At 53.3% G+C, this 139,137-nt stretch overlaps 3 protein-coding genes and 1 long non-coding RNA gene across 17 annotated transcripts; 1 reads left to right on the top strand and 3 right to left on the bottom strand.

The window, feature by feature from the left end:
- The first annotated feature begins 27,030 nt into the window (after positions 1-27,030).
- TLE6 (TLE family member 6, subcortical maternal complex member) lies at positions 27,031-45,589 on the top strand. 6 transcript variants are annotated; one of them, XM_007994741.3, is made up of 17 exons: positions 27,031-27,127; positions 27,703-27,788; positions 29,914-29,996; positions 31,625-31,670; positions 32,225-32,266; positions 37,314-37,376; positions 37,468-37,723; positions 37,837-37,859; positions 38,203-38,269; positions 38,378-38,454; positions 38,570-38,607; positions 39,542-39,794; positions 40,016-40,266; positions 42,170-42,311; positions 43,018-43,168; positions 43,524-43,600; positions 44,383-45,588. In XM_007994741.3, exons 2-17 carry the CDS (start codon positions 27,738-27,740, stop codon positions 44,485-44,487), a joined length of 1,725 nt encoding a protein of 574 aa, XP_007992932.1. In that variant the 5' UTR covers positions 27,031-27,127; positions 27,703-27,737; the 3' UTR covers positions 44,488-45,588. The 6 variants fall into 6 exon arrangements, with proteins under 6 accessions (XP_007992932.1, XP_072873236.1, XP_007992933.1 ...); XM_073017135.1 differs by having other exon boundaries at positions 27,070-27,127; positions 27,343-27,788; XM_007994742.3 differs by lacking the exon at positions 27,031-27,127 and adding an exon at positions 27,151-27,548.
- Positions 45,590-46,775: 1,186 nt separating this feature from the next.
- TLE2 (TLE family member 2, transcriptional corepressor) lies at positions 46,776-99,888 on the bottom strand. 8 transcript variants are annotated; one of them, XM_037994509.2, is made up of 22 exons: positions 99,807-99,888; positions 98,891-99,056; positions 92,499-92,575; positions 81,197-81,294; positions 80,820-80,883; positions 80,337-80,381; positions 77,426-77,488; positions 72,259-72,333; positions 71,842-72,025; positions 69,787-69,806; positions 67,588-67,695; positions 65,830-65,874; positions 64,622-64,771; positions 62,018-62,156; positions 60,559-60,719; positions 59,891-59,967; positions 56,850-57,099; positions 56,046-56,293; positions 55,764-55,911; positions 51,602-51,752; positions 49,570-49,646; positions 46,776-47,066 (listed from the first exon to the last, which is right to left on the bottom strand). In XM_037994509.2, exons 3-22 carry the CDS (start codon positions 92,517-92,519, stop codon positions 46,959-46,961), a joined length of 2,232 nt encoding a protein of 743 aa, XP_037850437.2. In that variant the 5' UTR covers positions 92,520-92,575; positions 98,891-99,056; positions 99,807-99,888; the 3' UTR covers positions 46,776-46,958. The 8 variants fall into 8 exon arrangements, with proteins under 8 accessions (XP_037850437.2, XP_037850434.2, XP_037850430.2 ...); XM_037994506.2 differs by lacking the exons at positions 92,499-92,575; positions 98,891-99,056; positions 99,807-99,888 and adding exons at positions 81,372-81,432; positions 82,031-82,160; XM_037994502.2 differs by lacking the exons at positions 92,499-92,575; positions 98,891-99,056; positions 99,807-99,888 and adding exons at positions 81,372-81,432; positions 82,031-82,156 and having other exon boundaries at positions 51,549-51,752.
- Positions 99,889-103,499: 3,611 nt separating this feature from the next.
- TLE5 (TLE family member 5, transcriptional modulator) lies at positions 103,500-113,447 on the bottom strand. 2 transcript variants are annotated; one of them, XM_007994750.3, is made up of 7 exons: positions 113,125-113,447; positions 112,128-112,225; positions 108,629-108,692; positions 107,265-107,309; positions 106,597-106,659; positions 104,729-104,803; positions 103,500-104,649 (listed from the first exon to the last, which is right to left on the bottom strand). In XM_007994750.3, the coding sequence occupies exons 1-7, from the start codon at positions 113,149-113,151 to the stop codon at positions 104,428-104,430; spliced, it is 594 nt and encodes a 197-aa protein (XP_007992941.1). In that variant the 5' UTR covers positions 113,152-113,447; the 3' UTR covers positions 103,500-104,427. The 2 variants fall into 2 exon arrangements, with proteins under 2 accessions (XP_007992941.1, XP_007992942.1); XM_007994751.3 differs by lacking the exon at positions 113,125-113,447 and adding an exon at positions 112,571-112,847.
- Positions 105,414-106,590, bottom strand: LOC140711930 (uncharacterized). Its single transcript, XR_012093269.1, has 2 exons — positions 106,158-106,590; positions 105,414-105,831 (listed from the first exon to the last, which is right to left on the bottom strand). It is a non-coding gene; the product is annotated as an uncharacterized lncRNA (long non-coding RNA).
- Positions 113,448-139,137: the final 25,690 nt, after the last annotated feature.

Below are 139,137 nucleotides of genomic sequence, written 5' to 3'. Positions count from 1 at the left end.
GACTGGGACCCCAGGACGAAGCCCAGCTGAGCAGAAAACCTCTAGGCACAGGATGAAACGATCAAGATAATAAAGAGCAACTCCGGCCGGGCGCGGTGGTCCACACCTGTAATCCCAGCACTTTAGGAGACCGAGGCGGGCGGATCACGAGGTCAGGAGATTGAGACCATCCTGGTTAACATGGTGAAACCCTGTCTCTACTAAAAAAATACTAAAAACTAGCCGGGCATGGGGGCGGGCGCCTGTAGTCCCAGCTACTCAGGAGGCTGAGGCAGAATGCCCTGAACCCGGGAGGCGGAGTTTGCAGTGAGCCGAGATGGCGTCACTGCACTCCAGCCTGGGCGACAGAGCGAGACTCCGCCTCAAAAAATAAATAAATAAATAAATAAATAAATAAAAATCAACTCCAACTGAGAAAGTATCTGCCTACACATTCATCTGGCTAGGAAGACAGACCCAGATAATATCAGCTGGAAAATTAACAGAAAACAATATTTCTGCCAAAGACACCTTTTTCTGAGCCATCAATGTCTTCTAGCTCGCTAAATACCATGCCCATTACAATCATACACAGTGATTGACATTTTATCAGTCAGAATGAACTTCCCTTCTCTGCCCGGAGGGTCTTGGACAGAGAATCCGTCTCCATTTCCAACCCAGGTGCAGGGCTCTGATAAGGGGTTTCCGGATATAACAATCTACAGCGGTCTTATCTTGTGGTTCCCAAGGAAACAGGACCCAGCTGCACTTCGCAGCCCAGACCCGAGAGTGACCCCTTTAAAGGCTTGCTCTGAGCCAAATGGAAACCACGCTGTATTTACATTTCACCTAAACCCCACTCTTCCCTCCAAATCTGATGGGTCCTCAGGTCTAGCGGGTCAAAACACCCCGCATCCCCAACCAAGACCCCCGAAGCCCAGCGGGGTTCCACTGGCCTCCGGAGCCTCCTCCCTGGGGCGCGGTGCCAGGAATTCGCCATTAAACGAGCCAGCCCCCTGCCCTTTGAACTCCGCTCCCATCCTTTGACCCAAAACCCCCACGCCCGTGCACCGGAGTCCCCTCGCTTGGCCTCTGCCACCAACAAGATACAGGGCCACGTCCATCAGTGAAAGGAGGAGACACCGCTCTCACGTCAGGTGCTGCCGCCAGTAAGGGAGACGGCAGCCCCGGAACCGGAAACTGAAGCATCCATCTGCGACCCGCGGCGGCCGGGAGCGGAAAGTGGGCTAGTAATGAGCTTGGGATTGGTGGAGCCTCAAAGGTGGGAGGGACGACCTGCGTCCTCCAATCGCTGAGCAGGAAAAGCTAGTTCCCGCCCTCTGGGTGGTGATTGGCCTTGTTGGCAGATCCGCCCCTCGAGGGAAAGTCTCGGGTCAGAATCGCGCTGTAGGCGCGGCTTGTACTGGATCCGCCCCGGGGCGTGGCTAAAACTAGACCGAGGTCCCAGGACGAGGCTGGGGGCGTGGTCTTTCGCGCAATCCTCCAACGTCCGATTACCCTGAATAATAAACGCTAAAATAAGTAATAAACTCTCATTTCCTCCAGTCAACACATTCCTCGTGCTAACATACTCCTGTACAAAGATATTCCCATTGTTGGGATTTTTCTTCCTTGAATGTCTCTTATTTCTTCCAGAAATAGGGTCATTTTTACGTATTTACATGTGGCTTTTCTTATTCATGAGTGTGTTGTGATGTTCCCTTCTGGCCACTAGATGGCCACGTAGCTCACATTTTCAAATTTGCGGATATTTTGTTGTGTTGCTTTGGACATAGGTGTCCAATCTTTTGGCTTTTTGGCCACATTGGAAGAATTATCTTGGGCCACACATAAAATACAGGAACACTAACGATAGCTGATGAGCTAAAACAAAAATCGCAAAATAATCTCATAATGCTTCTTTTTTTCTTTTTTTTTTTTTTTTGAGACCAAGTCTCACTCTGTCGTCCAGGCTGGAGTGCAGTGGCGCGATCTCGGCTCACTGCAAGCTCCGCCTCCCGGGTTCACGCCATTCTCCTGTCTCAGCCTCCCGAGTAGCTGGGACTACAGGCGCCCACCACCACACCCAGCCAATTTTTTTGTATTTTTAATACAGACGGTGTTTCACCATGTTAGCCAGGATGTTCTCGATCTCCTGACCTTGTGATCCGCCCCGCCTCAGCCTCCCAAAGTGCTGGGATTACAGGCTTGAGCCACCGCGGCCGGCCAATAATCTCATAATGTTTTAAGAAAATTTACGAATTTGTGTTGGGCTGCATTCAAAGCCATCCTGAGCTTCATCCCGCCTGTAGGCCCTGAGTTGGAGAAGCTGGCTTTAGAGTTTAGACCCAGGAAAAATGCAGGAGTCTTTACCTTCCATTGTGAGGCAGGATATGTAAGATTAGGAGGCCATACTGACTCGTCCCCTTGTGTGACATCCCTTGCATTCTCGTGTGTGAGCACCTATCTCTTTTGCAAGGTAAGCAGTCCTAAAGGATACCAGCAGACCGCCAGGTGGGTTACAAGTTCCTCTTACCCGGTACAGCCCGTGAAAGAGAACAAAAGTCCCTTATTCCTGCTGTAGCTTCCCCAATCTCCAGCCAATCAACATCAAAAAGCCCAAGAAGCTATTAGCTACAAATTCCTGCATTAAAAGGCACCAGGGAATTCTTCCAGGTCCCACATGTGCAGCTAGAGTCAAGGTTTAGCCAATAGTAACTTTTCCTCATTTTATTTTATTTTTTTGAGATGGAGTCTCACCCTGTTGCCCACACTGGAGTGAATAATCATGGCTCACTGCAGCCTCCACCTCCTGGGTCCAAGCGATTCTCCTGCCTCAAACTCCCAAGTAGCTGGGACTACCGGCGCCTGCCAACACACCTGGCTAATTTTTGTATTTTTAGTAGAGACGGGTTTCACCATGTTGGCCACGTTGGTCTTGAACACCTGACCTCAGGTGATCTGCCCGCCTCAGCCTCCCAAAGTGTCGGGATTACAGGCATGAGTCACCGCGCCCAGCCAACTTTTTCCTCATTTTAATAGTTAAAAAAAAAAAAAAAAACCCAAGACTGAGGCAGGAGAATTGCTTGAGCCCGGGAGGCGGAGGTTGCAGCGAGCCGAGATCGCGCCATCGCACTCCAGCCTGGGTGACAGAGCAAGACTCCGTCTCAAAAAAAACAAAAACAAAACCCACCCCTAGGTGGAGATTTTGTACACTATTGATACGTGCGATGTGTGTTAGAGCATGCAGATACTGAGTCCAACCACAGGTCCACCTTTGGACACCTGACCTCACCAGTATTTTCTATGTACGTACAGCCCCCAAAAAGCAATTTCTCTTAAGCCACTAGCTGCTGCCTCTCCCTGTGAACAGCCTGCCCTGCCTCTCAGAAAGTACTTTCTTTTTGCAATACATTTCTTTGCTTACTCACACTTTGGACTTGCTCTCAAATTATTTGTGCAGTGAAGCCAAGAACCTGCCCAGCCCACCAGCAACAGTTGTAACTGCCCGACAGGTTCTTCCTGCTCCCTGCACAAACAAAATTGATTTGCAAAGGCCATGGCATTGCAGTAAAGAGAGTTTAGTTGGCCTGAGGCTGGCTATGCCATGCAGGAAACAGAGTCATTCCTCAAACCAAGCTCCCCCAAGGCTCTGTCGCCCGGGTTAGAGTGCAGTGGTACAATCTCGGCTCATTGCAACCTCCGCCTCCCGAGTTCAAGCGATTCTCCTGCTTCAGCCTCCTGAGTAGCTAGTATTACAGGCGCCCACCACCACGTTCGGCTAATTTTGGTACTTTTAGTAGAGATAGGGTTTTGCCACGTTGGCCAGGCTGGTCTTGAACTCCTACTTCAAAGGGATCCACCAGCCTCAGCCTCTCAAACTGCTGGGATTACAGGTGTGAGCCACTGCACCCAGGCAGGGTTTTTCAAAGATAGTTTGGTGGCCAGGAGGCTAGGGTCTGGGTGCTGCTGGCTGGTTGGGGATACAATCATAGGGATATGGAACATGGACGGCCCTCATGCCCTGAGTCCACTTCTGGGTGGAGGCCACAGGATGGGCTGGGGGGATCCATCTGGTTGTCAGAAATGCAAAAGCCTGGCCGGGTGTGGTGACTGACGCCTGTAATCCCAGGACTTTGGGAGGCCGAGGCAGGTGGATCACTTGAGGCCAGGAGTTCAAGACCAGCCTGGCCAACATGGTGAAACCCCATCTCCACTAAAAATACAAAAAAAATTATCTGGGCATGGTGGTGCATGCCTGTAATTTCCAGCTACTCAGGAGGCTGAGGCAGGAAAATCGCTTGAACCCAGTGGGCAGAGGTTGCAGTGAGCTGAGATCACGCCACTGCACTCCAGCCTGGGTGACAGAGCGAGACTCCGGCTCAAAAAAAAAAAAAAAAGAAAACCCAGAGCGACTCCATCTTGAATAGGGGCTGGGTAAAAGGAGGCTGAGACCTGCTGGGCCACATTCCCAGGAGGTCAGGCATTCTTAGTCACAGGAGGAGACAGGAGGTTGGCAGGACGGTATCACAAGACACAGGTCAGGAAGACCCTGCTGTTAAAACAGGATGCGGTAAAGAAGCCACCAAATCTCACCAAAACCAAGATGGGGAAGAAAGTGACCTCTGGTTGTCCTCACTCCTCATTATATGCTAATTATAATGCATTAGCATGCTAAGAGACACTCCCACCAGTGCCATGACAGTTCACAAATGCCATGGCAATGTCCGGAAGTTACCTTATATGGTCTAAAAAGGGGAGGAGGCTGAGGCGGGCAGATCACATGAGGTTGGGAGTTCGAGACCAGCCTGAGCAGCATGGAGAAATCCCGTCTCTACTAAAAATACAAAATTACCCAGGTGTGGTGGCGTATGCCTGTAATCCAAGCTACTTGGGAAGCTGAGGCAGGAGAATCGCTTGAACCGGGGAGGCAGAGGTTGTGGTGAGCAGAGATCGTGCCATTGCATTCCAGCCTGGGCACCAAGAGTGAAACTCCGCCTCAAAATAAATAAATAAATAAATAAATAATAAAAAGGGGAGGAACTCTCGGCTCCGAGAATTGCTGACCCTTTTCCTGGAAAACTCATGAATAATCCACCCGTTGTTTAGCATACGATCTAAAATTAACCATAAAAATAGCCAGTCAGCAGTCCTGGAGGCTGTTCTGCCTATGGAGTAGCCATTCTTTTTTTTTTTTTTTTTTTTTGAGATGGAGGAGTCTCACTCTGTCGCCCAGGCTGGAGTGCAGTGGCACAATCTCAGCTCAGTGCAAGCTCTGCCTCCCGGGTTCACGCCATTCTCCTGCCTCAGCCTCCTAACTAGCTGGGACTACAGGTGCCCGCCACCACACCCAGCCAATTTTTGTATTTTTAGTAGAAACAGGGCTTCACCATGTTAGCCAGGATGGTCTCGATCTCCTGACCTCATGATCTGCCCACCACAGCCTCCCAAAGTGCTGGGATTACAAGCGTAAGCCACCGCGCCCGGCCGCCATTCTTTTATTCCTTTACTTTCTTAATAAACTTGCTTTCACTCTACGCTGTGGACGCACCCCAAATTCTTTCTTGTGTGAGATCCAAGAACCCTCTCTTGGGATCTGGATCGGGACCCCTTTCCAATAACAGTTTTACCACCTCTTTCGCCCCATCCCCAGAGACAAGCCCTGTCTGGTGATTACCTTGGATACCACCTTCCAAAGATGTTGTGTGTGGACAGGCGCAATGGCTCACGCCTGTAATCCCAGCACTTTGGGAGGCCGAGGTGGGCAGATCACTTGAGGTCAGGAGTTCGAGACCAGCCTGGCCAAAATGGTGAAACCCTGTCTCTACAAAAATATAAAGATTAGGCTGGGTGCAGTGGCTCACGCCTGTAATCCCAGCACTTTGGGAGGCCGAGGCGGGCGGATCACGAGGCCAGGAGATCGAGACCATCTTCGCTAACACAGTGAAACCCCGTCTCTACTAAAAAATACAAAAAACTAGCCGGGTGAAGTGGCGGGCGCCTGTAGTCCCAGCTACTCGTGAGGCTGAGCCAGGAGAATGGCATAAACTCAGGAGGCAGAGCTTGCAGTGAGCTGAGATCCGGTCACTGCACTCCAGCCTGGGCATCAGAGCGAGACTCCGTCTCAAAAAAAAAAAAAATACAATAAATTAGCCAGGCATGCTGGTGTGCACCTGTAATCCCAGCGACTTGGGAGGCTGAAGCAGAAGAATCGCTTGAACCCGGGAGGTAGAGGTTGCAGTGAGCCAAGATCGCACCACTGCACTCTAGCCCAGGAAATAGTGTGAGACTCCGTCTCAAAAAGAAAAAAAAAAGAAAATGCTGGACGTGGTGGCGCATGCTTGTAATCCCAGTTACTCGGGAGGCTGAAACTGGAGAATTGCTTGAACTCAGGAGGCAGAGGTTGCAGAGAGATCGCACCACTGAACTCTAGCCTGGGCGACAGAGCAGGACTCCATCCCCCAAAAATAAAAAAAGTAAAACAAACAAATAAATAAATTTATATATATATAATGTATATAACTTGCACATATTATATATTTATATATAATATATAAAATACATATTATATATTATATGTAAATTATATATATTATATATATTGATATATTTGTTGGGGTGTATATATATATATATATATACACACACACCAATGCAGTGGTGCATGCTAAAGGGACAGTAAGCAGGTAAAAGACAGAAGAGTGACTGTGAGCACGTGTGCCTCTCCCAGGCCAGCTGAGCACCTATAGAAGCTCAGGTGTGCGGTGGGGGGCAGCCCAGGAAGGGCTGGGACAGTGGCTGGAATTGCATTAAATTAGCAGGCTCCAGGCCAGGCGCGGTGGCTCACACCTGTAATCCCAGCACTTTGGGAGGCTGAGGCGGGCAGATCATGAGGTCAGGAGATCGAGACCATCCTGGCTAACACAGTGAAACCCCATCTCTACTAAAAATACAAAAAATTAGCCGGGCGTGGTGGTGAGGTTGGTTGGCTACTTGGGAGGCTGAGGCAGGAGAATGGCACTAACCCGGGAGGCAGAGCTTGCAGTGAGCCAAGATTCCAGCCTGGGTGACAGAGCTTGAACCTGGGAGGTGGAGGTTGCCATGAGCCGAGATTGCGCCACTGCACTCCAGCCTGGGAGACAGAGCAAGACTCTGTCTCTCAAAAAAAAAAAAAAGAAAAAAATTTGTGAAATGTATACATGCAGTTTTTCCTCAATATCTGCAGGAGATTGCAAGATCCCTGCAGATATCAAAGTCAGTGGATGCTCAAGTCCCTGATATAAAACGGTGCAGTAACCGGGCGCAGTGGCTCATGCCTGTAATCCCAGCACTTTGGGAGGCCGAGACGGGCGGATCACGAGGTCAGGAGATCGAGACCATTCTGGCTAATACAGTGAAACCCCATCTCTACTAAAAATACAAAAAATTAAGCCTGTAATCCCAGCACTTTGGGAGGCCGAGACAGGCGGATCACGAGGTCAGGAGTTCGAGACCATCCTGGCTAACACGGTGAAACCCCGTCTCTACTAAAAAATACAAAAAAACTAGCCGGGCGAGGTGGCGGGCGCCTGTAGTCCCGGCTACTCGGGAGGCTGAGGCAGGAGAATGGCGTAAAAACCCGGGAGGCGGAGCTTGCAGTGAGCTGAGATCCGGCCACTGCACTCCAGCCTGGGCGATACAGCGAGACTCTGTCTCAAAAAAAAAAAAAACAAAAAAAACAAAAAATTAGCCGGGCGTGGTAGCAGGCGCCTGTAGTCCCAGCTACTCAGGAGGCTGAGGCAGGAGAATGGCATAAACCCGGGAGGCAGAGCTTGCAGTGAGCTGAGATCCGACCACTGCACTCCAGCCTGGGTGACAGAGCAAGACTCCATCTCAAAAAAAAAAAACAAAAACGGTGCAGTAACTGGGCACAGTGGCTCACGCCTATATTCCCAGTTCTTTCAGAGGCCGAGGTGGGGGCATTGCTTGAGTTCAGGAGTTTGAGACCAGCTCGTCCAACAGAGTGACACCTCATCTCTACAAAAAACACAAATATTAACTGGGTGTGGTGGCTGGGGCCTGTGGTCCCAGCTACTCTGGATGCTAAGGTGAGAGGATCACTTAAGCCCAGGAGGCCGAGGCTGCAATGAGCTGAGATCACACCATTCCTTCCTACCCTGGGCAACAGAGTGAGATCTTGTCTCAAAAAAATAAAATAAAAAATGAAATAAAATGATGCAGCTGGGTGCGGTGGCTCACGTCTGTAATCCCAGCATTTTGGGAGGCTGAGGCGGGTGGATCACCTGAGGTCAGGAGTTCGAGACTAGCCTGGCCAACATGGTGAAACCCCATCTCTACTAAAAATACAAACATCAGCTGGGCGTGGTGGTGCGCACCTGTAATCCCAGCTACTTGGGAGGCTGAGGCAGGAGAATCACTTGAACTGAGGAGGCAGAGGTTGCAGTGAGCTGAAATCATGCCATTGCACTCCAGCCTGGGCGACAAGAGCAAGACACCGTCTTAAACAAAATTAATTAACTAAAATAAAATAAAATGGTGCAGTATTTGTATATAATCTTCACACACCCTGCCATATACTGTAGATCAGCTCTAAGTTGCTTATAATAACTAATGCAACATCAACGCTATGTAAACAGTTGTTATATTGTCTTTTAAATTTTGCATTATTTTTCTTGTTGTATTGTTATTTTCATTGCTTTTTTTCAAATGCTTTCTTCTTTGATTTCTCCCCTTCTTTCTTTTTTAATTTTTTATTTTGAGAGACGGTCTTGCCCTGTCACCCAGGCTGGAGTGCAGTGGTGGGATGGCGGTTCACTGCAGCCTCGAATTCCTGGGCTCAAGCAATCCTCCTGCCTCAGCCTCCCGAGGAGCTGGGACCACAGGTGCAGCCACCATGCCTGGCTTCAAATATTTTCTTTTTTTTTTTTTTTTTTTTTTGAGACGGAGTCTTGCTCTGTCGCCCAGGCTGGAGTGCAGTGGCCGGATCTCAGCTCACTGCAAGCTCCGCCTCCCGGGTTTACGCCATTCTCCTGCCTCAGCCTCCCGAGTAGCTGGGACTACAGGCGCCCGCCATCTCGCCCGGCTAGTTTTTTTGTATTTTTTTTTTTAGTAGAGACGGGGTTTCACCGTGTTAGCCAGGATGGTCTCGATCTCCTGACCTCGTGATCCGCCCGTCTCGGCCTCCCAAAGTGCCAAATATTTTCTATTCTGCTGAATCCACGGGTATGGAACCAGCAAATACAGAACCCCAGGACAAGGAACCCGCAGACACCGAGAATCAATCATAGTAATTGTATCCAGAATATATAATTACTTCAATGGAAAAATTGCATGACCACCAGGGGGCGCGCCCTTTACTCCCAAAACGTCCCATTGCTGTTTTTTTTTTGTTTTGGTTTGGTTTGGTGTGTGTGTGTGTGTGTGTGTGTTTTTGAGACGGAGTTTCACTCTTGTTGCCCAGGCTGGAGTGCAGTGGCGCTATCTCGGCTCACCGCAACTTCCGCCTCCCAGGTTCAAGGGATTCTCCTGCCTTAGCCTCCCGAGAAGCTGGGATTACAATCATGAACCATCACGCCCGGCTAATTTTGTTTTTTAGTAGAGATGGGGTTTCTCCATGTTGGTCAGGCTGGTCTCGAACTCCCAACCTCGGGTGATCCGCCCGCCTCGGCCTCCCAAAGTGCTGGGATTACAGGGGTGAGCCACCGTGCCCAGCCCACCACTTTACCGTTCTTTGGAAATGTTCACAGAAGGCAAAGAATGCTATTTGCTCGGAGTTAAGTGGGGGAAGATGCATATATTAAACACGCACGCCCATACACACACAGAGAAGGATAAAGCAACAGAGGGCACAACAATAGCATGGGGGAAGGACAGGGAAAGATGCATTCAGGAGTTCTTGGTACTATTCTTCCAACTTTTCTGTTTGAAGTTATATTAAAGTAAAAAGTTGGGCTGGATGCAGTGGGTCATACCTGTAATCCCAGTACTTTGGGAGGCTAAAGCGGGAGGATAGCTTGAGCCCAGAAGTTTGAGATCTGCCTGGGCAACATAGCCAGACCCCATCTCTAAAAAAAAAAAAAAAAAAAAAAAAAAAAAACGAAAATCAGCCAGTGTGGCAGCATGCACCTGCAGCCTCATAGCTCACTACAGCCTTGACCTCATGGGCTCAAGTGATCTTCCCACCTCAGCCTCCTGAGAAGCTGGGACTACAGGCACATGCCATCACGCCTGGCTAATTTTTCTTTTTTACTTTACCTTTTTTTTTTTTTTTTTTTTTTTTTTCAGATGGAGTCTCGCTCTGTTTGTTGCCCAGTCTGGAGTGCAGTGGCACAATCTTGGCTCACTGCAACCTCTGCCTCCCAGGTTCAAGCAAGTCTCTGTCTCAGCCTCCCGAGTAGCTGGGATTGCAGACGCCCGCCACCACGCCCAGCTAATTTTTGTATTTGTAGTAGAGATGGGGTTTCACCATCTTGGCCAGGCTGGTCTTGAACTCCTGCCCCGTGATCCACCTGCCTCGGCCTCCCAAAGTGCTGGGATTACAGGCGTGAGCCAGCGCACCCGGGCACACCCGGCTAATTTTTAATTTTTTTTTTTTTTCGAGATGGGGTCCCACTCTGTCACCCAGGCTGGAGTTAGAGTTCAGTGGTGCGATCTCCACTCACTGCAAGCTCCGCCTCCCGGGTTCACGCCATTTTCCTGCCTCAGCCTCCCAAGAAGCTGGGACTACAGACACCCGCCACCACGCCCAGCTAATTTTTTTGTATTTTTCGTAGAGACGGGGTTTCACCGTGTTAGCTGGGATGGCCTCAATCTCCTGACCTCGTGATCCACCCGCCTCGGCCTCCCAAAGTGCTGGGATTACAGGCGTGAGCCACCGCGCCTGGCCTGGTGATGGAAATTTTCTAAAATTGGATTGTGGTTATGGCTGTGCAATTGGACACATTTACTAAAAGTCATTGAACGATATGCTTTAAATGTATGACCTCATCTTATGTAAGTTACATCAATGAAGCGCTCATATAACGTTTGACCTGTAGAGGGTAGCAGAGACCATGAGTTCAACTCAGAACAGCCCCTCCCTTCCTTGGGGGGGTCTCAGTGGGATGAAGCCATCCCTTTCACTTAGGAGTTGTGATTGGAATGAAGAATTGGCCAGCTGGGAATTTCCCCTCAACAGTCTAAAATACCTTGTTTAACTAACTGTGGCCACACTTAGTTCTAAATTTATACCTATTGGCTGGGGGGTCGAGTCTCTTGACCACGGAACCAGGATAAGCCACATCGCTTCTCCAAGTCCGGAAGAGTTGGTTCTCTTCTTTTTTTTTTTTTTTTTGAGACAGAGTCTCAGTCCATCGCCCAGGCTGGTGTACAGTGGCGTGATCTCGGCTCACTGTAACCTCTGCCTCCTGGGTTCAAGCAATTCCCTGTCTCAGCCTCCCAAGTGGCTGGGACTACAGGTGCCTGCCACCACGCCTGGCTAATTTTTGTATTTTTAGTAGAGACAGGGTTTCAGCTTGTTGGTCAGGCTGGTCTTGAACTCCTGACCTCAAGTGATCCACCCACCTCAGCCTCCCACAGTGCTGGGATGACAGGCGTGAGCCACCGCGCCTGGCCACGTTCTTCTTTTTTTTTTTTGAGATGGAGTCTCACTCTGTCACCCACGCTGGAGTGTGGTGGTGCGATCTTGGCTCACTGCAACCTCCACTTTCCAAGTTCAATTGATTCTCCTGCCTCACCTTCCCAAGGAGCTTGGATTATAGACGTGCACCACCATGCCTGACTCACTTTTGTATTTTTAGTAGAGATGGGGTTTCGCCATGTTGCCCAGGCTGGTCTCGAACTTCCAACCTCAGGTAATGTGCACGCCTCAGCCTCCCAAAGTGCTGGGATTACAGGCATGAGCCACCGCACCCGTCCTCAGGGGATGGTTCTCACAGGGTAAAATGTAAACTAGGATCCACAGCTTGACCTTCAAAAGACACTAATCCTTTTCTTTTCTTTCTTTCTTTATTTTTTTTTTTGTAGAGCTAGGATCTTGTTATGTTGCCCAGGCTGGTCTCGAACTCCTAGGCTCAAGCAAGCCTCCTGCCACAATCTCCAGAGTAGCTGGGACTGAAGGTGTGAGCTACCATGCCTGGCCTTGATGGGAACCAGTGTCGAGAGGAAGTGCAGGGCCCCATCAGGCCCAGATATGCCATAAGGGCAAAGCTAGCATGGACCCTCCCAACTGAGACATCCAAGGAAAGCAGACACCAAAAACCATGCACATGGGTGGGTTAAAGTGCTCCCCACTCTGGCCAGGCACGCTGGTTCACTCCTATATACTCAGTACTTTGGGAGGCTGAGGCAGGCGGATCACTTGAGGTCAGGAGTTCAAGACCAGCCTGGCCAACATGGCAAAACCTCATCTCTACTGAAAAAAAAATAGGCCGGGCACAGTGGCTCATGCCTGTAATCCCAGCACTTTGGGAGACCGAGGCAGGCGGATCATGAGGTCAGGAGATTGAGACCATCCTGGCTAATACGATGAAACCCTGTCTCTACTAAAAATACAACAAAAAAATTAGCTGGTGTGGTGGCGGGTGTCTGTAGTCCCAGCTACTCAGGAGGCTGAGGCAGGAGAACGGTGTGAACCTGGGAGGCAGAGCTTGCAGTGAGCCAAGATCACACCACTGCACTCTAGCCCGGGTGGCAGAGCAAGACTCCATCTCAAAAAACATAAATAAATAAAACAAAATAACAAAACAAAAATTAGCTGGGCGTGGTGATGGGCCCCTGTAATCCCAGCTACTCAGGAGGCGGAGGCAGGAGAATTGCTTGAACCCGGGAAACAGAGGTTGCAGTGAGCCAAGATCATGCCACTGCACTGCAGCCTGGGCAACAGAGCAAGACCCTGGGTCTCAAAAAAACAGAAAAGAGAGAAAGAGAGAAAGAAAAGAAAGAGAAGAGAAGAGAAGAGAGAAAGAAAGAAAGAAAGAAAGGAAGGAAGGAAGGAAGGAAGGAAGGAAGGAAGGAAGGAAGGAAGGAAGGAAGGAAGGAAGGAAGGAAGGAAGGAAGGAAAGGAAAGGAAAGGAAAGGAAAGCACTGAGAACAGATTTGTTACTTGAATTCTGGATGACGGAGGGTGTTCGACTGAAGAGGGGATAAAGAAAGGCTCAAACACCCAGGAGTTCAAGACCAGCTTGTGCAATATAGGGAGATCCTGTCTCTACAAAAACAAACAAAAATTACCTGGGCGTGGTGGTAGGGGACTATACTTCCAGTTACTCAGGAGGCTGAGGCCAGAGGATCGCTTGGGCCTTGGAGTTTGGAGGCTGCAGTTAGCTGTGATCAACCCACGTCACTGAGCCTGTAAGTCTGAGACCCTGTCGCAAAAAAAAATAATAAAAATAGAGGCTGGAACATGAATAATTATTCATCAGTGACCCTATGTTGAACCAACAAAGCTGCCCCCTGATTCTGGACCATCAGAAACTGTGAGATAATAAATCTTCATTGTTTCCGCAATTCACAATGGCCCAGCAAGTTTAGGGGCAATTTGTTACACAGCAATAGCTAACTAGTATCTCTGGATTTCTTTTGAGGGGAAAGCCAGGTGCAAGAGATTCAAAACGCCACTTTTTTTTTTTTTTTTTTTTTTTTTGAGACGGAGTCTCACTCCGTCGCCCAGGCTGGAGTGCAGTGGCCGGATCTTAGCTCACTGCAAGCTCCGCCTCCCGGGTTTATGACCTTCTCCTGCCTCAGTCTCCCGAGTAGCTGGGACTACAGGCGCCCGCCACCTCGCCTGGCTAGTTTTTGTGTGTGTGTGTATTTTTTAGTAGAGACGGGGTTTCACCATGCTAGCCAAGATGGTCTCGATCTCCTGACCTTGTGATCCGGCCATCTCGGCCTCCCAAAGTGCTGGGATTACAGGCTTGAGCCACTGCGCCTGGCCAAAACCCCACTGTTTTGTTGTTGTTGTTTTGAGATGCAGTCTCACTCTATCACCCAGACTGGAGTGCGGTGGCAGGGGCTCAGCTCACTGCAAGCTCTGCCTCCTGGTTAAGTGATTCTCCTGCCTCAGCCTCCTGAGTAGCCGGGATTACAGGCATGCGCCACTACACCCAGCTAGTTTTTTCATTTTTAGTAGAGACGAGGTTTCATCCTGTTGACCAGGCTAATCTTGAAATCCTGACCTCAGGTGATCCGTGCAACTTGGCCTCCCAAAGTGCTGGGATCACAGGCATGAGCCACTGTGCCCAGTCCTCAAAACCCACTTTTGGAGTGGATGTGGATGCCCCTTTCTCCAAGCTCAGGTTCATGGGGAGGTCTAATCTAATGCCACTACCTGAGCAGATCCTAACTGGATTCTGTATGATGGTGTAAGGTTATGGGAATATCTCCTGGAGCGAGACTGCCTGGGATAAAATCCTAAGTTTACTCAGCAACTGTGGGGTCCTAAGTAGGTCACTTTACTTCTCTGGGACTCAATTTCCTCCTATGTAAAATGGGATTTAGCAGTTGATGAAAGCACTAAGTGAGTTGTTATAGTTACTCAAGTGAAACTTGTCAGAATCAGGCCGGGCGCGGTGGCTCACACCTGTCATCCCAGCACTTTGGGAGGCCGAGGCGGGCAGATCATGAGGTCAGGAGATCGAGACCATCCTAACACGGTGAAACCCCGTCTCTACTGAAAATCCAAAAAATTAGCCGGGTGTGGTGGCGGGCGCCCGTAGTCCCAGCTACTCGGGAGGCTGAGGCGGGAGAATGGGGTGAACCCGGGAGGCAGAGCTTGCAGTGAGCCGAGATCACGCCACTGCACTCCAGCCTGGGCGACAGAGCGAGACTCCGTCTCAAAACAACAACAAAACAAAAATTAGCCAGGTGTGGTGGCGTGCACCTCTAGTCCCAGCTACTTGGGAGGTTAAGGCAGGAGAATCGCTTGAACCCGGGAGGTGGAAGTTGCAGTGAGCTGCGATCGTGCCATTGCACTCCAGCCTGGGAGACAGACTGAGACTCCGTGTGAAAGAAAAAAAAAAAAAAACAGAAAGGAAGTTGTCAGATTCAGAATGGAGTGACTTATGTTTAAAAAAAAAAAAAAAGTGACACGAGGTGTGGTGACTCACACCTGTAATCCTAGCACTTTGGGAGGCCCAGATGGGCGGATTGCCTGAGCTCAGGAGTTCAAGACCAGCCCGGGCAACGTGGTGAAACCCCGTCTCTACTAGAATACAAAAAAAAATCAGCTGGGCGTGGTGGTGGGCGCCTGTAATCTCAGCTGTGCAGGAGACTGAGGGACAAGAATTGCTTGAACCCAGGAGGCAGAGGTTGCAGTGAGCTGAGACGGCACCACTGCACTCCAGCTTGGGCGACAAGGTGAAACTGTCTTTAAAAAAAAAAAAAAAGTGATAAATAGAGTTAGGGATAGCTTTGAAGAGTAGGTTCTCATGCATCAATGCCTGATAACAAAAAACAATCACAAAAGACTGCATGGCTGGACACGGGGCTCACACCTGTAATCCCAGCACTTTGGGAGGCCAAGACAGGAGGATCACTCTAACATAGGAGTGAGCAACATAGCCAGACACTGCCTCTACAAAAAAAAAAAAAAAAAAAAATAGCCAGGCGTGGTGGCACATACCTGTAGTTCCAGCTACTCAGGAGGCTAAGGTGGGAGGATGACTTAAGCCTCGTAGGTTGAGGCAACAGTGAGCCATGATTGTGCCACTGCACTCCAGCCTGAGCAACAGCATGAGACTTTGTGTCAAAAGAAAAAAAAGAAAAAAAAAAAAAAAAAGATTGCAAACCCCACAAATTTGCATCGAACTTTCCATCACAACCTTATTCTACAGGACATCTTTTCAGCAAGACCAGCTTTCTCCTTGTTTTTTTGTTTGTTTTTGTTTGTTTGAGACAGGATCTCACTCTGTCGTCCAGGCTGGAGTGCAGTGGGGTGATCTTGGCTCACTGCAACCTCTGCTTCCTGGGTTCAAGTAATTCTCCTGCCTCAGCCTCCCAAGTAGCTGGGATTACAGGCACACACCACCATGCCTGGTTAATTTTTGGATTTTTAGTAGAGATGGGGTTTCTCCATGTTGGCCAGGATGGTCTTGAACTCCTGACCTCAGGTGATCCACCCACCTCGACCTCCCAAAGTACTGGGATTACACGCATTGCCACCGTGCCTGGCCCACCCTTGTTATTGGTCCTTGCAGCCAAGGATAATTATCTCAAAATAGTTATGTCATTCTCCTCAATTCTCCTTTAAAAATTTTTATCTTCTATTAGCCTCCTCAATATGCACATAGCTAACTTACTGTAGCCTCTTTTTTCCACTGCAAAGCCCTATTTCCAAATCAATATCCTTTTGTTTTAGAGAGCTTCTCCTTGTTTGTTATTTAGGTTGACAGTTTCTTTTTTTTTTTTTTTGGAGACGGAGGCTCGCTCTGTCCCCCTGGGTGGAGTGCAGTGCCCAGATCTCAGCTCACTGCAAGCTCCGCCCCCCGGGTTCACGCCATTCTCCTGCCTCAGCCTCCTGAGTAGCTGGGACTACAGGCGCCCGCCACCACGCCCGGCTAATTTTTTGTATTTTTAGTAGAGACGGGGTTTCACTGTGTTAGCCAGGATGGTCTCTATCTCCTGACCTTGTGATCCGCCCGCCTTGGCCTCCCAAAGTGCTGGGATTACAGGCGTGAGCCACCGCGCCCGGCGACAGTTTCTTTTTTGAGCCTTGTAGTGGGTAGAACTTTGTCCCCCAAAAATATCTGTTGAAGTCTATAAGCCCCCTCCATCCCCCGTACCTGGGAAAGTGACCTTATTTGGAAATAGGGTCATTGCAGATATGATTAGTTACGGCCAAATGCAGTGGCTCACACCGGTACTCCTAGCACTTTAGGAGGCCAAGGTGGGTGGATTACGATTACGTGAGGCCAGGAGTTTGAGACCAGACTGGGCAACATGCCAAAACTCCCCTCTACAAAAAAATACAAAAATTAGCCAGGCATGGTGGCACACACCTGTAGTCCCAGCTACTTGTGAGGCTGAGGTAAGAGGATCACTTGAGCCTGGGAGGTAGATGTAGATGTTGCAGTCAGCCGAGATCGCGCCACTGTACTCCAACCTGGGTAACAGAGCTAGACCCTGTCTCAAAAAAAAAGAAAAAAAAAGGCCGGGCGCGGTGGCTCAAGCCTGTAATCCCAGCACTTTGGGAGGCCGAGACGGGCGGATCACGAGGTCAGGAGATCGAGACCATCCTGGCGAACACGGTGAAACCCCGTCTCTACTAAAAATACAAAAAACTAGCCGGGCGAGGTGGCGGGCGCCTGTAGTCCCAGCTACTCCGGAGGCTGAGGCAGGAGAATGGCGTAAACCCGGGAGGCGGAGCTTGCAGTGAGCTGAGATCCGGCCACTGCACTCCAGCCTGGGTGACAGAGCCAGACTCCGTCTCAAAAAAAAAAAAAAAAAAAAAAAAAAAAAAAAAATCTGGGCAAAAGTCTGGGAGTGGTGGCTTACACCTGTAATCCCAGCTCTTTAGGAGGCCAAGGCGGGCAGATCACGAGGGCAAGAGATTGAGACCATCCTGGCCAACATAGTGAAACCCCATCTCTACTAAAAATACAAAAATTAGCTGGGCGTGGTGGTGGCATGCCTGTAGTCCCAGCTACTTGGGAGGTTGAGGCAGGAGAATTGCTTGAACTTGGGAGGCGGAGGTTGTAGTGAGCAAAGATCACATGACTGCACTCCAGCCTGGTGACAGAGCAAGATTCCGAGTCAAAAAAAAAAAAAAAGATTAGTTAAGATGAGGTCACATTGGATTAAGGCAGCTCCTAAATCTTTTTTTTTTTTTTTTTTTTTTGAGACAGGGTCTCACTCCATCACCCAGGCTGGAGTGTAGTGACGCCATCTCGGCTCACTGCAACCTACGCCTCCCAGGTTCAAGCGATTCTCGAGGCAGCCCCTAAATCTAATGACTGGCGTTGTTATCAGGAGAGGGAAATGTGGACACAAACACAGAGACAAACAGGGAAGAATACCACGCAGGGATGGAAGCAGAAATTGGAGTAAAGCCAAGTCACACCAAAGCCTGCTGGTCACCACCAGAAGCTGGAAGAGGTAGGGAGGACCCTCCCTGGAGCCCTCAGAGGGAGCACACTGGCCCTGCCCACACCTCCATTCTGGCCTCCGTCATGGTGCGAAAATACATTTCTGTTTTCTGAAGCCACCTGGTTTGTAGTCATCTGTTATAGCAGTTACAGAAAACAAATATCAGCTTCTTTCTAGCACGTGGCAGGAGGCGAACCTCATCAATCCTAGCCACTTCCAGAAACGCAGTCTTCCTGCGCCAGGCGGCTGGTGTGGAGCCTGAGGGTGGGGGTGAAGCTGTCCTCACAGGGTTAACAAGAATTCTGGACAGACATACAGTTATAATTAAGCATTAGGCTGGGCGCGGTGGCTCACGCCTGTAATCTTACTACTTTAGGAGGCTGAGGAAGGTGGATCACCTGAGGTCAGGAGTTTGAGACCACCCTGGCCAACATGGTGAAACCCCGTCCTTACTGAAAATACAGAAAATTAGCGGCTGGGCACGGTGGCTCACGCCTGTAATCCCAGCACTTTGGGAGGCCGAGGCGGGCAGATCACGAGGTCAAGAGATCGAGACTATCCTGGCTAACACGGTGAAGACGGAGGTTGCAGTGAGCCGAGATGGCGTCACTACACTCCAGCCTGGGTGACAGAGTGAGACCCTGTCTCAACTAAAAATACAAAAAATTAGCCGGGCGGGGTGGCGGGCGCCTGCAGTCCCAGATACTCGGGAGGCTGAGGCAGGAGAATGGCGTGAACCTGGGAGGCAGAGCTTGCAGTGAGCTGAGATTGCGCCACTGCACTCCTGCCTGGGTGAGAGAGCGAGACTCCATCTCAATAAATAAATAAATAAATACATACATACATAAACAAACAAATAAATAAGCTGAGCATGGTGGTGAACGCCTACAGTCCTAGCTACCTAGCTACTCGGGAGGCTGAGGCAGTAGAATCACTTGAACCCAGGAGGTGGAAGTTGCAGTGGGTCAAGATTGCGCCACTGCACTCCACCCTGGGCAACAAGAGCAAAGCTCCATCTCAAAAAAATAAAAAATAATAAAATTGGCCAGGTGTGGTGGCTCACGCCTGTAATCCCAGCACTTTGGGATCCACCCGAGGCGGGTGGATCACGAGGTCAGGAGATCACGACCATCCTGGCTAACATGGTGAAACCCCATCTCTACTAAAAACACAAAAACTTAGCCAAGCATGGTGGTGGACGCCTGTAGTCCCAGCTACTCAGGAGGCTGAAGCAGGAGAATGGCGTGAACCCAGGAGATGGAGCTTGCAGTGAGCTGAAATTGCGCCACTGCACTCCAGCCTGGGCGACAAGAGTGAAACTCCATGTCAAAAAAATAAGAAAAATTTAAAATTAAAATGAAGCATGAATCTGGCTGCACTCTGACCTGCTACCTTGTAACAGAAAAGCACATTGCACTAGACACTGACCATTTGCACCACATAGATACAATCTCTGACGTTAGAAGCAAAAGACTTCTGTTTAAGAATTGCTTAAGCAGGCCAGGCTCATTCCTGTAATGCCAACATTTTGGGAGGCCCTGGCAGGAGGATTGCTTGAGCCCAGGTGTATGAGACCAGTTTCGGCAACATAGCCAGACCTCATCTCTACAAAAAATTTAAAAATTAGCCAGGCATGGCGGTGGACGCCTGTAGTCCCAGCTACTCCAGAGGCGGAGACAGCAGGATCGCTTGAACCGAGGAAGTCACGGCTGCAGTGAGCTATGATTGCGCCACTGCACTCCAGCCAGAGCAACAGAGCAAGACTCTGTCTCTAAAAAAACAGTAACAGGCCGGGCACGGTGGCCTACGGCTGTAATCCCAGCACTCTGGGAGGCCAAGGCAAGTGGATCACCTGAGGTCAGGAGTTCGAGACCAGCCTGGCCAACATGGGAAAACCCCGTCTCTACTAAAAATACAAAAATTAGCCGGATGTGGTGGCAGGCATCTGTAATCCCAGTTACTTGGGAGGCTGAAACAGGAGAATCACTTGAACCTGGGAGATGAAGGTTGCACTGAGCCGAGATCACGCCACTGCACTCCAGCCTAGGTGACAGAGGGAGACTCTGTCTCAAAAAAAAAAAAAGGCCAAGGACGGTGGCTCACGCCTACAATCTTAGCACTTTGGGAGGCTGAGGCAGGCAGATCACCTGAGGTCAGGAGTTCGAGACCAGCCTGGCCAACACGGTGAGACCCTCCTCCACCCCACCTACTAAAAACACAAAAATTAGTCGGGCATGGTGGCAGGTGCCTGTAATCCCAGCTACTCGGGAGGCTGAGGCAGGAGAATCGCTTGAACCCGGGAGGCGGAAGTTGCAGTGAACTGAGACTGTGCCGCTACACTCCAGCCTGGGCTACAGAATGAAACTCTGTCCCAAACAAACAAACAAACAAACAAAGTTTTGCAGTGTGGCGCCTGTTTATGGGTTGAAGAGTGCAGGGTGAAGTCCTGGGACGGGGGAGGGAGAAGCTATGTTCTCATGCTCATCCTGCTCCTCTGTGGGGGCCTTCAAACTAGCTGGTGTCAGCTGTTCTGCTGGAATTCAGGATCTACTCAAGCAATTCTCTCTTTTTATTTTCCTTCCCAGGCTGGAATGCAGTGACGCGATCTTGGCTCACTGCAACTCCGCCTCCTGGGTTCAAGAGATTCTCCGGCCTCAGCCTCCCAAGTAGTTGGCATTACAGGCATGCACCACCACGCCCGGCTAATCTTTGTGTTTTTAGTAGAGATGGGGTTTCGCCATGTTGGCGAGGCTGGTCTCGAACTCCTGACCTCAGGTGATCCACCCGCCTCGGCCTCCCAAAGTACTGGGATTACAGGTGTGAGCCATTGCCCCCGGCTGCAATTCTCTTTTTTTGACAACAGGGTCTTGCTCTGTTGCCCAGGCTGGAGTGCAGTGGTGCAGTCACGGCTCAGGTCATCCTCCCACCGCAGCCTCCCGAGCAACTGGATGACAGGTGTGTGCCACCGTGCCTGGCTAATTTATTATTATTCATAGAAATGGGGGTCTCATTTTCTTGCCCACGCTGGTCTTGAAGTCCCAGGCTCAAGCCTCAGCCTCCCAAAGTGCTGGCATTACAGACGTCAGCCACAGCACCCAGCAAGGTAGTTTGCTTGTGTAAAACAAAAAGTCCAAAGTATTTGGAATGCAAATGCCTTTTGTCTCAAACCTTCTAGACCTTGAGTTTCCAAGTCAACCAAACAACTCAAAAGCCAAGAACAAGGAGGAAATCTTGGCTTCCTCCCTTCCTGTCTGCTGTGTCATCTGTGTCCTCCCTGAGGGGTCAAGGGAAGTTGCTCCCTGCTGGCCAGGCTGGAGTGGCCAGGGCACAGCCATAGGGAAGAACCCAGGGTGACCGCACTCCAAGGAATTCCCTCCAACCCCACCCACGGGGGTTTTAAAACAGGGAGAAACGGGCCACGCCCAGTGGCTCACGCCTGTAATCCCAGCACTTTGGGAGGCTGAGGTGGGTGGATCACAAGGTCAGGAGTTCAAGACCAGCCTGGCCAAGATGGTGACACCCCATCTCTACTAAAAATACAAAAAAATTACCCAGGACTGGTGGCACGCACCTGTAATCCCAGTTATCTCAGGAGGCTGAGGCAGAATTGCTTGAACCTGGGAGGCGGAGGTTGCAGTGAGCTGAGATCACGCCACTGCACCCCAGCCTGGGCAATAGAGCAAAACTCCACCTCGGAAAAAAAAAAAAAACGGGGAAACAGAACGGACCAGTCTCTGTGACTCACCCCTGTAACCCCAGCACTTTAGGAGGCTGAGACGGGAGAACTGCTTGAGCCCAGGACTTCAAAACCAGCCTGGGCAATACAGCAAGACCCTGTCTCTACAAAATACAAAAATTAGCTGGGTATGGTGGGTGGCAAGCACCTGTGGTCCCAGCTATTTGGGAGGCTGAGATGAGAGGACTCCTTTAGCCCAGGAGGTTGAGACTGCAGGGAGCCAAGATTGTGCCACTGCACTCCAGCCTGAGCAAGAGTGAGATCCCGTCTCAAAAAAAAAAAAAAAAAGGCTGGGCACGGTAGCTCACGCCTGTAATCCCAACACTTTGGGAAAAAGAGGTGGGCAGATCACCTGAAGTCAGGAGTTCGAGACCAGCCTGGCCAACATGATGAAACCCCATCTCTACTAAAAATACGAAAATTAGCCAAGTGTGGTGGCAGGCGCCTGTAATACCAGCCACTCAGGAGGCTGAGGCAGGAGAATCGCTTGAACCCGGGAGGTGGAGGTTGCAATGAGCTGAGATTGTGCCATTGCACTCCAGCCTGGGCAACAGAGTGAGACTCCATCTCAAAAAAAAAAAAAAAAAAAAAGTAGAAATGGAGCGACTACTGAAAATGCTTCTGATTTCTACAGGGACCCTGGAGGAATTTCTCTTTCCTAGGAGCCTCCAATCGGTGCTGTCCACTGGGACTTCCCGTGATGACAGAATGTTCTAGATCTTCGCTGTCCAGTACGGTGACCCCCAGACGCCAGTGACGACTGAGCGCCTGACGTGCGGGCAGTGTGCCTGAGGAATGGAATTTTAAATTGTATTTCATTTTAATTAACTGTAACTTAAATAGCCACTGCTCATTGGATACCCTGTGAGACAACAGAGTCTCAGATAAACCAACGTGCCCAGCTGAAAGTCTATAATCAGAGGAAGGGGAAAAACCAAAGACCATATTAGGAGGCTGGACCATAAATAAAACACACTTTAATTATGGGGCTGGGCGCAGTGGCTCACACCTGTAATCCCAGCACTTCGGGAGGCCGAGGCGAGTGGATCACCTGAGGTCAGCAGTTCAAGATCAGCCTGGCCAGCGTGGAGAAACCCCGTCTCTACTAAAAATACAAAATTAGCTGGAGGTGGTGGTGGGTGCCTGTAATCCCAGTTACTCAGGAGGCTGAGGCAGAAGAATCACTTGAACCCAGGAGGTGGAGGTTGCAGTGAGCTGAGATCATGCCGTTGCACTCCAGCCTGGGCGACAGAGCAAGACTCTGTCACAAAAAAAAAAACAACAAATAGGCCAGGTATGGTGCCTCATGCCTGTAACCCCAGCCCTTTGTGAGGCCGAGGCGGGCAGATCACGAGGTCAGGAGATCAAGACCATCATGGCTAACATGGTGAAACTCTGTCTCTACTAAAAATACAAAAAATTAGCCAGGCGTGGTGGAGGGCTCCTGTAGTCCCAGCTACTCAGGAGGCTGAGGCAGGAGAATGGCATGAACCCAGGAGGCGGAGCTTGCAGTGAGCCTAGATCGCGCCACTGCACTCCAGGCTGGGCAACAGAGCAAGACTCTCTCTTAATAATAATAATAATAATAATAATAATAATAATAGCCAGGCACAGTGGCTCACACCTGTAATCCCAGAGCTTTGGGAGGCCAAGGCAGACAGATCACAAGATCAGGAGTTTGAGACCAACTTGGCCAATAAGGTGAAACTCCATCTCTATTAAAAATACAAAAACTAGGCCGGGCGCGGTCGCTTAAGCCTGTAATCCTAGCACTTTGGGAGGCCAAGACGGGTGGATCAAGAGGTCAGGAGATCGAGACCATCCGGGCTAACCCGATGAAACCCCGTCTCTACTAAAAAAAATACAAAAAACTAGCCAGGCGAGGTGGCGGGCGCCTGTAGTCCCAGCTACTTGGGAGGCTGAGGCAAGAGAATGGCATAAACCCAGGAGGCGGAGCTTGCAGTGAGCTGAGATCCAGCCACTGCACTCCAGCCTGGGCGACAGAGCAAGACTCCGTCTCAAAAAATAAATAAATAAAAATAAAAATAAAAATAAAAATACAAAAACTTAGCCAGGCATGGTGGTGGGCTCCTGTAATCCCAGCTACTCGGGAGGCTGAGGCAGGAGACTCGCTTGAACCCAGGAAGTGGAGGTTGCAGTGAACCGAGATCGCGCCACTGCACTCCAGCCTGGGCGACAAAGCAAGACTCTGTCTCAAAAAAAATAATAATAATAAACATTTAAAAATAATAATAATTATGGGACAGTGGAGGGTTCGCGGGTGGGAACCTTTCCTGCAGCTCTTTCATGTCAGCTCCTCCCTGTGTCCTCCATGGACCAGCTGCAAAACCCAAGTTATGTGTGCACATCACCTGACCTTTGGGGGCCACTTGTCTCAGCACTAAAACCCACAGTGAGAGACCACAGAACAGAAAACAGGGAAGTTTCTCTAGCTGGGTGTGGATCTGAAGTCAGCTGACCTATCGGGTGTTTGTGTCACATGGGGAGGTCAGAGGATGGGAGGCGTCTCTGTAGGAGAATCCTGACAGCATTCTCTGCATTTAGAACACCCAGGGTTTAGAGCTAACGTGGGAGGCTCCCGCCACAGGAGCCACTGAGATTATAAGATTAGCTGCAATCCAAACCACATTTGGAGAAAAACAAAATAAGAAAGGGAGATACAGGCCTGGTGGCGGCACAGTGGCTCATGCCTATAATCCCTAGTACTTTGGGAGGTGGAGGTGGGAGGATCACTTGGGGTCAGGAGTTCAAGACCAGCCAGGGCAACCTCCTGAGACTCCCCTCCCCCTCGCCCCATCTTTAAAAAAAAAAAAAGAAAGAAAGAAAGGGAGATATAGGAAAGGGAAGGGAGGGTTGGGTGGTCTCTTCAATGAGATGATTCCTTCTTTCCTTCTTTCCTTCCTCCCTTCCTCCCTTCCTTCCTTTTTTTTGAAACAGAGTTTTACTCTTGTCCCCCAGGCTGGAGTGCAATGGCACGATCCTGGCTCACTGTAACCTCTACCTCCCGGTTCAAGCGATTCTCCTGCATCAGCCTCCCAAGTAGCTGGGATTACGGGCGTCTGCCACCACACCCAGCTGAGTTTTGTATTTTTAATAGAGACAGGGTTTTGCCATGTTGGCCAGGTTAGTCACGAACTCTTTTTTTTCCTTTGGGGCAGAGTACTGTGTCGCCCAGGCTGGAGTGCAATGGCGCCATCTCGGCTGACTGCAACCTTCGCCTCCCAGGTTCAAGTAGCTGGGATTACAGGTGTGCGTCACCATGCCCAGCTCATTTTTGTATTTTTAGTAGAGATAGGGTTTCAGCATGTTGGCCAGGCTGGTCTGGAACTCCTGACCTCAAGTGATCCTCCCGCCTCGGTCTCTAAAAGTGCTGGGATTACAGGCGTGAGCCACCACGCCTGGCCTGATGTGATTTTTTTTTTTTTTTCTGAGATAGACTCTTGCTCTGTCACCCTGGCTGGAGTGCAGTGGCACGATCTCAACTCACTGCAACCTCTGCCTCCCAGTTTCAAGTGATTCTTCTGCCTCAGCCTCCTGAGTAGCTGGGACTACAGGTGCCTACCACCATACCCGGCTAATTTTTGTATTTTAGTAGAGCTAGGGTTTCACCATGTTGGCCAAGCTGGTCTCGAACTCCTGACCTCAGGCGATCCACCCACCTCTGCCTCCCAAAGTGATGGGATTACAGGCATGCACCACTGCGCCCGGCCCAATGTGGTGATTTCTAAGTAGGGATCTGAGGGAGTAAGGAGCCAGCCAGTGGCTGTCTGAGGGAGACTGTCCCTGGCAGAGCGAACCGCTAATGCCAGTACCAGGTCCTGGGCCAAACAGAAAGAATCTTGGGCTCTCACTACATATATATATTTTATATATAAAATATATATACTTTATATATATATTATATATACTTTATATATATTATATATACTTTGTTATATGTTTTATATAAGTATAACATATATACTTTATATATTATATATACTATATATAACATATACTTTATATATTATAGTTTATATATAATATATACTTTATATATTATATATACTTATACTTTATATATTATATATACTTTATATATAATACATACTTTATATATGTATTGTTTATGTAATATGTATGTTGGGTTTTTTTTTTGAGATGGGGTCTTGCTCTGTTGCTCAGACTGGAGTGTGGGTTTATGCAATCCTCCTGCCTCAGCCTCCCCAGTAGCTGAGACTACAGGTGCATGACCACCACACTTGGCTAATTTTAAAATTTTTTTGTAGAGACGAGGTGTCACTGTATTGCCCAGACTGGTCTCCAACTCCTGGCCTCAAGCAATCCTCCCACCTCAGCCTTCGAAAGTGCTGGGATCACAGGTGTGAGCCATGGTGCCTTGGCCTTCATATTTTGAATAGGCCAAAACAGAACTCCGGAATCCCCTTACCCCTATCCCCACCACCCCACATAGCAGGTTTCTCTCGCTCTGTAGCAACCCACTTACCTCTCTGAAATCATCCCAGGCCTGTTCGGAGTACATGCAGCCCCGTTAGCCTCCCTGTCTTCTCCTGTAACCAGCCCAGCTCTGCCTGAGAGCTTCCACTATTCCCAATGCATAGCCTGGGGCTAGGACCATCAAGGGAACCCAGTAAGTTGGCTCCCGAAAGAGTACTAGAAGCTTCGTTTGCATTGCACGTTATTTAATATTGAGGAAAATATAATTGGCCCGTATCTAAGAATTGGGGTGAGAGCGCTAAAGATTGACCCCACCCACCTCCCACTCCGCACCTCCAGCCGTAAGCCACTTCCGGACAAGGCTAAAAATGAGTAAAACAATGCAACTACTCGCCACCTATCCTTCCCCAAGTTCCACCCTCCGAGCCTCAAGCCCCACGCCCTCCTAAATATCCCCGCCCCCGCTGGGACCCCAAATTGCCTAGAGCTCTGCAATTCCGCCCTTCCTGGCAGCGGGACCGAAAGGGTTAGGCGGAGGCTCCTGGCTCGCTGAGTGACAGCTTGGCCGGCAGCCGGGGAGAGCCGACCAATCAGGGAGGGCGTACGCGACCCACGTGCGCAAACGGCCTCGCGATTGGCCAGTGCCGCCAGATGCCTGCCCACCCCGAGCCCGAACCCACGTGCAGCTACTGCGCCTTCATTGATCCGCTTCGCGGTCCAGGTGGCGGCTGGGTGGGGCCTGGGCGGGACGGGGCGGGGACAGGGCGGGACGAGGCGGGGCCCGATGGGTCAAATGGCCCCCGGTGGGGGAAGGAGGAGTTTCCTCTTGGCCTGAACTTGGCTGACCTCGGCAGCTTCCGCCCTGTGAGGGACGTGAGTTGCCAGGCGTTTTCCTGGGGGTTGGGGGGACTCCAAGATTCCCGGGCCGGGGACGGGGCTGCAGGGGCGTGGAAGGGCAGGACTGAGGCAAGGAAGGAGCTTGGTGCTGCAGCTGGGATGCAGGTGGAGGGAGGTCGTTTCTTCTGTCCGATGAATTCTGCCCAATGCACCTGGCTAACTCCTATTCATCCTTCAAAACCCCTTTCTAGTGATCTCCCTGCACTTTAGGAAATTGTCTCAAAACTAAGGTTGAGCTTTGGTGACCTTCCCTGGGCTCCCCCATCCCTGACTGGCGCCAGCAGGGAGTGTATGTGCACCATCCACCCCAACCTCCTAGGGTGAGGCCTGGGAGGCAGGGCTCAGTTCTTTCTGGGTTCCTGGCCCCATGAATCTGGGCAGCTGGAGGCATTGATAAGTGAGGACGGGACCTAGGGAACGCATGGGGGAACCGCAGGACTGGGGCCTTGGAGACTTACCAAACCGGGAGGTGCAGGTGGGGTAAGGGGTGGCTCCCTCCCTGACACTGCCTTATTTTCTGTCCTTCAAGACCTGCTGTCTCCTTGTTTTAGACTTTGGCTAAAGTCCTGGAGGCTACTACCTGAAGATGACCTCTAGGGACCAGCCTAGCCCCAAGGGCCCCCCGAAAGGCACTTCGGTGAGGAGGGCATAGGGTGGGATCAGCCCTCAAGGGAAACCCAGGTCAGCCCAATGAGGTTCTGCCCCTTTCTCATCCTGTATCCACCTGTGACCTGGGCTGGCCTCATCCAGGCCTCACAGCTGAAGACAATACCGGTCACTGCTACATTCAAGACAGGTGCCAAGGAGCCGTTTTTTTAAAAAAAATTAAGTGTAGGCTGGACACAGTGGCTCACAACTGTGATCTCAACATTTTGGGAGGCCGAGGCAGGAGGATCATTTGAGCCCAGGAGTTTGAGACCAGCCTGGACAACGTAATGAGACCCCGTCTCTACAAAAAAAATTAAAAGAATCAGCTGGGCCTAGTGACATGGGCCTGCCTGTAGTTGTAGCTACCCAGGAGGCTGAGACAGAGGCTTCACTTGAGCCCAAGGAGTTTGAGGCACTGCACTCCAGCCTTGGTGACAAAGTGAGATCCCATCTTTAAAAAAATGTAGCTTCTAATCACATACGTGATAAAAAACACAGGAACACAGCACGTATTTGGTTAATATTTTACAAGCAATCCCGGCTCCCTGTACTTTATGTCCTAGAGATGACCATTGGTAAATTTAGGCTCTCAGGGCTGAGCAAACTCTTTTTTTTGTAAAGGGGTCAGATGAGGGATATTTTGTTTTGAGACTTTATGACTTTATTATTTTTGAGATGGAGTCTCACTGTCACCTCGGCTGGAGTGCAATGGCGCAATCTCGGCTCACCGCAAATTCTGCCTCCCGGGTTCAAGTGATTCTCCTGCCTCACCTCCCGAGTAGCTGGGACTACAGGCACCTGCCACCATGACCACCAGTTTTTTTTTTTTGTATTTTTATTAGAGATGGGGTTTCACCATGTTGGCCAGGCTGGTCTCGAGCTCCTGACCTCGTGATCTGCCCGCCTCAGCCTCCCAAAGTGCTGGGATTACAGGTGTGAGCCACCGCACCTGGCCAAAAGACTTTATTTTATTGAGTCTTGCTCTTGTCGCCCAGGCTGGAGTGCAGTGGCACGATCTTGGCTCACTGCAACCTCCACCTCCCAGGTTCAAATGATTCTCCTGCCTCAACCTCCTGAGTAGCTGGTATTACAGGTTTGTGCCACCATGCCCGGCTAATTTTTGTATTTTTAGTAGAGACAGGGTTTTGCTGAGTTGCCTCAATTTGTCTCAAACTCCTGACCTCAGGTGATCTGCTCACCTCGGCCTCCCAAAGTGCTGGGATTACAGGCGTGAGCCACCTTGCCTGGCCTTTTATTTTTAAAAATATTTTGTGCTTCTATTTTCATCACAAAAATGTGGTGAATATTTTAGACTTTAGGCCAAAGTGCAAAATGGAAGGTGCTCTTTTAGGTACTGAAATAAGAGAGGCCAGGCGCAGTGGTTCATGCCTGTAATTCTAGCACTTTGGGAGGCCGAGGCGGGTGGATCACGAGGTCAGGAGTTTGAGATCAGCTTGGCCGAGATGGTGAAACCCCATCTCTACTAAAAATACAAAAATTAGCCAGGCATGGTGGGAGGCGTCTGTAATCCCAGCTACTCGGAAGGCTGAGGCAGGAGAATCACTTGAACCTGGGAGGCAGAGGTTGCAGTGAGCTGAAATTGTGCCCCTGCACTCTAGCCTGGGTGACAGAGCAAGACTTGGTTTCAAAAAAAAAAAAAAAAAAAAAACTGCAATTACTTTTGCACCAACCTAATACCTGTACTCTGGTTGAGATGGAGACCTGGGGTCTTGAGTGTTTGGGGCATTGTAAGTTTTTTTTTTAATTTTTTTGTTTTGAGATAGAGTCTTGCTCTGTCACCCAGGCTGGAATGCAGTGGCGCGATCTGGGCTCACTGCAAGCTCCACCTCCCGGTTTCACGCCATTCTGCTGCCTCAGCCTCTCCAGTAGCTGGGACTACAGGCGCCCGCCACCTCGCCCGGCTAGTTTTTTGTATTTTTTTTTTTCTTTTTAGTAGAGATGGGGTTTCACCATGTTAGCCAGGATGGTCTCGATCTTCTGACCTCGTGATCCGCCCGTCTCGGCCTCCCAAAGTGCTGGGATTACAGGCGTGAGCCACCCACGCCTGGCCAGGGCATTGTAAGTTTTATGTAACCTTGCTTTGACCTTTCCAGCCCCGTCCTGGGATCTCGAACTCTGAGAGCTCTCCACCACTGAATTATCAAGGCATTCTAAATCGGCTCAAGCAATTCCCCAGGTGAGAGCAATTCCAGGGGCTGGTGGTCCCACGCTGGGAAGGGGTCCCACCTGGCCTCTCTCCTTGGGGTCCTAGTGAGTGGTCTAGAAACTGCTGGCCCAAGAGACAGGCTCAAGAACAGGAAGTCATGCGGATACCCAGCATGGAGAGCCCAGCAATACCCATCCCAGCTTTTGTTTAATATGTTGATTTTCCTGTGCGACATGGATTTGTTGGCATTCAATTTTATTGTTGAAAAATACTGGAATAGCTGGGTGTGGTGGCTCGCACCTGCAATCCCAGTACTTTGGGAGGCAGAGGCGGGTGGATCACTTGAGGTCAGGAGCTCGAGATCAACCTGGCCAACATGGTGAAAGCCCTTCTCTACAAAAAATACAAAAATTAGCCAGGCGTGGTGGCGGGTGCCTGTAATCCCAGCTGAGGCAGGAGAATCTCTTGAACCCAGGAGGCGGAGGATTGCAGTGAGCCGGGTTCACACCGCTGCACTCCAGCCTAGGCTGCAGAGTGAGACTCCGTCTCAAAAAAAAAAAAAAAAAAAAAAAAAAAAAAAAAAAAAAAAAAATACTGCATGGGCTAGGTGCAGTGGTTTGTACCTGTAATCCCAGCACTTTGGGAGGCAGAGGCAGGAGGATCGCTTGAGCCCGGAGTTTAATACCAGCCTTGGCAACATAGTGAGGCACCATCTCTTAAAAAATAAAAATCTGAGTGTGGTGGTGCATACCTGTAGTCCCAGCTACTCAGGAGACTGAGGCAGGAGGATCATCTGAGCCCAGGAGTTGGAGGCTGCAGTGAGCCATGATTGTACCACTGCACCCTCGCCCGAGCAACAGGGTGAGATTCTGTTTCAAAAAAAGAAATTGAAGAAAGTGGCAGGGTGGGGCGCGGTGGCTCATGCCTGTAATCCCAGCACTTTGGGAGTCCAAGGTGGGCGATCACCTGGGGTCAGGAGTTTGAGACCAGCCTGGCCACCATGGTGAAACACTTTCACTATTAAAAATAAAAAATTAGCTGGGCGTGGTGGTGGGTGCCTGTAATCCCAGCTACTCGGGAGGCTGAGGTGGGAGAATCTCTTGAACCCGGGAGGCGGAAGTTGCAGTGAGCCGAGACCGTGCCACTACACTCTAGCCTGGGTGACAAGAGAGACTGTCTCAAAAAAAAAAAAGAAAAGATCACGCCTGTAATCCCAGCACTTTGGGAGGCCGAGGCGGGCGGATCACAAGGTCAGGAGATCGAGACCATGGTGAAACCTCGTCTCTTCTAAAAATAGAAAAAATTAGCCGGGCGCAGTGGCGGGCGCCTGTAGTCCCAGCTACTCGGGAGGCTGAGGCAGGAGAATGGCGTGAACCCGGGAGGCGGAGCTTGCAGTGAGCCGAGATTGCGCCACTGCACTCCAGCCTGGGCGACAGAGCGAGACTCCGTCTCAAAAAAAAAAAAAAAAGAAAAGAAAAGAAAAGAATATACTGCATTAAAATCTTTATTGAACTTCTTGACACTGCCTTAAATTTGGCTTTGGGAGCCAATGCCTTCCAGCTTTGTGGAGACCCTCCCTAGGGGTTGAGGGCGGGGCTCACTCTGGGGAAGGGGTCCTGAAGTCACAGGTCTTCCAGCCTCTCCTCCTTCCCCCTCAGGTTTTCTCCTCATTTTGCTGCGGAGTTGGAGAGCATTTACTATTCGGTGAGCCAGACCCAAGCAGCCCCGACCAAGGAGGGCCCCACTGGGACAAGCCAAGGCAGTGGTTTCACAGCCCTGCCTCCTGAGTGCCCTGGAGAGGCTCTTTTCAGTCAGGCACTGTGCCTCACGCCTCTAATCCCAGCACTTTGGGAGGCCAAGGCGTGTGGATCACCTGAGGTCAAGAGTTTGAGACCAGCCTGGCCAACATAGTAGAGACCCTGTCTGTACTAAAAATACAAAAATTAGCCGGGCATGGTGGTGGGTGCCTGTAATACCGGGTACTCAGGAAGATGAGGCAGGAGAATCGTTTGAGCTTGGGAGGCAGAGGTTGCAGTGAACTGAGATCACACTGTACTCCAGCCCAGGCGACAGAACAAGATTCCCTCTCAGAAAAAAAAGTAGGGACCATACATCAGCGTAGTATGAAAGTAAAAGAGAAAACAAGGTGAAAACAAGGGGGTGGAGTAGGGACCAGAGAGGTAGAGCAACTTGCCCAGGGTCACACAGCATTCACACCCAGACCACCTCCTGATGGGATCCCTGTTTTCCCTTTGTAGCTGCACAAGATCCAGCAGGATGTGGCAGAACATCACAAGCAGGTGGGTGACCAGGAGCTCGGGTGCGGCTGTCCCTCCGTGAAAGGCATGAGAAAGGACAGAGGTGGGGCTGGGCACAGTGGTTCACGCCTGTAATCCCAGCACTTTGGGAGGCTGAGGAGGGCAGATCACTTGAGGTCAGGAGTTCGAGACCAGCCTGGCCAACATGGTGAAACCCCATCTCTACTAAAAATACAAAAATTAGCCGGGTGTGGTGGCGGGCGCCTCTAGTCCCAGATACTTGGGAGGCTGAGGCAGGAGAATGGCTTGAACCCGGAAGGTGGTGATTGCAGTGAGGCGAGATTGTGGCGCTGCACTCCAGCCTGGGTGACCGAGCGAGACTCTGTCTCAGAAAAAAAAGGGGGGGGCGATGGTGAAGACAGGGAGGGGACAGGGGCAGGTCATGCAGAGCCTTGTGAGCCATGGGAAAGACTTGGCCTTTGACCCCAAGGGAGGTGGGAGCCCCAGAGGACTGCTGGCAGAGGAGGGACATACGCTGACTTGGAATCCCCCATGGTATTAGCGGAGGCCCCGTATCTTGGGGAGCACCTCCAGTCCTGTCTGAGCTGTTTCCAAGAGAGGGTCAGTCCTGCTCCTTCCGCTCCCTGGGCCCCTGCACGACCTCGATGCCGGTCAGTTGCTTTGGATAGAGAGAGCCTGTGGTGGGGCAGGCACCCGCTGTGTTCCTCTGCGTGTCTGAGTGTTAATGAGGGGCCATAGCACATGGGAGCGAGGGGAGCTCTGCATGGGGAGGGGAGGTGCCCAGGCTCCCACCTACCAACCCAGGGTGCCTGGCCCAAGCTGAAGTACGCCTTCCAGCCCTGCCCGTCCTCCCGCCACCTGGCCTTTTCTCCCAGGCACTGGCAGGATTTTCCGCCTGTGCCAGATGTAACTGGCAGGGGCCCAGGGCCGTGTCTGCAACTTAGCAGGGCCTGGGAGGAGGGGGGCAGCAGAGGGAACAGGGTGAGGGGGGCCAGGAAGCAACCAAAACATGGTTATTCATTCAACAGATATTTGTCACCTCCTTGCCAAATACTATTGTAGAAGCCAGGAAAATAGCAAAGAACAACGCAGAGCTTTCCACCCTTGGGGCGAGTGGAGCCTGGTAGATGGAGTGTTAGGGGGTGAGGACTGGGCAAGGTGGGGGGTGGAAGAGAGTAGCCCCCAGGGGACTGGGGAGGCCAGAGTGGGTGAGGGTTGCAATTCAGGGTGGTTGGGGAAGGCATGCGAGAAGGTGATATCTGAGCAGACGCTTAAAGGACATCAAAGAGGAAGTGGGGCTGTCTGGGATGGGAGGGATATCTCAGGCAGAGGGCACAGCCTGTGCGAAGGCCCTGAGGCAGGACGGTGTCTATCGTGTTGGTGCTGAAGGCACTGCGAGGGGACCCGAGTGGCTGGAGCAGAGTGAGAGAAGGAGGGGGGCAGGGTAGGCCACACGGTGCCCTGTGAGCTTCAGGGAGGACTTGGACTTGAACCCCAAGGGAGGGAGGTGGGAACCATGGAGGGCTGCAGACAGAGGACAGGCCCTGGCTACTGCGGAGAGGACAGAAGGAGAGGGATGGGACAGAAGCCCAGGAACCAGTTAGGACAGTCCAGGTGTGGAATGCTGGTTGCTTAGTGATGAGAAATAATTGAATAATTGCGGACGCATTTTGGGAGGAACCTGACCACAACTGCCGAGCGTCGGGATACGCAGTGGATGAGGGCCCCAAAGGAGCCACTTAGGGTGGAGCCAGACCCAGGAGGGTCCTTGCCTAGCCCCCACTGCAGGAGGCCCCAGGATCCCTGGCAGCCCAGTCTGGCCTGTGGTCCAGGGCAGCCCGCTTCCCCCACCACCTGCTTCCAGTTCCGGGCTTTCCCAGCCTCCTTGCTGCGCTTTTAAAATCCCCATCAGCGCACAGCCCCCTCCTCCGCCAGCTCGCCTGCCACTCTCCCCCGGGAGGACCAGCTAGCAGGCAGAAGGGAGCCACACTTTTCATGCTGAGCGCATTAAAGTGCCGGTAAATTGCGCATTAACGAGGCGGGGTGAATTGGAGAGGGCTCCCCTGGGCTTTGCTGCTGCTGGGCGGGCTCAGCTGGGAAATCCATCACTGGCTGCCCCAGCAGACAGCAGCCTGGAGCGCCCCGCAGGGCTCCGATGGAGGATCTCCCCTCCCCGCCCCTCCCTCCGCCTTCCTACTAAGGAAACAGACAGGTAGCCTGTTTGTAGAAAAAACTTACGGGATCACTCACCTTGCTTTCTTTTTTTGTTGTTTTGACGGATCATGCTCTGTCTCCCAGGCTGGAGTGCAGTGGCAGGGTCTCAGCTCACTGCAACCTCTGCCTCATTCTCCTGCCTCAGCCTCCCTAGTAGCTGGGATTACAGACATGTGCCACCACAGCTGGCTAACTTTTATATTTTTAGTAGAGACAGGGCTTTTCCATGTTGGCCAGGCTGGTCTCGAACTCCTGACCTCAGGTGATCCGCCCGCCTCAGTCTCTCAAAATGCTGGAATTACAGGTGTGAGCCATTGCACCTGCCCAGTTTCTTTATACTTTGAACATGGCTACTAGACATTTCATATGCATGACTGTGTTAATATATGATTCCAATTATACTTGCACTGGATGGTGTTGATCTAGATTTTATTGTTTACTGGGAAACTACATTTAAATTTGAGATTGACAGTGGTCAGATGACTTGATTATTGTTGTTTGTTCGTTTTAAATAAAAAACACCAGACTGGGTGCGGTGGCTCACACCTGTAATCCCAGCACTTTGGGAGGCTGAGGCGGGCGGATCACCTGAGGTCAGGAGTTCGAGACCAGCCTGGTCAACATGGAGAAACCTCGTCTCTACTAAAAATATAAAATTAGCTGGGCATGGTGGCGGGTGCCTGTTATCCCAGCTACTTGTGAGGCTGAGGCAGGAGAATTGCTTTAACCCAGGAGGCAGAGGTTACAGTGAGCAGAGATTGTGCCTCTGCACTCCAGCCTGGGTGACAGCAAGACTGTCTCAAAAGAGAAAAAAAAATTACTGACCTGTTTCTATCAATTCTCTCCAGCAAGTAACCCTCAGTTTCTTAGTATCTTTCCAAAGTTTAAGCAAATGCTGTTTTGCTGGTTGAAGCCGTTTTTTTTTTTTTTTTGTTTTTTTTTTTTTTGAGACAAAGTCTTGCTCTGTTGCCCAGGCTGGAGTGCAGTGGCACGATCTTGGCTCACTGCAAGCTCCACCTCCGGGGTACCTGCCATTCTCCTGCCTCAGCCTCCCAAGTAGCTGGGACTACAGGTGTCCACCACCAAGCCTGGCTAAATTTTTTTTTGCATGTTTTAGTAGAGACGGGGTTTCACCCACTGTGCCTGGCCTGCTTGAAGCTATTTTAAGCAAAGGGTGGTGGTGGGCAGGTTTTCTTTTTAAAACATCCCAAAAAAGGATTAGAGGTGTGGTGGCTCACACCTGTAATCCCAGCACTTTGGGAGACCAAGGCAGGAGAATCATCTGAGCTCAGGAGTTCAAGACCAGCCTAGCCAACATGGTGAAACCCTGGCTCTACTTAAAAATACAAAAATCAGCCAGGCACGGTGGCTCACACCTGTAAACCCAGCACTTTGGGAGGCCGAGGCGGGCAGATCATGAGGTCAGGAGATTGAGACCATCCTGGCTAACACGGTGAAACCCCGTCTCTACTGAAAATACAAAAAAAAAATTAGCCAGGCGTGGTAGCGGGCGCCTGTAGTCCAGCTACTCGGGAGGCTGAGGCAGGAGAATGGCGTGAACCTGGGAGGTGGAGCTTACAGTGAGCCGAGATCACACTGCTGCACTCCAGTCTGGGTGACAGAGCAAGACTCCATCTCAAAAAAAAAAAAAAAAAATCAGCTGGTGTGGTGGCACACACCTGTAATCCCAGCTACTTGGGAGTCTGAGGCAGGAGAATTGCTTGAACCTGGGAGACAGATTGCAGTGAGCCGAGATCACATCACTGTACTCCTGCCTGGGCAACAGAGTGAGACTCAGTCTAAAAAAAAAAAACAAAAAAAGGTCCGGGCATGGTGGCTCAAGCCTGTAACCCCAGCACTTAGCACTTTGGGAGGCCGAGATGGGCGGATCACGAGGTCAGGAGATCGAGACTATCCTGGCTAATATGGTGAAACCCCATCTACTAAAAAAACACAAAAAACTAGCCGGGCATGGTGGCAGGCGCCTGTAGTCCCAGCTACTTGGGAGGTTGAGGCAGGAGAATGGCGTGAACCTGGGAGGCGGAGCTTGCAGTGAGCTGAGATCTGGCCACTGCACTCCAGCCTGGGCGACAGAGTGAGACTCCGTCTCAAAAAAAAAAAAAAGATATATGCCAGTGCGGTAGGCCGGGTGCGGTGGCTTACACCTGTTATCCCAGCACTTTTGGGAGGCAGAGGTGGGAGGATCACTTGAGGCCAGGAATTCAAGACCAGCTTGGGCAATATAATGAGACCCCCATTTCTACAAGAACTGTATTTAAATTAGCTGAGCATGGTGGTGCACACCTGTAACCCCAGCTACTCAAGAGCTGAGTAGGAGGGATGGGAGGATCACTTGAGCCTGGGAGGTTGCGAGTACAGTGAGCTATCATTGCTGCACTGCACTCCAGCCTCGGTGTCAGAGTGAGATCTTAGCTCCAAAAAAAGTAGATGAAGGCCGGGGGTGGTGGTGGCTTACACCTGTAATCCCAGCACTTAGCGAGACTGAGGTGGGCAGATCACTTGAGGTCAGGAGTTCAAGACCAGGCTGGCCAACATGGTGAAGCCCATCTTTACTAAAAATACAAAAATGAGCTGGGCGTGGTGGCGGGCACCCATAATCCCAGCTACTCAGGAGGCTGAGGCAAGAAACTCACTCGAACCTGGGAGGCGGAGGTTGCAGTGAGCCAAGATGGTGCCACTGCATTCCCGCCTGGGCAACACAGACTCGGTCTCAAAAAAAAAGAAAAAAGTAGATGCTATAACCTCCTTTGACAGGTGGGGATAATCATGCTGTAGGGTTGCAAACCCTTAACTGCAACAATGTTTAACTGTTTTGCTGCCAACCTCCCTCTAGATAGGAAACTTCTTACAGATTGTGGAGAGCTGCAGCCAACTCCAGGGTGTCCAGTCTGAGCAGGTGGGTGTCTGGGTCTTCGAGGAGGGGAGGGGACAGGCTTGGGTGAAGGTACATCCTCAAAGCTGTCACCACCTCGTTCCTGCCGGGCCAGGTCTCCCCTGCTGAACCAGTCAGCCCTGGGACGCCCCGGCAGGCAGAGGACAAGACCCTGCAGGAGTCAAGCTTTGAGGACATCATGGCCACCAGGTCCTCCGACTGGCTCCGGCGGCCTCTGGAGGCGGACGATCAGCTGGAGACCCAGCCGTTCTGGGACAAGGAGCCTTGGTTTTGGCACGACACTCTGACAGAGCAACTTTGGCGGATTTTTGCCGGCGTCCGCGATGAGAAGGCAAAGCCCAGAGACAGACGTGAGTGTCCCCGAGGCTGAGAGGGAAGGGGCGGCCGCAGGCTGCATCCCAGGGGCTGTGCAGTGAACCCTGCTGTTCTCTCTCTGTCCCCCTCCTCCTCTCCGTTGTCATAGAGACAGAGCAGGCACCAGGCCTGGTGAGTAAACGACCTCGGCCCTACCCAGAGGGGTGCGCTTCCAGGCAGGCAGTTGGGCTCCCCCAGGTCAAGGCATCTGGGGTTCCTGTGCAATTTGCCTTCCTTCCGTCTTGCCCCTCGGGTCGCCCAGGGGGGCACTTGGGTGATCCAGCAGGCTATACTGGAGCAGCCTAGGACCCACAGCCCAGGGCTTCCAGGACCCTATACGCTGACACCTTCTCTGCAACTCTGCCTGGACCTGGAGATGGGACCCCAGGCAGTTGACAAGCCCTGTGCACGCTGCCCAGGAATCCCTGAGGGTTTCTGGTCCTAACAGGCCTAATGAGACTTTTCCATTTCCCAGGGACAGGAAAGCAAGACGCCGGGATCTTGTGACCCAGGAGCGGACCCATGTGCCGAAGATGCCTCCAGTAATCCCAGCGGGCGGGGGCCGACAAACTCCAGGCGGGATGGGGTCGGGGGCAGCCTGCGTTTAGGAGCCAATGCAAGTCGCTTAGTCCCTTTTGTCTCCCGACTAGCCCCCAGGCCACCTGAGACCTCCTCCAGCCCCGCTAATGGTTCCCAAGACAGGAACACAAGGTGTAGTGTGGTCCAGGTGAGACCCAGGCCCAAGCTGGTAGCCCAGCATGAAGGCGGCCCAGGTGGGGTAGAGGAGGTGGACACAGATGTGTGGGGAGCCTGGGGACAGCTGTGATCTCCCCCACCTACAGGAGCCTCCTGGAAGAGCCTCTCCGTTTCTACAGTCCATGTAAGTGTCTGCACTGTTCGCTTTTGGGTGGGGTGAGGGTCAGCGGGAATTCCTTCGTGTCTACACCTCTGTTCCCGGCACATAGAGGGGAACAGAGGTGTCATACTTTATTCCCCCTTTCCCATCACTACTGCCATCCTCTCCAACAGCAGCTGCAGAGGCTGGGTAGAAAACTGCAGTGTTAGGCCGGGCGTGGTGGCTCATGCCTGTAATCTCAGCACTTTGGGAGGCTAAGGCGGGCGGATCACAAGGTCAGGAGATCGAGACCATCCTGGCTAACACGGTGAAACCCCGTCTCTACTAAAAATCCAAAAAATTAGCCGGGTGTGGCGGCGGGCGCCTGTAGTCCCAGCTACTTGGGAGGCTGAGGCAGGAGACTGGTATGAACCTGGGAGGCGGAGCTTGCAGTGAGGTGAGATCGCCCCCACTGCACTCCAGCCTGGGTGACAGAGCGAGACTCCATCTCAAAAAAAAGTTCATTGTTAGGTTCACAGGATTGTCGCCCCAATACCGGGCTCAAGGCATTTGGGGAAGACATTTTCATGGAAGGGGGTGTGGGGTGTAGCTGTGTTAGAACTGGATGCAGATTGTTGCAACCTTGTGGAGTGACGCTGGGAGAACCCAGAAATGGGGCAAAGAAAGCTTCTGGGGAAGGGGCATAGTAGCTAGGACCCTAAAGGATGAATAGGAGTTCTCCCTCCTGGAGCAAAGCAGTCTGGGAAGAAAGCAGAAGTATATGGAGGGCTGTGGCAAAGGGACAGTACTTGAAGGAATGTGAGCAGGACATTTGGGGAGTCTGGGGGTAAAACAAGACCTTGAGAGGGGGATCAAAATCTGAAAAAGAATGAAGCCCCTCTAGGCCTTGATGTGTGGCTCCCACCGGGCAAAGGGGGCTCACAGGCAGGTCAGTTACCCCGAGGCCTCCCCTCCCAAGATCCTGGGACCCTGAGGACTTTGAAGATACATGGAAGAGGCCAGATGCCTTGCCCGGGCAGTCTAAGAGACTCGCCGTCCCGTGCAAACTGGAGAAGATGCGGATTTTGGTACATGGGGAGCTCGTGGTCGCCACAGCCATCAGCAGCTTCACGCGGCATGTGTTCACCTGTGGCAGAAGAGGCGTCAAGGTGTGGAGCCTGACTGGCCAGGTGGCTGAGGACAGGTTCCCAGAGAGCCACCTGCCTGTACAGGTGAGGGCGGCCTTGGTTTCCTGGGGTGCAGGGCTTCTGGGAACGGGGGGTTTGAGGTTTGAGTCTGGGAGAGCCCAGATGGTGGAGAGAGGGCTTCCAGGGAAAAGGGGCATAATAGCTAGGAACCTAAAGGATGAATAGGAGTTCGCTCTCATGAGGCAAAGCAGTCCAGGCAGAATGCCACAGGGGGCGACAGCTCACAGTGACTCTGTCCATCCCAGACCCCTGGGGCCTTCCTGCGTACCTGCCTGCTGTCCTCAAACAGCAGGAGCCTGCTCACCGGTGGTTACAACCTGGCCGGTGTGAGCGTGTGGGACCTGGCGGCGCCCTCCCTGCATGTGAAGGAGCAGTTACCCTGTGCAGGTCTCAACTGCCAGGCCCTAGACGCCAACCTGGATGCCAACCTGGCCTTTGCCAGCTTCACCAACGGTGTGGTCAGGATCTGGGACCTGCGGGATCACAGTGTGGTCAGGTGCGTTTGGGGGGTGGGCAGGGGTAGCATCCTGTTTCCAGCCTCCTGTGGCCACCTCCGCCCACCTTCCTGCCACCACCTCTGCCCGCCTTCCTGCTGCCACCTGAACCTGGGATATAGCACTCTCCCAGCCAAAGTCCCTTGCCCCCTTGAACTTACATTTGAGAAAGTTGGAGGTGCGGACTTGACTCTTGGCTGGACTGCATTCCTTGCAGCCCAGGGCATTTTACTTTTTGTCTGTCTCAGTTTTCCCACCTGGACACAGGATGTGACAGCCCCAAACTCAAAGGCTTGTCAGAAGGGCAAATTTGTTGTAAAAATATAAAACAGCAGGCTAGGCGTGGTGCCTGAAAAATGTAAACCCAGTACTTTGGGAGGTCAAGACGGGAGAAATGCTTAAGCCCAGGAGTTCGAGATTAACCTGGGTAACGTAATGAGACCCCATCTCTATTTAAAAATATGTATACATAAATTAGCCAGGCACAGTGGCTCACACCTGTACTCCCAGCACTTTGGGGCAGGCCAAGGTGGGCAGATCACGAGGTCAGGAGATCAAGACTATCCTAGCTAACACGGTGAAACCCTGTCTCTACTAAAAATACAAAAAAATTAGCCGGGTGTGGTGGCAGGCGCCTGTAGTCCCAGCTACTCGGGAGGCTGAGGCAGGAGAATCGCTTGAACCCGGGAGGCGGAGCTTGCAGTGAGCTGAGATCTGTGCCACTGCACTCCAGCCTGGGCGACAGAGCGAGACTCCGTCTCAAAAAAAAAAACAAAACAACATATATATAATATGTATATATTGTATATAACAGGCTGGGCACGGTGGCTCACGTCTGTAATCCCAGCACTTTGGGAGACTGAGGTGGGTGGATCACCTGAGGTCAGGAGTTCGAGACCAGCCTGACCAACATGGTGAAACCTCATCTCTACTAAAGATGCAAAAATTAGCCAGGTGTGGTGGCACACACCTGTAATCCCAGCCACTTAGGAGGCTGAGGCACTAAAATTGCTTGAATCCAGGAGGCAGAGGTTGCAGTTAGCTGAGATCATGCTGCTGTACTCCAACCTAGGCAACAAAATGAGACTCCATCTCAAAAAATATATATATACACACACACACACACACACACACACACATATATACACATACACACATACATATATATACACATGTATATGTGTGTGTATATGTATATATACACATGCATGCCAGGCACGGTGGCTCATGCCTGTAATCCCAGCACTTTGGGAGGCCGAGGCAGGCAGATCACCTGAGGTTGGGAATTTGAGACCAGCCTAACATGGAGAAAACTCATCTCTACTAAAAATACATAATTAGTCAGGCGTGGTGGTCCATTCCTGTAATCTCAGCTACTCGGGAGGCTGAGGTGCTAAAATCGCTTGAACCCGGGAGGCAGAGGTTGCAGTGAGCCGAGATCGTGCTGCTGCACTCCAGCCTGGGCAACAAAACGAGACTCCATCTAAAAAATACATGTAAAATATGTATATAGTATATAAAATATCTATCCGCATGTTTGCAGGAAGCGATGGCTGACGTAAAATACAGCACACCACCCGTCCACCACTATTCCCCTTCCCTGCTTGAAGGGATTCCTGTAGACCTGCCTCAGAGCTTGGGTGGACTCAGGGTAGAAGAGGCAAGGGGAGGCCTGGGTGAGACCAAGGGGAGGCCCAGGATGGAGAAGGGAGACTGAGGGCTGCCGACGGGCTGGCACTAGATCCTGTGTCCATTTTCTGCTAACTTTGATACACACTCCGTGAAGGCAGAGATTTGTGGGTGGTGGCACCGTCCTTTTCATGCCCAAATGTAGTGACTGGTGTTTCTGGGGGCCCAAACCTCAGCGTCTTGGTCTGATTGCCTCCCGATGTCCCTTCTGGCCAGGGACCTCACAGGTTACCCTGATGGAGTCAAGAGTATGGTGGTCAAGGGCTACAACATCTGGACGGGGGGGCTGGATGCCTGTCTGCGGTGCTGGGACCAGAGGACCATCATGAAGCCTCTGGAGTACCAATTCGAGTCTCAGGTGCGGAGGCTAGGATGGGGTCTGCTCGGCCAGGCATCATCTGGTCCTCACATTAAAAAATGAGGTTGAGGCTGGGCGCGGTGGCTCATGCCTGTAATCCTAGCACTTTGGGAGGCTGAGGCAGGTAGATCTCCTGAGGTCGGGAGTTTGAGACCAGCCTGGCCAACATAGTGAAACCCCATCTCTATTAAAAATACAAAAATGAGGGCTGGACGCGGAGGCTCACACCTGTAATCCCAGCCCTTTGGGAGGCTGAGGCGGGCGGATCATTTGAGGTCAGAAGTTCAAGACCAGCCTGACCAACATGGTGAAACCCTATCCCTACTGAAAAATACAGAATAATTAGCTGGGCATGGTGGCGGCGCCTGTAATCCCAGCTTCCTGGGAGGCTGATGCAGGAGAATCGCTTGAACCCCGGGAGGTGGAGGTTGCAGTGAGCCAAGATCATACCATTGTACTCCAGCCTGGCAACAGAGTGAGACTGCGTCTCAAACACTCATGCTATATTGGGTGCAAAGTAGGGAAGACTCTCCATTTTACAGACCGACAAACTGAGGCACAGATATGAAGTTGCTTGTCCCAGGGTTGCACAGCTATGAAGGGGTCAGTCACTCGGCCTCCAGGGTAGGTCCCCAGGCGCCTGCCTGCTTCCTGGGCCAGGCTGGGACCTAACCAGGTTCCTCCCTCCCCACTGCCCGTTACCCAGATAATGAGCCTGTCCCACAGCCCCCAGGAGGACTGGCTGCTGCTGGGCATGGCCAATGGCCAGCAGTGGCTGCAGAGCACCAGCGGGAGCCAGCGGCACATGGTGGGGCAGAAAGACGGCGTCATCCTGAGCACCAAGTTCTCCCCCTTTGGTAAGCGGCTGGCGGAAGGTGGGTGGACTCCCCTGCAGCCCCCAGCCTCCCACAAGACCCCACCCAACCTTCTAGGACACCTCAGAACCCATCTGTAGCACAAACAAGTTTTGGGGATGCTGTTGCCGGGGGATGACGGAGGGAAGGGGGTGGGTACTGTGCCCTCCCGACCCCATGGCCCTTCCCCCCCCATAGCCCTCCCCCCCATGGCCCCTCCCCCCCATGGCCCTTCCCCCCGACTCCCTGCCCCCAGGGTGGTCCTTCTCCCCCACCCCGCCCCCCTGCCCCCGGCGTGGTCCTCCTCCCACCTTCGGCTGCTGGTGTCCCCATGAGCCGACACCCTCATTTCTCCCAGGCCAGTGGTGGGCAAGCGTTGGGATGGACGACTTCCTTGGTGTCTACAGCATGCCAACAGGGACAAAGGTGTTCCAGGTACTGCGATGGACTGGGGGCAGGACTTGGGGGTGGCCCAAAAGGGACCATGTTTACAGCCTGGGCAACACAGCAAGACACTGTCTCTATAAAAAGTTGAAAAATTAGCCAGGTGTGGTGGCTCATGGCTTTAATCCCAGCATTTCGGGAGGCTGATGCGGGAAGATCCCTTAAGCTTAGGAGTTCGAGACCAGCCTGGCCAACATAGTGAGACCCCATCTCTATAAAAAATAATTAGCTGAGCCAGGCGTGGTGGCTCATGCCTGTAATCCCAGCACTTTGGGAGGCCGAGGCGGGTGGATCATGAGGTCAGGAGATCGAGACCATCCTGGCTAACACGGTGAATCCCCGTCTCTACTAAAAATACAAAAAATTAGCCGGGCATGGTGGTGAGCACCTGTAGTCCCAGCTACTTGGGAGGCTGAGGCAGGAGAATGGCTTGAGCCCAGGAGACAGAGCCTGCAATGAGCAGAGATTGTGCCACTGCACTCCAGCCTAGGCAACAGAGCAAGACTGCATCTCAAAAAATAAAATGATAATCAGCTGAGTGTGGTGGTGTGCACCTGTGGTCCCAGCTACTTGGGAGGCTGAGGCAGGAAGATTGCTTGAGTCCAGGAGGTCAAGGCTGCAGTGAGCTGAGATGGCACCACTGCACTCCCGCCTGGGCAACAGAGCAGGACCTTGTCTTTCTTCGAAGAGACGATGCTTCATGCTTGAGCTAACGGGTAGAGACCAGGGGTGTGTGAGCCCTACCCCAGTTCACTGCCCACTGCCCCCTCCAGGTGCCCGAGACGTCCCCAATCACGTGCTGTGACGTCTCTTCCAACAACCGCCTCATTGTCACAGGCTCCGGGGAGCATGCCTCCGTGTACCAGATCACCTACTGAGGGGCCTCGCTGCTGTCATCCAACTCCGGCTCCTCTTTGCATCCCCCTTTTTTTTTCCCCCAACCAGGGGGGGTCATGGTGGTGGGAAGTGGGAAGGATCTTCTATGGCATTGCACGATCCAGTCTGTGGTGTACCGACTGATCGCCGTCACGTGTAATAAAGCACCCGGGAAAGGCAGAGAGTGAACGTGTCTTGTCCTCTGAAGGGAAAGGGGCCTTCCCATCCCGTCCCTGCTCAACTTTTGGAAATCTGGAAGGACTTCGCCCAGCCTGGTGGCTCTAAGCCTTTTTGTTTGTTTGTTTGTTTGAGGTAGGGTCTCACTGTCATGCAGTCTGGAGTGTGGTGGTGCCATCATTACTCATTGCAGCCTCTCCAACTCCTGGGCTCAAGCCATCTCCCTGCCTTAGCCTCTTGAGTAGCTGAGACTACAGATGTGCATCACCACGCCCGGCTAATTTTTTTGTAGATGCCGGATGTGGTGGCTCACGCCTGTAATCTCAGCACTTTGGGAGGCCGAGGTGGGCAGATCATGAGGTCAAGAGATTGAGACCATCCTGGCCAACATGGTGAAACCCCGTCTCTACTACAAATACAAAAATTAGCTGGGCATGGTGGCGGGTGTCTGTAGTCCCAGCTACTTGGGAGGCTGAGGCAGGAGAATCACTCGAACCTGGGAGGCGGAGGTTGCAGTGAGCTGAGATCGCGCCACTGCACTCCAGCCTGGTGAAAGAGCAAGACTCTGTCTTAAAAAAAAGTTTCTAAGAGTCTCACAGGAAATTTGGCTACACTCTGAATAGCTATCTGCTCTGCCCTTTTTTCCCTACCCCTTGTACTTAGGCTGAATCTTGGGATAATTTTTGTCTTTGTTTTTCAGATAGGGTCTTGGGACTGGGTGCGGTCCCAAGGTGGACAGATCACCTGGGGTCAGGTGTTTGAGACCAGCCTGGCCAATATGGTAAAACCCCATCTCTACTAAAAATACAGAAATTAGCTGGGCATGGTGGTGTGTGCCTGTGATCCCAGCTATTCGGAAGGCTGAGACAGGAGAATCGTTTGAGCCCAGTAGGCAGAGGTTGCAGTGAACTGAGATCGCACTACTGCACTCCAGCCTGGGCGACAGCAAGACCCTGTCTCAAAAAAGATAATGTGTTGGCCAGGTAGAGTGGGTCATGCCTGTAAAACCAGTACTTTGGGAGGCCAACGTGGGCAGATTACTTGAGCCCAGGAGTTTGAGACCAGTCTGGGCAGCATAGTGAGAACCCATCTCTAAGTTAACCAGGCATGGCGGTGGTACATGACTATAGTCCCGGGTACTTGGGAGGCTGAGGCGGAAGGATTGCTTGAGCCCAGGAGGTCGAGGTGAGCTGTGATTGTACCATAGCACTCCAGGCTGGGCATCAGAGCAAGACCCTGCCTTAAAATTCCAGGCTGGGTGCAGTGGCTCCTGCCTGTAATCTAGGCACTTTGGGAGGTTGAGGTGGGTAGATCACCTGAGGTTAGGAGTTGGAGACCAGCCTGGCCAACGAGGTGAAACCCCGTCTCTACTAAAAATGCAAAAATTAGCTGCACGTGGTGGTATTTCTGTCATCCCGGCTACTTGGGAGGCTGAGGCAGGAGAATTGTTTGAGCCCAGGAGGCGGAGGTTGCAGTGAGCTGAGATGGTACCATTGTACTCCAGCCTGGGCGACACAGTGGGACTGTCTCAAAATTTCTACCTGGAGGCCTGAGGGACTGCCTGGAGTAGAGCCCTGTATACCGTGTGGGCATGAGCAAGAAACAAATGTGTTAACCCAGAGACTAGGGGGCTACTTGTTACACAGTAGCATCTAAACCATCCTCCTAACGCAACTCCTGTATCTCTGAGTGACTTTCACACACCAGGCAGACACCTCTGAATATCCGGCAGATTTTTTTTTTTTGATTCTCACTCTGTCGCCCAGGCTAGAGTGCAGTGGCGCGATCTCGGCTCACTGCAAGCTCCGCCTCCCGGGTTCACGTCAGTCTCCTGCCTCAGCCTCCCGAGTAGCTGGGACTACAGGCGCCCGCCACATTTTTTGTATTTTTAGTAGAGACGGGGTTTCACCGTGTTAGCCAGGATGATCTCGATCTCCTGACTTCATGATCCGCCCACCTCAGCCTCCCAAAGCGCTGGGATTACGTGAGCCACCACGCCCGCCCCAGAATGAATTCTCATTATGTGTGATTCCCAGGACACGGTCACCTCCCAGTAACCGTGCCCAAGAGAAGCAATGTTCACCAGTTCCCCAGCCCGAGAGAGAAATGCGGATGTGATAAATACATTTTATTTCTACCAAGGTCCTCTGCCCATCGGCCCCCACATGCAGCAGGGGAAGGTGTGAAGCTGTTGGCCAGAGAGCAGTGGGATGAACGGTTCCTAGGCAGGGCTGCGAGGCGGCTGCTGCTTCCCCTAGGAGTCCGGACTTCGGGTACAGGAAGTGGGGGTCATGTCTTAGTAGACCACCTCATACACGGTGGCCTTCTTGTCCCCCGAGCCTGTCACGATGTATTTGTTATTCCTGGAGATGTCACAACTCAGGACTGAGGATGACTCCTTGGACTGCCAAGGGAAGGGGGAGAGAACAGGGCACGGTGAGGCATGATCCCCACAGATGGGTGTGTGGGCAAGGCTGGGGCGGAGTCGGGAATAGGAGGCCAGGACTCGCCTACTGAGTGACGCATTTCCTTTTTTTTGAGATGGAGTTTTGCTCTTGTCGCCCCGGCTGAAGTAAAGTAGTGTGATCTCAACTCACTGCAACCTCCGCTTCCTGGGTTCAAGACATTCTCCTGCCTCAGCCTCCTGAGTAGCTGGGATTATAGGTGCCTGCCACCATGCCTGGCCAGTTTTTGTATTTTTACTAGAGACAGGGTTTCCCCATGTTGTCCAGGCTGGTCTCGAACTCCTGACCTCAGGTGATCCACTGCTTCTGCCTCCCGAAATGCTGGGATGACAGGTGTGAGCCCCTACGCCTGGCTGAGTGAAACTCCATTCCCTTAATACCAAGAGAGATGGAACTGAAGTGCTGCCCTTTCTGAAATGCTCAGAGTGGGTATGAACCAGGCATGGTGTCACACAGCACAGCAGAGGGCCACAGCGATGGCCTAGACCAGGGATCGGCAAACTTCACAAAGGGCCTGGTAAATATTTTAGGCTTTGCCTAAATATGTCACATAGTCTGGGATTTTTTCTTACAACCCTTTAAAAATATAAAAAACTGGGCCGGGCACAGTGGCTCACGCCCGTCATCTCAGCACGTCAGGAGTTCCAGACCAGCCTGGCCAACATGGGGAATCCCCGTCTCTGCTAAAAATACAAAACTTAGCCAGGCATGGGGGTAGGCACATGTAATGCCAGCTACTTGGGAAGCTGAGGGAGGAGAATTGCTTGAATCCAGGAGGTGGAGGCTGCAGTGAGCTGAGATCGTGCCACCGCACTCCAGGCTGGGCAACAGAGCAGGACTTCATGTCAAAAAACAATAAAAACGCCAGGCATGGTGGCTCATACCTGTAATCCCAGCACTTTGGGAGGCCGAGGTGGGCAGATCATGAGGTCAGGAGATCAAGACCATCCTGGCTAACACGGTGAAACCCTGTCTCTACTAAAAATACAAAAAATTAGCTGGACGTGGTGGCGGGCGCCTGTAGTCCCAGCTACTTGGGAGGCTGAGGCAGGAGAATCACTTGAACCCGGGAGGCGGAGATTGCAGTGAGCCGAAATCGCGCCACTGCACTCCAGCCTGGGCGACAGCGAGACTGTCTAAAAAAAAAAACTGGGCCGGGCACGGTGGCTCAAGCCTGTAATCCCAGCACTTTGGGAGGCCGAGATGGGCAGATCACGAGGTCAGGAGATCGAGACCATCCTGGCTAACACGGTGAAACCCCATCTCTACTAAAAAATACAATAAAAAAAAAACTAGCCAGATGAGGTGGCAGGCGCCTGTAGTCCCAGCTACTTGGGAGGCTGAGGCAGGAGAATGGCGTAAACCCGGGAGGTGGAGCTTGCAGTGAGCTGAGATCTGGCCACTGCACTCCAGCCTGGGCAGCAGAGCAAGACTCCGTCTCAAAAAAAAAAAAAAAAAAAAAAAACTTTACCAACCAGGATGGGCATCATTAAAAAGACAGCCAGTAACAAGTGTTGGTGAGGACGCAGAGAATTTTAAAACCTTCATCATTGCTGATGGGGATATAAAATTTGAAAAACAACTCAGCACAGTGGCTCACGCCTGTAATCCCAACACTTTGAGAGGCCAAGGCAGGCAGATCACCTGAGGTCAGAAGTTTGAGACCAGCCTAGACAACATGGTGAAACCTCATCTCTACTAAAAATACAAAAATTAGCCAGGCATGGCGGTGCATGTCCGTAATCCCAGCTATGCAGGAGGCTGAGACAGGAAAATGGCTTGAACCCAGGAGATGGAGGTTGCAGTGAGCCAAGATCGCCACTGCACTCCAGCCTGGGAGATAGAGCAAGACTCTGTCTCCAAAAAAAAAAAAGGCAAATTTTATTTTTATTTATGTGAGGCGGAGTCTCGCTCTATCGCCCAGGCTGGAGTGCAGTGGCACGATCTCGGCTCACTGCAAGCTGGGCCTTCCAGGTTCACACCATTCTCCTGCCTCAGCCTCCTGAGTAGCTGGGATTACGGGCGCCCGCCACCACACCTGGCTAATTATTTTGTTTTTAGTAGAGATGCGGTTTCACCGTGTTAGCCAGGATGGTCTCAATCTCCTGACCTTGTGATCCACCCACCTCAGCCTCCCAAAGTGCTGGGATTACAGGCGTGAGCCACTGTGCCCAGCCAGCAAATTTTAAATTTTGTTATGTGCATCTTACTGCAACTATATTTTAGAAAAACCAACAGGCTACAGGCAGATGAGGCGAGGCCCTCTAGCTGAAATTCCAACCTCAGCTTCAGCACCTGGGCGGTGGGGAGGCTTGCAGGACCCTGAGGAGGGGTTAGGGTGGCAGGGGGTGCTGGGGGGACGGGGACAGGGGCAATCTCTGTGACCCTGGCATACCCGGGCACATGGCCCTGCCAGGGTGGGGGCTCCAGACCACTGAGTACCTGGAAAATGCTGGCCCCGTACGGCGTCCTCCAGGCGTTGAGCAGATTGTCCTTCCCAGTGCTGACAAACCACCGTCCTTGGGGAAGGAGAGCAGTGGGGTTCAAGGCGGGGCACTGAAGAGAGGCCAGGGCTGCAGGGGGAGGTGGGGCAGGCTGGGTCTGGCCTCTCCCTTTTCCTTTTTTTTTTTTTTTTTTCCAGAAAGGGTCTTGCTCTGTCACCCAGGCTGGAGTGCAGTGGTACAATCATAGCTCATTGCAGCCTCAACTGCCTGGGCTCAAGCGTGCCTCCCACCCAGCCTCCCAAGCAGCTGGGACCACAGGTGTGCAACACCACGCCCAGCTAACATTTTTAGTTTTTGCCAGGCGCGCCGGCTCGCACCTATAATCCCAGCACTTTGGGAGGCCAAGGCAGCTGGGTCACTTGAGGTCAGGAGTTTGAGATCAGCCTGGCCAACGTGGTGAAACCACTTCTCTACTAAAAACACAAAAATCAGCTGGACGTGGTGGCAGGCATCTGTAACTCCAGCTACGTGGGAGGCTGAGAGTTGAGAAGTGCTTGAACCTGGGACATGGAGGTTGCAGTGAGCCAAGATCATGCCACTGCACGCCAGCCTGGGCAACGGAGACTCCATCTCAAAAAAAAAAAAATGGCCGGGCGCGGTGGCTCAAGCCTGTAATCCCAGCACTTTGGGAGGCCGAGACGGGTGGATCACGAGGTCAGGAGATCGAGACCATCCTGGCTAACACGGTGAAACCCCGTCTCTACTAAGAAATACAAAAAACTAGCCGGGCGAGGTGGCGGGCGCCTGTAGTCCCAGCTACTTGGGAGGCTGAGGCCGGAGAATGGCGTGATCCCAGGAGGCGGAGCTTGCAGTGAGCTGAGATCCGGCCACTGCACTCCAGCCTGGGCTACAGAGCAAGACTCCGTCTCAAAAAAAAAAAAAAAAAAAAAAAAAATTACTATTTGTAGAGTTGGGATCTGACTATGCTCCCCCAGGCTAGTCTCAAACTCCTGGCCTCAAGCGAACCTCCCACCTTGGTCTCCCAAAATGCTGGGATTACAGGTGTGAGCCACCGTGCCCAGTCCAAGTACTTTTTTTTTTTTTTTTTTTTTTTTTTGGTATAAGGTATCTCATGTACTATTTAGGATATACTTACACTAACAGATGATTTTTTTAAGAGAGGGTCTCACTGCATTGCACAGGCTAGAGGGCAGTGATGCAGTCATAGCTCCCTACAGCCTCAAAGTCCTAGGCTCAAGCAATCCTCCTGCCTCAGCCTCCCTAGTAGTTGGGACTACAGGTGCAAGCCACCATACCCGGCTGTTTATTTCTTTGTAGAGAAAGTCTTGCTATGTTGCCCAGGCTGGTCTTGAACTACTGGTCTTGGGCAATCCTTCTGCCTTAGTGTCCCAAGTAGCTGAAACTACATGCATCAGCTACTGTGTCTGGCTTAAATTTCTTTTTTTCTTTTTTTTTTCTTTTTGAGATAGAGTGTTGTTCATTCAGACTAGAGTGCAGTGGCATGATCTTGGCTTACTGCGACTTCCACCTCCCAGATTCAAGCGATTCTCCTGCCTCAACCTCCCAAGTAGCTGGGATTACAGGCACCCATCACCACACCTGGCTAATTTTTGCACTTTTAATAGAGTCAGGGTTTCACCATGTTGGCCAGGCTGGTCTCGAACTCCTGACCTCAGGTGATCTGCCTGCCTTGGCCTCCCAGAGTGTTGGGATGACAGGCGTGAGCTACTGCACCCAGCCTTAAATTTGAATCTCGGATAAGTCATCAGTAATTTTTAGGACAGGTATATCCCAAATATTTCATTATTTGGTTTTTAGTATAAGTATATCCCACACACCACTTGGGATATAGTTGTACTAACGATTTGCTTTTGAGTATATAAAACTTAGTATAGAAATAACAGTATATAAATAACATTATTTGTTATTTATCTAAGATTTGGATTGAATAGGCACCCTGGGTTTTGTTGTGGTTTTGGGGGTGTGCCCCCCCGCCCCAGAAGACACACCACAGGAGGCAAACTTCAGGGACAGCACGCAGCTCTCGTGGAGGTGCAGCTGGTATTTCTCCGGCTTGCGGACGTGCAGGATCTCCACATTGCTACTCTCCATTCCGACCGCCAGCCAGTCCTGGTTAGGGCAGTGACCCAGGGAGAAAATCTGGGGGTAAAGAGGGAAGAGAAGGGGTCACGAGCCCCCCTTTGTTTTGTGTCTCCTGGGTTCACTCCGTCACCCAGGCTGCAGTGCAGTGGTGCAATCATGGCTCACTGCAGCCTCGACCTCCAGGGTTCAAGTGATCCTCCTGCCTCAGTCTCCTGAGTAGCTGGGATTACAGGCATGCGCCATCACGCTGGATAAATTTTTTTTTTTTCAGACGGAGTCTCACTGTGTCATTCAGGCTGCAGTGCAATGTTACAATCTCAGCTCACTGCAGCTTCTGCCTCCCAAGTTCAAGGGATTCTCCTGCCTCAGCCTCCCAAGTAGCTGGGATTACAGGTGCCTGCTGGCATGCCCAGGTAATTTTTGTATTTTTAGTAAAGACGGAGTTTCACTTGTGTTGGCCAGGCTGGTCTCAAACTGCTAACCTCAAGTGATCTGCCCGTCTTGGCCTCCCAAAGTGCTGGGATTACAGGTGTGAGCCACTATGTCCAGCCTACAAGTCCCTTTGGATATTGGGGGGTGCCCAGCACCATCAGGGTTGGGGGGTGGAGTCCAACATTCTCCCTCTTCAGCCCTCCCAGAGAAAGGCAGCTGGCCCAGGACTGGGAACACAGCAGACAACTGCATGTCGAATCATTAATATTAATCAGAATTACACAGAATCCTGGGGCTGCACATCCATTATCTGCTCTGAGCGCACAACAGCACAGGGAGGAGGCAGAGAGGAGGGAGAAGAGACAGAGAAGGGAACAGCCAGGCAAGGACAATCACTCCCCTTAAGCAGATGGTGGAAGCTGAGGCAGTGTCCCCTCAAGGTCACACAGCAAGGCTATGAAAGACCGGGCCTTGGCCATGGCCAGGCTCTGTGGCTCATGCCAGTAATCCCAACGCTTTAGGAGGCCAAGGCAGGCGGATCATCTGAGGTCAGGAGTTCGTGACCAGCCTGGCCAACAGGGCAAAACCCCATCTCTACTAAAAATGCAAACATTAGCCAGGTGTGATGTTGGGCACCTGTAATCCCAGCTACTTGGGAGACTGAGGCAGGAGAATCGCTTGAACCTGGGAGGTGGAAGTTGCAGTGAGCTGAGATTGCACCACTGTACTCCAGCATGGGTGACAGAGCAAGACTCTGTCTCAAAACAAAACAAAACAAAACAAAACACCAAAAAAAACCCCAAAAACAAGATAGACAAGCCAGGCCTGGGAGACAGGACTTCTCACTCTTAGCTTGGAATGTTCCCTACTTTTTTTTTTTTTTTTTTTTTTTGAGACGGAGTCTGGCTCAGTCGCCCAGGCTGGAGTGCAGTGGCGCGATCTCGGCTCACTGCAAGCTCCGCCTCCCGGGTTCACGCCATTCTCCTGCCTCAGCCTCCCGGGTAGCCGGGACTACAGGCGCCCGCCACCTCGCCCGGCTAATTTTTTGCATTTTTAGTAGAGACGGGGTTTCACCGTGTTAGCCAGGATGGTCTCGATCTCCTGACCTCGTGATCCGCCCGCCTCGGCCTCCCAAAGTGCTGGGATTACAGGCGTGAGCCACCGCGCCCGGCTTTTTTTTTTTTTTTTTTTTTTTTTTTTTTTTTTTTAGACAGGGTCTCGTTCTGTGGCCCAGGCTGCAGTGCAGTGGTGCGATCATGACCCACAGCAGCCTCGACCTCCTCCCAGGCTCAAGTGATCCTCCCACCTCAGCCTCACAAGTAGCTGTGATCACAGATGTGTGCCATCATGCCTTATTTATTTATTTGTTTATTTTGAGACGGAGTCTCGCACTTTCACCCAGGCTGGAGTGCAGTGGTGCGATCTTGGCTCACTGCAAGCTCTGCCTCCTGGGTTCACGTCATTCTCCTGCCTGAGCCTTCTGAGTAGCTGGGACTACGGGTGTCTGCCCCCACACCCGGGTAGTTTTTTGTATTTTTAGTAGAGACAGGGTTTCACCGTGTTAGCCAGGATGGTCTTGATTCCCTGACCTCGTGATCCGCCCACCTCAGCCTCCCAAAGTGCTGGGATTACAGGCGTGAGCCACAGCGCCCGGCCCACCATGCCTTATTTTTAATTTTTTTGTAGGGACAAGGTCTTGCTATGTTGCCAAGGCCGATCTCAATCTCCTAGGCTCAAGCGATCCTCCTGCCTCAGCCTCCCGAACTGCTGGGATTACAGGCGTTGGCCACTGAGCCTGGCCTGGAATGTTCCCCATTTGCAATGCTGCTTTTCATTGTTTTTTATTATTATTATTATTATTATTATTAGAGTTTCGCTTTTCTTGCCCAGGCTGGAGTGCAATGGCACGATCTCGGCTCACCGCAAACTCTGCCTCCCAGGTTCAAGCAATTCTCCTGCCTCAGCCTCCCAAATAGCTGGGATTACAGGCATGCACCACCACACCCAGCTAATTTTGTATTTTTAGTAGAGACAGAGTTTCTCCATATTGGTCAGGCTGGTCTTGAACTCCCGACCTCAAGCAATCCACCCACCTCAGCCTCCCAAAGTGCTGCGATTACAGGCGTCAGTCACTGAGCCTGGCCTGGAATGTTCCCCATTTGCAATGGTGCTTTTTGGTTTGATTTTAAAAGGATTCAGGGTCCTCCTCCTCCTGTAGCCCACCCCATTTTAGGCACAAACAGGAATCAGGCTCTGTTCCACCCTAAACCGCTTGGAGTCTCACTAACAAGACGCCTGTGGAAATAACCACACATTTACAGAAGAGAAGACTGGAGGGCTTCAAATGTCGTTTCCTGGCCATACAGAAGCATTCCTGAGTAGAGACGCATTGAGGGGCACCCAGTGAACTAGGAGATATTCACCATGGCATCCCTAGAAATGTTCTTAGCTCAACTAAGCTTCGGGGATATGGGATGGAGAACTCTGTCCACCTGCACTCCTCATTTCCCTATCAAACAGTTCGTCAAATGAAAGAACAATGGGTTGGACATAATGAGCCTGGGAGGCAGGGCGCGGTGGCTCACACCTGTAATTCCCACACTGGGAAGCTAAGGCAGGTGGATCATTTGAAGCCAGGAGTCCAAGACTAGCCTGGACAACACAGTGAAACCCTGTCTCTACCAACAAATACAAAAATTAGGCAGGCATGGTGGTGCATGCCTGTAGTCCCAGCTACTCAGGTGACTGAGGCATGAGAATCATTTGAACCTGGGAGGCAGAGGTTGCAGTGAGCTGAGATCATGCCACTGCATCCCTATCTCAAAAAAAAAAAAAAAAAAAAAAGAGTTTGGGAGTTAGGAGTTAGCTCCTCTTAGGTTTCAAGGAGGGGCAAATGAGATGGGTCTTGAGGGATGAATAGGAGTTTGCTAATTACAGAAAGAAGAGAAAGGCATTTCAGCCACAGGGAACAAATGTGCAGAGGTCTCAGAGCTGTCCCAGAGTATGCTGTGCATGAGACCAGCCCATGGAAACCCTGAATGACAGAACAAGGAGCTCACAGCCTGCCCCCAAAGCAGGTGAGAGGCAGGATCTAGGGTCACAGTGCCTGAAGATTCGCTCTCTTTGCTCAGCCCTGAGGAGCCCCCAGTTCTGTCCAGCCCCTTCACCATGTCCTTCAGCTTAGGCTCCACCTCAGTGGGGATCTCTCCATGCCCAGCTCCTCCTCCATCAACCTCCACTCTGTCCTCCTGGCCAGTAGCTCCCCTTGGTGAGTCCTCGGTGGGGAAGTGTTTGTCCCATGCTCTGGGCGGGGTCCAGAGATTAAAGGCTGGGAGAACCCAGCTGCACGAGGAAAGACACATATAAGGGTATGGCTGGACACAAGCAGGTGGGGAAGATGATCTGGGGGTCTCAGTAGCCCCACAGCTTCATATGAATCATCAGCTCTTTTGTGTTCCCTTACGTCCTTAGAGAGTTAAAGGGGAAGCTTGTGGATGTGTCTGGAGGACAAGAAAGATGGGCACCATAGCAGATATGAGTCCTGTCCTGCTTGTAGAAGTGGGCACCTCACAAGGAAAGGAAGGGACGCTGGATTCCTAGAGCTTCCATCCCCCTCCCGCCAGAACCGAACAGCACCTGGGAGCTGAAGTCGTGCTGCTGCAGCTGGCGGCCCTCCCGCAGGTCCCAGCAGCGCACCGTGTTGTCCAGGCCCCCTGTCCAGAGCCGAGTGCCATAATCGGAAATATCAATGCAGCTGGCACCGTCCGTGTGGCCCTGGAACTGCCTAGAGGGAGAAGGGCCCAGGTGTCCATCTTGGAATTCGAGCTGCCCCAGGGTCCTTCCAGGTCACTCCTCCACCCTCCCTGCACCAAGAGGGGCCGGGGGCTTGCCCAAGGTCCTAGCGCACCTGCCACCCACCTGACCATAGTCTGGTTCTGCAGGTCCCAGACCACAATGTTGCCATCGCTGCAGCAGGAGAAGCAAACCTTGGCGTCGGGGCTGACGGCCAGGGCGTAGCAGGCCGGGGCCGAGGAGGTTAGCTCGGCCTTGATACGGGGCGTGGGTGCCGCCAGGTCCCAAATGGACAAGGTGCTGGCCTCACCGCCCACTATCAGACTCCGGCCATCCGGCAGCAACTTGCAGGAGCGAATGTAGTTGTCTCGGTTCTGGGGTCGGGGAGAGAAGCAGGGGCTGGGGGTTGGTCCCAGGTGAGGCCTCTAGGAGCCTAGCTCAATGTGGGGGTCTCTGGAGCCCAAGGTAGCCTCATCCTGATTATCCTGCAAGCCCTACCCTGACTGGCCAGCAAAACCCACCCCTTTAGCCCACAAACCCTGTTCCATTTGACAAGCTCCGCCCTTTACCTGTAAACCCCATCCATGGTTGGCCTGCAAGCCCTACCCTGATTGCTGGTGAGCCACGCCCCTTTGACTCGCAAATGCTGCCCCATCTGACTATAAGCTCCATCCTTTACCTATAAACCCCACCCATACTTGGCCTGCAAACCCTGATTGTCTTGCAAGCCTAATTCTGATTGGCCAATGAGCCCCACCCCTTTGGCTTGCAAGCCCTGCCCCAAGTGACTACAAGCTCCACCCTTCACCTATAAGCCCCGCCCTTCACATGTAGCCCCACCCACACCCAGCCTGCAAACACCGCCCCATTTGAACACAAGCTCCACCCCTCAGTTGTGAGTCCCGCCCACTGTCCCACCCCCGCCCTCACCAGGCAGTCGAGCTGGGCCACGGGCGTCTTGGCCCCAGGCTGGCCCACGTCCCACACCTTCACACAGCCCTTGCCGCCCGTGTACACGTGCTGCGTGGAGCCGCTGATGGTGACTGCGCAGACCACCTCGCCGTGTGCCAGCGTGTGCAGCTGCCGGGCGTGCCGCGGGATGCCTGCGCCCACCAGTGCATCCGAGGGGAAGGGCACGGGCTGCATCTGTCCGTCCGCAGACACGTGGAAGGAGTAGGCCCTGGAGAGAAAGTCGGGGCATGACCCAGCCCTGGGCACCACGCCCCCACACCTGGGAGGGCAGGGAGACGCCTTTGTCCTGCCTGGCATCCTCTGATGCGTTTATTTATTTTTGAGATACAGTCTCGCTCTGTCGCCCAGGCAGGAGTGCAGTGGTACAATCTCAGCTCACTGCAAGCTCTGCCTCCCGGGTTCACGCCATTCTCCTGCCTCAGCCTCCCGAGTAACTGGGACTACAGGCGCCGCCACCACGCCTGGCTAATTTTTTGTATTTTTAGTAGAGACGGGGTTTCACCATGTTAGCCAGAATGGTCTCGATCTCCTGACCTCGTGATCCGCCCGTCTCGGCCTCCCAAAGTGCTGGGATTACAGGCGTGAACCACCACACGTGGCCCTTTTGTTTTTTTGAGAGGCAGTCTCACCCTGTTGCCAGGGCTGGAGTGCAGTGGCCGGATCTCAGCTCACTGCAACCTCTGCCTCCTGGGTTCAAGCGATTCTCCTGCCTCGGCCTCTCGAGTAGCTGGGATTACAGGCATGCGCCACCACGCTCGGCTAAGTTTTTTGTATTTTTAGTAGAGACAGGGTTTCACCATGTTGGCCAGGCTGGTTTTGAACTCCGAACCTCAAGTGATCCACCCATCTCAGCCTCCCAAAGTGCTAGGATTACAGGCATGAGCCACCAGGCCCAGCCTGATGTGTTTTTTTGGTTTGTTTTTTGAGACAGAGTCCCGCTCTGTCGCCCAGGCTGGAGTGCAGTGGCATGATCTGGGCTCACTGTAACCTCTGCTTCCCGGGTCCAAGCGATTCTCCTGCCTCAGTCTCCCAAGGAGCTGGGATTACAGGCACAGGCCACCACGCCTGGCTAATTTTTTTGTATTTTTACTAGAGACAGGTTTTCACCATGTTGGTCAGGCTGGTCTCAAACTCCTGACCTCAAATGACCCACCCACCTCGGCCTCCCTGGGATTACAGGCGTGAGCCACCAGGCCTGGCCTATGATGCATTTTTTTAAAGTAATTATCTCTATTATTATTTTGTAGAGATGAGGTCTTGCTATGTTGCCCGGGCTGGTCTCAAACTCCTGGCTTCAAGTGATCCTCCCACCTTGGCCTCCCAAAGCCCTGGGATGACAGGAGTGAGCCATGGTGCTCGGCCTCTGATTCATTTAGGAAAAAGGCAGGACAACGTGGTCAAAAGTGATATGGGACAGTCAGTGGGTGGCACAAATACACAGGGGGTCTAGGTCGTGGTGTGGCACATGGTAAATAAACACTTAATAAACGTTCATTCAACCAAGGACCCACAAAGGCATGTTGAATGTTTCAGACCAGCTAGAAGGTGCTGTCCTAGGAGCCCCGGCCACCTGTGACCAGTTAAGATACTTAAATGAACTGAAATTAAATAAACATTTTCAGGCCGGCACAGTGGCTCACACCTGGAATCTCAGAACTTTGGGAGGCTGAGGTAGGTGGATCATTTGAGGTCAGGAGTTCAAAACCAGCCTGGCCAACATCGTGAAACCCCATCTCTACTAAAAATACAAAAATTAGCTGGCAGTGGTACAGGCCTGTAATCCCAGCTACTGGGGAGGCTGGAGCAGGAGAATCGCTTGAACCCAGGAGGTGGAGGTTGCAGTGAGCTGAGATCTCACCCCTGTACTCAGGCCTGGGGCACAGAGTGAAACTTTGTCTCAAAAAACAAAACAAAACAAAAATTTTCAGCTCCTCAGTTGCACTGGCCACATTTCAAGTACTCAAAGCCACTATCAGCTGGTGGCAATCGGGTTGGCCAGCAGTGGGTGTAGAACACCTCCATCACTGCAGAAAGTTCTGTGGACATTGGGGCTAGGTCTTCGCTGGGGGAGCCGTCCCCGTTAGCAGGGTGCTAAGCAGCATCCCTGGCCTCCACACTCCAGGCCAGGAGCGTTTCCTCCCCCAGCTGTGACAACCACACATGTCCCCTGACATCACCCAGTGTCCCCTTAGGGGTCAGAGTCTACTTCTATGGAGAGCCAGTGGAACTCCGAGTAGCTTACACAAGAGACTTTCTTTTTTTTCTTTTTTTTTTTTTTTTTGAGACGGAGTCTCGCTCTGTCGCCCAGGCTGGAGTGCAGTGGCCGGATCTCAGCTCACTGCAAGCTCCGCCTCCCAGGTTTACGCCATTCTCCTGCCTCAGCCTCCCGAGTAGCTGGGACTACAGGCGCCCGCCACCTCGCCCGGCTAGTTTTTTTGTATTTTTTAGTAGAGACGGGGTTTCATCGTGTTAGCCAGGATGGTCTCGATCTCCTGACCTCGTGATCCGCCCGTCTCGGCCTCCCAAAGTGCTGGGATTACAGGCTTGAGCCACCGCGCCTGGCCTTTCTTTTTTTCTTTCTTTCTTTTTTTTTTTTCTTTGAGACAGAGTTTTGCTCTTGTTGCCCAGGCTGGAGTGCAGCGGCGCAGTCTCAGCTCACTGCAACCTCCACCTCCCAGGTTCAAGCGATTCTCATGCCTCAGCCTCCCAAGTAGCTGGGATTACAGGTGCCCGCCACCACATCCAGCTAATTTTTGTATTTTTAGTAGAGACGGGGTTTCGCCATGTTGGCCAGGCTGGTGTCAAACTCCTGACCTCAAGTCATCCGCCTGCCTCGGCCTCCCTAAGTGCTGAGATTACAGGCGTGAACCACCGTGCCCGGCCCACACGAGACTTTCTAGAAGGGGAGCAGGGAGACCCCAACCACACAGGGTAAGACCTCAGAGGAGGTGGGGGGCTGGCCTGGGTCCCCAGGCAGGAAACCCCACCCTGGTACTCACGGCTTTCCCCCAGGGATGCTGGGTAGGGAGGAAGAGACGGATGACCCTCGGAGATGCGGGTGAGACTCAAATGCCATCTGTCAGAATGCCAGAGGGGCTGTCAGTGAGGCAGGTGACTCCAACCCACCTCTGTGCTGGCCCACGCCCACCTGCCATGCCGTTGTTTATCAGCCCCTCCCCAAGGAAGCAGAGATGGCTTCGCTCTGCCTGTCACACTACACAGGGAGGGCTGAGGTTTTCACTTGAGGGCACCGGCCCCAAAATCTCTGTCCAGGAAATCCTAGAACTCCAGGGTTCCAAGGATCCTGAAGGGTTCTCCATCCAACGTCCAGACTGGCTCTATGACAGAGGTCTCTAAACTCCAGCCCCCCGGGACAAATCTGGTCCACTGCTCGCTTTTGTAAACAGTGTCCTAAGGCCAAGGCCCTACTGCTCCTTTTCATGCAGCTTAATCACCATTGCATTTTTCCACAATCACAAGTCCTGCTTTGTATTAAGCTTGTGGGACTACTGAGACCCCCAGATCGTCTTCCCATGCACACTTGCTGAGCCAGGGCTCCCTTCCCTTTCTGCACTCTCGTGTCTCTCCTTGTGTAGTTGGTTTCTCCTCCCGGCCCCCAGCCCCTGGGCCCTGCTGACACCTCCTACGCCCCCACCCAAGGACTCACCATGGGGGAGCGTCCGTATACCACAGAGCTGCTGACCTGAGGGGACAGGTGGAGGCTGACATAGGAGCTGGGCACAGAGAGGTCTCCATTGAGGGTGCTGTGGGAGCCCAGGCTGAAGGACGTGGTGAAGGGACTGGACAGAGTCAGGGGGCTCCTCAGGGCTGAGAGGGAAGAGTCGGGGACAGGTTTTGACACCCTGGACCCAGATCCCACCTCCCACTGCCTTGGGAGCTCCCTGGCCTTTCATTCGGAGTTTCCATGCGCTGGTCCCACAGTGGCCATAGCCCGGGACACCTCCAGACCTCTGCACTACCGTTCCTCCGGTGGACATGACTTTCTCTCCCTCTTTTTTTTTTTAGATGGAATCTTGCTCTGTTGCCAGGCCGGAGATCAGGAGCACGATCGCGGCTCACTGAAACCTCCGCCTCCTGGGTTCAAGCAATTCTGCTGCCTCAGCCTCCCGCGTAGCTGGGACTATGGCCATTCTCTTTCTTTTAATTGGCAAACTCCTACCGATCCTTCAAAACCCAGGCTCATGCCTGTAATCCCAGCACTTTGGAAGGTCGAAGTGGGAGGATCACCTGAGGTCAGGAGTTCAAGACCAGCCTGACCAACATAGTGAAACCTGGTCTCTACTAAAAATACAAAAATTAGCTGGGCATGGTGGCGTGTGCCTGTAATTCCAGCTACTCAGGAGACTGAGGCAGGAGAATTGCTTGAAGCCGGGAGCAGGAGGTTGCCATGAGCTGAGATCGCGCCATTGCACTCTAGCCTGGGCAACAAGAGTGAAACTCCGTCTCAAAAAAAAAAAAAAAAAAGAAAAAAAAATTGAGGCCCAATGTCCCTTAACATCTCAGAAACATCCTTGGGCCTCCCCATTGCCAGCCTCCAGCTTTGCCCTTCTTGGGCACCTGGCTTGGTACCAGCCCTGATTATACAGGGCTGTGAGTTTTGGGGTCTGGGTTTCGTCCCTTTTTGCCACCTGGGAGTTCCTTGAGGGCAGGTTCCAAGGACAACTTTTTTCAGGGGCCCCGGAACCAGCCCAGGGCGTGACCGTAAGGCAGAAAAGATGACCACTGTCATTCCCCAGATTACTGATCGGGAAACTGAGGCTCAGAGAGGATGGGTCACTTGCCCAAGGTCACCCAGCTGGTGAATACCCAAGCTTGGTCTGAAACCCAAGCCCGTCTGGCCCTGAAGATCGTCTCTCCAGTGCACTAGGGCTGAAACCTGCGACTAAGCCCCTTCCACGCTCCAGGCCTCAGTTTCCCTGCCTGCCAAGCTGAGACAACGAGGACCTGCCCAGAGGGAGGCAGAGTCTAACTTGAAGTCACAAAAAGGACTAAGGCAATGAACGCCAGGCCTGGAATCTCAGCCTTCTGCCTCTCCAGCCCCTTTTCCTAGATCTCCCCGGAGATGAGGCCTGCTCCGGACAGGCACCAACAGGCAAGGTGCTCACCGATGCTGTCCGTGGAAGGCGCTGGCTTGGCAGCGAGCTGGCAGAGGTGACTGGCTGAGCTGGGCCCAGGGGTGGACGCGTCCTGGGGCGGGGAGGAGTCGCAGGACTTGGAGGCAGGAGTGCTGGGGGGAAGGTCATTCTGCAGAGAAAGGGCAGGACTGAACGCCACCAGACACCTGGTGTCTTGTGGCCTAATGATCCGATCAGAAACTGTGGGGGCCAGTCGCAGTGTCTCACACCTGTAATCCCAACACTTTGGGAGGCCCAGGTGGACGGATCACCTGAGGTCAGGAGTTAGAGACCAGCCTGGCCAACACGGTAGCATGGTAAAACCACATCTCTACTAAAAATACAAAAAAAGATTAGCTGGGCGTGGTGGCGCATGCCTGTGATCCCAGCTACTCAGGAGGCTGAGGCAGGAGGAGAATTGCTTGAACCCAGGAGGTGGAGGTTGCAGTGAGCTGAGATCACGCCATTGCACTCCAGCCTCAGCAGCAGAACACGACTCTGCCTCGGCTGGGAGCGGTGGTTCACACCTGTAATCCCAACACTTTGGGAGGCCAAGGCAGGTGGATCACTTGAGGTCAGGAGTTTGAGACCACCCTGGCCAACATGGTGAAACCCTGTCTACTAAAAATACAAAATTAGCTGGACATGGTGGCACGTGCCTGTAATTCCAGCTACTCGGGAGGCTGAGGCAGGAGACTTGCCTGAACCCAGGAGGCAGAAGTTGCAGTGAGCTGGGATCAGGCCATTGCACTCTAGCCTGGGCAACAAGAGCAAAATTCCACCAAAAAAAAAAAAAAAAAGGCAACAAAGTTACAAAGTTATAGGCTGTCAAGATTTGCATTCTTTTTTTTTTTAATACAGGGTCTTGCTCTCAAAAGTAACATGATCAGATAGGCACTGCGGCTCATGCCTGTGATCCCAGCACGTTGGGAGGCCAGGGCGGGCAGATCACCTGAGATCAGGAGATCTAGACCATCCTGGCTAACACAGTGAAACTCTGTTCTACTAAAAATACAAAAAATTAGCCAGGCGTGGTGGCGCGCACCTGTAGTCCCAGCTATCCACTATCCGGGAGGCTGAGACAGGAGAATCTCTTGAACCTGGGAGGCAGTGGTTGCAGTGAGCTGAGATCGCGCCACTGCACTCCAGACTGGGTGACAGAGAGAGACCCCATCTCCAAAACAAAAAACATAAAACAAACAAACAAAAAAGGCACGCTCGTAGCTCAATGCAGCCCCAACCTCCCACACTCAACTGATCCTCCCAACTCAGCCTCCCAAGTAGCTGGCACTACAGGCACACGTCTCCATGCCCGGCTAACTTTTTAAATTTTTTTGTAGAGACAAGGTCTCACTATGTTGCCCAGGCTGGTCTCCAACTCCTGCTCTTGAGTGATCGTCCTGCCTTGGCCTCCCAAAGCCCTGGGATGACAGGCATGAGCCACAGCCCGCAGCCACTGTTGAGATTCTTGAACGACAAGGAATTAGAAACTCCGGGATGGGCTCGTGGAGAGGCAGACCCCACCGCGGCACATTCTCAGGCGAAGGAAGAACGCCCAGCACACAGTGCAGTCCTCCTTGTACCCCCCGCGGAGAGGGAGGTGTCGCCCAGAGCTGTCCTTCCCCAAGGGGAGCTCTGAGGAAAGCAGCAGCTGGACCTCCATCTAGGGGCAGGTTCTGTTATCTCGGCTTCATGTCACCGCCTCCCCTGCCTCCCAAGAAACTTCGCATCCTTGTCTTGCGTCTGTCTCGGCTTCCCATGACACCATCGCACACACGCTGACAGCTGCACAGCACCCGCACCCGCGAGAGAGTGGATGGGACAACTGTGGGGTCAGGGAGGACCCCTGAGGGCTTCTCTAATACAACGGAGCTGCCCTACCCCCTCGTAAGGTTTTTCCCGCAGTGGGAGGAGGGCACTTAAGATAGAATGGGAGCCCCAACCTCTGGCGGTTGCCATGGTAACCTGCCAAGAGGGGAGGCCTTGAAACCGGGAGGGGAGGCCTAGAAACCGACATACTCTCCCCTGGTAAGTGCAGGGGAGGGGTCTGGAGAAGATTTGGGGTGAGGGGAGCCACAAAAGGAGCTGAATTTCGAATGCCCTGGGGGTGCTTTTAGATGGCTTACATGCCTGGCATTAAACTCCAGGAGGTTCAACCGGAAAGTTGTTCCTATATTAATTATCTTTCCTTCCGGGGACAACATCTCAGCTGGGGGCCGGTGTGTCTCTAAGCGCCTCTGGAAGGGCTCAACACATGCAGGCCTGGGTCCAGCTTAGCTGGCTGGGCTTTCACTGTGTTTATTTCCATGGGATTTCCTATTGATTGCGAGAGAGAGACCTGCTTTCCATGTAAGGTGGTGAATTGCCTCTTAAAATTTATCTACAAAGCTTCTTTACAAAGTTGCCTTTTAATATTTACTGAGGTTCAACAAAGTCAGTCCCAGCGGGAGGTTAAAAAAAAAAAGCACAAGGAGAGGGTGGACAATGCCAGCCGGGCTGATTTCTCATCATTGCCCTCTGTGTCATGGGGTAGTGTCTGTTTCCAGGCCCCCAGGATGAATAAAGTGAGTTTCAAGGCCCTCCCCTCCTCCTTACCAGGATGAGCTCCTTGGCTCTAGGGAGCGGTGAGCCAAGGCTAGAGGCCAAGGAGGCCGGACTGTCCACCAGGTCCCGACGGGCAGGAACACAGATGGGTACCTTTCCGCAGGGGGTGGTAGCCGGGCTGGGGGGCTCTGAGGGTTGGTCCTGGGTTCGAGAAGGTAACATTGAGCAGAGTTGAAATGAGAGAGAGTCCCTCTCTATCCTCCTCCCGACTCCCACCCCAATCTCTAGAATGGGTACCCACGACCCACCACAGGAAGATTATGAAACCTCCTGCTGCCTCAGTTTACTCATCTGTAAAATGTATTTTTTTTTTTTTTTTGAGTCTCACTCCGTCACCCAGGCTGGAGTACAGTGGCTTCCTGCAACCTCCGCCTCCTGGGTTCAAGCAAGCACATCCAGCTAATTGTTTTGTATTTTTAGTAGAGACAGGGTTTCACCATGTTGTCAGGCTGGTCTCAAACTCCTGACCTCAAGTGATCCATCCGCCTCAGTCTCCCAAAGTGCTGGGATTACAGGTGTGAGCCACCATGCCCAGCCTGTAAAATGGGTTTAATGGGCCGGGCGCGGTGGCTCAAGCCTGTAATCCTAGCACTTTGGGAGGCCGAGACGGGCGGATCACGAGGTCAGGAGATCGAGACCATCCTGGCTAACATGGTGAAACCCCGTCTCTACTAAAAAATACAAAAAACTAGCCGGGCGCGGTGGCGGGCGCCTGTAGTCCCAGCTACTCGGGAGGCTGAGGCAGGAGAATGGCGTAAACCCGGGAGGCGGAGCTTGCAGTGAGCTGAGATCGGCCACTGCACTCCAGCCTGGGCGACAGAGCGAGACTCCGTCTCAAAAAAAAAAAAAAAAAAAGGGTTTAATGATAGGCTCTACTCCATAAGCACCCATAGCAAGGACTACATAAGGCCTTGGTTTTATTTTCCCATTGAACAGATGGGGAAAAGTGAGGCCAGGGAAGTGGGGATGTCACTGCCCACAAATCACTTAGTGAGCCCGGACTTGAAGTCACTGCCCATGCAATGGAGAGGAGGTCAGCCAGAGGTGTCAGGGAGCCCCCGACGCTTCCTGGCCCCATCCCAGCTGTCCCACAGAGGGGGGAACCAGGACCCCCACTACCTCTGAGTCCTCCCATTCCAGAAAACCCACCTCTTGCTCTGTGCCTAGAGTAGGGGAAGAGGCTGGACCCCTGGACTCACCTCATCCACCACCAGATTGTAGTCACTCTTGTCTTCGTCACTTTCCTGGTGGGAGATGGGGGAGAGAGCCCATCGTGGTCATGCCCCTGTCTCCGCGCCCCCATCCACTCCCCAGGAGTTGGGGGCATGAGCCCAGCCAGCCCCAAGGCATGACTGGGATTCTCAGACCCCTGCATCCGTTTGCTCAGAGCAGAAGGGAACGCCGCACGTGCCCGCATCTGGGAAGGACGGGGTCGGCTGGGCAGGTGGGCACCTTGTGGAGAGAACTTTGAAGGATGTGGACTACATGAGTGCCCTGTGTGACTCCCGGTCCTCTCAGACCTCAGTTTACCCCCTGTATGGTAAGGGGAGAACCAGAGACCAGGAATCGCCCTTACCTCCTTCCTTGATCTCGCCAACGAAGTCAAGCAGTCCCTCGGGCATGTCTGTCTCACTCATCTCTCTGGCCATTTCCACCCACTACAGCCCTAGGACAGACCTCATCCCCTCCTAATCCCTTCCTGGGGCTCCTGGCCTCCAGCCTTGCCCCTTCCAGGCAACCCTCCAAGCTGGCCCCAGACAGATTTTCCTAAGACCTATCCCCACCTCTGCTCTGCAACCCTCTATGGCTCCCCATTGCTTTGGAAGACAGACCAAGCTCCAATTCTATTCACTGATGCAGACAACACTATCCTGGGTACCATGGCAGGGAGCGAGGTGGGATGGGACACCACTGACATGCTGGGCTGCAGGGCAACCTCTGGTTGGGCTGGAAACCAAAGGAAGAAAAAAGGTTGCAGCCTGGAAGACAAAATCCACCCAGTGGGTGGGTTCTCCTAGACTCCCTTCCTATGCTCAGTTTTCTTCTTTATATGAAAATTTGTTACATCCAGGTGCGATGGCTCACACCTGTAATCCAGCACTTTGGGAGACCAAGGCAGGTGGATCACCTGAGGTCAGGAGTTTGAGACCAGCCTGGCCAACACGGTGAAACCCCGATCTCTACTAAAAATACAAAAATTAGCTAGGTGTGGTGGCGGGTGCCTGTAATCCCAGCTACTGGGTAGGCTGACGCAGAAGAATCGCTTGAACCCAGGAGGCGGAGGCTGCAGTGAGCTGAGATCGTGCCATTGCACTCTAGACTGGGCAAGAGAACAAGACTCTGCCTCAATAAATAAATAAATAAATTTCATTGCAAAAAAAAAAAAAAAAAAAAAAAAACCGCTATTAGGCAAAAAGAAAGATTTAAGGCTTCTCTGAGAAACGGCAATATTGGCCCACACTGAGCCTGCCAGTCTCCGAGGACCAAGTTGCAGCTGCCCCTGTAGGTGGGAGAAGGGCTCCCCAGCTGGCCACAGCCCCATTCCCCACACTCAGCCTGGCCCCTGGGACGCTAGAGTTTGAAACTACAAGTGTGCAGCTGTCTGGCAGTAAGAGGAGGTCCCAGCCTCTAGGAGGTGGTCAGGGAAGGCTTCCTGTAGGAGGTGGTACCTTGTGTCTTGATGGAAAAACAGGTTTTCTAAAACATGTGTGTTCTCGGGAAAGAAAACAGCTGGAGCAAAAGTTAGAGGGTGGGAAAATGGCTGTATGGGCCAGAGGCCACAGAGACTTCAAACAACTGGAGTTAAGCCTTGCATCACAGGATCTCCTCTGATTGGTCAGTACTCTGAGTAGTAGGGAGCGATGGAAGGCTCTGGAGTGAGAGAATCATGGCCAGAGCTGGGCTCTGGAAGGTTCTGAGGGCATCCCCACCCCAGTCCTGCACCTGCCCCCACTCACATAAGGTCCGGACAGCTCTTTCTCATCTGCTCTCTGCTTCCCACCACCACCAGGGCCACTCAGTCGCTCCTCCTCCACGAGACTCTCAGGAGGCGAGGGAGACGCACTCTGCGGAGAGACAAGGGCCAGGGGGAGAAAGGGTCAGGGCCCTGGGCTCCTAGATTGCATTGTGATCCAGCCGATACTGAGGGTCCCCACCGTTATTAGGGTCTGGACCACAAGCTTCCCATCTGGGAAATGGGAGCTTCCAAGGGCTGACTCACTGCTAAACTTTTCTTTTCTCTTTTGTTTTGTTTTTGACAGAGTCTTGCTCTGTTGCCCAGGCTGGAGTACAGTGGAGCCATCTCGGATCACTGCAAGCTCCGCCTCCTGGGTTCAAGCGATTCTCTTGCCTCAGCCTCCCCAGTAGCTGGGATTATACGCACGCACCACCATACCCAGCTAATTTTTTTATTTTTAGTAGAGAGGTTTCGCCATGTTGGCCAGGCCTGTCTCGAACTCCTGACCTCAGGTGATCCACCTGCCTCCGCCTCCCAAAGTGTTGGGATTACAGGCATGAGCCACCGCAAGCAGCACCTTACTTCTTCTAAGACCTCTCTGACATCTATAATTATTTCAAAATTAAACCATTTTGGCTGGGCGCGGTGGCTCATGCCTGTAATCCCAGCACTTTGGGAGGCTGAGGCGGGCGGATCAGGAGGTCAGGAGATCGAGACCATCCTGGTTAACAGTGAAACCTCATCTCTACTAAAAATACAAAAAAAAAAAAAAAAAAAATTAGCCAGGCATGGTGGTGGGCACCTGTAGTCCCAGCTACTTGGGAAGCTGAGGCAGGAGAATCTCTTGAACCCAGGAGGTGGAGTGTGCAGTGAGCCGAGATCGCGCCACTGCACTCCAGCCTGGGCAACAGGGCAAGACTCCGATTCAAAAGTAAAATTAAACCATTTTTTGAAAAACTTACAGACACAGCTCACATGACATTTCTGTTGGGGAGCACCCACAGATATTGCCGAATGGATGATGGCTACACGAACGGAAGTGAGCATGGGAAGAAGGGTCTAAGGTCTTGCATTCATTTATTTAATCACCCAAAGAAAGCTCAAGGTCGTTTTTTTGTTTGTTTTGTTTTGTTTTTTGAGATGGAATCTCACTCTGTTGCCCAGGATGGAGTGCAGTGGCATAATCTCGACTCACTGCAACCTCCACCTCCCAGGTTCAAGCGATCCTCCTGCCTCAGCCTCCCCAGTGTCTGGGATTACAGGCACCCGCCACCATGCCCAGCTAACTTTGTATTTTTAGTAGAGACGGGGTTTCACCATATTGGCCAGGCTGGTCTCGAACTCCTGACCTCAAGTGATCCACCCACCTTGGCCTCTCAAAGTGCTGGGATTATAGGTGTGAGCCACCACGCCCGGCCATGATTGAAAATTTTAAACACTACAGCCTTGTGGGCATCTCCCACACAGAAAAGCTTCAGGAAACCGGGCTGTGGATCTTTTCTTGTTGTTGCTGTTGTTTTTTTGAGACAGTCTCACACTGTCGCACAGGCTGCAATGCGTGGTGCAATCTCGGCTCACTGCAACCTCTGTCTCCCAGGTTCAAGTGATTCTCCTGCCTTGGCCTCCCGAGTAACCGGGATTACAGGCACCTGCCACCACATTCGGCTAATTTTTGAATTTTTAGTAGAGACAGGGTTTCGCCATGTTGGCCAGGCTGGTTTTGGACTCCTGGCCTCAAGCAATCTGCCCACCTCGGCCTCCCAAAGTGCTAGGATTACAGGCGTCAGAGCCTACATCTGGTTGTTTTTTTGTTTTTTGTTTTTTTTTTGAGACAGGGTCTTCCTCTGTCACCCAGGCTGGAATGCAGTGGTGCAATCACAGCTTCCTGCAGCCTTGGCCTTCTGGGCTCAAGCGAACCTCCCACATCAGCCTCCCAAGTAGCTGACACAACAGGCATGGACCACCATACCCAGCTAACTTTTTGTATTTTTCTGCAGAGACGGGGTTTTGCCATGCTGCTCAGGCTGGTCTCAAACCCCTGACCTCAAATGATTCTCCTACCTCTGCCTACCAAAGTGCTGAGATCACAGGCGTGAGCCACCACGCTCGGCCTAGGTCTCATTCTGAGGCCCCCATCGGCTCAGAACCAGCGTCGGCCTCCCAAGAATATAAAGCGAGTCCCAGGGTGACACTCACTTACCCTGCTCGGGGCTCTCTCCACTGGCAGATTGGAAATGAGATAAAGAGAAAGGAGAAAGAATGAGGTGTTTGTATCCAGAGGGTACAGCCCTCCATAGTTTACCAAGCCCCCCGCCCCCACCACCCCACCCAGAGTCTCCCTATCCTTCCAACACCCTTGCAAGTGGTGGACTATCCCTCCCCTGCATTCAGATCAATGCCCAGAGAGGGGCAGTGACTTGCCCCAAGGCACACAGCACACCAGGGGTAATGTTGAACCCCAAGACCTTGCAGCCGCTCTCATTCATCCCCTCACACTTTATTATTTATTTATTTTTGTTTGTTTGTTTGTTTGTTTTTTGAGACGGAGTCTTATTCTGTCGCCCAGGCTGGAGTGCAGTGGCCAGATCTCAGCTCACTGCAAGCTCCGCCTCCCGGGTTTACGCCATTCTCCTGCCTCAGCTTCCCGAGTAGCTGGGACTACAGGCGCCCGCCACCTCGCCCGGCTAGTTTTTTTGTATTTTTTAGTAGAGGTGGGGTTTCACCGTATTAGCCAGGATAGTCTCGATCTCCTGACCTCGTGATCTGCCCGTCTCGGCCTCCCAAAGTGCTGGGATTACAGGCTTGAGCCACTGTGCCCGGCCTTATTTATTTATTTATCTGGAGACAGAGTCTTGCTCTGTCACCCAGGCTGGAATGCAGTGGCCAGATCTCAGCTCACTGCAAGCTCCGCCTCCCGGGTTCACGCCATTCTCCTGCCCCAGCCTCCTGAGTAGCTGGGACTACAGGCACCCGCCACCTCGTCCAGCTATTGTATTTTTTATTAGAGATGGGGTTTCACCGTGTTAGACCAGGATGGTCTCGATCTACTGACCTCATGATCCGCCCATCTTGGCCTCCCAAAATTTTGGGATTACAGGCGTGAGCCACCGCACCTGGCCCATCCCCTCACTTTAAAAGATGGGGTCTTGCTCTGTTGCCCAGGCTGGAGTGCAGTGGCCCAGTCACAGTTCACTGCAGCCTCCACCTCCCAGGCTCAAGTAATTGTCCCATCTCAGCCTCTCGAGCAGCTGGGACTCCATCCAGGTGCATGCCACCATGCTTGGCATTTATTTACTTATAAATGAGATGGAGTCTCGCTCAGTTGCCCAGGCTGAACTCGGTTCACTGCAACCTCTGCCTCCCAGGTTCAAGCAATTCTCTTGCCTCAGCCTCCTGAGTAGCTGAGATTACAGGCACTCACAACCACGCCCAGCTAATTTTTGTATTTTTAGTAGAGACGAGGTTTCACCACGTTGACCAGGCTGGTCTCAAACTCCTGACTTCAGGTGATCCACCCGCCTTGGCCTCCCAGAGTGCTGGGATTACAGGCGTGAACCACCGTGCCTGGCTATTTTATTTTTAGTTTTATTTTTTAATTTTTTGAGATGGAGTCTCACTCTGTCACCCAGGCTGGAGTGCAATGGCATAATCTTGACTCACTGCAACCTCTGCCTCCCAGGTTCAAGTGATTCTCCTGCCTCAGCCTCCCGAGTAGCTGGGATTACAGGCATGCACCACCACTCTCGCCTAATTTTTTTTGTATTTTTAGTAGAGATGGGGTTTCCCCATGTTGGCCAGGCTGCTCTCGAACTCCTGGCCTCAGGTGATCCGCCCACCTTGGCCTCTCAAAGTGCTGGGATTACAGGCATAAGCCACCATGCCCAGCCTATGCTTGGCTAATTTTTAAATTTTTCATAGCGATGGCATCTCACTATGTTGCTCAGGCTGGCCTCTAACTCCTGGCCTCAAGTGATCCTCCCAGCTCAGCCTCCTAAGTACCTGGGGTTACAAGTGTGCACCACCACACCCAGCTAATTTTTAAAATTTTTGCAGAGACGGGGTCTCACTCTGTTGCCCAGGCTGGTCATGAACTCCTGGGCTCAAGTGATCCTCTCGCCTGAGCCTCCCAAAGTGTTGGGATTACAGGTGTGAGCCACCGCATCCCCTCACGCTGATGTGTTTGCCGCCCTGGCCTTCCGGTCCTCCTCCCCAGCCCCATCCCCCCAGCCAATGCCACCTCACGCTGCCCACTCACCTCTGGACCCCTCGGCCTCCACGCCCACACGGTCCTCCTTGACAGCCGCAGCCAACTGAGCCTGGGCAGCCAGGGCTCCAGACAGGGCGAGCAGCCCCGTAGCACTGCCACCCACCAGCCCGGCTGGGCGGGGGGTGAGGGGCACAGGGGGTGCGTGGTGGGACAGCGGCTGGAGCTGCTGCTGCTAGAAAGGAGGGAGGATGGGCCGGGGCGGGGGGCAGCGGGAGCCCAGCAGTCCCCAGGCCAAGAGGTAGACACAGGGGACGGGACCCAAGCACAGAGTGTGCCCCTGGGATTCCCAGGACCGCTGGAGTCAAGGCCCACACACCACCCCCAGCTTTAACACATCCTGGGCAGGTGCCAGGGACCTGGGAGTGGGTGTCTCCCCATGGTGGGGCAGGGGCTGGAGAGACTCACCCCAATGAGGCTGTTCAGTTCCCCCACGGTGACCTGCTTGGCGCGTTCTACGGCCTGGAGCACCTGCTGCTGATGCTGGCGGGTGGAAGGGACCAGGTAGAGGGTACACTGAGCCCCTGCTCACGCTGGCAGTGCCCTTAGGGGCCTGACCTCTCCCCACCACCCTCTCATCTTTGCCCCAGTACTTCCCATTTCTCTTTTATCTTTTTCCCCCTCACTCTCTCCCTTTCCTTTTGGAATTTTGAAATAAGCACATGGAGAAAGAAATGAAACCTAACTGCAGTTAGAATCATTACAAATGAGGCCGGGCGCGGTGGCTCAAGCCTGTAATCCCAGCACTTTGGGAGGCCGAGACGGGCGGATCACGAGGTCAGGAGATCAAGACCATTCTGGCTAACACGGTGAAACCCCGTCTCTACTAAAAAATACAAAAATCTAGCCGGGCGAGGTGGCGGGCGCCTGTAGTCCCAGCTACTCGGGAGGCTGAGGCAGGAGAATGGCGGGAACCCGGGAGGCGGAGCTTGCAGTGAGCTGAGATCCGGCCACTGCACTCCAGCCTGGGTGACAGAGCGAGACTCCGTCTCAAAAAAAAAAAAAAAAAAAAAAAAAAGAATCATTACAAATGAGGCGGGGCGCGGCGGCTCACGCCTGGAATCCCAGCACTGTGGGAGGCCCGAGGCGGGCGGATCACCTGAGGCCAGGCGTTCCAGACCAGCCTGGCCAACATGGTGAAACCCCGTCTCTACTAAAAATACAAAAATTAGCCGGGCATGGTAGTGCATGCCTGTAATCCCAGCTGCTCGGGAGGCTGAGGCAGGAGAATTGCTTGAACCCAGGATGTGGAAGTTGCAGTGAGCCAAGATTGTACCACTGCACTCCAGCCTGGTGACAGAGCAAGACTCCATCTCAAAAAAAAAAAAAAAAAAAATCATAGTCTCTCCTTCAGGGCATTGCAGACATTTGGGGCTGGATCATTCTCTGGGGCAGGGCCGTTCTGGGCACTGCAGGGGGCTGAGCAGCACCCTTGACCTCCACCCACTCCAATGCCAGGGGCACCCCCCAGTTGTGACAACCACAGATGTCTTCTGGTGGTTTAAAAAAAAAAAAACAAAAAAACAAAAAAACAATGTAATAAATCAGTACCATGGACTCTCCTCCTAGGTTAAGGAACAGAAAGTACCAGACTCCAGGGTTCCCCTACACTCCCTGAGATCAGAACACCCTCCCTTCTCCACTTCCATGACAATAATTTCTTTGTTTTTCTGTATAATTCTGCCTCCTACGATCGCCTTCCTAAACCTGCTTGGATTTGTCCGTTTTGAACTACGTTGTGGGCTCATTCTCTGTGTTCTCTTTGGTGTCTGGCCTCTCTCAGCATAACATTTTTTTTTTTTTTTTTTTTTTTGAGAGGGAGTCTCGCTCTGTCACCCAGGCTGGAGTGCAATGGTGCGATCTCGGCTCACTGCAAGCTCCGCCTCCCGGGTTCACGCCATTCTCCTGCCTCAGCCTCCCGAGTAGCTGGGACTACAGGCGCCCGCCACCTCGCCTGGCTAGTTTTTTGTACTTTTTTTTTTTTAGTAGAGACGGGGTTTCATTGTGTTAGCCAGGATGGTCTCGATCTCCTGACCTCCTGATCCGCCCGTCTCGGCCTCCCAAAGTGCTGGGATTACAGGCTTGAGCCACCGCGCCCAGCCCTCAGCATAACATTTTAAGCTTCTTCCATGATGTGGTGGGTGGCGGCAGCGCGTTCAGCTCTCAGAGCCGCGGGACTCTGCCACAAGAAAATGTTCTATCTGGGCCGGTCGCCGCGGCAGCTCACACCTGTAATCCCAGCACTCTGGGAGACCAAGGCGGGTGGATCACCTGGAGGTCCGGAGTTCAAGACTAGCCTGGCCAACATGGTGAAACACCATCTCTACTAAAAATACAAAAAATTAGCCAGACATGGTGGCGGCTGCCTATAATCCCAGCTACTCGTGAGGCGGACGCAGAAGAATCACTTGAACCCAGGAGGCGGAGCTTGCAGTGAACTAAGATTGCGCCACTGCACTCCAGCCTGAGTGACAGAGTGAGACTCATTCTCCAAAAAAAAAAAAAAAAAAAAAAAGGCGGCCAGGCGGTGGTGACTCACACCTGTAATCCCAGCACTTTGGGAGGCTGAGGCGGGCGGATCATGAGATCAGGAGTTCAAGACCAACCTGACCAATAGAGTGAAACCCCATCTCTACTAAAAATACAAAAATTAGTCAGGTGTGGTGGCACGTGCCTGTAATCCCAGCTACTTGGGAGGCTGAGGCAGGAGAATCGCTTGAACCCGGGAGCCAGAGGTTGCAGTGAACCAAGATTGTGCCACTGCACTCCAACCTGGGCGACAGAGTGAGATGCAGTCTCAAAATATAATAATAAATAAATAAATAAAATGTTGTATGTTTGCTGTTCCACACAGAAGCCACTGGACATGTGCGTGGTCACCGGGCATTTGACATGTGGCTGGTGCAACTGATGAATAGAATGCCTAATTTTATTAAATTGAAGTGAATATAAATTTAAATATAAAATAAGTTTAATAGGCTTATTTTTATTTTTACTTTTTTGAGACATAGTCTCACTCTGTTGCCCAGGCTGGAGTGCAGTGGCATGATCTTGGCTCACTGCAGCCTCTGCCTCCCAGGTTCAGGCAATTCTCCTGCCTCAGCCTCCCAAGTAGCTGAGATTACAAGCACCCACCACCACCCCCGACTAATTTTCATACTTTTAGTAGAGATGGGGTTTTGCCATGTTGAGCAGGCTGGTCTTGAACCCCTGATCTCAAGTGATTTGCCCCCCTCAGCCTCCCAAAGTGCTGGTATTACAGGTGTGAGCCACTGTGCCTAAATATAAATTTTTTTGTTGTTGTTTTTTGAGACGGAGTCTCGCTCTGTCGCCCAGGCTGGAGTGCAGTGGCCGGATCTCAGCTCACTGCAAGCTCCGCCTCCCAGGTTCACACCATTCTCCTGCCTCAGCCTCCTGAGTAGCTGGGACTACAGGTGTCCGCCACCTCGCCCGGCTAGTTTTTTGTATTTTTTAGTAGAGACGGGATTTCACCGTGTTAGCCAGGATGGTCTCAATCTCCTGACCTCATGATCCACCCGTCTCGGCCTCCCAAAGTGCTGGGATTACAGGCTTGAGCCACCGCGCCTGGCCGCCTAAATATAAATATAAAATTAATTTAATAGATTCCAGGCCAGGTGCAGTGGCTCATGCTTGTAATCCCAGTACTTTAGGACTTCAGAGTGGGAGGATTATGTGAGTCCAAGAGTTGGAGACCAGCCTGGGCAACATGGTGAGACCCCCTCTCTATTACTATATATATATACACACACACACACACACACATTACTATATATATATACACACACACTACTATATATATACACACACAATTACTATATATATACACATACACACACATTACTATATATACACACACAACTATATATATACACACACATACACACACACACACTTATTTGAGCCGGAGTCTCGCTCTGTCGCCCCCACTGGAGTGCAGTGGTGTGATCTCAGCTCATGCTAACCTCCGCCTCCCAGGTTCAAGCAATTCTCCTGCCTCAGCCTCCTGAGTAGCTGAGATTACAGGCACCTGCCACCACACCCGGCTAATTTTTGTAAAAAAAATATTTTTTTTAGGCCAGGCATGGTGGGTCACACCTGTAATCCCAGCACTTTGGGAGGCCGAGGCGGATGGATCACCTGAGGTCAGGAGTTCAAGACCAGATTGGCCAACATGGTGAAACCCTCTCTCCACAAAAATGCAAAAACTAGCCAGCATGATGGCGGGTGACTGTAATCCCAACTACTCAGGAGGCTGAGGCGGAAGAATCACTTGAAACCGGGAGGCAGAGGTTGCAGTGAGCCAAGATCATGCCACTGTACTCCAGCCTGGGCAACAGAGCAAGAAACCATCTCGAAAGAAAGGAAAGAGAGAAAGAGAGAGACAGAAAGAGAGAGAGAGAGAGAGAAAGAGACAGAAAGAAAGAGAAAGAAAAGAAAGAAAGAAAAAGAAAGAAAGAAAGGAAGGAAGGAAGGAAAGAGAGAGAGAGAAACAGGGACTGTGCAAAGGCTGAAAGGAACCTGGGGCACTCTCACAAGAGCTTTTTTTTTTTTTTTTTTTTTTTTGAGACGGGGTCTAACTCTGTCACCCAGACTGGAGTGCAGTGGCGCAAACTCTGCTCACTGCAACCTCCGCCTCCCAAGTTCAAGCAATTCTATTCTCCTGCCTCGGCCTCTCGAGTAGCTGGGACTATAGGCGCACACCACCATGCCCAGCTAATTTTTTTTAAGTTTTAGCAGAGACAGGGTTTCACCATGTTGGACAGGCTGGTCTCAAACTCCCAACCTCTGGTGATCCACCTGCCTCAGCCTCCCAAAATCTTAGGATTACAGGTGTGAGCCACTGCGCCCGGCCAGATTACAGGTCATTTTAACCATTTGTAAGTGCACAGCTCAGCAGTGTAAAGCACACACATGGTCATGCAGCCATCACCAGCCCCATCTCCAGAATTTTCCCATCTTCCCAAACTGAATTTCTGTCCCCATGAAACACTCACTCCCAGTCCCCTCCCCACCCCCTGGCACCCCCCATTCTGCTTTCTGTCTCAGTGAACCCGACAACCCTGGGACCTCCTACGAGTGGATCACCCAGGGTTTGTCCCTCTGATTTCTCCTAGCACGACGGCAGGGGTAACGTTCATCGGGTGCCGAGTAAGCGCACCCATCGTCTTCAGGGCCCTGGGTGTATGAGCTCATCTCACCTTCACACCTACACTACTGCAAAAACAGAGAGACAAGTATCCTGCCTGAGGCCACACAGCCAGGATTCAGACCCGGGCAGCCAACTTGCAGGGCTTGAGGGAGTCAGCTCCACACCTTGCTTCCGATCAAGGTGGAAAAAAGACCCCAGTCCTCACCCTCAGCCAACACCTCCCTCTATCCCTGCAGCCCCTGCCCCAGCTGCATGCCTGGCCTCAGGGCTGCCGGACTACTGCAGTGAGAAAAAACGGTCTCTATCTGTGCTGCAGGCTACGCAGCAGAATCAGTGCCTGGGGCGTCCTCGCCCAGACCTACCCCCTCCCTTCCCCTCCTCCCCGCCACCCCCAGGCTCACTCACCTCCTGGGTCAGGAAGGGGATAATCTGAGCGCAGATACCGCTCAGACGCTTCACAATCTCCGCCTGGCAGGAAGCAACAAGAGGAAGCTTGGAGAGGGGTAGAGATTTGCAACCCAGTTCTGGACTCCCAGGCAGACCAGGTGCTTGCAAAGCGGAAGGGTTGGGGAGGTGGCGCCCGCAGGTGCACAAGGGGAACTCAGGCCAGCATGGCATGGGCCGAGGCGGGATTCAGAGCCCCACCAGGCTGTGTGCTCAGCTGAGCGAGGCCCAGCGTGGCCTGGAGCTGGGAAGACCAGGGCTGAGGTCCTACGAGTCACAGATACACCACCTGCCAGATGCACACCCGCCAGGGATTTGCAAGAGGCAGACACGCTCAGACACCCAACTCAGACGCACACGGAGGTGCTGGGCTCAGCTGAAACAAAGGAAAGGGGCCTCCGCCCGGAGTCCCAGATTCCAGCCCTGGTTGGGCCCACGTCTCTCCCAGGCAAGGCTCCTCTCTTGGTCTCCTCCACTTCCCAGGGCTGATCTACCAGCTGGGGCTGCCTCCAGGTGGAGATCTCAGCACTCCACACTCAAGGGAAGGGTTTCATCTGGAGAGGGTCTGGGCCCAGGTGCCTCAAAGAGGCTGAGCAGAGGAGGAGGCATGTGGGTGGGGAAGGGGGCGGGCATACAATGGCCGCGGGCTTCGCCTCTGCCTGAGTTACAGGTATGCTGTGTGTCTGGTGGAGTCTGTGTCTCCTATTACCACCAGGAGGGTGAAACCAGGATCCCAGGGTGTCCCGCACCCCCATTAGGGGGTCTATTGCACGGACCCATGCGACCACGCCATGATTCAGCAGACAAGCCCCCTCCTACCCATATCAGAACCAACAGAGCCCCCACACATGCAGGAAAGCATGCCAGGGTGGGCACCCCCAGGCACCCCACACTCCCAGCCCACCCCGTTCTCCTTCCCAGACTCATTGATTCTAATATTCTGATAGAATCTAAGAGCCCGTGAAGCTCAGAAGCTTGGGACCCCTCTCATCCCTTTACAAACTACTGGCCGGTCTCAGGATCTCAGGGTGAAGCATGGACCACTGAAGTGAATTTTAGAATCTTTGGGTCTATTGGCCGGGTGTGGTGGCTCACGCCTGTAATCTCAGCACTTTGAGAGGCCGAGACAGGCTGATTACCTGAGGTCAGGAGTTCGAGACCAGCCTGGCCAACATGGAGAAACCCCGTCTTTACTAAAAATACAAAAAATTAGCCAGGCATGGTGGCAGGCGCCTGTAATCCCAGCTACTAAGGAGGCTGAGGCAGGAGAATCGCTTGAACCCAGGAGTTGGAGATTGCAGTGAGCCAAGATTGGGCCATTGCACTCCAGCCTGGGCAACAAGAGTGAAACTCCGTCTCAAATTTAAATTAAAAATTTTAAATTAAAATTAAAATTTTAAAAATTAATTTTTTATCTCAAAATTAAAAAGAAAAATCTTTGGGTCTATCTCAGAACCTTGAGATCACAAGTTCAGGAACAGCCTCAGAACCTTTTAACACATCTCAGCACATAGATAAGACAATCTCAGAACCCTGAGGTCTATCTCTGAACCTTCAGGTCAATCTCAGAACCCTGAAGTCAATCTCAGAACCCTGAAATCTATTTCAGAGCCCTGAGGGCTATCTCTGAACCTTGAGGTCTATCTCAGAACTTTGAGGTCTATCTCAGAACCTTGAGGTCTATCTCAGGACGTTGCGTTGAGGTCTATCTCTGAACCTTGAGGTCTATCTCAGAACCCTAGGTCTATCTCAGAACCTTGAGTTCTATCTCAGAACCCTGAGGTCTATCTCTGAACATTGAGGTCACTCTCTGAACCTTGAGGTCTATCTCTGAACCTTGAGGTCCATCTCAGAACCTGAGGTCAATTTCAGAAATTTGAGTCTATCTTAGAACCCTGAGGTCAATCTCAGAACCCTAGGTCTATCTCAGAACCTTGAGGTCTATCTCTGAACCTTGAGGTCAATCTCTGAATCTTGAGGTCTATCTCAGAACCCTCAGGTCAATTTCAGAAATTTGAGTCTATCTCAGAACCCTGAAGTAAATCTCAGAACCCTAGGTCTATCTCAGAACCTTGAGGTCTATCTCTGAACCTTGAGTTCTATCTTTGAACCTTGAGGTCTATCTCAGAACCCTGAGGTCAATTTCAGAAATTTGAGTCTATCTCAGAACCCTGAGGTCAATCTCAGAACCTTGAGGTCTATCTCAGAACCTTGAGGTCTACCTCAGAACCTTGGATCACACTGAGAAGCTTTGGAAGAGGCTCAGAGTCTTATGGCACTGGGGTCAGTCTCAAAGCCCTGAAGATAACCACACAGAGTTTTGAGGTCTATCTTGGAAAAGTGGGGTCACAGTCTGAACCATGGCATCAAATTCAGGGCCTGGAGAACAATCTTGGAACCTTCCAGCCAATCACACTGAGACCAATCTCAGAAGCTTCAAAGCAGGAACAGAACCTGGAGTCCATCTCAAAACTTCAGACTCTTTGGGCTGAAAGGGACCTCGAAGAGTGGTCATCCAGCCCCCTCCCGGGACAGAAGTCACCTCCACAGCCTCCCTGGCCTGGCTGCCCTGCCTCTGCTATGTGCCCTCCTTGATGGAGATGCCTGGTGGCCCCTGCCCGCTGCCTGCCTCTCTGCTGGACGCTCCAAGTGTTGGCTACTGTCTTCAGAAGTTGGGACTCATTTTCCTTCCATGAGGCTGAAATTTGCCTTCCTGGTCCCAGATGGGCCCTCTGTGACCTCTGCGGAGACTTCAGGATGAGATCCGTGTTCCCTAGGTCTGCTCTGGCCCCGGCTGCCCACACTGGGTCCCTCCCAGGGCTTCCAGACCCCCGCCCTCCCTCCTGAACACGCTTAACACCAACCCAGTTACCTGCTTATGCATTTCAATGTTGAGCCCATAAGACATCTCATAATACTGAAAAGGAAAAACCAAATAAGAACCTCTGCAGTGGAGATGGGTGCCCTCCTCCAGACAGGTCTTCCAAGAGCCCCCAGGTTCGGGGGATCACAGCAGGACGCAGAGCACCCCCAGCTCCACGAGGTCTCAGAAGAGAAGCCCAGAGGAGGAAGCCGGGGTTCTACCTGGAAGGGCCCCCTCTACTCTCCCCAGACAGGCAGGGCAGGTAGGAAGCGTCCAGAGGCCCTGGCCCCACCAGGCGAGGGGTCCTCCCTGTCTCCCTGTTCCCAGAGCTGGGTGGACCCTCCGAGAGAGAGACCCTGAAATCCCAAATCCGCCCAATGTACAGACAGGGAAGACGAGGCTGGGAGAAGGGCAGGGACCTACCCCAGAGTCCACCGTGGCTCAAAGCCCTGCCCGCCTCTCCCCGCACCCTGGCATCATAAGTGCCCTCACCATGACATAATGTCGCTGCATTTCCGTTTTCTCACTGGCCAGCTTCTCACATTCTAGCTTGAGGCTGGGAAGGAGAGAGAGGGCAAGGGGCTCCCAACCGCCCCATGTGGGCCGGCTTCCAAAGCGAGGGGCTGGATCTCCCCCTCCCGACTTCCTTACAGACCTCCCAGCACCTCCTGTCCCAGTCCCTCCCCGCCCCTTCCTGGGCTCCCAATGCCCCAGCTCTGACTGTCCCCAGACCCCTCTGCACCTGCGCTTTCACCTGGAGGCCTTTCCCGCGCCCCGGGAGCCCCTCCTCCCCGCCCTGCTCCCCGGAGGCCCCGCCCCGCCCCGGCGCCCAGGTGAACTCCCGCGGCCCCTGGGGCGGCCCCCCTCACCTGTGGTACTGCGCCTGGAGAAACTGGAATTCTTCTTTGATGCGGTCGCAGATCTCCAAGATCGAGAACTTGAAGGGCTGGCCGGACTGGAGCGGGGTCTGGCGGGGTTTGGGGAGGGACGTCAGGGTCTGAGTTCCAGGACACCGGGGACCCCCTCTCCGCAGGCCCCACTCACCGGGTGCCTTCCCTGGGGGTACATCCTGCCGATCCGGGAAGCCCTCCAAGCGCCACCAGAGCTTGATGATATGGAGGCGGCAAGAGTGGGGGAGGCTGAAGTGGGGTGGGGGGAGGCTGCCCGAAGAAAGAGGGAGGAGGGAGAGGCGGCACGGGACAAGGGACCCTGGAGTCCCTGGCGCGCCCCCAAGCGCGCGCGCCCGGGGTCGTGGGAGCCCCTCCCCGGGCCGGGGCGCGCGGGGCAGGCGGGAGCAGCGGCCGGGGCGGGGGCGCGGCGAGGGCGGCCGCGGCAGCCGGCGCAGAAGGTCGGGCGCGCCGCGGCCGGGTTTCGGCGGCGGCGGCGCGGGCGGCGGGCCCCGCGCGGAGCCGCCTCCCTCCGGCGGGGCTCGGCCGGGAGCCGCGGGCTGAGCCGCCTTAAGGTGGCGCCGCCGCCCCCACGCACCCGCGGCCCGCCCCGCGCCACCCCCCGCGCGCGCCGCCCCTCCCCGCGCCCGCGCGTCCCGGCCCCCGGGCACCCGCCCCCTTCCTTCAGTCCCTGGGCCTGTGGGGAAACTGAGGCCGAGTGGGGAGGCGCCCAGTGCCGCAAAACAGGGTCCCCACCCCCTCCCGGAGGGGCGGGAGGAGAAACACCAGTGAAGAAATTCACACCGTGTTACCCACCGTTGGGGGGGCTTGCGGAGGGCGGGGGCCCCTCTGGAGTCGGAAATGGCTTTTCTGAGCAAGTGACATTGGGCTGAGATGGAAGGGTCAGGAGGAGGCAGCCTTGCCAAGCGCTCGCAGGGAGCCCTGCCAGGAAGGGAATCTCACAGCAAACACTGCTTCCCAGATCGGGCGGGGCCCTCACCCTCTGGGGGCCTCAGTAGTCTCTGCTAAAGGTCAGGGATGGTGCGCGATCTTTAGTGTTTAATTTTTTGCAGAGACAGGGTCTCGCTATGTTGCCCAGGCTGGAGTACAGTGGGGCAATCATGGCTCACCGCAGCCTCGAACTCCTGGGCTCAAGCGATCCTTCCCCCTCAGCTTCTCGAGTAGCTGGGACTACAGGTGTGCACCACCATGCCCAGCTAATTTTATAATTTTTTGCAGAGATGAGCAGGAGCGTCTCACTATGTTGCCCAGGCTGGTCTTGAACTCCTGGACTCATTCCTCTCTCTTCGGCCTTCCAAAGTGCTGGGATTACGGGCGGGAGCCACGGCACTAGGTACTACACTTAAATGAGATGGTGCATGAACGCCCTCAGCATTTCCCTACACAGAGCAAACTTCCACAGATAGGAATTGTATTCCTACTGCCATCACCAGTGGACTGGGCTGTCTCCCTTCTCAGACTGGGTTTCTTGAAGGCAGGGGCCATGTCCCACTTAGAACTGGAAGAACCACAGCTCTGCCATCAGACTCAAGTCTCTCCCAGGGCAAAGGCTCCAGCCCCGACCAGAAACCACAGACATCCCGCCAGCATCCTTCAGGCCCACCTGGGGAGTGGGAAGTTCTTATTCTCTCTGGAGAAACCTCAGGAGAGGTTCGTTAAGTCAATCAACAAACATGTACTGAGTGCATACTGTGGACCACACACTGCAATAGACACTGGCGCACAGCTGGGAACAAAACAGAGAAAAATCCATGCCCCTTGATCATGCTTGGACCTGTGTCCTTAGATGAACGAATACCTAACGGTACCTAAGGGTTAGGGTTACAAAAACCCATTTTGTAACGGGCACAAGAGCCCTTATCAATGGACCAGGTCAATGGGCCAGGAGTGGTGGGTCATGCCTGTAGCCCCAGCACTTTGGGAAGCTGAGGAGGGAGGATCGCTTGAGCCCAGGAGTTCAAGACCAGTGTGGACAACGCAGCGACAATACAAAATAAATGTTTGCATTTTTTGTATCTCTACCAAAAATAATGCAAAAATAATTAGCCAAGCATGGTGGTGCACACCTGTGGTCCCAGCTAGTTGGGGGACTGAGGCAGGAGATACCTGAGCCCCAGGAGGTCAAGGCTGCAATGAGTAGAGATCACATCACTGCACTCCAGCCTGGGTGACAGAACAGGACCTTGTCTCAAAAAAAAAAAAAAAAAAAAAAAAAGCCCTTATCATATTTAAAGCCATCGTTTTCCAGCCCACAGATATTTACGGAGCACCTACGACGTGCCAGGCATCCTTCCAGGCACTGGGATTATAAGGGTGGATAAAGGAGACAGATCCCTGCCCTCTCTGAGTCTGTGGGATGTGAGTGACAGGCTAGGCAGGTTCACAGCTTGATAATTATGGGACTATTTGTATAGACAGAGGAAGAGTTTAGGGGGCAGTGATAGAGATTAACAAGAGGAAGCCTGCTTATCGGGGGTGTCTGGGAGAGGGCTCTTGGGGGAGGGTAGCCTTGGAAATGAGACCTGAACGATGAGGTTGGGCAGCTCTGGGAAGGGAGGAAAAGAGAGAACCTGGGATAAAGATACAAGTGTGTGTGTGTGTGTAGTACTCACTGGCTCCCTATTGTCCTCAAAATAAATCCAAACTCGTTTCTCTTCCCACAAGGCTCTGCACAAAACTCCCCCCTTTCCCCTTGATGATCTCTTTTTTAACGTTTTGTTTATTGTCTCTGGAGTACAGTGGTGCGATCTCAGCTCACTGCTGCAACCTCCGCCTTCTGGGTTCAGGTGATTCTCCTGCCTCAGCATCCCGAGTAGCTGGGATTACAGGCGCCCACCATCAAGCCTGGCTAATTTCTATATTTTTAGTAGGGACCGGCTTTGGCATGTTGACCAGGCTGGTCTCAAACTCCTGACCTCAGATGATCCACCTGCCTTGGCCTCCCAAAGTGCTGCGATTACAGGCTTGAGCCACCGTGCCCAGCCCACGGTGTGTTTTGGATGTGAGTGTGTTTACTCGGAGGTTGTTCGAGTCCTTGTTTGTCTCCCTGACCACGAAGAAGGCTGTGGAGGGACTGAGCCTGTCTAGGTCCCTGCAGGGCCTGGCACACAGCAAGTGCTCAATAACCAGCCTAAAGCCAGAAACCACTGGCCACATTCCCTGTTCAGAAATTCTCACAAACAGGCAGAGCCATCATTCCACGTTGCCAAGAGTCTGTGATTCCAGGTTCTTGGGGGTCTGTGAAGTGCTGATTCCAAACCCTTTCCAGCAGGTGTTTCAGTCCCCTGGGAGGCCAACATCTCCCCTGCCAGGACCTTGAGCACACATAGTGGCATCCGTCCTCATTGTCTGCGACTGTCCACACCCCACATCTTCCTTCTTGGTGGTGGTTTTTTGTTTGTTTGTTTTTTTGAGACAGAGTCATGCTGTCGTCCAGGCTGGACTGCAGTGGCATGATCTTGGCTGACTGCAACCTCCGCCTCCCAGATTCAAGCGATTCTCTTGCCTCAGCCTCCCAAGTAGCTGGGATTACAGATCTCGGCTCACTGCAACCTCCACCTCCCAGGTTCAAGTGATTCTCCGGCCTCAGCCTCTTGGGTAGCTGGGATTACAGACATGCACCACGCCTAATTTTTTTTTTTTTTTTTTTTTTTTTTTTTCTGAGACGGAGTCTCGCTCTCTCGCCCAGGCTGCAGTGCAGTGGCACCATCTCAGCGCACTGCAAGCTCAGCCTCCCAAGTTCACGCCATTCTCCTGCCTCAGCCTCCTGAGTAGCTGGGATTACAGGCGTCCGCTACCGCACCCGGCTGATTTTTTGTATTTTTAGTAGAGACAGGGTTTCACCATGTTAGCCAGGATGGTCTCGATCTCCTGACCTTGTGATCCACCCACCTCAGCCTCCCAAAGTGCTGGGATTACAGGCGTGAGCCACCGCGCCCAGCTATTTTTTGTATTTTTAGTAGAGACAGGGTTTCACCATGTTGGCCAGGCCAGGCTGGTCTTGATCTTCCGGCAGGTGATCCACCCGCATCGGCCTCCCAAGTGCTGGGATACAGGTGTGAGCCACCGCACCCCTCCAGATCTTCCATCTTCTGCCAAAGCCCCCGGCTCTGGAAACCCAGTGACTCCTTCTCGACCTCCATCGCAGTGCTTGCTCACAGCAGCCTCACCTCCCTCTGCAGCGCTCTCCTGTCCTGGCGGCCCTCGTCCCTCTCTGAGCACAGGTGTGGTGGCTCAAACCTATAATCCCAGCACTTTGGGAGGCCAAAGAGGCCAGGAGTTTGAGACCAGCCTGGGCAACGTAGCCAGACCCGCATCCCCCGCCCCGCCCCCCGTCTCTACAAACAAATAATAAACATAGGTTTCTGTCCTTCCTTAGCCCGGTCACCTGAATGTCACCTTGACCCATACCTCTGGCTTCCAGGGCTCTGAGACACCGCCTCCCCCTCGAGGCTTCAGTGACCGCCTCATGAGGATGGCTGCAAGCTCTGGCTCCACCTCTGGGTCCTACCCTGAGATCCAGCCCTGTGGGTCCAGCCACCAACTGGGCATCTCCCCTAGAGGTTCCCCAGATCTCAGACTCTTACCCCCTGCTCCTGTCAGGGTCCCCACACACAGCCCCCCAGATACTCCAAACCAGAACATCAGCCTAGTCCTCTATTGCCATCACCAATCCTGCAACCCTCCTCCTTTCTCCCCGCCCCAGCAGCCCCCACCCTGACCAGGCCTTTGTCCTCTCTCCCATCTGGACCACAGCCACCGCCTCCCTCTGAGCAGCCTTTGTTTTTGGTGATCTTCAGTTGCAGCCTGGCCCTCCTTCCCTCAAACCCTCCCCTGGCTCCCTATTGCCCTAAGGACAAATGTCCAGCTCTTCAGCCTAGCACTGGAGCCTCTGCATCCCTGCCCCAGCCAGCTTCACCTTACTCCACCAGATCACACCACACCCCCAACCCCCTCCAGCCACCCTGACCAGATTACCTAATTGGTGTCCTTTCTTTCCCACCTCTGCGCCTTTCCCTGCTTGTTATCTCTTCCTGGAATCCCCTCCCCCTCCTCTTATGGCTGGAGAAAGTCCATTTTTTCAAGGCCTAACCCAAAAACTGTCTCCTCCAAAAGCCATCTCCCCCAACCTCCTGTCATCCCCTCCATACGTGCGTACACACACACACACAGTGGACATAAACTGCTTGGTGTTGGTGGATAAGTGGATATTTAGTCTACGACCACCTCCACGTGCTGCAAGAGGCTGGAGCCCTGGAGAGGACCCAGCCCCAGGCCTTCCAGGGAGGGGCTCCCAGAGCATCTGGCGGGACAGAGGTAGGGAACACGTACCCTCCCAGGGCCACATGGCACACTGCCCAGTGAGTGAGCTGAGGCTTCCTGGAGGAGGGCATCTTTACCCAGCAGTCTTCAGATCCCTCTACCAGGCACGTTGCACCGGGGAGGGTAAATACAGATTTGCGGATTGCTGGAGAAGCCACAAGACCACACACGCACACAGGAACACACCCCATCCCTTGGTGTGTGTGATCTGCCAGGAAGGAGTTTTTGCTCTCGGCAGCAACATCCCCAACTTTGGAAGCAGCGGGCGGAATCTGGGGAGACTCAGCTGCCAGCAACTGTGTGCGATACTGGGGAACCCTTGGCTGCCTGTGACTGCATAACTCCCCAAAATACCACATCCGGCCAGAGCAGGAAGCAGGGAAGCAACCTGCCAGGCATGTTCCAGCCTGGGCAGAGTCCCCAGCGACTTCATTTGCCACGCGGGGCTTCACGGACCACCTCTTTGGGCCTCAGTTTCCCCAGCTGCACCATCAGGGAAGAAGCTGCCAGAGGGGAAAAGGAGCTCAGCCGCCGATCTCCCCCTTCCCACTACAGAGAGACTCAGTCCCTGGTTCCTGGCTAGGGTTTTATAATGTGGATGTGGGTTTAGGGGAAAAAAAAAAAAAAAAAAAAAGGGAAAAAGCTGAGAAGCTGCGCTGGGACCCCGGATTGCTCAGACCACCTTAAATCAGCCTGGCTGCCCCAGCTACTGTGGAAATTCCTTTCTCCGCGGTGGTTGGCTGGGGGCGCCAGCCAATCCGCTCATGGCGCTCCCACATGGGCCAGTGACGTCACAGGGGAAATTGGCCAATGGTGATTAGGAGACCAGCAACCAATGACAGGAGGCACTGGGATCAGTAGGGCCAATCGGAAGGGAGCTCGGCGCTCCCGGCGGGGTTTGGCGAGTGTGGCCCCCCTCCCTAGAATCTGAGACCCTGGTGGAAGCCCGAGCCCAGCCGGATTGGAGGACTGGGGATAAAGCTCCATTATTATTCGGAAACAGGGGAGAGCGAGTCACCCCCGAGCCTGGCCTATCTCCCCTTAAAAACAAGGGACCCTCGTGCAATATGCTACCTTGCAAAATCCCGGCTAGCTGGCAGAGGAGAGGTTGCATCTTTCTTCCTATTTCACAGATAGGTAAACTGAGGCAAAGAATAGTTAAGTCACGCTGAAGACCTGAAGCTCTTACCCGAGCCTGGAGGCTCCAGGAACGGGCTCAGTTTTATTTCCCAGATGGGGGGCGGGGATGGGCCTATAGGTAGTCGGGGGGGGGGGGGTGTGGTGCTGGTCCTTGTGCCTCAGTTTCCCCGAGCGTGCAAGCTGGAGGAGAGCACGGGTTTTCAGAAAAAGACTACGATTCCCAGAAGCTCCCGCGCGGCGCCCGCCCGGGCTGTCAATCAAAGTAACGTGGGTACCTCTCCGGCCCGCGCTCCCCCGCCCGCTACCTCCCTCCCGCCAGCTCCCGCTCCCTCCCTGCCGGCTCCCGGCCCGGCGCGGTATAATTACAGCCCATTGATCCGACCCGGGCCGGGAAAGCGGCTCCCTCGGGGAGGCCAAGCCTTTGGCTTCCGACACCGCCAACCTCTGCCTACCGCCCCCTCCAGCCGAGCTGCTGGGCCACCAGCCAGGCCTGTCCCCTCCCGCTGGCCCCGGGCTCGCGGGTGACCTCTGAGCCTCAGCTCCCCGCCACGCTTGGCGGTGTGCCCCCCCCCCGGAAAAATCACACACACATTTCCTTCCACCCAGGAACATGGGGAGCCATCTCCCTAGAACTTCCAGGGCCTCTCTTTGAGCCTCAGTTTACCCACATGCACAGTGAGATTGCTGGACAAAACTCATTCATGAAACCAATACTCCGTGCCGTTCTGCCTGTGAGCAACCAGGGCTGACCTTGGTGGAAACTCAAGGAGGGGCTCCCAAGTTTGGGAGGAGGGGAAGACAGCCCAACTCTCTCAGAACCCCCCTGGTGGTCAGGGTTGGGGTGAGGGAGGATCAGAGCTGGGGCTGGGAGTGGGGGCAGGCTCAGCCACGATTTACCGCCCTCATGGGGAAGTTGGGATAGCTTTCTAGATGCTGGGTGGTAGTATTTAATAGATGTTGGGGCCAGGCGTGGTGGTTCACGCTTGTAATCCCAGCCCTTTAGGAGGCCGAGGCAGGCGGATCGCCTGAGGACAGGAGTTCGAGGCCAGCCTGGCTAACATAGTGAAACCCTGTCTCTACCAAAAATACAAAAATTAGCCGGGCATGGTGGCACGCTCCTGTAGTCCCAGCTACTCAGGAGACTGAAGCAGAATAATTGCTTGAACCTGGGACGTGGAGTTTGCAGTGAGCCGAGATCATGCCACTGCACTCCAGCCTGGGCAACAGAGTGAGACTCTGTCTCAAAAAAAAAAAACAAAAAAAAGGTGTTGGGCTTCAGTATTTAAGCTAGGGTTTTGCAGAATGCATAGGAGTTGCCTCATTTGAGCAGTGCCTTTAGATTACCCTAACCCTAAGTGGACAGAAGAAAGATGGGGCAGCCTTAAGCCCTTTACCGGTGACAGAGTGAGCCTTGGGCTCTGACCCGTAGCTTTGCTGTGTGGATCTCTGAACATTCCCCAGCTGTGAAGTAGGGGAGAGGTAGACACCCCCTACGGTTAGAGAGCCCCTGTGCCTACTTTCGCATGGGTGCTGAAGTCACCGTGGGTTCTGACCAGTGGGAGTCAGGGACTGGGAGCCCATGGCAGGAGGCAGTAGGATTGGCGGAGGGGCTCGGGAACTCCAGCCTCTCCCTGAGTAAGAACTGGGTGGCTGGGGGAGAAGTCCCAGAGTGACAGCGGCTCAGTGCCAGGCATGTTCACTCTGCTTGGGTTTCCTTGTCTGGAATGCAAGGTTAATAGAATCTTCTTTTTTTTTTTTTTTTTTGAGACGGAGTCTCGCTCTGTCACCCAGGCTGGAGTGCAGTGGCCCGCTCTCTGCTCACTGCAAGCTCCGCCTCCCGGGTTCACGCAATTCTCCTGCCTCAGCCTCCCGAGCAGCTGGGACTACAGGCGCCGCCACCTCGCCCGGCTTATTTTTTTTTTTTTGTATTTTTAGTAGAGACGGGGTTTCACCATGTTAGCCAGGATGGTCTCAATCTCCTGACCTTGTGATCCGCCCGTCTCGGCCTCCCAAAGTGCTGGGATTACAGGCTTGAGCCACCGCGCCCGGCCTAGAATCTTCAAATAAGGCCTATAAAGTACTTACAATAATGCATAGCAGGCCGGGCACAGTGGCTCACACCTGTAATCCCAGCACTTTGGGAAGCCAAGACGGGCGGATCACCTGAGGTCAGGAGTTCGAGACCAGCCTGGCCAATGTGGGGAAACCTTGTCTCTACTAAAAATAGAAGAATTAGCCAGGTGTGGTGGCACATGCCTGTAATCCCAGCTACTCAGGAGGCTGAGGCAGGAGAATCCTTGGAATCCAGAAGGCAGAGGTTGCAGTGAACCGAGATCACACCACTGCACTCCAGCCTGGGCAACAGAGCAAGACTCCGTCTCAATAATAATAATAATAATAATAATAATAATAATAATAATGATACATAGTAAATGCTCCATAAAGGGTAGTTATTTGTATTCCCAACATTTCTTTATTTTGTCCTTATTACTGAGACAAGGTCTCGCTCTGTCACCCAGTCTGGAGTACAGTGACACCATCATAGCTCACTGCAGCCTTGACCTCCCTCGGCTCAAGCCATCCTCCTGCCTCAGCCTCTGGAGTAGCTGGGATCACAGATGGGTACCACCACACCCAGCTAATTTTTAAAAAATGTTTTGTAGAGACAGGGTCTCACTATGTTGCCCAGACTGGTCTTCAACTCCTGGGCTCAAGCGATCCTCTTGCCTCAGCTTCACAGAGTGCTGGGATTACAGGTGTGAACCACTGTGTCCAGCCCCCACTATGTCCTAAATGGTCCTTCTTTCCCATCCTGCCCTCACACTCTACATCTACACTATGCATTCTCCATTGTGCCCACATCCTTGATTATCCACTGAAATGTGAAGCAGGGCTGGGCGTGGTGGCTCACACCTGTAATCCCAGCACTTTGAGGGGCTGAGGCAGAGGGGTTGCCTGCAGTCAGGGGTTCGAGAGCAGCGTGGTCAACATGGTGAAACCCCGTTTCTACTAGAAATACAAAAATTAGACGGGTGTGGTGGCGGGCGCCTGTAATCCCAGCTACTTGGGAGGCTGAGACAGGAGAATTGCTTGAACCTGGGAGGCGGAGGTTGCAGTGAGCTGAGACCGTGCCATGTCACTCCAGCCTGGGCAAGAAGAGCAAAACTCTATCCTCCCTCACCTCCCAAAAAAAAAAAAAAAAAAAAAAAAAGTGATTCAGATCCCATCCCTCCCTTGCTCAAGAACCTTCCATAGCTCCCTATTGCCCTCAAAATAACATCCAAACTCCCTACTTCTGTCTATGTGATCTGACCTCCATCGCCTCCCTCTTCTCACCTCCTCCCACTCCTCCCCCTCTGCTCCAGCCACACAGGCCTCCTCCCTGTTCCTCACAGAGTCTAGCCTCAAGACCTCTGCACTGCACTGGTTGTTCCCTCTGTCTGAACCACGGCCAGCCTTTCTCTTCCGTTCAGATCAAACATCACATCCTAGAGAGGCCAGCCTGGCTAGAGTAGCTCCCCTCCTCCTACCTGCTTAGCTTCTCTCATTCTTCAGAGGCCTCGTGGCTCTCTGAACACATACTATCTGTTCGCTTCCGTGTGGATGGTCTGCCCAGGCCCCAACATACTACTGGCTACACCATATTTATTGGGAGAGTAAGTGGACAAGCCGATAGAGGGATAGAGGCTCACCAAGGTCACACAGCATGGTGGACGCGACGCCAGGTCCCCTGCTAACCTGCCCAGCGCTAACACAACCTGTAGGGGTCAGCTGAGATCTCAAGAGATCACACTACCCCCAGAGGCTGTGAGACCCAGTGCCACTGATCTGTAAGCCTGGGTTCAAACCCCACCTCCGCCGCTGCGTCACTGTGCTCTTGTACGGTGGGATAATTATAGAAACTTCTTCATTGAGTCATCACACAATCAAATAGCTCGATAGATGAAAAGGCCCTGACCGTTATTATTGTGTGGGAATGTGCGGGGCCCAGCTGGGACAATTTGGGGTGTGGAAGTAGAGCTGGGGCTGGTACCCCAGACAACCCCCATTTTTAAACCCCTGGGGCTTTCTGGTCATTGCACCAACCCCATCACCCATGCCACATGTAACCCCTCTGTACCAAGTTGGGGGCTCACCCTCCTAGGATCCCCCATGGACTCTGTCTCCATCTCTACGCTCCCTCCTTCCCTGGAGAGCTCATTGCTGGGCCCCAAATTTGCCCAGCCTGGTCTCCCTGGAAAGCACAGCACAGATGGGGGTTTAACAAACCCCTGACTGCACGGCCCAATCTGAATCTTCTTTTTAATTTTTTTTTTTAATAAGACAGGGTCTCGTTCTGTTGACCAGGCTGGAGTGCAGTGGCTGGATTTCTGCTCATTGCAATCTCCACCTCCCAGGTTCAAGCGATTCTCCTGCCTCAGCCTCCTGAGCAGCTGGGACTACGGGCGCCCGCTATCACGCCTGGCTAGTTTTTTTGTGTTTTTTAGTAGAGACGGGGTTTCCCTGTGAGCCGGGATGGGATGGTCTTGATCTCCTGACCTTGTGATCCGCCCGCCTCGGCCTCCCAAAGTGCTGGGATTACAGGCGTGAGCCACTGCGCCCGGCTTTGTTATTGTTTTAAGACAAGGTCTCACTCCGTCGCCCAGGCTGGAGTGCAGTGGCATGATTACGGCTCCCTGCAAGGCTCAAGCAAAATCTTCCCACCTCAACCTCCCAAGTAGCTGAGACCACAATCGTACACCACCACACCTGGCTCATGTTTTGAGATTTTGTGGAGATGGGGTCTTGCTGTATTACCAACCTCAATCTGAATCTTCCTCATCCAGCTTCTGGTTTGCAGTGAGACCTTTTAGGCCTTGTGGACCTCCGTTTGCTCACCTGGAAAAGGGGCATGGTACTGTCACCAATCCCAGAGTGGCCCTTGATGACAGCTTCTGCTGCCATTGCTTTTTTTTTTTTTTTTTTTTTGAGACAGGGTCTCATTCTGTCACCTAGACTGGAGTACAGTGGCGAGATCTCCACTTACTGCAACCTCCACCCCCCAGGTTCAAGCCATGCTCCTGCCTCAGCCTCCCGAGTAGCTGGGATTACAGGTACGTGCCACCATGCCTGGCTAATTTTCGTTTTTTTGTTTTGTTTTGTTTTTTGAGATAGAGTCTTGCTCTGTCACTCTATTGCCCAGGCTGGAGGGCAGTGGCATGATCTCAGCTCACTGCAAGCTCCGCCTCCTGGGTTCACGCCATTCTCCTGCCTCAGCCTCCCAAGTAGCTGGGACTACAGTTGCCTGCCACCACACCTGGCTGATTTTTTGTATTTTTAGTAGAGACGGGGTTTCACCGTGTTAGCCAGGATGGTCTCCATCTCCTGACCTCGTGATCCGCCCACCTCGGCCTCCCAAAGTGCTGGGATTACAGGTGTGAGCCACCGCGCCCAGCCTAATTTTCGTATTTTTAGTAGAGATGGGGTTTCACCATGTTGGCCAGGCTAGTGTTGAACTCTTGACCTCAAATGATCCACCTGCCTCAGCCTCCCAAAGTGCTGGGATTACAGGAGAGAGCCACCGCGCCCGGCCTGCCATTGCTATTATCACTGGGCTACCTGGCTGATATACACACCGTGGCCCTCTGAGTTAGGGGCTGAGCGCTTGCCCTGGGATGGGCACAGTGCCACCTCCAGGCTTTGCTACTGGGGCTCCCTCTGCCTGGAGCACCTGCCCTCTCCTCGATAGCCTCCTCCCCAAGATGGGCTCTTGCTGTCAAGCCCTTCTCAACTCAAATGTCACCCCCTCAGAGAGGCCTCCCCTCCTCTCCTGGGCCAAGCAGCCCCATCTCCGTCACCAGCCCTTGCTAGATTTTTCTTTCTACCACTTGGTGTTCTCTGAAATGGTCTTGGCCTATTTTCCAAACCTTCCCCATGACTCTGTGGGCTCCGCGAGGGTCGAGAGGGATACCCAAGCCTGGCACACAGTAGGCGCCCAATAAATACAGGAATGAAAGGCCCGCGGCTGCTCCAGGTGGGGTTTTAATTCCTTCCCCACCAATCCAGTTGCTGGGAGGTCAGGCTTTGGAGGCAGACAGGCCCAGAGACGCCTAGGGAACTGCCCAGGGTCACACAGCCACATGCTCCAGCTGGGAGCCCTGAGGCTGCCCTTGTGGAGGCGGGGCGGGGGGTGAGTTCGAGGGTTGGGCAGGCCTAGGGCAAGATTGCTCGCCCCCTCCTCCTGCGCTGCTGCTGGGGAACCCACCATTAGCCACGTGGGCCTGGCCCAGCAGGGGAGAGGGGCAGTGGGGCAGCGTGGGGAACATGGGGAGCATGGGGAGCGTGGGGAGCGTGGGGACCGCCCCTTCCCAGGACCAGGATCTGAGACGGGGGTGTAGGAGGGAAGAGGAGGGGGAAGGAGAGAATGGAGGAGGAAGCGGAGGGACAAAGCGGGAGGCGGCAGAGGGGAGGGTAGGGAAGGAGAGGGAAGGGAGGGGAGGGGAGGGGAGGGAAGGGGAAGGGAGGGGAGGGCAGGGGAGGAGGTCCCTGGGTGGAGGGGACCCGGTGGAGGGGCAGTGAGGAAGGAGGGGAGAGGTGGGGGAAGGGGGCAGAGGGGGCGGAGGTGGAGGGAGAAGGAGGGGGAGGAGGAGGGGCGGGCTTTCAGGCCTGGCAGGCGCCCAGCAACTGGGGGCGGGGTAAGGGGGGCCTGGGAGGGGGGTGGGCCTGGGTGGGTGGGAGAGGTTTGCAGGGGGAGGTCAGCGGCGGGGGCGGGGGCGGGAGCGGGGGGATGGTAGGGAGGGAGGCGCCAATCAAGAGATCCAGGGAAGGTTAGGGAACCCAAGCTGGCGACTTTGAAGGACAGAGGGAGAAGCTCAGAGATCGCAGAAAGAGGGAGACGAGACCATCAGAGACCCCCGAGGCAGAGGGGGCCAGGCGAGGGAGATTGTTGGATAATCTGTTTCAAACCTGAGTTCTATTTGCTTCATATTAGGGGTCTGTCCCTTTTCCCCAAGTCCCTAGGGATCCTATGTAGACGCTGTTCTCGTTAAGCACCAAACAGTTCTATCCATTCTCCAGTACTAGCTCGGAAGTCAGTTTCATATACGACTTAACAATTTAAATGAACGGAAATTTTTTTTTTTTTTTTTTTTTTTTTTTTTTTTTTTTTTTTTTTTGAGACGGAGTCTGCTCTGTCGCCCAGGCTGGAGTGCAGTGGCCAGATCTCAGCTCACTGCAAGCTCCGCCTCCCGGGTTCACGCCATTCTCCTGCCTCAGCCTCCCGAGTAGCTGGGACAACAGGCGCCCCCCACCTCGCCCGGCTAGTTTTTTGTATTTTTTAGTAGAGACGGGGTTTCACTGGGTTAGCCAGGATGGTCTCGATCTCCTGACCTTGTGATCCGCCCGTCTCGGCCTCCCAAAGTGCTGGGATTACAGGCTTGAGCCACCGCGCCCGGCCGGAAATACTTTTTTAAAGGCAGTGGGGACTCGGAGAAGGAGGGGGACAAAGACAGACATTACCCAGGAGAGAAAGTCAGAGGGGAACCCTAGGCCCTCAGAGGGAAAACCACGCAGGGGTGGTTTCAGCTCCCTTCTCTAGTTTTTAATTTAATTTTAAATTGTATTTTATTTTTTAGAGATTGGGGTCTCACTGTGTTGCCCAGGCTGCTCTCAAACTCCTGGCCTCAAGTGATCCTCCCGCCTCAGCCTCTCAAAGTGCTGGGATTACAGCCATGAGCCAACTCGCCTGGCAGAGCTTTTTGTGTTTTGTTATTGCTTTGAGACAAGGTCTCACTCTGTCGCCCAGGCTGGGGTGTGGTGGCATGATCACGGCTCCCTGCAAGGCTCAAGCAGTCCTCCCACCTCAGCCTCCCAAGTAGCTGAGACCCCAATCGTACACTACCATGCCTGGCTCATATTTTGAGTTTTTGTAGAGATTGGGTCTTGCTATATTACCCAAGCTGGTCTCCAACGCCTGGCCTCAAGCAATCTTCCAGCCTCGGCCTCCCAAAGTGCTGGGATTATAGGCATGAACCATGGCACCTGGCACCTTCTGCAGTTTTTTTTTTTTTTTTTCAGAGATGGTCTGGAACTCCTGACCTCGTGATCCGCCCGTCTCAGCCTCCCAAAGTGCTGGGATTACAGGCATGAGCCACCACGACACGCCTGGCCTCTGCAGTTTTTTTTTTGTTTTTTTGGTTTTTTTTTTGAGACGGAGTCTCGCTCTGTCGCCCAGGCTGGAGTGCAGTGGCCGGATCTCAGCTCACTGCAAGCTCCGCCTCCCAGGTTTACGCCATTCTCCTGCCTTAGCCTCCTGAGTAGCTGGGACTACAGGTGCCCGCCACCTTGCCCGGCTAGTTTTTTGTATTTTTTAGTAGAGACGGGGGTTTCACCGTGTTAGCCAGGATGGTTTCGATCTCCTGACCTCGTGATCTGCCCGTCTCGGCCTCCCAAAGTGCAGGGATTACAGGCTTGAGCCACCGCGCCCAGCCTGCAGTTTTTAATATCAGTCAAAACATCTAAGTGGGACCTGGGTTGTGGCTTGCACCTGTAATCCCAGCAGTTTGGGAGGCCAAGACAAGCGGATCATTTGAGGTTAGGAGTTTGAGACCAGCCTGGCCAACATGGTGAAACCCTGTCTCTACTAAAAATACAAAAAATTCGCCAGGCATGGCAGCGGGGGCCTGTAATCCCAGTTACTCAGGAGGCTGAAGCAGGAGAATTGCTTGAACCCAGGTGGCAGAGGTTGCAGTGAGGTGAGATCACGCCACTGCACTCCAGCCTGGGTGACAGAGCAAGACTGCGTCTCAAAAACAAAAACAAAACAACAACAATAACAACAAAAATATAAAAAGTAGCCCAGGCGTGGGGGTGCATCCCTGTAATCTCAGCTACTTGGGAGGCTGGGGCAAGAGAATGGCTTGAACCCAGGTTGCAGTGAGCCGAGATCATGCCACTGCACTCCAGCCTGGGCCACAGAAACTCCATCTCACCAGAAACAAACAAACAAACAAAAAACAAAGGAAGGAAGGAAGGAAGGAAGGAAGGAAGGAAGGAAGGAAGGAAGGAAGGAAGGAAGGAAGGAAGGAAGGAAGGAAGGAAGGAAGGAAGGAAGGAAGGAAGGAAGGAAGGAAGGAAGGGAAAGAAAGAAAGAAAACACCTAAGTGGCACAGGGGCCTCCTCGTGACTTCCTGCCTCAGTTTCCCCTCCAGCCTGCCCCCCTGGTGTCCCGTGGAGGATCTCACTAATCACACATCTGCGTGTGCCGCCCCTTTTCTGCTCAGACACCACCCATGGCTCCCTATGCCCCAGCTCCTGGCCTGTAGGGCGGGCAGGATCCTACAGGGCTGGCCCACATCCACCCATCTCACAGGCTTCTCTGCCCTTTTCTTTTTTGAGAAGGAGGCTGACTCTGTCACCCAGCTGGAGTGCGGTGGCATGATTTCTGCTCACTGCAGCTTCCGCCTCCGGGGTTCAAGCGATTCTCGTTCCTCAGCTTCCTAAGTAGCTGGGATTACAAGTGTGCGCCACCACGCCCAGCTAATTTTTGTCTTTAATTTAGTAGAGATGGGGTTTCACCATGTTGCCCAGGCTGGTCTCAAACTCCTGGCCCGACTTGGCCCTCCTGCCTCGGCCTCCCGAATTGCTGGGATTACAGGTGTGAGCCACCACGCCCAGCCTTCGCTGCCATTTTCTCATTTTCTTCCCTAATCACTGCACACCTACTGTGTGCCAGCCATGATTCTAGGCCCCAGGATCCATAGTAGCAACCCAAACAGACAAACTCTCTTCATCAAACCCATATTAGAGTCGAGAAAAGCAGCAGACAAGGGAATATTTGTTGGAACAAATTGTGCGGAGTGAGAAATGCTGTGAAGATAAAGAAGGCAGGGAAAGCCGGGCACGGTGGCTCACGCCTGTCATCTTAGCACTTTGGGAGGCCGAGGTGGGTGGATCACTCGAGGTCAGGAGTTTGAGACCAGCCTGGCCAACATGGCAAGACCTTGTTCCTACAAAAAAAAAAAAAAAAAAAAAAATTAGCTGGCTGTAGTGGTGTGTACCTATAGTCTTGGCTACTTAGGAGGCCAACATGGGAGGATCACCTGAGCCCGGGAGGTTGAGGCTGCAGAGCTATGATTGCACCACTGCACTTCAGCCTGGGCAACCAGGTGAGACTCTGTCTCAAAATAAAAATAAAAACAAAGATCGAAGGAAAAAGTGATTGTGATGGGGATGACTGAACTAGGAACAGAGTGTTTCAGGCAGAGGGAAAGGCCCCACCTGGGACCATGTCTGAACACTGTCAGTTACAGAGAAGGTGCCAGGAAGGGTCAGACTGAGGCAGTGAACACGGGGTGGGGGCCGTGAGCCTCCAAGGTCAGCCCTGCCTCCGCCAATCCTGCTGCAGCCCAACTCTGCCTGGAATCAGCCATTCCTGTCTCTCAAGTCCTCCCTCCTCCCCCACCAGTCAGTGGGTCCAGAAACTTCTTTCTATTAAACCAAATGGTTAAGATCCTGGCTGGGCGCAGTGGCTCACACCTATAATCCCAGCACTTTGGGAGGCCGAGGCGGACGGATCACTTGAGGTCAGGAGTTCAAGACCAGCCTGGCCAACATGGTGAAACCCCATGTCTGCTAAAAATACAAAATTGGCCGGGCACGGAGGCTCAAGCCTGTAATCCCAGCACTTTGGGAGGCTGAGACGGGCGGATCACGAGGTCAGGAGATCGAGACCATCCTGGCTAACACGGTGAAACCCCTTCTCTACTAAAAATACAAAAAATTAGCCGGGCGTGGTGGCGGCGCCTGTAGTCCCAGCTACTTGGGAGGCTGAGGCAGGAGAATGGCGTGAACCTGGGAGGCGGAGTTTGCAGTGAGCTGAGATCCGACCACTGCACTCCAGCCTGGGCGACAGAGCAAGACTCCGTCTCAAAAAAAAAAAAAAAAAAAATACAAAAAATACAAAATTAACCAGGCGCCGTGGCACATGCCTGTAATCCCAGCTACTCGGGAGGCTGAGGCAGGAGAATAGCTTGAACCCAGGAGGCAGAGGTTGCAGTCAGCCACGATTGCACCACTGCACTCCAGCCTGGGCAACAAGAGCAAAACTCCGTCTCAGAAAACAACCAACCAACCAGATGATTAAGATCCTGAATTTCCTGCATTTGAATCCAGATTCCCCAACTCTGTGACCACTTAGAGCCTCAGTTTCCTTACCTGTAAAAACAGCCCTTCCGAGACGTTTGCAAGAATCCTTTGGGAGATCCAAGTGTCACTGCATCACTCCAGCATTGCTGGAGGCAGGACGGATGTTCAGGACATGACAGCTGGTATTACTGTTATCTTTACGATTTCTTTGCCTTCCTAATTAGTCTGGTTGCTCCTAGGTGGGGGGGAGGCGGGGGCAAAGACGTCCCTGAGCAGACAGCAGGAGACTCAGCTACAGCCCTAACTTATTCCTGCCCTTGAGCAAATGTTCTGACCTTCCGTGGGCCTCAGTTTTCCCATCTGCACAATGGGGAGAGAGAAGGATCATTTCTAGGTCCCTAATTCCACCAGCACTGCAGGTGCAGCTTTTATCTTCTCCCCCAAGACTGCCTGAAGGGCACACACAGGGACGGAGAAGGCTCAGCTGCAGAGAATTCAGCCAGCACTGGCACCTGGCTGGCCTGACTGTGAATGTCCAATGCCTCCTAGCTTCAGCCCCTCTTCCCGCTCCTTTTCCTCCCCGGCTGGGGATGGGGAAGGGGGGTTCCGTAACTCCTCCCACCCTCTGCCAGAGCCTGGCCCTTTGGGGTGTAGAGGTGGGGGGACTGGAGGATTTTAGACCCCGGAGTCCCCAGTCCCCGTCCCTGTGGAGGGACGGGACAGGCCCTCCCCCGCCCCACACCTAGAGTCCTGCCACCTGGGCCTGCGGGATTCTCCTCCCTCCACTGAGAACCATTGTGTGGATGGGGGCAACTGAGGCCCAGCAGGCAGGGGACCTCCTCACCTGCTGGAAAGTCCCTCAGAATGGGGTAGGGGGGCTGGGAGAAGAGTGGGGTCGGAGAAGGGGAGAGCCTTGGAGAAGGGGCTTCCAGAGGAAACAGCGTGTTAGAGGGGGAGAGGTAACGAGAAAGGAGTATGGGCTCACCCCAATCCTCTCTGCTCCCCTCCGGTCCTATGCAAGGAGCTGGGAGCATGCTGTGCTTCCTCCTCCTCCCCCTCCTCTTCCCTTCCCTCCCTCCTGCTCCCCCTCCTCCTCCCTTCTCTCCCTCCTTCTCCCCCACCCTCCTATTCTTCTTCCCCTCCCTTCCTGCTTTCCCTCCTTCCTCCCTCCCCTCAGTTTTCTCCCCCACGCCCCTCCCTCTCCATCCCCTCCCTCCCCTTCCCTCCTCTCTCTCCTTCCCTCCTCCTTTCCCTCTCCCCCTCCTCTCCCTACCCCCGCCTCCCCGCTGTTCTCTCCCCTCCCCTCCCCCTGCCCTCCCCCGTCCTCCGCCTCATTAGGCGCGGCCGCGGCGCGGGGCCCATTAGCGGATCAATTAGCCGAGGTCGCCCGCGGCGCAGTCGTTAAGCGCGGGGCGGCCGCGGCGGGAGGGGGCTCGGAGCCCCCGCCTCCGCCCGCCCCGGCTTCCCGGCCCCGAGCACGCCCCCCAGGACGCCCCCTACCACCCGCCCCGCAGCGGGTCCCGGGACCCTCCCCAAACCCTGCGGGGCCCTGGGAGACCCCCAGATCGCAGGCCAGGCTGTGGCTGAGTAGGCAGGACCCCTTCTTCCGAGAAGACCCCTTGTGGGGTGTCGGGCTTGTGAGCCCCCCCCAGGCACCCTTCTGCTGCCAGCAACATCCATATCAGTAATACTTATTACTGTTGTTATTATTATTACTAGCTGACACTCGAGCCCTTGCAGAAGTTCTAATTCTCAGAACAATTTTCCAGAAATTGAGATCAGAGCGTGATTTCACTGGCCCCAAATCACCCCTGAGGGTCGGAGATGGGAAACCCCCCAATAAATGTACTGGCATTCCTGCAGTTCTTTCTGTGTGTAGATTTTACACAGAAAAATGCAACCCACACTCCCCGTTCCCCGTTCGCCCCCGCCTAGTCTTTCTCTATCGACACACCCGCTGACACGCCGTATATTTTACTTGTTTATCTGTTCAACCCAGCCAGGAGGGCGGGGCTTTCTGTCTTGTTCCCTGATGTGTCTCTGGGGCGCAGGGTAGAGTCTCTATAAATGAATGAATGGGCCGGGCTGCGGTGTCTCTCGCCTGTAATCTCAGCACTTTGAGAGGCCGAGGCGGGCAGATCACCTGAGGTCAGGAGTTCGAGATCAGCCTGGCCAACATAGTGAAACCCTGTCTCAACTAAAAATACAAAAAATTAGCAGAGTGTGGTGGCGAGTGCCTGTAATCCCAGCTACTTGAGAGGCTGAGGCAGGAGAATCGCTTGAACCCAGGAGACGGAGGTTGCAGTGGGCAGAGATCATGCCAGTGCACTCCAGCCTGGGTGACAGAGCGAGACTTTGTCTCAAAAAACAACAGCAACAATTAACTGGGCATGGTGGCACCCATCTGTAGTCCCAGCTACTTGGGTGGCTGAGGCAGGAGAACCCCTTGAACCCAAGAGGTGGGGGTTGAGGTGAGCTGAGATCACGCCGCTGCACTCCAGCCTGGGCAACAGAGCGACAGCCTGTCTCAAAATAATAATAATAATAATAATAATAATAATGAATGAATGCACCAGCCTCTGCTGTGAGCACTTTCCAGGGATTAAAATGGAGTCCTCCTAACAAGGATCGGTTCTGTGATTATACACATTTTACAGATAGGGAAACTACGCCCCAGCGTGGTGAAGACACTTGCCTGAATCACCCAGCTGTGAGAGGAAGAGCCAGGATTTAAACCCAGGCTGGACACTCCATGCGGAGGACCATCCTAGGACATCTGTGCCACATCTGTGACAGCTGCTGATGCCTTTCACACTCACAGTTTTTTTTTGTTTGTTTGAGACAAAGTTTTGCTCTTGTTGCCCAGGCTGGAGTTCAAGGGCACGATCTTGGCTCACTTCAACCCCCACCTCCCGGGTTCAAGGGATTCTCCTGCCTCAGCCTCCCAAGTAGCTGGGATTACAGGCACACACCACCACGTCCAGCTAATTTTGTATTTTTAGTAGAGACAGGGTTTCCCCATGTTGGTCAGGCTGGTCTTGAACTCCCAACCTCAGGTGATCTGCCCACCTCGGCCTCCCAAAGTGCTGGGATTACAGGCGTGAGCCACCGCACCCAGCCTGTTTTTCTTTTTTAATAAGGACAGAGTCTCGCTCACTAGCCAGGCTAGAGGTCAGTGGCGCGATCATGGCTCCTTGCAGCCTCAAACTCCTGAGCTCAAGCAATCCTTCCGCCTCAGCCTTCGGAGTAGCTGGGACTACAGGCGCACACCACCACACCTGGCTATTGTTTGTATTTTTAGTAGAGATGGGGTTTCACCATGTTGTCCAGGCTGGTCTCGAACTCCTCGTCTTAAGTGATCCTCCCACTTTGGCCTCCCAAAGTGCTCGGATTACAGGCATGAGCCACCGCACCTGGCCTTATTTTTATTTTTTGTAGAGATGAAGTCTTCCTATGTTGCCCAGGCTGGTCTTGAACTCCTGGGTTCAAGCGCTTCTCCAATGTCAGCCTCCCAAAGCGTTGGGATTACAGGTGTGTGCCAGGGTGTCTGGCTGGACTCAGGGTCTTTGTATGGGAACTGGGGCAGGGATGTTGAGGAACCCACCCTGCTTTTGGTGGGTGACAGTCAGAGGAGGCCTTCAGAAAAGTGACTTCTAGGCAGTCTCGGAGAATTAGAATGCCTGGGGAGGGGAAATAAGAGAACCCTGTTCCAGGCAGAGGGAACAGCACATGAAAAGGCCTCAAGGCAAGGGATAGCAAGATGTTCCACCTTGGCTGCAGCCTGTTGAGTAGGAATGAAAGATGGGTAGGGTCTCCTGGGCCGAGGTGAAGAATTTAGGATTTGTTCCAAGGGCAGTGAGAGCCAAAGATAATCTTTTTTTTTTTTTTTTTTTGAGACAGAATCTCACTCTGTCAGCCGCACTGGAGTGCAGTGGCATGATCATAGTTCACTACAGCCTTGACCTCCAGGGCTCAAGCAATCCTCCCCACTCAGCCTCCCAAGTAGCTGGGACCACAGGTGCACACCACTATGCCCGGCTAATTCTTATATTTTTGCAGAGATAGGGTCTCACTGTGTTGCTCAGACTGGTCTTGAACTCCCAGCCTCAAGTGATTCTCTCACCTTGGCCCCCCAAAGTGCTGGGATTACAGGTGTGAGCCACCGGGAGCAGCCTGTCTTTTTTCACGGCTGTGTAGTATTCCACTGTGTGACCATGTCACAACCTATCTATTTGATTGGGGGCAATTATGACAAATTACAGCGGCTCTGAACACTCTTGTTCAGGTTTTTTTTTTTTTTTCTTTTGAGACAGAGTCTCACTATCACCCAGGTTGGAGCGCAGTGGCGCAATCTCAGCTCCCTACAACCTCCACCTCAGTGGGTTCAAGCGATTCTCCTGCCTGAGCCTCCTGAGTAGCTGAGACTACAGGGCTGCCATCACACCTGACTACTTTTTGTATTTTTAGTAGAGATGGGGTTTCACCATGTTGGCCAGGCTGGTCTCGAACTCCTGGCCTCAAGTGATCCGCCTGCCTCGGTCTCCCAAAGTGTTGGAATGACAGGCGTGAGCCACCGCACCTGCCAGGAACTCTTGATGTTCTAGGAGGGTGTCTCACATTGGAAGGAACCGCATCCTCCCCCAGGGGCAGCCACGACACAGAGGCAGGGACACAGCACTGAACCTTCTCACATCTTTATTTGAAAGGCACAGCTAAGCCCACCCTTGATACAGCATTTTCCACTTCTCTCTGTAGAGATCAAACGACTGAACACAAGATAAACTGACTATATACAGACACAGGTGTGGGTGTTGCTTTTTTTTTTTAAAAACATTTTTGTCTTTTTTTTTTAATATCCCCTTTCTTAAAAGACAAGCTAGTATACTGGAAAAAGAAAAAAATAATAATAAAATAAAAACCAAGACAACTTTAGTACCCTCATCTTTATTTGGGAAGGGGAGGGGGAATCCTGGGTCGCCCACCCTCACCCTGCTCCTCCCAGCACAGCTAAGCTCGTCCCTCGTGCCCCCTCTTTTGTGGGCAATGGGAGAGGACTAGGTGGGCGTGGAGGCGTCTGGAACTAGCAGAGGTGGTGAGTGGGGCAGGAGGTGAAGGTGGGAGCATACCTGGGACCCGGGGTCGGGGGAGACTCGGGGTGCCCAGGATGGGAAGGGGCAGCTAGCATTGCGTGCATGCAGTACCAGGGTGAGAGAGCAGTGGCGTGTGCCCCGAGGGGCCCGGGCAGACTGTCAGTTACACGTGTTCAAAACGGGGGAAGGGCCGGGGGTTCTGGGCTTCTCGAGGTCTTGCTCCCTTGGGACCTGGTCTCCCATCTGACCCTCCAGGCCTTAGCTTGCCTCACGTGTCAGGGCAGGTATCCACCTATCCAGGCTGCAGGGGAGGAGGAGGGAGGCCGGGACTGGGGTAGGAAGAAAGCTAGAGGTGGCCTGCAAGTCGGACTGGGGCCTCCGCGGGCAGCCGCCATAAATACTATGGGAGTTTAGCCAATCCCGAGCTCCGCTGTGTCTTGTGCTAAACATTCCTTTCTCTCCGTGCCTCTGTCTCCCCTCTGTCCCCCCTCCCACCCTCCCCGTCCCGGCCCCCTGCTAATCCGACTTCTCGCCGTCATCCTCCTGGTGGGTGTCACCGTCGTGCCCGTTCTTGTCTTCCTTGGAGAGGTGGGCCTGGGAACCCAGCGCGGACAGCGAGAGCAGGCCGGTGCCTGCGCTGACCGCCGGCAGCGAAGGCGGCTGCAGCCCCACGGGCAGTGGGGTCAAGGGCAGGGCCAGGGCCTGCAGCTGGGACAGCTGGTGGGCTTGGAGCTGCTGCTGCAGAGCGGGGAAGGGGAACGTTAGCTACCTGGGGCCCACCTGTCCCACACCCTCCCGCCCAGGTGCCCATACGTACTCGGATGATAGAGTTCAGCTCAGGAGCAGTGACCTGCTTGGCCCTCTCGATGGCTCCCAAGACCTGCTGCTGGTGCTGGAAGGGGGTGAGGAGAGAGGAGAGGCAGTGATTCCTCCTGATCCTGACTGAGAGAGGAGGCAGGGGCTACCCTGAGGCCAGAAGGAGCCCCACTACCAAGTGGGCCATCATGTCTGCTCCTCCCGGTGGTTTTCAACCCCATCAGAAAGCACCCTCCCTCTCTCCAACTGCTTCCTTTCACCAAGTTCGTCTCTTCATCCGGCCAATGGAGATAAATGGAAAAGTGCAGAAAACGATTAAAAGGGTTTTGTGCCAAGTAGTTAGAAAACGGCCTTTGAGTGAGCCTGGGAGAAACCCCGGATCCTGACCTATCCTATGTCCGCAGCCATGTACAAAGACGTGAAAGACATGAGTATTTGTGCAGTACACAACCTGCCCAACTGTACAGGGACGTCCTGATCCTAGGAGCTCCAAGACTGTGTGCCCTGAGTCCGGCCAAATTGAGCCCTTCTCCTACCATGGCTGGAGAGGGCCCAATGAATTCTGGCAGAGCCAGCTGGGGAATGGGCCCAGGTTCAGGGCAGTTCCTCCCCCAGCTCTCCCTGAACACCTGACTCTGTGGCCAGCAGATGCTAGAATCTATCAATCTCCCTTTTTGCTTTGGCCACCAGGAAGCCTCCGTTCTGAAGAGTTCTAATTGCCCTTTTCTCTAGGGCTTTTGTTAGGTCCTTCTAGACTTGTCCCTGGGCAAAGCAGGGTACCCAAAGGATCCTGAGATACAGCGATTAAAGAGGAAATGACAAATTTTTGACAGTAAATTTGGCAGGGACAGGAGATGGGCCTTACATGGCCCTGAGGAGGGGCAGCCTTACATCCTGAGCCTCAGAACCCGAGAAAGGAGAAGAGAAGCTGGGCGTCAGGTTCCTCTGGGTGTGTGTGCATGTGGTAGTGTGTGCTCAGGATCACGTGTGCTCACGTGTAGCTGCACATTCCTGCGTGTGTGACCCTGTGCTGTCTGCACACACCGTGTATCCGTGTGTGTCTGTGTCTGTGTGTGTATCTCCCGTATGTTGATGTGCCCATACCTATCTTTTTTTTTTTTTTTTTTTTTTTTTTGAGACGGAGTCTCGCTCTGTCGCCCAGGCTGGAGTGCAGTGGCCGGATCTCAGCTCACTGCAAGCTCCGCCTCCTGGGTTTACACCATTCTCCTGCCTCAGCCTCCCGAGTAGCTGGGACTACAGGCGCCCGCCACCTCGCCCGGCTAGTTTTTTGTATTTTTTAGTGGAGACGGGGTTTCACCGTGTTAGCCAGGGTGGTCTCGATCTCCTGACCTTGTGATCCACCCATCTCAGCCTCCCAAAGTGCTGGGATTACAGGCTTGAGCCACCGCGCCCGGCCAATGTGCCCATACCTATCTATGTGGCTGTGTCCATGTGGGACCGCCCTGTGCTACCCCATCCCCGAAACACACCCTCTAGTCCTTGGTCCTGTGCCGCCCGCAGGGCCTGAAGGATGTTCTCAAGAGGGTGAAAGGAGGAAGAGAGATGAGAAATAAACATTCCTGGTACAGTTTTGGCCCATCCGACATTTCTACCTATGACATGACTCACTTCAGCTGGGAATTCCAGAGCAGGGTGAGGCCCGGCCCCCACACCCCTGCACCCCTGGAGTGTCTCTGGCCCGGGGATTCTTCTGCACAGGCCGGCTCTGGTGTCCAGAGCCAGGGAGGTCCAGAGAGGGGAGGCATGTGCCCTGGGGCGCCCAGCACGCCCCCCAAGATGGTTGCAGCGGACAGGGGCTGGGCAAGGGGAGGGCCCCCGGCACCCCCTCCCTGAGGCCCCGGCTCTTACCTCTTGGGAGAGGTAGGGGAGGACCTGGGCACAAATCCCGTTCAGCCTTTTGACAATCTCCGCCTGGAACACACAGATGAAGTCAGCGCCAGTCCTGGACGGGTGGCAGGTGCAGGCCAGCCCCAGGAGGCCCGCACGGGGCCCAGCCCAGCCCTGCCTCTTGCGGCTTCTCTCTAAGAGGGGCTAGGTCTGGTCAGGGTGGGATGAGCAAACCCGTGTTCGGGCCCAAGGGCAGCCAGTCAGTGGCAAAGGTGGGGCTGGAGACCGGCTGTCGCCTGCAGCTTAGAGTGTAGTAAAATGCAGGATGAGGCCAGAATGCACATTCCTCGGCTACATTCCTCAGGGCTTGGCCACTCAGGCCCCTGGCAGATAGTAAGCGCTCATGGGAATATAGGGAGGGCTGGGGGCCACAGGTTGTGGGGAAGGTCTCCGCCTCTCCCGCCACCCCGAGAAAACACTCCAAGGGAGGCCTGAAAAAGAGGCGGTGGGGAGGAGAGTGGGAGCTGGGGAAGGGCTTAGGAGGTAACAGGATAACAGGGCTGGCTTGGTGCCCAGCCAAAGGCCGGCCGCTACCTGCCTGGGGGTGCCCAAGGGGGTGCTGGAGGTGGGGGGCGGAGGGGGAGGAGGGGGGAAGGAGAAGGAGGAGGAGGAGGAGGAGATGGGCGTACCTGTTTGTGCATCTCGATGTTCAAACCGTAGGACATCTCATAGTACTGTATGGGGGAGAGAGAGAGGGAGCGGGAGATGAGGGCGGGGAAGGATGGGGGGGGCATGGAGACAAAGAGATAGGGGAGTGGCAGAGACAGACAAAGGGGGGAGACAGCAAGAGACAGCTGAGGGCAGGAAAGAAACGAGGCAGGTGGGAGGGAAAGAGCAGGAGGGAGAGACGCCCACACCCAGTGTCCCAGCCAGCCCGGGAGAGGGGCAAGGGGCCCGCTGGGGCTGCGGATGGAGACTGGAGGCACTTTAGGTCCCTAGCCCTGGCCTGGCTCCTCCCCCACTCCGTGTGCACCGCGAGAACACGCATTCCAGGGCTCCTAATCTTGTATCTTTCTATGATCTGTCTGCAGGTGGGCCCAGACTCCGGGGAAGTTTGCCTGCCTGGGTATAAACAGTGAGGGGTAAACAAAGCCTGCTGGCTCTGGGGCCAACAGCTACCCCTGCCCCAAGCCCCAGATCTCACCCTGCCCCTCCCCTGCTCTAAACCCTTCCATGGCTCCCCGTCACCCCTGGGGGAGAAAACCAAGTTCATTCCCAGGCCTTCACATAGCTTCTCCGTCTCTGTCTGGTGAACTCCTATTCATCCGGCAAGACCCCAGCTGTGTGCCCCACTTCTCCATATAGTCTTCCTCAGGCAGGCCCTAGGTCCCTCTATCTGACCCCAGCCCTATCCTTCTGGCTGGGAGGGTTAGGGTCTAGCTCTGCCTCCCCCAGTCTGGGAGATTTGGGTTCTGGGCTGAGACCCCAGCATCGCTGCTCGAGGGCCAGGCCAAGCGGGGGTAAGGGAGGGGATTTTTGATGCAGAAATTGCCACCTGGTGGTTACTAAACTGAGCAAGTGATTCTGGCAGCAGCAATGCAGTGTCACACCTCAGCCCCCCGAAATAAGTAGGGCTCAGACCCCCTCCCACAGGCTTCCTCTTTGAGCTCGGGCCCAAAGGGGTTAAGCATGTGGACGCTGGGACCTTGGCGGTGGGGAGGGACCCGGCTGCTCCCCCACGTCAGTTCCTGGCTTTCACAGCCGGTGAGCCTCCTCCTCCTCCCTCCTCCGCTGCCAAGGACAGCCGGGGGACCTGGCAGGGCCGGTCTGCAACCCGGCGGGTTGGCACCTAGGCCACTGCCTCGGCCAGCTGCCAGGCTAGCGAGGCAGGCTCAGCCCAGCAGGGGCCGGCTGAATGGAGAACAGGCCCTGAGTCCTCGCGCTTCCCAGGGGAGGTGGCTGGGGTTTAGGGAGCAGCTGCCCGTGGTGGATGGGATATGGGGGGCCCTGTCCCCCACCCCCAACACTGGACCTAGGGGCGGAGTTACTTTACCATCACATAGTGACGCTGCATCTCCGACTTCTCACTGGCCAACTTGTCACATTCGAGCTTGAGGCTGAGGAGGCACAGGGGGAGACGGGGTGGTTGGTGGCAGCTGGATAAGAGCCCCCCACCCTCCGTGATCCAGGGGAGGAAACTGAGGCTCCAAGGCCCCAAGACCCCTGTAAGGGAAAGATCAGCCAATTCTCAGAGGGTCAAACAACATTTTTTTTTGTAAATTGAGATGGGGGTCTCCCTATGTTGCCCAGGCTGGTCTCAAAAACTCCTGGGCTCAAGCAATCCTCCTGCCTCGACCTCCCAAACCTCTTGGGATTACAGATGTGAGCCACCCACCATGCCTGGTCAATGAAGCCATAAACTTTGATAGGGGCTGAGGACGTTGAATTGAGGGGCAGGGAAGCTGGTAACAGTTGAGATCTCTGTGATGCTGGGGGGAGGGGAGAGCATCAGGGCCCCTGACTGTAAGAAGGGGTGATGAAACCACCTTTGCAGATCTGGTCGGGCGAAAATATCCAACATTATAGGAACAATTGAAGTCAGAGGACGCACAGCAATGCTGGCTCAGAGAGTTTCACGAGCCTTTACCTCTCACGATCCTGATGAGGCCCGCAATGTCATTGTCATGCTCCTTTTATAGATGACACAGTGGACACCCAGAGAGGGTCAGGAGCTGCCTCAAGGTCACACAGCCAAGCAACAGCCCAAGCTCCCAACCACAGGGGAAAATTTTCCAGACCCAAATAGAACGTACAAAGAGCTGAGAGCGTCTGGGGCTGCGAGGCAGCTCCCAGCTGGACTTCCCACGGGGACCCTAGCTTCATGGGGGGCCTGGGCTTCCCGGGCAGACCCCTCAGCTCCCTCTTAGTCCTTCCTAACAGCCTTTTTTCTTTAGCTGAGACAAAACACACCATTTCTCCCACTCCACCTGGCCAGTCCAGGTGGCTGACACCAGAGCTTCTTATAGGCCCTCCGGGGACGGAGGAGCTGTGGGAGGTTTCTTAAAGCCCCCATGAGGACATCGTGGCCGGAGGGAAGACAGCAGGCAGGAGGGCCTCCCAGTCCAGGAAAAGAACTGGTGATGGTGGTGGGGGAGGTGTCCTTTAACCTATTTAAATCCAATCCAGCACAGGGCTCCTGCGGACCTGGCTGTGGCTTACCTGTTTCTACCATCCCTGCCCCCTCTCAGACTGGGTTCAAAGCTCAGCCCTGCGTCTTCCCTGCTGTGTGACTTTAGGCAAACTCCACTACCTCTCTGGGCTTCACTTCCTCTTCTGTAACACTAACCTCGCAGGGTGTGGTAGAGAAGAGTCAATGAATTCAGACAACGAAAGTTCTAGAACAGTACCTGGCATACAGTAAGCATCCCATAAATGCACGTGGATCTTAGGATACCCCAGGAGCCTGGCATTTTGCTCCACCAGAGACAAGTGTGCCCGGTTGAGGATGCTTTGGCCGCCACCAACTTTTCTCTAGTTTTCTTTTAAAATGTGCATTTGTTGCTACCATTAAAAAAACAAAAAAAATGGGGGCTGGGTGCAGTGGCTCACGCCTGTAATCCTAGCACTTTGGGAGGCGGAGGCGGGTGGTTCACTTGAGGTCAGGAATTCGAGACCAGCCTGGCTAACATAAAGAAAGCCCATCTCCACTGCAGATATATAAATTAGCCAGGTGTGGTGGTGCACGCCTGTAATCCCAGCTACTTGGGAGGCTGAAACAGGAGATTCAACTACTTGGGAGGCTGAAACAGGAGATTTGGGAGGCTGACCCCAGGAGGTGGAAGTTGCAGCGAGCCGAGATCGCGCCACTGCACTCCAGCCTGGTGACACAGCAAGACTCCGTCTCAAAACAAAACAACAACAACAACAACAACAACAAAAACAGTTTCACTCCAAATCCTGGATTTCTGGCCTTTCGTGAAAAATAGGGTGATCCGGCCACCCAGTGGCTGTTATACCTCGAACATCCGGTGTGTGCCTGATATGGCAGGGACCCTCGTTGGATAGCAGGAAGCGCAGGCCCAGCGGATGGAGACCCCAAAGCTCAGAGAGGACTTCCAGCTTAGCAGAGGTCACACAGCACTGTGACTGCCATCTGATCCCTTCCCTGTGGAATCAGGTCAGCCCCAGGGCTCACCAGGCGGTCTCTAACCCTTCACATCGAGGGACCCGATCAAAAGTTTCTGGGGCCTGAGTGGAAAGCCGACTCTAGCGCCTTCGACCGTCAGTGTCTCAGTTTGCCCATCTTGAGAATGGGTACGACAGTCGGACGACAGGAAAGATGAAACTTGAGGAGGCACGTATGGTCTTTAGCACACAGGGAGTACCCAAAAAGGTTGGATATTTGCAATAGCAACAACAAAATTGAGATTCCCCTTTCTACTTGGAGGAAATCCAGGATCCTTCCAGGAACATTTCTGGGGTGGGCACACTTCAGTTTGGAGAGGGCCCCAAGGCCAAACAGGGGTTTGAGCGTAGCCTGACTTCCTCCAGATTCCCAGGCCCAGTGTGCTCCTCCAGAGCGGGGCAGGTGAAAATCTATATCCTTAAACCTTAAACCAGGAGAGAGACCTGGTGCAAACCTCAGCCTTGCCACTTCCTCAACGCTACGGACATCCCCGAGGAAATAACCTCTCTGGGCTTAAGTTTCTTCTTCTTTTTTTTTTTGTTTTTTTTTTGGACACAGAGTCTCTCTCTGTTACCCAGGCTGGAGGGTAGTGGTTCAATCTCTCCTCACTGCAACCTCCGCCTCCCGGGTTCAAGCAAGTTTCCTGCCTCAGCCACCCAAGTAGCTGAGATTACAGGCGTCTGCCACCACACCCGGCTAATTTTGTATTTTTAGTAGAGACGAAGTTTCGCCATGTTGGCCAGGCTGGTCTCGAACTCCTGACCTCAAGTGATCCACCCGCCTCAGCCTCCCAAAGTGCTGGGGTTACAGGCGTGAGCCACCGGTGGCACCCAGCCTGGGATTAAATTTCTTTAAGTGTAAAAGGACTAAATAGTTCCTTCCCCTTAGATACCACAGCATGGCAAGCTCTTCAGAAACGCCAGGAGATTTCTGAAAGCAGCAGCACCTCGGAGAATCTGACTGATGCTGGGAACCCTTTCTCCAAAACTAAGCAGAGAGAGATGACCAGCCTGCAAAATGTTTCTGTTTTGGGGGTTGGGGGGACGGCGAGTCCGTGCCCTAACTCCAATTGTCTTTTATCCAAGGGGGGACTTGGGGGGATTGGGGAGGAGGGAGGGGCTCTGAAGCCACACAGCTGGGTCTTTGGGCAAATTATTTAACTTATTTTGTGCCTCGGTTTTGTCCTCCACAAAATGCAGCTGTTTAAAAAAAATGAATTCCGTATTTGTCAAGTATTAGGTCAGAGTCTAGCATACATTATTTTCCCAATCTCCCCTCCAGGCTTCAGCCTTGCCATCTGCGCAGAAGAAATGGGGTGGGGGGCTCACCTTCTCGGGACGCAGAGACCCTCGGCCCCCCAGCTCACCTGTGATACTGAGCTTGCAGTAGCTGAAATTCGTCTTTGATGCGGTCGCAGGAGTCCGAGGTGGTGAATTTGAGTTGCTGGGGTAGGTGCGAAGAGCCCTGTGGGGAAGGGGCGGCCCGGGTCAGGCCCTGGCTTGGGCTGGACCCCCCTCGAGGGCCAGCCGGGAGGGAGCGGCCCCGCAGCTGCAGCGCCCCCCCTCCTGCCCCACTTCCTGGGCCCGTGTTTACGGCCCCTGGCGCGGCCCCCACCCGCGCTTCCTGCCCCCCGCCTCTCCCGGGGGAAGCCGAGGGGGTGGGTGCGCCCGGAGCCGCCCCGACCCCCGCCACCTCCAAGCAGTGGGGGTGCGTTTTAAGGCCTGCCCTAGATGGGGGGCAGGGTGCGCCCTCTACCGCCCCTCCAAAGCGCCGGGAGGGAGTGCACATCCGAGGGGGGTGGATACGCACCCTAGGGAGCCCCCTCCCCAAGTTGGGGGGCAGCGAGTCCTCCCAGCAAAGCCCTCTTGGGGGAGGGGTCTCTCGGCGCCCGAAATCTTCCGGGGGGACCCACCCCAGATTCCCAGCGCCCTTCCTCGGGGACGCGCTCTTCCGGGAGGGGTGCGCCTCGGATCGCCCCCCCCCCACAGGCCCCCAAAGGATCCCCGCGCTAGAGGTGCCTGGCGGGGCTCCCGGAGCGCCCCAGGCCCGAGGCCAAGGCCGTCCGAGGCCCTGCCTGTCCCGGCGAGTGGGGGGGGGGCGCCAAGCCGGGAGCTGGGGCGGGGGGGCTCGGGGCCCGGAAGCTGGGGTGGATCGGGAACTGGGGGGGTGTCCGGGGGCCGGCAGCAGGAGGGGGGTCGCGCCGGGCTTGGAGCTGGAGAGGGAAGACAGGGCCGGGGAGTTGGGGGGGTGCCGGGCCGGAGGCACCGGGCCTGGGGGTGGGGGGCGCGGGGCCGGGAGCCGGGGGTGGGGAGCGCAGGGCCGGGATCCGGGGTGGGGGCGCCTGCCGGATGGGCCCCGCTTACCGAATGCCTGCTTTGTGGAAACATCATGTCAGTCGCGGCGGGGGGCGCGGGTTGCGCCCCGGCTGTGCGCCCCGGCTCGGGCTGCTGGGGGCGCCGGGCGGCCGCGCCTTTGTCCCGGCGCCGATCGGCAGCTCCCGGGGCCGCCGCCGCCTCCCGCGCCCGGCCTCGCCCGCTTCCTGCGCCCCCTCCCCGCGCGCCCGGCCCCGGCGCGCCCCGGGCCCCGCTTCCTGCGCGCCCGGCGCCCCTCCCCGCCCCTCCCCGCCGCCCGCCTCCCCGCTCCCCGGCCCCACCGCTATTGTCTAATGGCGGCGACGCCGGCAGTGGCCGCGGCTCTGCTGCTGCGGAGGCTCCGGCTCCACCTGCCGCCGCCGCCCGTGCCCCGTGCGCGCCGCCGAGGGGGGGGAGGCGCGCGCCCGGGGAGGCCTGCGGATCCCCACCCCGGCCCGCCTCCCCAGGGCCCGCCCGCCGCGGTGACCTTGGGCCCGGCCCGCCCCCGCCCTGGGCCGCGGCCCCCGCCACCCCCCCCAACCCGGCAGCAGACCGGGCCTCGGTTTCCCCATCTGTCAAAGAAAAGGGACCCGGCTGCCCGCGTCGAAGCCGCCGGCCCTGCCGTGGCACGACCTGGACGCGTGCCACGGACGTGCTCTGTGACCTTGGCTCTGGCTGGGCGGTGGTTCTCGCTGAGCCTCAGTTTCCTTTTCTGCAGAAAGGCAGCGGTAATGCCGCCTTTCTCAGGGAAGCCATTCTTGCGACACATTTATAGAACGCCTACTGTGTGCCAGGGCCTGCTGCTCCAGGGCCCTGTGGTGGGGGCGGGGGTGGGGGGTCCCTGCTCTGGTGGTGGTGCCTGGAGACAGACAGAGACAAATTAACAAGCTGAATTCCCGGCAGGTCAGATGGTGGGGACCGTTCTTCAGAAAAACCAGCCGGGAGGATGGCAGGGTAGGAAGGTGCAAAGTTAAACAGGTGGCAGGGAGGATCAGAGACAGCTTCCTCCGCCCCTAAAACGACCCAAAGAAGGAGAGAGAACAGGGGGATGGGGTACAGAGGTAGTCAGAGGCAGGACCAGCAGGTGTAAAGGCCCTGGGGCAGTACTGTGCCTGGTATCAGGGTGCCAGGGCAGAGGACAGGAAGGCCGGAGGGAGGCAGGGCCTGGGGCTTCATGCATTTGCCCAGGCCCCCCCCTCCTCAGCAGGGCTTGTGCCTGGGTTAGTATTTACTGCTGCATTTTGAGATTCCTAATCATTTTTGAACAAGAGGCCTTTCAGTTTTCTTTTGCACTGGGCCCTGCTAACTCTGTAGCTGGTGAAGCAGGCCAGTCCAGCAAGGACTTGTGGGCCATGGGGAGGACCTGGGTTTCTGGCTGAGTGAAGTGGGAGCCCTGGAAGGCTGTGGGAGGAGGAGGGACGGGACCTGGTGGTTTGTTTTTTGTTTGTTTTTGAGACGGAGTTTCACTCTTGTTGCCCAGGCTGGAATGCAATGGCGCGATCCCAGCTCGCTACATCCTCTGCCTCCTGTGTTCAAGTGATTCTCCTGCCTCAGCCTCCCGAGTAGCTGGGATTACAGGCCCGTGCTACCACGCCCGGCTAATTTTGTATTTTTAGTAGAGACGAGATTTCTCCATGTCAGTCAGGCTGGTCTTGAACTCCCGACCTCAGGTGATCCACCTGCCTCGGCCTCCCAAAGTGCTGGAATTACAGGCGTGAGTCACCTTGCCCAGCTGTTTGTTTTTGAGATGGAGTCTCACTCTGTTGCCCAGGCTGGAGTGCAGTGACGTGATCTTGGCTCACTGCAGCCTCCGCCTCCCGGGTTCAAGCGATTCTCCTGCCTCAACCTCTCGTGTAGCTGGGATTACAGGTGCGTACCACCATGCCTGGCTAATTTTTGTATGTTTAGTAGAGGTGGGTTTCACTATATTGGCCAGGCTGATCTTGAAATCCTGACGTCGGGTGATCGTCCCGCCTCTACCTCCCAGAGTGCAGGGATTACAGGTGTGAGCCACCGCACCTGGCCTTAGACTTGCGCTTTTGCTCTGAGTGAGGTGGGAATCCTGGAGAGCCGTAGGAAGAGGAGGAATGGGACCTGGTGGCGGTTATGAAAGTATCCCTCTTTCTGCCATTCAGAGAACAGGCCCCAAAGAGGCCATTGAAATAAGGCTGTTCCTTTAAGGTCCTCCTTTGGCAGGTGCTGAGCACACAGTCTTTTCATCATCGTCATCCACTAAGCAGCCTGCTCCCTTGGATGAATGCAACTGATTTGGGCCTTGGGTGTTCCCATCTGCAAAATGGACCCGGAACCCCAGCCTCCTTACCTTGGCAAGTAAGGGTGAGAGCCCTCAGTGTTCAAGATTAATAATCTTTAAAGCAGTGTTTTAATATTTTTATTAAATTTTTTTTTTTTTTTTTTGAGACAGCGTCTCACTCTGGCCCAGGCTGGAGTCCAGTGGCACTATGTGGACTCATTACAAGCTCCGCCTCCCGGGTTCATGCCATTCTCCTGCCTCAGCCTCCTGAGCAGCTGGAACTACAGGCATGAGCCACCACTCCTGGCCTAAAAAAATTTTTTAGAGACAGTCTTCTGCTGCACAGGCTGGAGTGCAGTGGTGCAATCAGCTCTCTGTAGCCTCCCACTCCTGGGTTCAAGTGATCCTCCCACCTCCGCCTCCTGAGTAGCTGGGACAACAGGAGTGCACCAGCATGCCCAGGTAATTTTAAAATTTTTTTGTAGGCCAGGAGCCGTGGCTCATGCCTGTAATCCCAGCACTTTGGGAAGCCGAGGCCGGTGGATCACAAGGTCAGGAGTTCGAGACCAGCCTGGCCAACATGGTGAAACCCCGTCTCTACTACAATTACAAAAATTACTAGCGTGTTTTGGCGTGCACGTCTAACTTCAGCTACTTGGAGGCTGAGGCAGGAGAATCACTGGAAGCTGGGAGGTGGAGGTTGCAGTGAGCCAAGATCGTGCCACTGTACTCCAGCCTGAGTGACAAGAGTGAGACTCTGTCTCAAAAAAAAAAACAAAAACAGAAACAAAACAACCCAAAAAGATTAGGATTAGGAAAGAAAAACTAGGATTTTGTATTTTTAAGATTACTGCTACTTGGTGGCCGGGTGCGGTGGCTAGCGCCTGTAATCCCCACGCTTTGGGAAGCCGAGACGGGCAGATCACCTGAGGTCAGGAGTTCGAGACCAGCCTGACCAACATGGAGAAACCCCGTCTCTACTGAAAATACAAAATTAGCCGGGCATGGTGGCACACGCCTATAATCTCAGCCACTTGGGAGGCTGAGGCAGGAGAATCGCTTGAACCCGGGAGGTGGAGGTTGTGGTGAGCCAAGATGGTGCCATTGCACTCCAGCCTGGGCGACAAGAGTGAAACTCTGTCTCAAAAAAAAGAAAGAAAGAAAAAAAGAAACAAAGATGAATACTACTTGGTAACAGCCGAGCCTTCCACCAACCGCAACGCCCTTCTTTTTCAAGCAGGGCCCTGAGAGATTGCGTTCCTAGAATGCCCTTGAATCCAGTCCTGCTGCTAGCGCCCCTGCCACCCCACCCCCACCGCCGTGGGGACCAGACACCCCCTCTCCTGGGAGGCCACCTGCCAGTGTTTATTTAGGCAGGCGCCTTCCGGTATCAGTGCGCCCGGTGACCAAACACTCCCATTTTCGAAGCCCCCACACTGTCGGGGGAGGCAGAGCTGGACACAGATAGCTTGAGCACGGTGAGGTCAGGGCTGGGCCGCCCAGAGGGACCTAGGCCTGTGAAGGAGACAGTCATTGTGAAATCATCGTTTTTAGAAAACAGGTTTTTTTTCTGCATAGAAGGAAGCCCAGAATGCTGGTCCACACTGTCAATAATCAAGCCAGCAGCATAGGGCCGTATGTTTTTGCTGTGCACCAGGGACAGATTTAAGCACTTTAACCCTTAGGTGCTGTTGTCACGCCCATTTTAGAGATGGGGAAAACAGGCCGGCAAGGTGGCTCAGGCCTGTAATCCCAGCACTTTAGGAGGCCGAGGCAAGCGGATCACTTGAGGGTCAGGAGTTGGAGACTAGCCTGGCCAACATGGCGAAACCCCGTCTCTACTAAAAATACAAAAATTAACCGGGCGTGGTGGCGCACGCCTGTAATCCCAGCTACTCGGGAGGCTGAGGCAGAAGAATCACTTGAACCCGGGAGGCGGAGGTTTCAGTGAGCCTAGATCATGCTGCTGCACTCCAGCCTGGGTGACAGGGTGAGACTCTGTCTCCAAAAATAAAAATAAATAAATTAATTAATTAAAAAACGGAAAAAAAAAGATGGGGAAAGTGAGTCACAGAGAGGTGAAGTGACTTGGCCAAAATCACACCGTGGGTAGGGGGCAGAACCAAGATGTAATCCCAGGCCTTTGACCTTGACCTTGGGCCTTTGAGCACTCTGCAATGTGGTTTCTGGCAAAGACACGATGGCAGCACGTGCTGCTGGGCTGAGGAGCTGGGATTTTATCTGGAGGGCACCAGGGAGCCACGGGAGGTTTTAGAGCAAGATTTTTCAGTTAGTGCCGTTGCATTCCACCCTGGGCGACACAGTGAGACTCCATCTCAAAAAATAAAAGTAGATTGCATCAAAATAGTGTTTATCCTGATGACTTAGGTTTTGGCATCCTCTTAGCTTTTTTATTTTATTTATTTTTATTTTTTTATTATTTATTTATTTATTTATTTATTTGAGATGGAGTCTCGCTCTGTGGCCCAGGCTGGAGTGCAGTGGTTGGATCTCAGCTCACTGCAAGCTCCGCCTCCCGGGTTCACGCCATTCTCCTGCCTCAGCCTCCCGAGTAGCTGGGACTACAGGCGCCCGCCACCTCGCCCGGCTAGTTTTTTGTATTTTTTAGTAGAGACGGGGTTTCACCATGTTAGCCAGGATGGTCTCGATCTCCTGACCTCGTGATCCACCCGCCTCGGCCTCCCAAAGTGCTGGGATTACAGGCTTGAGCCACTGCGCCCAGCCTGCTTTTTTATTTATTTATTTATTTTTTTTGAAGATGGAATTCTGACTCTGTCACCCATGCTGGAGTGCAGTGGTGTGACTTCGGCTCACTGACGCCTCAACCTCCCGGGCTCAAGCAATCCGCCCACCTCAGCTTCCCGAGTATGTGGGACGACAGGCGTGCGCCACCATGCCTGACTAATTTTTGTTTTTCATAGAGATGGGGTTTCACCATGTTATCCAGACTGGTCTTGAACTTCTGGGCTCAAGCAGTCTGCCCTCCTCAGCCTCCCAAAGTGCTGGGATTACAGGTGTGAGCCACCGCGCCCAGCCCCTCTTAAGTTTGACACCAGAAGAAAGGACCTCACGCTCAAGCACACTCACCCTGGTCCTAGCCCTGCGTCAATCAAATAGGGAAGTCTGCTTTTTGGACATTCTGGCCCAGATCGATCATCCTCTTGAGGGGCGAGGGGCGTCCTGGGCACTGCAGGGTGCTGAGCAGTGTCCCTCTACTCACTCCATGCCAGGGGCACCCCCGAGATGTTCCCCCCACAGATGTCCCCAGACATCGCCCAGTGTCCCGCGGGGGCACAATGACACGAGAATGAGCACCCCGGCTTCGAGCATGGAAGAAACAAGGCAGCTGGTGGTAGAAGGTTCTCCCTGGTAGTGTGACGGGACAGGCGAGAGACGGGCAGCCTGGGCTGGGCCCACTGCAGAGAGCATTACAAGAACAGAACGCGGGTGGCGGGAGGGTGAGGAAGGGCAGACGGCTTGCCGCAGGAGGGAATGTGTAATTAATTGGTGAGAATTGGGGTTTAAGCACATCACACTGTCTGGGTGGCTGTCCCTGAGCCCCCCTACCCCGCACACATACCCCCCCCCACCCCTGTCCCTGACCCCACGTGTCCAGCTCACGGTCTTTCCTCTCCCTGGGATTCTCAGGGCCACATCTGGGGCCAAGGCGGGGCGGAGATCTGTCTCATGGATCCAACCGTCTGAGACCAGCCTCAAGGTCTGGTTACAAATGAGTGCTGGGCCCCGCGGCCTCCAGGGCAGAGCCTGGCGCTGGCGCGTGATGGATGGGGCTGCATGGCCATTAATCACAGGCCAGGGAGGGAAACAGGTGGTCTCCGTGCAGAAGCAGGGACCTCCCTCTGCTGGGCCCCAGGGAAGGTGGCGCTCAGCTGTCCAGCCCTGGAGTTCAGCGCCTGGACTGCTGCTACCTGGCCGGATGACGTGGGGCCATAGGCGTTGACTGCTCAAGACCTTAGTGTCACCCCACCCACACTCCCAAATGCAACTTGCAAATACTTAGAGAGCACTTACTCTGTGTCAGGCATGCTTGCTTGTAAGTGGAGGTTCCGAGCAGTGACCAAGGAGGAGAGAAATCCCCCCTCCACCTTTTGGAGCTGATAAGCTTAAAACTCTTATTTTTATTTATTTATTTATTTTTTTTTTTGAGACGGAGTCTTGCTCTGTAGCCCGGGCTGGACTGCAGTGGCCGGATCTCAGCTCACTGCAAGCTCCGCCTCCCGGGTTTATGCCATTCTCCTGCCTCAGCCTCCGGAGTAGCTGGGACTACAGGCGCCCGCCACCTCGCCCGGCTAGTTTTTTGTATTTTTAGTAGAGACGGGGTTTCACCGTGTTAGCCAGGATGGTCTCGATCTCCTGACCTCGTGATCCGCCCGTCTCCACCTCCCAAAGTGCTGGGATTACAGGCTTGAGCCACCGCGCCCGGCCCAAAACTCTTATTTATTTATATTTTTGGAGACAGAGTTTTAGCTCTTGTTACCCAAGCCAGAGTGCAGTGGCACGATCTCGGTTCACTGCAACCCCTGCCTCCCAGGTTCAAGCTATTCTCCTGCCTCAGCCTCCCGAGTAGCTGGGATTACAGGCACGAGCCACCATGCCTGGCTAATTTTTTGTATTTTTAGTAGAGATGGTGTTTCTTCATGTTGGCAAGGCTGGTCTTGAACTCCTGACCCCAGGTGATCCTCCCATCTTGGCCTCCCAAAGTGCTGGGATTACAGGAGTGAGCTACCACACCATGTCTTAATTTTTTATTCTTAGTAGAGACAGGGTTTTGCCATGTTGGCCGGGGTGGTCTCGAACTCTTCACCTCAGGCGATCCACCTGCCTTGGCCTCCCAAAGTGCTGGGATTACAGGCGTGAGCCACTGTGCCTGGCTGACAGTAATTATTTATTATCCTCATATTCCAGATGAGGAAACTGTGGATCACAAAGGGGCAATAATGGATTTTGTCTGCCTTCCTCTCCACCCCCAGAGTTCTGTCACACAACAGGCCTTCATTGAACACTTGCGTGCTTGGTCTTCGTCTAGATGCTAGGGATAGAGTGACCCACGTAGCTCCAACCTTACAGCCTAGCAGGGGAGCCAGACATTAATCAAATCACTATACAAACATATGTGGTTATAATCCCTCAGCAATCCCATTGGCTCCACCTTTACCAATACACCCAGAATCCATCAATTCCCACCAACTACAGGGTTACCATCCTGGCTCACGTCCCCATCAACTTGCTCAGTGCAGCAATCTCTCATCTCATGTAGCATTTTTTGGGTGGACGTGACAACAGTAATAACGACAAAAACAAACAAAAAAACGGAATGGCTTAAGTGCATGGAACTGAACATTCATGACATTAGGGTTGACTTCAGGCATGGCTCGATCCAGGGGCTCCAACATTATCAGGATCCTGTGTCACTGTGCATAGCTGGGACAGCTGTCTCCCATGGCGGCAAACAAACACAGTTTCCCAGCAGCTGTAGGCTTTCATCCTCCCAGCTCAGCAACTCAGGCCAATTCCTTCTGCTTAATTACAGCATGTCTCAGGACTCATTCTCATTGGCCAGGCTTATGTTACACGACACCCCTGATTTAATCCCTGTGTTCTGACTGGAATCCTCTGATTGACCAATCTTGGGTCACATGACTTTTCCATTTCAATCTTTTTTTTTTTTTTTTTTAAATGGAGATGGAGTCTTACTCTGTTGCCCAGGCTAGAGTGCAGTGGCATGATCCTGGCTTACTGCAACCTCCACCTACCGGGTTCAAGCGATTCTCCTGCCTCAGCCTCCAGGTAGCTGGGATTACAGGCATGTACTACCACGCCCAGCTAATTTTGTATATTTAGTAGAGAAGGGGTTTCACCTTGTTAGCCAGGTTGATCTCCGTCTCAAAATAATAATAATAATAATAGTAATAATAATAATAAAACAAGAGCTTTTTTTTTTTTTTTTTTTTGAGACGGAGTCTGGCTCTGTCGCCCAGGCTGGAGTGCAGTGGCCAGATCTCAGCTCACTGCAAGCTCCGCCTCCCAGGTTTACGCCATTCTCCTGCCTCAGCCTCCTGAGTAGCTGGGACTACAGGTGCCCGCCACCTCGCCCGGCTAGTTTTTTGTATTTTTTAGTAGAGACGGGGTTTCACGGTGTTAGCCAGGATGGTCTCAATCTCCTGACCTTGTGATCTGCCCGTCTCGGCCTCCCAAAGTGCTGGGATTGCTTTTTTTTTTTTTTAGACGGAGTCTCACTCTGTCACCAGGCTGGAGTGCAGTGGCACAATCTTAACTCACTGCAACCTCCGACTCCTGGGTTCAAGCGATTCTCCCGCCTCAGCCTCCTGAGTAGCTGGCATTATAGGCACCCGCCACCACACCCGGCTAATTTTTGTATTTTTAGTAGAGACGGGGTTTCAGCATGTTGGCCAGGATGGTCTCGATCTCCTGACCTCGTGATCCGCCCACCTCGGCCACCCAAAGTGTTGTGATTACAGGCATGAGCCGCTGAGCTGGGCCAAATGTTTTGTTTTTGTGATTTTTCACTGTCCCCAGCGCTCCCAGCTGCTGTCCTTGGGAGCCTGGCGTTGGCAGGACTATGAGTGGCTGCTGGGGTGTTTAAGGGCCTTTAAAAGGTGTTCCCAGCATTTCCTGGGGGCTGTGCCCTAATTAGGTGATTAGTAGGCTGGCTCCGGCAGATGTCTGTTTGGGGATACCAGGGGACTGTGGGGAGCAGGGAAGTGTGGCTGCCAACCAGGCCTGCCCTCCCTGTAGACACGCAAGGAATAAATGCCAGCCTCAGCTTTGGAATGTGTGGGCTGTGTGTCTCTGGACAAGTGGCTGTCCCTCTCTGGTCCCATCTATCTGCTCTCCCATCTATCTAGTGGGTTGTGGGCATATACTGTGGTCCTGTAGGACCCGGAGCCACTATTCTTGCTCCCTGGTGCTCAGATACCTCTAACCTCTCCTCCCAGCAAAATAATCATCCCCTTTATCATAAATGGCTGAGGTTTACCAAACTCTCAGAGTCCCAGAACTGATCCAGGCCTTCAAGCTAGGTGCAGTTATTACTACCATTTTTTTATTTTTCTTTCCTTTTATTTTAATTACAGAGACAGGGTTGGGCTCTGTCACCCAGGCTGGAGTGCAGTGGCGTGATCACAGCTCACTGCAGCCTCCACCTCCCAGGCTCAAATGATCCTCCCAGCTCAGCTTCCTGAGTAGCCAGGACTACAGGTGCACACCACCACGCCTGGCTAATTTTAACATTTTTTTGTAGGGAAGGGGTCTCCCTATGTTACCCAGACTGGTTTTGAAATCCTGGGCTCAATCAATCCACCCGCCTCGGCCTCCCAAATTGTTGGGATCACAGGTGTGAGCCACTGTACCTGGCCAAATTTTGTGGGATTTCTTTGTTGTTTGTTTTTTTGAGACAGAGTCTTGCTCTGTTGCTCAGGCTGGAGTGCAATGGCACGATCTTGGCTCACTGCAACGTCCGCCTCCCAGGCTCAAGCAATTCTCCTGCTTCAGCCTCCCAAGTAGCTGGGATTCCAGCTGCCCACCACTATACCCGGCTAATTTTTGTATTTTTAGTAGAGATGGGGTTTCACCATGTTGGCCAGGCTGGTTTTGAACTCCTGACCTCAAATGATCCACCTGCCTCGGCCTCCCAAAGACCTGGGGTTACAGGCGTGAGCCACAAAAATTGAGTCCAATCTCTGCTCACACCAGAGACCAGGATAAACTCCCAATGGGGCAGACATCATAAACCAGAGCGAACCCAGCTCCTGGGATTCTCCTCCTCTCTCCCTCCCCACTCAGGGTGTGGATTTCAATGTGTTCAGCCTCCTAGACCCAGTAGGGGAGATGATCATGGGACGCAGAGTCTCTTGGGGGGGGGTCCGTGGAATCCCGTAACCCAGAGGGTCTCAACCAGGGTGATTCTGCTCCCAGAGGGCACTGGTTGATGTCTGGGGAAATTTGTGATTGTCACAATGGTGGGTGCTCTTGGCATGGAGTGGGTGGAGGCCAGGGATGCTGCTCAGCACCCTGCAGTGCCCGGACGGCTTCACCCCAGAGAACTATTTAGCTCCAAATGTCCACAGTGTCCAGGAGACAGACCTCATTCTAGAGCTCAGTAGCCACCAACCATGCATGGTTACTTACGTTTACACTGAGATGGATGGAAACGGGCCAGGCTGTAATTAACCCCAGCGCTTTGGGAGGTCGAGGCGGGAGGATTGATTGAACCCAGGAGGTCGAGGCTGCGGTGCGCTATGATCGCGGCCCTGCACTCCAGCCTAGGTAGCAGTGACATGCTGTCTGTATTTTAAAAAAAAGATAAAAATGAGATGAAAGATGCATTTCCTCAGTTGCCCTGGCCACGATTCAGGGGCTCAGCAGCCACCAATGGCCACCACGTGGGACGCCACGGAGCTAGAACGTAGGCGTTGTGGCAGAACGTCCCAGTGGGCCGCGCTGCGCAGAGACCTCCCCGGGTGCAGGCGCTCCCCGCCCCCCACCCACGCGGCGCAGGTGCCGCCGGCCGCGGTTCCACAGATGCCCACACGGGGGCAGTGTGTCATCAGGATCCCGCGCACCTTGGCTCAGGTCGCCTGCACCTGCCCTCTCCCCAGGGAGGGTGAGTGAGGCCACTAGGGGTTTGGAAACAGCAGCCTCTCAGCTTACGAATCCTTTGGGAGCCCCTGCTGTGTGCCAGGCTGTGTGCTTGGACAGCTCAGTAAATCAGTCTCATGCATGCTTTCTCCACCTGCTCACCGTGGACATCATGGGAGCGATGGTTCTTTGGGGCGGGGCTGTCCTGGGCACTGCAAGGTGCTGAGCAGCGTCCCTGGCCTCCGCCCACTCCATGCCAAGAGCATCCACCATTGTGACAACCACAAATGTCCCCAGACCTCACCCAGTGCCCCCTGGAAGCAGAATCACCCTCCAGATGAGACTCCCTGGGTTAGGGGGTTCAACAGACACCCAAGAGACTCTGCGTCCCATGATCCTCTGCCCTGCTGAGGTCCCAGGAGGCTGCACACATTGAAATCCACACCCTGAGTGGGGAGGGAGAGAGGAGGTGAGTCCCAGGAGCTGGGGGTCCCCCTGCTTTACACCGTCTGCGCCATTGGGAGCTTGTTCTGCTCTCTCGTGTGAGCAGGGAGCAGACTCAATTTTTCCCTCAAATAATTAATTAAGAGCTCCCCATTCTCGGCACTGTGGACGTTCAGGGCTGGATCGTTCTCCGGGGCGAGGCCATCTTGGGCGCTGCAGGGTGCTGAGCGGGGTCCCTGGCCTCCACCCCCTCCACGCCAGGAGCACCTCCTCCCCAAGTCCTGACAACCAGAAACGTCCCCAGACACTGCTGTCAATCTCCTTATCCGGGGGTGCAAAATCACCCCCACCTGATAATTCCTTTCTTTTTTTTTTTTTTTTTTTTTTTTTTGAGACGGAATCTCACTCTGTCGCCCAGGCTGGAGTGCAGTGGCGCGATCTCGGCTCACTGCAACCTCCGCCTCTTGGGTTCATGTCATTCTCCTGCCTCAGCCTCCAGAGTAGCTAGGACTACAGGTGCCCGCCACCTCGCCCGGCTAATTTTTTTGTATTTTTAAAATTATTATTATTTTTTATTTTTAAATTTTTTAAATTATCATATACCGCGCCCAGCCGACAATTCCTTTCTAGTGAATCAACTGATCGCACATATAAATAAATAAATATTTAGTTAGTTAGTTAGATTTATTTAGGCTTTTTGAGATGGAGTCTTGCTCTTGTCACCCAGGCTGGAATGCAGTGGCATGATCTCAGCTCACTGCAACCTCCGCCTCCTGGGTTCAAGTGATTCTCCTGCCTCAGCCTCCCGGGTAACTGGGATTACAGGCGCCTGCCACTGCGCCCAGCTAATTTTTGTATTTTTTAGTAGAGATGGGGTTTCGCCATGTTGGCCAGGCTGGTCTTGAACTCCTGACCTCAGGTGATCCTCCCACGTTGGCTTCCCAAACACACATATACACACACGTGCTCAGGACAGAGGTTTAAGTACCTGCATAACCCCAATAAAAGTTGCACAAGATAACTCTTCACTCTGCAAAGCACCATGCACTGCGATGTGTCCTATTCTACTTCATTTAAAATATAAATTTGGGTCATGATCCACTGAATTGATTTCTCCACCCACAGATTGAGAAAAATAATAATTAAAATAACGGCTGGGAATCACGCACTCCAGAAACATCCCCAGGCCCTTCCATCGTAGAAAAAAATAATTGAGCCGGGTGTGGAGGCTCATGCTTGTCATCCCAGCACTTTGGGGGGCCAAGGTGGGCAGATCACCTGAGGTCAGGAGTTCAAGACCAGTCTGGCCAACATGGTGAAACCCCGTCTCTATTTAAAATGCAAAAGTTAGCCGGGTGTGGTGGCGGGAGCCTGTAATCCCAGCTACTCAGGAGGCTGAGGCAGGAGAATGATTTGGCTGAGGCAGACGTTGCAGTGAGCCGATATCGTGCCATTGCACTCCAGCCTGGGCAACAAGAACAAAATTCCATCTCAAAAAAATAAATTAAAAAAAAAATTGGGACGGGCGCGGTGGCTCAAGCCTGTAATCCCAGCACTTTGGGAGGCCGAGATGGGCGGATCATGAGGTCAGGAGATCGAGACCATCCTGGTTAACACGGTGAAACCCCGTCTCAACTAAAAAATACAAAAAACTAGCCAGGTGAGGTGGCGGGCGCCTGTAGTCCCAGCTACTCAGGAGGCTGAGGCAGGAGACTGGCATGAACCCGGGAGGCAGAGCTTGCAGTGAATCAAGATCGTGCCACTCACTCTAGCCTGGGCGACAGAGCAAGACTCTGTCTCAAAAATAAATAAATTAATTAATTAACAGTAGCCAGGTACGGTGGCTCATGCCTATAATCCCAGCACTTTGGGAGGCTGAGGTGGGAGGATCACTTGAGGCCAGGAGGTTGAAGCTAAAGTGAGCCGTGATTGCACCACTGCACTCCAGCCTGGGTGACAGAGTGAGGCTCTGACTCAAAAATAAATAAATATAAATAAATAAATAAATAAATAAAAATAAACCCCTCCTTCTCAATTTATTTACCTATTTTCCAAACAGATTCATGGATTCTCTCTCTCTCTCTTTTTTTTTTTAGACAGAGTTTCGCTCTGTTGCCCAGGCTGGAGTGCAGTGGCACGATCTCAGCTCACTGCAACCTCTGCCTCCTGGGTTCAAGCAGTTCTCGTGCCTCAGCTGCCCTAGTAGCTGGAATTGCAGGCGTGTGTCACCACACCCAGCTAATTTTTGTATTTTTAGTAGAGATGGGAATTTGCCATGTTGGCCAGGCTGGTCTCGAACTCCTGATCTCAGGATATCTGCCTGCCCTCGACCTCCCGAAGTGCTGAGATTAATGTAGCCTCCCAAGTAGCTGGGACTACAGGTGCCATCACGCCTGGCAAATTTTATTTTATTTTTTGTGGAGACAGGTTCTCCCTGACAAACCCAGGCTGGTCTTGAACTCTTGGGCTCAAGTAATGTGCCTGCCTTGGCCTCCTAAGGTGTTGAGACTACAGACATGAGACACCTCGCCTGGCCCAGAAGGAGGGGTTTAGAAGGGGTAAAAGGGAGAGGCAAAGTTAGATTGTGTAGGGACAGAGTTCACACGGTGGGTAGAGAGTTCCAGGCAGAAGGCACAGGCTGTGCAAAGGCCCTGGGTTAGGACTGTGTCTGACAAGTTGGAGGAACACTAAAGAGACCTGTGCGGCTGGAGCAGAGTGAGGAAAGGGAGAGAGGGGGAGGGAGGGCGGGGTGGGGGGGGCTGGTGCAGGTCCTGCAGGGCCTTGTGGGTCATGGGGCAGACTTGGGCTTTTCCAGCAGGAAGATGGGAGCCATGGAGGGCTGTGAGCCAAGGAGGGACAGGCCCTGACTCAGGTTTGAATTCAGCTGTGAAGGCTGGGTGTGGTGGCTCATGCCTGTAATCCCGGCACTTTGGTAGGCTGAGGCGGGAGGATCACTTGAGGTCAGGAGCTCGAAACCAGCCTGGCCAACATGGTGAAACCCCGGCTCTACTAAGAAATACAAAAATTAGCCGGGCGTGGTGGCGCGCATCTGCAGTCCCAGCTACTCAGGAGGCTGAGTCACAAGACTCGCTCGAACCCAGGAGGGGAAGGTTACAGTGAGCCGAGATTGCACCACCGTACTCCAGACTGGGCAACAGCGTAAGACTCCATCGGAAAAATAAATAAATAAATAAATAAATTAATAAAATAAAAATAATTCAGTGTGAATTTAACACGAAGAGGCTTCTCCACTAAATCCATGTCTGTAGAAACCAGGCAGGAGCTGTCCCTGGCTGTGCGTGGGGATGTCTGTGGATGTTCAGACCTCCCTGGGCTCAGAATGGGCTTGTTTCAAACGCAGCTTCCTGGGGCTGACTCTCTGCACGGTCTAATTCAGCAAAGGCGGGGCAGAGTCTGAGCTGTGACCCCGTGTCCCGGGTGTTTCCCGAATCATAAGCTCAGATGAGCCTGTGGGCAGAAGCTTGTAGGAGGCCGTGTGCGTGGCCAGAGCCTGCAGCCCTGGGTGCAATCGTTTTGCCCTTACTTGGGAATAAGAAACTCAACCTGCTCACAGGATGAAATGGTTTCTAATGTTTGTTTTTTTAAAACAGAAAGTCTTGGCTCAGTTATTTGCCCGAAGCCAGAATTGGGATCATCAAGGAACTTAACCAAAACATTCATTCATTCGGATTTAGTGCATTTCTTTATTTTTATTTTTATTTTTTCAGGGACAAGGTCTTGCTCTCTCGCCTGGGCTGGAATGCAGCGGTGCCATCATAGCTCACTGCAGCCTCAGCCTCCTGGGCTCAAGTGATCCTTCCTCCTCAGCCTCCTGAGTAGCTGGGATTAAGGTGTGCGCTATGGCACCCTGACAGATTTAATACATATATATATATATATACACACACATATATATATATATATTTGAGATGGAGTCTTGCTCTGTCGCTCAGGCTGGAGATCACAGTGTGATCTCGGCTCACTGCGATCTCTGCCTCCCGGGTTCAAGTGATTCTCCTGCCTCCTGCCTCAGCTCCCCAGTAGCTGGGACTACAGGTTTGCATCAGCATGCCTGGCTAATTTTTGTATTTTTAGTAGAGACCGAGTGATCCTGACCTCAGGTGACCTGCCTGCCTTGGCTTCGCAATTTTTTTTTTTTTTTTGAGACAGAGTTTCCCTCTTGTTGCCCAGGCTGGAGTGCAATGGCATGATATCGGTTCACTGCAACCTCCGCCTCCCGGGCTCAAGTAATTATCATGCCTCAGTCTGCTGAGTAGCTGGGATTACAGGTGCCCACCACCATGCCTGGCTAATTTTTGTATTTTTAGTAGAGACGGGGTTTCACCATGTTGGCCAGGCTGGTCTCAAACTCCTGACCTCAGGTGATCCGCCCACCTCTGCCTCCCAAAGTGCTGGGATTACAGACGGGAGCCACCACGCCCAGCCGCAGGTAACTCTTATATCCCTGTTTTGCCAAAAGGAAATAGAGGCTGAGGAAGGCTGAGTCCCTGGTTCAAGGTCACAGCTCAAGGTCATGGAGTTGGGAGGGACAGCAAGGAGGGAGAGTGGGGATTTGAACCCAGGGATTGTGGGTGTAGGGTCTGTGTTGTTATCTGCCCCAAAACTTCTCCACACGTGCACAGCCTCCACCTGGGCGCAGCCCTATCCGTCCTCACCTTGACGAGCCAAGTCCTGTCTGCCCTGGTCCCCTTGATGCCCAGGACAGGTGACCCCAAAACTGGGGCTTAGCCTGGGAAGGTTCTTGGCTTGACCCTGGAAAGATTTCAAGGGCGGGTGGAATTAGAAAGGAGGTTTTTGTTTGTTTATTTGTTTTTTGTTTTTTGAGATGGAATCTCATTCTGTCACCCAGGCTGGAGTGCAGTGGCAAGATCTTGGCTCACCGCAGCCTCTGTCTCTTGGGTTCAAGCGATTCTCCTGCCTCAGCCTCCCAAGAGCTGGGATGACAGGCACACGCCACCACGCCTGGCTAATTTTTGTATTTTTTAGTAGAGTTGGGTTTTTACCATGTTGGCCAGGCTGGTCTCGAACTCCTGACCTCAGGTGATCTGCCCGCCTCGGCCTCCCAAAGTGCTAGGATTACAGGCATGAGCCATGGTGCCCAGCCTGTTTATTTTTTTGAGACAAGGCCTTGCTCTGTTGCCAAGGCTAGAGTGCAGTGGTGCAATCATCGCTTACTACAGCCTCAACCTCCCAGGCTCAAGCAATCCTCTCACCTTAGCCTCTTGAGTAGCTGGGACTGCAGGTGCATGCCACCACACCTGGCTACTTTTTAATGTTGTATTTTTAGTAGAGATGGGGTCTTGATATGTTGCCCAAGCTGTTCTTGGACTCCTGGGCTCAAACGATTCTCTGGTCTCAGCCTCCCAAAGTGCTGTGATTCCAGGTGTGGGGCCCTGGGCCTGGCCAAGCATCTTTCCATGTGCCCATTGGTATATGGAAAATTTTATCACTACGCTTGTTTCACCAATGAAGAGATGGAGATTCAGAGAGGGCAAGACGCCCCCTGAAAGTCACACAGCCTGGGGAGGGTGTGCTAAATGAGAACCAGAGAGCTGGACTTCCAGCTTCCAGCAGCGTAAACCATGGCTGTTAGTATGGAGCGTAGGCGTCTGTATTGACATGTCTTCATTTCTGTTGGCAAAATACCTAGGAATGAAATGGCTAGATCCTGTTTACTTATTTAAAATAAATATAAATAGATCCTGTTTATTTTATTTATTTATCTATCTGTTTATTTATTTAATATATATTTTTTCAGACGGAGTCTCACTCTGTTGCCCAGGCTGGACTGCAGTGGCATCTAAGCTCACCGCAACCTTCGCCTCCTGGGTTCAAGCAATTCTCCCGCCTCAGCCTCCCGAGTAGTTGGGATGACAGGCGCCTGCCACCACGCCCAGCTACCTTTCTTTTTTTTTTTTTTTTTTGAGACAGTGTCTCGCTTTGTCACCAGGCTGGAGTGCAGTGGCGCGATCTCTGCTCACTGCAACCTCTGCCTCCCTGGTTCAAGCGATTCTCCTGCCTCAGCCTCCCGAGTAGCTGGGACTACAGATGCGTGCCACCACACCCAGTTAATTTTTGTATTTTTAGTAGAGATGGGGTTTCACCATGTTGGCCAAGATGGTCTCGATCTCTTGACCTCGTGATCTGCCCACCTCGGCCTCCCAAAGTGCTGGGATTACAGGTGTGAGTCACCATGCCCGGCCACTTTTGTATTTTTAGTAGAGATGGGGTTTCATCATGTTGGCCAGTCTGGTCTCAAACTCCTGAGCTCAAGTGATCCACCCACCTCGGCCTCCCAAAGTTCTGGGTTTACAGGTATGAACCACAGCGTCCGGCCCTAGATCCTGTTTAAATTTTTAAGAATCTGGCTAGGCACACTGTCTCATGCCTGTAATCCCAGCACTTTGGGAGGCCGAGGCGGGTGGATCACAAGGTCAGGAGATCAAGACCATCCTGGCTAACACGGTGAAACCCCGTTTCTACTAAAAAAATACAAAAAAAATTAGCCGGGCGTGGTGGTGGGCGCCTGTAGTCCCAGCTACTCAGGAGGCTGAGGCAGGAGAATGGTATGAACCCAAGAGGTGGGGCTTGCAGTGAGCTGAGATTGCACCACTGCACTCTAGCCTGGGCAACAGAGTGAGACTCTGTCTCAGAAAAAAAAAAAAAAAAAATTAAAAAAAATTCTGTTAGACGTTTTTCTAAACTAGCCACACTATTTCACGTTCCTACCAGTCCCGAAGGAGAATTCCAGTTGCTCCCTTTTTTTGTTTGTTTGTTTTTAGATTAGAGGTTCTCGTTTTGTGTGCCAGGCTGGACAGCAGTGGCGTGATCATAGCTCACTGCAGCCTCGGACTCCTGGGCTCAATCGATCCTGCCACCTCAGCCTCCCAGGAAACTGAGACCACAGTCATGCACCACCATGCCTTACTCATTTATTATTTTTTGTAGAGATGGGGTCTTGCTGTGTTGCCCAGGCTACTCTTGAACTCCTGAGCTTAGGTGATCCTCATGCCTTGGCCTCCCAAGTAGCTGGGACCAGAGGCATGTGCCACCATGCCCAGCTTGATGATTTTTTTATTTTTTAATTTTGAGACAGAGTCGCTCTGTTTCCCCGGGCTCGAGTGCAATGGCGCAATCTTGGCTCACTGCAACCTCTGCCTCCCGGGTTCAAGTGATTCTCCTGCCTCAGCCTCCCAAGCAACTGGGATTACAGGCACCCACCACCATGCCCGGCTAATTTTTGTATTTTTAGCAGAGACAGGGTTTCACCTTGTTGGCCAGGCTGGTCTCGAACTCCTGACTTCAGGTTATCCACCCACCTTGGCCTCCCAAAGAGCTAGGATTACAGGTGTGAGCCACTGTGACTGGCCTGATGATTTTCTTTTTCTTTTTCTTTTGAGATGGAGTCTCGCTCTGTTGCCCAGGCTGGAGTGCAGTGGCATGGTCTTGGCTCACTGCAACCTCCGCCTCCTAGGTTCACGCCATTCTCCTGCCTCAGCCTCCCGAGTACCTAGGACTACAGGCGCTCGCCACCACGCCCAGCTAATTTTTTGTATTTTTTTTTAGTAGAGATGGGGTTTCACCGTGTTAGTCAGGATGGTCTTCATCTCCTGACCTCGTGATCCACCCGCCTCAGCCTCCCAAAGTACTGGGATTACAGGTGTGAGCCACCGTGCCCGACCTTTTTTTTTTTTTTTTAAATTTTTGAGACAGAGTCTGGCTCTGTCGCCCAGGCTGGAGTGCAGTGGCGTCATCTCAGCTCACTACAACCTCCGCCTCCCAGGTTCAAGCCATTCTCCCGCCTCAGCCTCCTGAGTAGCTGGGATTACAGGCACCTGCCAACATGCCCGGCTAATTTTTGTATTTTTGTAGAGACAGGGTTTCACTGTGTTGGCCAGGCTGGTCTTCAACTCCTGACCTCAGGTGATCCACCTGCCTCAGCCTCCCAAAGTGTTGGGATTACAGGCATGAGCCACCTGGCCCGGCTAAATTTCCTTTTTTTTTTTTTTGAGATGGAACCTGGCTCTGTCTCCCAGGCTGGAGTGCGGTGGCACAATCTCAGCTCACTGCAAGCTCCGCCTCCCGCGTTCAAGCGATTCTCCTGCCTCAGCTTCCCAAGTAGCTGGGACTACAGGCGCCCACCACCTCGCCCGGCTAATTTTTTTGCATTTTTAGTAGAGACGGGGTTTCGCCGTGGTCTCGATCTCCTGACCTCGTGATCTGCCCGCCTCGGCCTCCCAAAGTGCTGGGATTACAGGTGTGAGCCGCCGTGGCCAGCCGCCCGGCCGATTTTCTTTATGCCAGGCAATGACTGCCCATTTCCACCCTGAGGCCTGGAGGGGCCGCTATTTGGGTGCGGAGGGTGCTGCCCCCTGACTCCAGAGCTGTGGTTCTGGCAACAGGTGCCCCTACACCCTGCCTGTCCTCAGCGTGGGTTCTCGTCACCTTTGTCCTCACTCGCAGCTCTCTGCCAGGAAATGGCCTTGTTCTCGCCCTGGGCCCTCATAAAATCCAGTTCCTCAAGGTCCAGGAGGCCAAGGCCACAAGGAAGGGAGGAGGCCACGGGGAGCTGAGGGGGGAGGGAGGGGCCTCCAACGCCGTGAAGGCACTGCTGTGAGTGTGGACTTTGTCACTCTGGGCCACTGGGTGGGGATGCTGGAGTCAATGTTCAGCTCTGGGTTGGGGCCCAGGGCCAACTTCCCATCTCTTGATGGGCCTCAGTTTCCCCATCTTATCCACCGGAGGCTTTCTGGGTCCTGGCCCAGTTCCTGGCACACAGTGGGCACTGAGAATGGAAGACCCCCATGTTGTTCTGTTGTTTCTTTTCTTTCTTTCTTTCTCTGCTCCCCTCCCCTCCCCTCCCCTTCTTTTCTTTCTTTTTTTGAGGAGTCTCACTCTGTTGCCCAGGCTGGAGTGCAGTGGCATGATCTTGGCTCACTGCAACCTCTGCCTCCTGGGTTCAAGTGATTCTCCTGCCTCAGCCTCCTGAGTAGCTGGGATGACAGGTGCCCGCCACCACACCCAGATAATTTTTGTATTTTTCGGTAGAGACGGGGTTTCACCATGTTGCCAGACTAGCCTCAAACTCCTGACCTCAGGTGATCCACCCGCCTTGGCCTCCTAAAGTTCCAGGATGACAGTTGACAGCCAACACGCCTGGCCTTTTCTTTTTCTTTCTGCCACAGTCTCAGTCTGTCACCCAGGCGGGAGTGCAGCGGCACAATCACAGCTCACTGCAGCCTCAAACTCCTGGCCCCAGCAATCCTCCCACCTCAGCCTCCCAAAATGCTGGGATTATAGGCATGTGGCAATACACCCAACTACTTTTTAAATTTTTTGTAGAGATGGGGTTTGTGGTGATGGCCAGGCTAGTCTCCAACTCCCGGCCTCTAGCGATCCTCCTACCTCAGCCTTCTGAGGTGCTGGAATTACAGGCATGAGCCCCTGCGTCTGGCCCAGACTGTTGTTCCTGCTCCCCACTGGATCTCCTCCCAACAATGCCCAGGGCGGCCCTGCAGCCAAGACGGGGTTTCTACAGAGTTTGTTTAACAAATGCTCAAGGCTGGGCGTGGTGGCTCACGCCTGTAGTCCCAGCACACTGGGAGGCCGAGGTGGGCAGATCACAAGGTCAGGAGTTCAAGACCAGCCTGGCCAACATGGTGAAAACCCATCTCTACTAAAAACACAAAAATTAGCTGGGTATGGTGGCGCACGCCTGTAATCCCAGCTGCTTGGGAGGCTGAGGCAGGAGAATCGCTGGAGCCCAGAGGTGGAGGTTGCAGTGAGCTGAGATTACGCCACTGCACTCCAGCCCGGGCAACAGGCAACAGAGTGAGACTCCATTTCAAAACACACAAAAAAATCAAAACGTAAGTAAATAAGTAAATATCCAGTCTAGTACTTGGCCCATATCAGATGCCCAATCAATAATCATCAATAAATAGATCCCATTTCAAATTGTGACAAAGTCTCTGAAATAAAAGAACAGGACATTATGGCAGAGACTGGTTGAAGGGGGAGGATTGTTTGAGCCCAGGAGTCTGAGATCAGCCTGGGCAAGCTAGTGAGATCCCATCTCTACAAAAAAATTAAACAAATTTAGCTGAGTGTATTGGTGGGCACCTGTAGTTCCAGCTACTTGGGAGGCTAAGGCGGGAGGATCATTTGAGCCCAGGAAGTCGAGGCCGCAGTGTGCTGAGATCGTACCACTGCACTGTAGCCTGGGCGACAGATCAGGATCCTGTCTCAAAAAAATAAAAAATAAAAACTGGGCACGGTGACTCAGGTCCACATTCCCAGCACTTTGGGAGGCTGAGGTGGGCGGATCACCTGAGGTCGGGAGTTCAAGACCAGCCTGACCAACATGGAGAAACCCTGTCTCTACTAAAAATACAAAATTAGCCAGGGTGGTGGTGCATGCCTGTAATTTCAGCTACTGGGGAGGCTGAGGCAGAAGAATCACTTGAACCCGGGAGGCGGAGGTTGTGGTGAGGTGAGATCGTGCCATTGCACTCCAGCCTGGACAACAAGAGTAAAACTCTGTCTCAAAAGAAAAAAAAGAAAAGAAAAGAAAAGAAAAGAAAAGAAAAGAAAAGAAAAGAAAAAGCTGGGCGCGGTGGCTCAAGCCTGTAATCCCAGCACTTTGGGAGGCCGAGACGGGTGGATCACGAGGTCAGGAGATCGAGACCATCCTGGCTAACACAGTGAAACCCCGTCTCTACTAAAAAATACAAAAAACTAGCTGGGCGAGGTGGCGGGCACCTGTAGTCCCAGCTACTTGGGAGGCTGAGGCAGGAGAATGGTGTGAACCCGGGAGGCGGAGGTTGCAGTGAACTGAGATCCGGCCACTGCACTCCAGCCTGGGCGACAGAGTGAGACTCCGTCTCCAAAAAAAAAAAAAAAAAAGAAAAGAAAAGAAAGAAAAAGACACCCTACATCATGGCAGGAGAGGTAATCAATGAATAAAGAGATAAATACGATACTTTCAAGCTGTGAAAAGGCCTATGAAGGCAACTCAACAGGATGTGACAGGAGGGAGGGCTTGGGGTGGGGGTGGCATTAGTTAGAGGTATTCAGGTAGGACCCATTGGAGGAGAAGGTGTTTTTAGCCGAGGCCTGAGTGACAATATTGTTGTTGTTTTTAACAGACCCAGGATCTCACTATATTGTCCGGGCTGGTCTCTAACTCCTGGGCTCAAGCGGTCCTCCCGCCTTGGCTTCCTAAAGTGTTGGTATTACAAGCATGAGCCACTGTGCCTGGTCAAATGAGTGACACTGTTTTGACCACAATTTGCCCTCTGCTTGTAAGTTTCACATGCAATTGGAGCTTTTATCTATTGAGGCGGGAACTCCAGGAGCCCCCTGGCTACATGCAGCTGAGGTGGGGTTGGCAGCCCAGAAGATGAGTTTTTCAAGGAGCTAATCTTTCGGCCAGGCACGGTGGCTCACACCTGTAATTCCAGCACTTTGGGGGGCCGAGGCAGGTGGATTACCTGAGGTCAGGAGTTCAAGACCAGCCTGGCCAACATGGTGAAACCCCATCTCTACTAAAAATACAAAAATTATCCGGGCATGATGTGGGGATGCCTGTAGTCCCAGTTACTGGGGGAGGCTGAGGCGGGAGAATCGCTTGAGCCTGGGAGGTGGAGGTTGCAGTGAGCCGAGATCATGCCATTGATTGCACTCCAGCCTGGGCCACAGAGCAAGACTCTGTCCCCCCTCTAAAAAAAAAGTGAGCTAATCTTCCCACACACCCGAGGAACCGATAAACGGAGACTTTGACCCTCCCTTTGCCCTCTTATCTCAAGACAGGGGAGAAGGGTATATCAAGGTGTACCTCTGAAGATGAGGGATGGGCTCCTGGTATTTGGAACCTGGGAAGGGCCAGGTAGAGGGAGGAGGTGGTGAGGAGGTCAGGCAGCATTGGGGCTGGGAGAGGTGCCGCAGTCAGGAAGTTGTGCTCAATGGTGCCTCAGTTCCTTCCTTTTTTTTTTTTTTTGAGACGGAGTCTTGCTCTGTCACCCAGGCTGGAGTGCAGTGGCCAGATCTCAGCTTACTGCAAGCTCCGCCTCCCAGGTTTGCGCCATTCTCCTGCCTCAGCCTCCCGAGTAGCTGGGAGTACAGGCGCCCGCCACCTCGTCCAGCTAGTTTTTTGTATTTTTTAGTAGAGACGGGGTTTTACCGGGTTAGCCAGGATGGTCTCGATCTCCTGACCTCGTGATCCGCCCGTCTCGGCCTCCCAAAGTGCTGGGATTACAGGCTTGAGCCACCGCGCCCGGCCTTGTTTTTTGTATTTTTTAGTAGAGACGGGGTTTCACCATGTTAGCCAGGATGGTCTTGAACTCCTAACCTCGTGATCCGCCTGTCTTGGCCTCCCAAAGTGCTGGGATTACAGCTTGAGCCACCGCACCCGGCCTCAATTCCTTCTCTTTAAAATGAATTTCCAGCTCCAAGAACAATCCAGGCTCTAGTATTCATTTTTAATATCTTCCTTTTTGTCTTTTTTTTTTTTTTGTAGAGACAGGGTTTCACTATGTTGCCCAGGCTGGTCTTGAACTCCTAGGCTCAAGTGATCCTCCTGTCTTGGCCTCCCAAAGTTCTGGGATTACAGGTGTGAGTCACCGCACCTGCCTTAATTTCAATTTTTGAGACAGGGTCTTATTTTGTCACCCAGGCTGGAGTGCAGTGGTGCAATCATGGCTCACTGCAACCTTGACCTCTTGGGCTCAAGTGATCCTCCTGCCTTGGCCTCCTGAATAGCTGGGACTACAGGCACATGCTACCATGCCTGGCTAATTTTATTTTGTTATTTTATTTTATTTTATTTTATTTTATTTTATTTTATATTTTGAGATGGAGTCTCACTCTGTTGGCCAGGCTGGAGTGCAGTGGTGCAATCTCTGCTCACTGCAACCTCCACCTCCTAGGTTCAAGAGATTCTCCTGCCTCAGCCTCCCGAGTAGCTGGGATTACAGGCATCCACTAATTTTTGTGTATTTTTAATAGAGATGGGTTTTTGCCATGTTAGCCAGGCTGGTCTCAAACTGCTGACCTCAAGTGATCTGCCTGCCTTGGCCTTCCAAATTGCTGGGATTACAGACATGAGCCACCACACCCTGCATTTTTTTTTTTCAGATGGAGTTTCACTCTTGTTGCCCAGGCTGGAGTGCAATGGTGTCATCTCAGCTCACTTCAACCTCCACCTCCCAGGTTCAATCAATTCTCCTGCCTCAGCCTCCCAAGTAGCTGGGATTATAGGCGTGAGCCACCATGCTCAGCTAATTTTGTATTTTTAGTAGAGACAGGATTTCTCCATGTTGGTCGGGCTGGTCTTGAATTCCCGATCTCAGGTGATCTGCCTGCCTCGGCCTCCCAAATTGCTGGGATTACAAGTATAAACCACTGCGCCTGGCCTTTTTTTTTTTTTTGAGACGGAGTCTCACTCTATTGCCCAGGCTGGAACGCAGTGGTGCGATCCCAGCTCACTGCAACCTCTGCCTCCCGGGTTCAAGCGATTCTCCTGCCTCAGCAAAAGTAGCTGGGACTACAGGTGCCCACCACCACACCCGGGTCATTTTTGTATTTTTAGTAGAGATGGGGTTTCACCATATTGGCCACGCTGGTTTTTTGTTTTGTTTTGTTTTATTTTATTTTTATTATTTTATTTTATTTTATTTTATTTTTTTTTTGAGACGGAGTCTCGCTCTGTCGCCCAGGCTGGAGTGCAGTGGCCGGATCTCAGCTCACTGCAAGCTCCGCCTCCCGGGTTTACGCCATTCTCCTGCCTCAGCCTTCCCGAGTAGCTGGGACTACAAGCGCCCGCCACCGCGCCCGGCTAGTTTTTTGTATTTTTTAGTAGAGACGGGGTTTCACCGTGTTAGCCAGGATGGTCTCGATCTCCTGACCTCGTGATCCGCCCGTCTCGGCCTCCCAAAGTGCTGGGATTACAGGCTTGAGCCACCGCGCCCGGCCTTGTTTTGTTTTATTTTTATACAGGGTCTTACTCTCATTTCCCAGGCTGGAGTGCAGTAGCTCCATCTCTGCTCACTGCAACTTCTGCCTCCTGGGCTCAAGTGATCCTCTCATCTCAGCCTCCCGAGTAACTGGGATTACAGGCATATGCCACCACGCCCAGCTAATTTTTTGTATTTTTAGTAGAGATTGGGTTTCGCCATGTTATCCAGGCTGGTCTGGAACTCCTGAGCTCAAGCAATCCACCTGCCTTGGCCTCCCACAGTACTGGGATTACACCCATGAGCCACCGCGCCTGGCCAGAATACACAATTTCAAGTTGTGGCTCAAGAAAAGGTACCTGGCTTGGTCTGAGGAGTCAGAAGTCTCCCTGAGGAGCTGACATTTGAACTGAAACGGAGAGGATGCGCAGGGGTTGGCCAAGGAGGCCAGAGAGGGAAAAGGGTTTTCAGTAGTCAGCAAGGTGGTGGGAACACACGTTTTTACAAATTCTGTTGGCCACTTCCATTTCACCTGCAAAGTAAGGATAAAGATATGGCTGGGCGAGGCGGCTCACGTCTATAATCCTGACGCTTTGGGAGGGCAGATCACTCGAGGCCAGGAGTTTGAGACCAGCCTGGCCAACATAGTGAAACCCGACCTCTAGTAAAAACACAAAATTAGCTGGGCATGGTGGCAGGCGCCTGTAATCCCAG

This window comes from Chlorocebus sabaeus, chromosome 6, assembly GCF_047675955.1.
Source record: "Chlorocebus sabaeus isolate Y175 chromosome 6, mChlSab1.0.hap1, whole genome shotgun sequence".
In the NCBI taxonomy this organism is placed as follows: domain Eukaryota; kingdom Metazoa; phylum Chordata; class Mammalia; order Primates; family Cercopithecidae; genus Chlorocebus; species Chlorocebus sabaeus.
This window is presented reverse-complemented; position numbering and strand designations above follow the sequence as displayed.

Coding starts and splice junctions, on each gene's coding strand:
- TLE6 (XM_007994741.3), top strand. CDS start 27,738: ATGACCTCTAGGGACCAGCCTAGCCCCAAGGGCCCCCCGAAAGGCACT. Junction 37,860..38,202: donor CAGAGCAGGCACCAGGCCTG/GTGAGTAAACGA, acceptor TCCATTTCCCAG/GGACAGGAAAGCAAGACGCC. Junction 43,601..44,382: donor CAGGGACAAAGGTGTTCCAG/GTACTGCGATGG, acceptor TGCCCCCTCCAG/GTGCCCGAGACGTCCCCAAT.
- TLE5 (XM_007994750.3), bottom strand. CDS start 113,151: ATGATGTTTCCACAAAGCAGGCATTCG. Junction 106,660..107,264: donor ACATCGAGATGCACAAACAG/GTACGCCCATCT, acceptor TGTGTGTTCCAG/GCGGAGATTGTCAAAAGGCT. Junction 104,804..106,596: donor TCCCCTACCTCTCCCAAGAG/GTAAGAGCCGGG, acceptor ACCCCCTTCCAG/CACCAGCAGCAGGTCTTGGG.
- TLE2 (XM_037994506.2), bottom strand. CDS start 81,395: ATGTACCCCCAGGGAAGGCACCCG. Junction 64,772..65,829: donor ACAATCTGGTGGTGGATGAG/GTGAGTCCAGGG, acceptor TCTCGAACCCAG/GACCAACCCTCAGAGCCCCC. Junction 49,647..51,601: donor CCTGAAGTTTGCCTCCTGTG/GTGTGTCTTCTG, acceptor TCCTTCCCCAAG/GACGGTGGTTTGTCAGCACT.